Source organism: Ctenopharyngodon idella, chromosome 4, assembly GCF_019924925.1.
Source record: "Ctenopharyngodon idella isolate HZGC_01 chromosome 4, HZGC01, whole genome shotgun sequence".
Lineage (NCBI taxonomy): Eukaryota > Metazoa > Chordata > Actinopteri > Cypriniformes > Xenocyprididae > Ctenopharyngodon > Ctenopharyngodon idella.
Genome location: NC_067223.1, coordinates 28578206 through 28692254, shown reverse-complemented (window position 1 = coordinate 28692254; position 114049 = coordinate 28578206). Strand labels below are relative to the sequence as shown.

At 36.6% G+C, this 114049-nt stretch overlaps 2 protein-coding genes across 5 annotated transcripts; one reads left to right on the top strand and one right to left on the bottom strand.

The window, feature by feature from the left end:
- Window positions 1–4770: 4770 nt before the first annotated feature.
- Window positions 4771–16656, bottom strand: nup50 (nucleoporin 50). Of its 3 annotated transcripts, none has more exons than XM_051891040.1 (8): window positions 16477–16656; window positions 15665–15743; window positions 15307–15387; window positions 15029–15221; window positions 9538–10134; window positions 7308–7389; window positions 7104–7222; window positions 4771–5827 (listed from the first exon to the last, which is right to left on the bottom strand). In XM_051891040.1, the coding sequence occupies exons 2-8, from the start codon at window positions 15731–15733 to the stop codon at window positions 5628–5630; spliced, it is 1341 nt and encodes a 446-aa protein (XP_051747000.1). In that variant the 5' UTR covers window positions 15734–15743; window positions 16477–16656; the 3' UTR covers window positions 4771–5627. The 3 variants fall into 3 exon arrangements, with proteins under 3 accessions (XP_051747000.1, XP_051747001.1, XP_051747002.1); XM_051891041.1 differs by lacking the exon at window positions 16477–16656 and adding an exon at window positions 15949–16156; XM_051891042.1 differs by lacking the exon at window positions 16477–16656 and adding an exon at window positions 15898–15918.
- Window positions 16657–34937: 18281 nt separating this feature from the next.
- Window positions 34938–87976, top strand: phf21b (PHD finger protein 21B). Of its 2 annotated transcripts, none has more exons than XM_051891031.1 (13): window positions 34938–35246; window positions 63008–63229; window positions 72776–72868; window positions 74928–75272; window positions 75420–75545; window positions 78049–78100; window positions 78567–78643; window positions 78732–78786; window positions 79084–79106; window positions 81849–82007; window positions 82985–83051; window positions 83141–83244; window positions 85968–87926. In XM_051891031.1, the coding sequence occupies exons 1-13, from the start codon at window positions 35193–35195 to the stop codon at window positions 86229–86231; spliced, it is 1641 nt and encodes a 546-aa protein (XP_051746991.1). In that variant the 5' UTR covers window positions 34938–35192; the 3' UTR covers window positions 86232–87926. The 2 variants fall into 2 exon arrangements, with proteins under 2 accessions (XP_051746991.1, XP_051746992.1); XM_051891032.1 differs by lacking the exon at window positions 34938–35246 and adding an exon at window positions 35334–35669 and having other exon boundaries at window positions 85968–87976.
- Window positions 87977–114049: the final 26073 nt, after the last annotated feature.

Sequence of the window (114049 nt, the reverse complement as noted above, 5' to 3'; positions counted from 1 at the left end):
AGTAATAAATGACATAATTTTAATTTTTGGGTGAACTAACCCTTTAAGTCCACTTACTCATTTAGTGTTGGACACTTTCGAAACACTGACTCCTTCATTCATTAAGCTTCGAAACATTTACAAATCTTTTGTTTTGAATCATTGGTTTGAAACTTGTGTTGAACTAGCCAAGGCATGTGATTTCAGCAAATGGCTTCATTATTTCATACAAGAGTGCTGCAGCAGTGATGACGTATTTTTTGTAGGCCAACCGGGAAGTTAGCATCACCGTGGTTTCCATTGCTTTTGGATTATTGCAGAAAATAAGCTCTGTGACCAACAAAAGTTTACGCTTCTTACACGTTTAGTTTATCATGATGATCTCCACAAATGAACACAACTTTTATGAATTTTCAAGTGTGTATACAATCGGCAGAAGTAGCTAAATGCAGGCTATAAACAAACTACACCACAGTCACATGACTTAATTACCATCACTAAGCTTGCAACAACTCTTTCAGCCTTAAAAAAACATTTACCCTGAAAGTTTGAGTTTATAATAGTTTGCAATAACATGATTATAAACACAACGAGGCTGTAAAAGCGAACTAGTGAGTAGATGAGGTTACCTGTTCAGCTGATGACGTTTAATGTCCAGCTCTTGATGGAAATAACATCACAACATCGAGAGTTGCATCATTTTTTGATCAAGATCTTGTATTGACAATGCAAGAGGTGAGCACTCTGTAAAGTCTACTCCAGCACATCCCAAAGACTTACACTGAGGTTAAGGTCAGTGCCAATTCATGTGAAATGATTCTTCATGCTCCCTCCCAACAATTCTTTCACAATTTGAGCCTGATGAATCTTGACATTGTCATCCTGGAATATGGCCATGATACATCTTAATACATGGTTGTTTAAGAAATGAAAACTACCCACTCCATCTTTTAGGGTTAAAAGAACCGTTGCCAAACATAAAACATGCTAGAAAAGTAATAATCACTGTAATAATGATCCATCCATAGACTAAGTATTTGCCTATTAAAATCCAAACAGCAACTTTTTTTTTGGCTGGGCAGTGTATTTTTATGTAATGGAATAAAACATGGAAATATCTTGAGCTCTTGAGCTTTAAAAAAACCCTTTGTCTTTCCATTGAAAACCCAACTAAACAAGCCAAAGGTGACTATGGCAAGGAACCAAAACTCCATCAATAAGTGAATCGAAGTCCATCGAAGTGATAGTTCTACCATGTTTGTAAGGGTTGATTTTGCAGCTTTCGCTAAATGGAATATACAAGATTACTGAGTATGTGGTTTGTCATCACTTTGCTGCAGAATTTCAACGTTATCAACATTGATGACATGTGACAATTAAATATAATTCTTTAATTAATTCTTTTTTTTAATTCTTATGACGTGAAGGCCAAGTATGGTATATAATTGGTATACTCAGAATTTGTCCTCTGCATTTAACCCATCCAACACACATTAGAAGCAGCAAGTAGTGAACATACACACTCGGAACAGTGGGCAGCCATTTTTTGCTGCGGCACCCAGGGAGGGAGGGGGTTCGGTGCCTTGCTCAAGGGCACCTCAGTCATTTCCTGCCAGTATTGAGACTCAAACCCGCAACCTTCGGATTACCAGTCTGACTCTCTAACTATGATGAGTCCATTGTTTTAATCAAAAGTATGATTACAACAATGAAATGTGGTCTAACGCCAATAGAGTTTAGAATGTCTGTAAATGGCAATCCCAATTCACCTTTTTCATTATCTACAAGGATGTTAAAATCACCAAGAATTAAGACTTTATGTACAGCTAGTACTAACTCAGATAAAAAATCAGCAAATTCTTTGATAAATTTTGCGATAAATATGCCCTGTATACAGAAGCAAGTACAAATGTCAAAAGGGATTTATCACTTACACTAGATAAAGTTACATTAAAGGATTAGTTCACTTTGAAGTGAAAATTAGCCCAAGTTTTACTCACCCTCAAGCCATCCTAGGTGTGTATGACTTTCTTCTTTCTGATGAACATAATCGCAGAAATATTAATAAACATCCTGATGCATCCGAGCTTTATAATGGCAGTGAACGGGACCCATGAGTATGAGCTGAAGAAAGTGCTTCCATATACATCCATCATCATAAATATGTGCTCCACACGGCCCTGGGGGGTTAATAAAGGCCTTCTGAAGCGAAGCGTTTGTGTAAGAAAATATCCATATTTAACAAGTTATGAAGTAAAATATCTATCTTCCGCACGAGCCGCCTTCCGTATTCAACGTACGCAGAAAGTGTAATACTCTTGCAGTTCACAAAGCTTATGCTACGTCCTACGGCTTCCCTATTCAACTTACGGAAAAAGTGTAACTGACGTAACGCCAGTTTACACTTTCTTCGTAACTTCAATACGAAAGGCAGTCTGGCGGAAGCAACATATTTTACTTCATAACTCGTTTAAATATGGATATTTTTTACAAAAACACATCACTTTCACACGGCCTTTATTAACCCCCCTGGAGCCGTGTGGAGCACATATTTATGATGTACTGGAATTTATGATATATATGGATGTACTGGAAGCACTTTCTTCAGCTCATACTCGTGAGCCCTGTTCACTGCCATTATAAAGCTCGGATGCGTCAGGATATTTATTAATATTTCTGCGATTATGTTCATCAGAAAGAAGAACGTCATACACCTAGGATGGCTTGATGGTGAGTAAAGCTTGGGCTAATTTTCATTTCAAAGTTAACTAATCCTTTAAGCACCATCACTTCAAAAGAATTATACCTGAAACTAGACCTAATAAAAGAACACAATTTTACTTCAATTTAATTGTATTTAATTATTTGTAGAATACATTTAATAAATACTCTTGTGACAAATTTGCAGTTAGTTTATAAAAGGCGTTTGGGCTGAGTTTTGAATTTACATTTTATTTTGAACAGCCTATTGTTTTGAATGCTTCGAAACAGTGAATCGTTTTAATGATTCAGAGATTCAAAAAGCTTTGTTTCTCCCATCACTAGTGTACATTATGTGTACATACATATCCACCACAGCTGAAGTTTCACTAATTATACAAATTTGCCTTTAAAGATTAGTCAGTGAGTCAGGCTGATCCTTTCAAACAAGCAGGCCTATGGCTCACTGACTACTAAAACGGAGCGGATCCTTTAATGTGATTTTGTAAGATGTAATGTAATGTCATGTCAATTCATTGTAGTGAAATATAATTTTAATTACCAAAAAATAATATTGCTGTTATGCAATGAGGACATTTTGAAAGTTACTGCAGGACTGACTCATTTACAAATTATGTAATATTCCTGAATATTGTGACGGACCGTTGGCTAAACTGCCGTCGGTCTGAAGGCTACACTTGAGTGATGCTCACAAAAACACAAGGGGGCAGCACTTCAATTGAATCCTTTTGGTGCTTGATCATACAACATAAATCAACAGCTGTCGTAGTAAATGGCTAGTTATTTACCAAACGTCAGTGAAAGTATGTGCTTAACTTTCTAACTAAATGCATAAAACCAAGGGTCCATAAAAGCAAACACAACATACTGTTATTAAACTTCTTATTTAATATGAGGTTTACAACCCTGTTTCTGATATTTGGGGTCTAAATGGCTGATTTATAATTTCATTATTTTCTAGAACTATGCCAGAATGAATAACATTGTTGCAGGCACAACTTGGAGAGATAGTTCACCCAAAAATAAATTGCCATTGTTTAATCGCCCTCATGTTGTTCCAAATCTTTGACTCTTTCTTTGCTTAAAGGGTTAGTTCACCCAAAAATGAAAACAATGTCATTTATTACTCACCCTCATGCCGTTCCACACCAGTAAGACCTTCGGAACGCAAATCAAGATATTTTTGTTGAAATCCGATGGCTCAGTGAGGCCTGCATAGCCAGCAATGACAATTCCTCTCTCAAGATCCATTAATGTACTAAAAACATATTTAAATCAGTTCATGTGAGTACAGTGGTTCAATATTAATATTATAAAGCGACGAGAATATTTTTGGTGCGCCAAAAAAACAAAATAACGACTTATATTGTGATAGCCGATTTCAAAACACTGCTTCAGCAAGCTTCGGAGCGTTATGAATCAGCGTGTCGAATCATGATTCGGATCGCGCGTCAAACCTCCAAACTGCTGAAATCACGTGACTTTGGCGCTCCGAACCGCTGATTCGACACGCTGATTCATAACGCTCCGAAGCTTCATGAAGCAGTGTTTTTAAATCACGCACCAAAAATATTCTCGTCGCTTTATAATATTAATATTGAACCACTGTACTCACGAACTGATTTAAATATGTTTTTAGTACATTAATGGATTTTGAGAGAGGAAATGTCATTGCTGGATATGCAGGCCTCACTGAACCAACCCTTTAACAAAAGATTTATTTTTTTTTGTCCATAAAATGGTCAGTGATCACAAAAACCACTTATTAAAATATCCTCTTTGGTTTCTCAGCTTTAGAATAACATGAAGGAGAGTAAATGATGACAATTAGTACTAATAATTAGTTTGCAACCAAATGTTGGTTTGTAGTTCCATTCTTTTAACTAGGTGGGAATATGAAGGTTGAAGGTAGAATGTTTTTTATGTGTAATTAAAATAAAAAAGAATAAGTCTGACTGTCAATTATGGCACTTGTATAATTTTAATTGTTCGATGTAAGGTCAGTAAGTTGGACATCCATTTGTGCCAAAGTGCTATTGTCATGAGTGTGCTGGAAATGAAACAAGTCACTTGTCAGGTTCAGTTGATTTATTCACCAGTAAATGAATTTAAGGTAGATCAAGTGCTGCTCAACACTTTAAACACATACCTCACTGTGTAAGGCAGTAAAAAGGCCACTTACAGGAAAAAAAACAAAAACAAAACTTCCAGAGGTCATCTTCAGGACAGATTGCCAAAAAGCCAGCATTCATTCTCAACCTCAGCAGTTCTGTGGTTTACATACATCAGGTCATTCAATGTACACAACATCCACACATGCCCTCAACCAAAATAAATACCATCACAGCAAGTACTGTGAGAAAATGAGCCATATAAAAAATAACTAGGTATATCTGATCACTTCCTCCTATGAAGAACTGTGGGGATTATTTTTGATTAGAGCAGTGGAAACAGTCTGATGCATATTTTGTTCTTAAAAAAAAAAAAAAAAAGTCAAGATCTTCAATGTAATACTGACCTCTAAATAACTCCTCCAGCAACCATGGGATCTTACACATGCTTGCCTCTGAAAAATGAGTCCGAATTAAAAACAAATCAAAATCCACTTAAAACAGTCGGCTCTGTCTAAATTCCTTAAATAGCAGCTAAATTAAAACTCAAAGGAATGTCGATGAATCCAGTCTCGTGTCTTTGCTATAACAAGTGGCCGCTGTCATTATTGATCGACTTCTCAACCGTCTGATACAATGAGCAGCATTTACAGTAGGACCACGAGTGACTTCACAGTAGGTGAACCGATTGGTTTCCATCACTCGTCTAAACGATTAACGGGACGCAAAAGAACAGTTCTAGATCAGACAGAGTAAATGTGTGAGTCGTGCGAGGCACGTTCAGTCAAACACGTAAGAACGAGGGTGGACAATGCTTTAGGCTTTCTTCTCTTGCAGGATTTGATGCAGTTCGTCTGCGTCCTCTGCCGTTTTCACGCGGATGAGCACCGGGACGGGTGTGCTGGGGTTCTTGTCGTCCACGGGAGGGTTTGGCACACACACCACCATCACGTTGTTTTTGCCAGTTCGTGAGCAGGGCATGGAAGAGGGCACCATGATGTTCAGCAAGATGTTCCCTATGAAGAACCAGAATAGCCAGTAAGCACACACACATCATATCGGTTTTGTGTATAAACTAAAGCTGAATCAGAACTAAATCTTTCTGACTATTTGATATACCTTTTAAAATGGATGTATTAGCTGAAATTGACAACAAAAAAATTAATTTTAATTAAATATACACACACACTGCTAGTCAAAAGCTTGGATTAAAGGAATAGTTCTCCCAAAAATGAAAATTATCCCATTATTTACTCACCCTCAAGCCCCCCTAGGTATATATGACTATCTTCTTTCAGACGAACACAAATATGAGATATATTTAAAAATATCCTGGCTCTTCCAAGCTTTATAATGGTAGTGAATGGGGGGGGCGCAATTTTGAAGCCCAAAAAATGCATCCATCCATCATAAACATAATCCATACATCTCCAGGGGGTTAATAAAGGAAGCAAAGCTGCGTTTTTGTAAGAAAAATATCAATTTTTTAAACTTTATTAACTATAATAACTAGTTTCCAGCAGATGGCCGTACGCATTGATTTGCGGTGGAAGAGTAACCTCTGACCTGACGCATGACGAACCCGTAAGCTCAGAGGATAGAGCAAAACAAAAACGGTCATGAATCAGTCTAAAATGAGAAATTTTAAAAAGAAATGTCGGAGGATTTCGATATAAAAGAAGAGCAACTTGAGTTTGTTGCCCAGTTTGTTTATTTTTTATAAATAAATAAAATTGAGGTTAAACCACTGGAGTCACATGGAATGCTTTAATGATGTCTTTACTACCTTTCTGGGGCATGAAAGTGGTAGTTGCGTAGCTGTCTGTGGAGGGACAGAAAGCTCTCAAATTTCATTAAAAATTAGCTCTTTTGTGTTCCGAAGATGAATGAATGTCTTACAGGTTTGAAACGACATGAGGGTGAGTAATGACAGATTTTTCATTTATGGGTGAACTAACCCTTTAAAATACAAGCTAGATGACTGCATTTAATGAAATGTCCTGCAGGGGGATCCAGAGCTTCATTTGTCCAACATAAATACACCATGTACCTCTTATCTAACAACTGCATCTTTATTTCACAGTTAATATGATAAAAAAAGCACCACTTAGGAAGTGCTAACTGTGATTATCTCCTGCATTTGAGACTTTATATCACACAATTGACATCGCATAATTAACAGCGCCCGACCACTGTCATTAATATTATCAGCCTGAAAAAGGTCCTTAGACAAATCTGTATCTTGATGTAGTTGACTCCTGTATTTATAACACAACTGAAGCAAACACTTACCCAGGTTGGTGTCGGCTCGCACTAACAGCTGAAGTTTGCTCTCAGCCACCATCTTCAGATGCAGCGTTCCGACCCCTTTCTCCTTAAACTCTCCGTCCTTCTTATAAAACAACTTACACCTGCGGAAAGATCATTTTTAAACCTAACGTATACAAGAGACACAGGTGTTGTTTAAAGATTGAATGACAGGCACGTGATGCGTACTTTTTGGAGTAGAAAGCATCTTTCTCCTTGATCTCTTTCACCACAGGAACAGGCGGCTCCTCTGATTCTTCCCCATTTTCATCTAAAACAGAAGGGAGCACAGTAAATTCACATGAAAAACCATCAGTGTGTTACTGCTGCCTGATACTCTAAATGCAAATCTGACTTCTGCCGATTAAACTATTATATTCATTATCAGCATTTGCACAATTATCCCAAATTTTCTTGTTATAAAAGTGTTCAGTGAGAGCACCATCATGTCATCTGCAAGTTCTAATTGATGAAGACAATTTCATTAACAATTAAAACCTTCAGTGACGTGAAGTGTATCTTGAACGTGTATTCTTCCCTCAAGGATGAACACTGTACCAAAATACACAAGATTTAGCTAGTGGATATTGAAAACATACACCTCCCAGCCACATGATGTTTAGATTTCAAACCCAGTAAAAGTCCCATAAATGAGTGACTATTTTAGTCTTTCATCTTATTAACATCTCGAAAAAGATATTTGTGTTTCATGACCTTTTCATGACTATTATTTATGCACATCCATATTTTCTGCAGAATATTGAATAAATGGTGTTGACTTCATTACTAAAATGTAAAAAAAAAATAAATAAATAAATAAATAAAACCAATATATATTTTTGCACACATTAAATGCCGTACATTCATGCTTTTACTTTTTTTTTTACCCAGCCCTAATATGCAAATTGAAAGCTGTAAAAAAAAAAAAAAAAAAAAAAAATTGATTTTTCGATTTTAATCAATTCTCATTTTTACGAACCGATATCGATTCTTAAATCACAAGAATCGATTAGTCTAGTCTGTTTTCAGTTGGTGAATAAATAGAACATTGTAGCACTCTTCCCATCCAATAAATGGCAATAAGCTTTGTTACTTTTGATATGAAACAAAGTCTCAGATTTCAAATTCTGTCCATTTTATTACGAAATTCAAAAAAATAACCGTTTTGACGCTGTTTAATGTGGCATGACAGATGGCTGTAGCCTCAGATCAAGAGAAGCGGCAATGCGAAGCACGCGTGAACTGATCATCTCCTCCGCTTTAATACCAGTTACAGCGCAAAATAAACATGAATGAACACCCAAAGGTATGTTGAAAGATACAGTACAACTTACTGAAATCCGTATCCTGTCTCATGGAATAGTTCAATCAGTAATTCAAATGCAAAAGACGTCAATAAAACAGCTTGTAAGCAGTGTCACTTAACATCACATTTACCTCAGAAAAACTATATTCAGTGACCATAACTCGTTAGTCAGCTAGAAAACTGAACTCTAGAGAATAGCATTTTGCTAAATATATGCACCATATTACACATTCGTTAGAATTTATAATGTTCTTCAATAATTAATGCATGTTTGAATAAATCTGTCAAGTTTTTATAACAGCCACCATTTAAATAATGTATTTCAAAAAACGAATTGGAGTAGAAATATAATTACATAATTGTAAAGTTAGTATTTTAACTTCATTATAAAAACTTCCCTAACTTCCACTAATTTAAGTGTTTGTATACAAATCAGTTAATTTTAACCTTCAATATTATAGTAATGTAGAACTGATTCCCATGTATAGTTTACAGCATTAGTTGAGAGATTTTGTTTGCTTGAGAAAATTTGGCATGTACTGTGCCTTATATATATATATATCTCCAAAATAATCAATATTGAATCGGATTGAATTTAATCGAAATCGAATTGCAAGCTTTGTGAATTGAAATCGAATCGAATTTTGGAATTTGTGTCAATACCCAGCCCTATTGCATATACTTCAAAAGAAATTTTTTTTAAAACTGTATTATTCTAATATTTATTTAAAACTACATAGTCAAACCTGAAAAATCTGGATTTTAAAAATCTGATGAACTACTTGAAATCAGATTATCAAATTATTGTATAAACATTTATGTTAGCGGATGAATGATGTTCTGCAAGTTAGTGGTCGGGTCTGTTAAACAGTGTCCATTTTGCAGAATCTCTACAGAAAGATTAATCCCTTTTCCTCCCATATTTCAACTGAAACGCACCATTACACAATTTCCTTATAACTCAAACAGCTAATATATCAAGAAAAAATGCCCTAATAAACACTATATTCCACTAGACTGAAATGAAACAGAAAGCTGCCCTGAAATAAACTAAACACTACCACGTTTGCCGTATCAGTGAATAGGTGAACACACTCTGCACTGCTCACATACCTGCAGTCTGGCTGTTGCTGGCCGCATTCAGAGAGGATGACACTGCAGGACTGACACTACTGACCGCTGATCCAAACAAAGACACGCCTGAGGATGAGGAGGAAGAGGAGGAGGAGGAGAAGGAGAAAGACGGCGCTCCACTGGACACCAGCCCTCCAAGCACAGAGCTGTCCACCTTCTGGCCGAAATTAAAGGAGATGCCTGGAGGAGCCGCAGCTGCTGGTTTGTCTGCAGCGGCATCATCCTTGTCTTTAAACGAGAAGGGCTGCGATGCTGCACCGCTGACAGATGCGCTCACAGCAGAACTGGAGACAGAAGTTGCCGCTACGCTTAAAGGAAGCCGCTTCTCCACCCCACCGTCTGATGTGCCGCTGCCGTATTTCCTCTCAATGCTGGCAAGGTGTCGTTCGTAATCACGGAAGATAGGGTTGAGGTCACATAGGGGGTTGTCGTTGACGTGTTTGGTGATCCAGTCGCGCACGGAGCAGTTCAGAGCAGTGAGTTGCCGGTTGTATTCTTTACTGCTGGGGGCGGAGCCATTAGAGGTGACATCATCTGTGGGCTTGGAGGGGGTGGAGCTGTTGAAGGTTAAGGGACCTGAGAATAAAGAGAGAGACGGTGGGTGAGTAAGAGCTCTGAAGAGCTGCAGTACTCCAAATGCTGCCCCTGCTAACAGTATGACGATTGCCGCCCATCCTCCTCCTCAGACTTTAGAGTCAAGTCAAGTGACCTGATTCAATGCTACGTAATGGCCTATATAAGTACACTCAAAGGTACTGGCAATGGATAAAATTCTGGTTTTCTTACAAATGTGAAATCTACACACTTCACCTTGAAACATTTGAATGATGTTATGTTGTTGTTTTTTTTGGTGCAAGTACAATTGAACATAAAAGCACATTAAATATTATTACTACTTTGATCTGAGTTATCATCAATTATATATTGCCAACCTATCTATTATGTATTACATATTCTAACAGAACCAGAATGTTCAATTCTGTTTCAATGCCTGACTTATTATTCTTTATAATGTACCCCTTTCAAAATGGTACAAAACTTCAACATAAAATCCAAAAATTAAAATTCTGATGACAAAATTAATTTATAAAGTTACCTGAAAACATTTTGGAAAGCCATTTAAATATTTTTGGGAGGACTGTTAATCATTAAGACAATCGTTAAGACAAGTTAAGAAATACATGTCCTATCAGTCAGAAACAATTTAATATACATTAGGTAATTAATAATGTAATTATGTCTTGTCAAAACTTGTAGCACACTAATGAATCTCCTTGGTTATGTGACAATTGAACTCATGAATTGAAAGGAAGCCAATTCTCAATGTGTTCACTGCTGGGCATCATGTCAGACTGGTTTAAAAATACCAGTTTGTGGTTTATGGGGTAAACAGTCTCTGCGAATGCCAACTGAATAACACACAAATACAAAAGCTTTGGAGATCTGAGAATACTGCTGCCCAAAATAGACTATGAATTGAGACCATATCCATAGTGAGCCACAAACAACTGGATTATTTATGAAGGTGGAAAGAGCAGAACTGTCTGCGCACAACTCCATCGCTTCATCTTTGGCTTTGAGACAAATGCATATGTGCTCTGTCCATATAACATTCAAAAATCAGTCAATCAACCCACATTTGCATTTGACCACAACATAGTTTTGTCTGATCTTTGCTGTCAAGTTCTCAAAAAATAAATAAAAGTAATAAAAAATATATAAAATAAGGGGAAAAAACTAACATCATACAGTGAGAGACTAAAATAACAAAAACATTCAGGATTCCCTCATTCAAGTACATATGACTTGGTCTTGGATGCACCAATTTGATATATTCAGTATTGGTATCGGGTCCGATACTGCAATTTTTGTCAGATGGGTCCGATCCAAATCCGATACTGTGCGGCTTCATGGCTGTTACTTTTAAACTCCACAGAAGGCAAAAACACATTATAAAGCACCATAAATGTTTTTGTGCACTATATTCCAAGTCTTCTGAAGCCATTCAATAGCTTAATGTGAAGGACTTAGAGCTGAGCAATTTTTTGATTAATCGTTTTTTTTTTTTTTAATGTGGTGAATCCGATATCGATTCTCTAATGCAACAAATCAATCTTTTCCATATTTATTTTCGCAACAATGAACATAATATCTGATTAACATGAATCGTATTACTAGTCTTCTCCACTAAATGTCAACCTCTAATTTACCTTGTGCAATGTTACAACGGGGTCCTTAAACATTCAGTGCTTCATCGTGAAAGACGTTCCGGACAGTTGAAGAAACTGTCACTGTCCCGTTCAGGCCAGTGCTGCATGGTCACTAAAGTTTATCATTTGCACGTGCTCCTAAGCCTTGTCAGTAAATATTCAAGTGCAAGAAGACGTGAAAGAGAGCTCAATTCAGAACTTGCACGCTGTGTGAGAGGTTTTGTTCGCACATAGAAAGCCACGAGTCTCAGACAGCGTGCAAATACTAAATTGAGTTCTTTCACGTCGTCTTGAACTTGAATGGACAATTTCACACAAAATTGTCAAAATGCCATCTTGGCAAATGTCCTAGTTAACATACTTGGTTATGTCTTAAGTGAACGTAAACAGAGACAGAATAGTAGAGATCCGTTCATTATGCTGCCTTCATGTGCTATTGGAATTATCGTAAATAAAAGTTTCCTAAGTAAAAATTGCACATGAACGCCCTCTGATGTCACGTTTACCACTGGGAAGGTTGGAAATAAGTTTGATAAACAAATTCCAGAGATGGGCATGCCATAAACTTTACACATGGTGGAGGGGAGAACTACTGCTGTGACAGGTATGATTTTTTTAGTTTTTTCCCCCACAACAGCTAGATCATCTTGTCATTAAATGGAACACTCCACTTTTTTTGAAAATAGGCTCATTTTCCAACAGTGAAAGTTAAACAGTTGAGTTTTACCATTTTCGAATCCATTCAGCCGATCTCCGGGTCTGGCAGTACCACTTTTAGCATAGCTTAGCATAGTTCATTGAATCTGATTAGACCGTTAGCATCTCGTTAAAAAAAATGACAAAAGAGTTTCAATATTTTTCCTATTTAAAACTTGACTCTTCTGTAGTTACATTGTGTACTAAGACCGACGGAAAATGAAAAGTTGCGATTTTCTAGGCCGATATGGCTAGGAACTATACTCTTATTCCGGCGTAATAATCAAGGAACTTTGCTGCCGTACCACGGGTGCAGCAGGCACAATGATATTACGCAGTATCTCTCACAAATGTCTCCATGGTTGCAAGGCACGCTCCCTGTGCAAGCAGGGGGTCAGAGGCACTGCGTAATATCATTGCGCCTGCTGCACCCATGGTACGGCAGCAAAGTTCCTTGATTATTATGCCGGAATGAGAGTATAGTTCCTAGACATTTAGCGGATTGTATTTAACACATAAAAGATTGATCATCAGTTCCACACACACAGAGGTATAAATATTCTACAATGATCAAAAAAAACAAACAAACAAACAAAAAAAAAAAAACAGCACTGGTATAGGATCAGTATCGGCTGATACTCAGAATTTGGAATAACGCCGGTTTTACACCACAAACGTGAGCAACACCTATTTTTTGCAGCGAGCATGTTAACCAATGCGTGCATTCACACCGGCAGCAGGAGCAGCGCGTGAGCATCAAGCAGGAGCGTCACGTGAGCAGCAGTGGGTTTCGGAGTCAAGTCTATTTTTGCTGCGCTGTTGACGCTCAATTTAAGTGAAAGCACACTTTTGATAGACAAAATAAATATAATTTCACACAAAAAGTGTTCAAAATGCACAGAATAAGCATGTCTAGTGTGTTTTAACAAGAATGAGTATGTCAGAAAAGAAAATTAAGAATCAAAAATATTTATAAACAATTTACCCATTTAAACTTGTTTTTAATTATTCAGTTTGGGTTAAAGTATGGTGTATTATGAAAAACTAAAGTAAACTAGCCAAAAAATATGATATATAAACATTCTTTTAGTTATTAAACAGACAGCTATATAGCATACCCAAATCACACCCGAGTTAGCGCTCTTTTTTTTTTAGCTGAGTTTGCGGTCTTGTAAACATGCATGCGGCAGATGATGTAAAACACAAAGCTTATCTTCATTTGTGTGCAGCAATGGATGGACACGAGGCTTTTATTTATTTATTTATATTTTTTTATGTTTATATGTGAATGTTGTACACCACCCCATGTTAAAGGGTTAGTTCACCCAAAAATGAAAATTGTCATTAATTACTCACCCTCATGTCGTTCCACACTGTAAGACCTTCATTCATCTTCAGAACACAAATTAAGATATTTTTTGATAAAATCTGACGGCTCAGTGAGGCCTCCATTGCCAGCAATAACACTCCCTTTTTCAATGCCCATAAAGCTACTAAAGACATATTTGAAACAGTTCATGTGAGTACAGTGGTTCAACCTTAATGTTATAAAGTGAACAGAATACTTTTTCTGCGCCAAAAATAACAAAATAGCGACTTTATTTCACAATATCTAGTGATGGGCGATTTCAAAACATGAAGCTTCAAAGCTTTACGAATCTTGTGTTTCCAATCAGTGGTTCAGAGCGCCAAAATCCCATGATTTCAGTGAACGAGGCATTGTTACATCATAAGTGTTTTGAAACTTCACGTTCATGTGACTTTGGTAGTTTAATTCACGCTCCGAACCACCGATTCGAAACAAAAGATTCGTAAATCTTCGAAGCTTCATGAAGCAGTGTTTTGAAATCGCCCATGACTAGATATTGTTGAAAAGTTGTTATTTTGTTTTTTTTGGTGCACAAAAAGTATTCTCGATGCTTTAAAATATTAAGGTTGAACCACTGCAGTCACATGAACTGTTTTAAATATGTCTTTAGTAGCTTTATGGGCATTGAAATTAAGTGTTATGAAAAAAGTGTTATTGCAATCAATGGAGGCCTCACTGAGCCATCGGATTTTAACAAAAATCTTAATTTGTGTTCCGAAGATAAACGAAGGTCTTACAGGTGTGGAACATCATGAGGGTGAGTAATTAATGACAATTTTCTTTTTTGGGTGAACTAACCTTTTAACAAACTTTCAAAACTATCAAGTTTATAAATGACCAACTTATAAAAACAAATTTATAGTTGTCTTTGTCAAGAAATGCCCACTTTATATGTAGCTTCGAGCTGCTGCTGTGACGCTGTACAAACACTTCCAGTGTGAATACTCGCGCATGTCTGCAGCGACGATGTAGTTATGCTCACGCGCTGCTCAAGCTTGCAGTGTGAAACGGGCATTATGGAATCGGATCAGTTATAAAAAAATGTTATCGGTGCATCCCTACAAAATACCTGCCCGGAGGCATTGTAAATATAGCAGCCAAGTGAACAGACTTTCCTTAAAAGGGACTTTTACTTGGTATTAAACACCCAGTGCATGTATATTTAAATAAATAAATAAATAAATAAAACACTTACCACTGTTAGTTTTAGCAGATGTGGGAACGTTAAAACCTCCAAAAGATGGAGCCACTGATGCCACACTGCCATTGGTCAGGCTGGACATAGGTTTGAAACCAGCGCCATTACCAAAGCCAGAGAATGACGACGTCCCTGAGGCCGATGTCAGAGAAAACCCCTTAAAAGCTTTGAAAGCCCCTCCACTCTCTCCCTGTGACAAAACAACGAAACTCATCTATAAATTACCCTCAAAACACATGACCGAATGCCTGCTTGGGACACAAGAGGTGTGTTACCTCTCCTACATTACGACGCTTGGCTTTCTTGATGGCACGATTCTTCATCACATCTTCACTTGCAACTGAAAACATTCCTGCCTAAAGACACATGATAATATTTTCCAAAATTTTAATATTCTTGGCTAAAATAATTCAAACACAGCATTACTGCTATGCTTGAATAAATCTCAAATAAAAATACCTCAATAGGATGTACAAGTAAAATTAAAACTGAGTAGTTCTGGGATTGGCAGAAATGGATACAGATCGGACAGAGGCTAGTGGTTACTTTAAGATACTTTAGATTAGAGCGTTTCCACTGGAAATGTTAATATGTTTCACAGTGAAAGTGTGTAGATGCTGAAAGATGGCACACCTCCTCTCCTTCATCTTCCTGATCCCAGTTCCTGTCCGTCAACTCTTTTTCTGCAATCCTCTTGGCCATCACAGCTCAGCTGTCAAATGAGAAACATGATGTTTAGTCAGGAAATAAGACAGAGAAAACCAAAAGAAACAGATTTGGGATTTCTGGGATTTCATTTAGAACTGGAACTAATGGAGAAATGCCAGATTAGATTAAAAACACAGTAAAGGAAGTATGTGAGGTACACAAGCAGAAGTTCTCTGATCAACATTCAAATACCAACTGATCCTAGACACCTGATTTAGTCCTCTGATCTTAAGTTTAGGTCTACGGTGTGAATTAGTTGAGGTCGATGGTCAAGGTTCAGTTTAGGTCTCGGGTTCCTGAACCAGGAAGTTGTCCTGCTTAGTTAAATTGTATCTATCAAACAAAACATCACATTTGACTCATTAAAGAGGAGACAACATTCAAAATCGCACTACAGTATCTAGAAAAATGAAATAGTGCTTAAGTCCCCTCAGATGTTAACAACATGAGTCATTAATTATGCCTTTTAAGCGCATTTCATTTGAATGACGTGACAGATTGCGCAAACTACCGGCAGATGAAAATTAGATAGCTCAAACATGATTTTAATCGATTAATTTCTGACTCGAATCGCATTGTACTACATTGGCAGCGTGCGTATCTGTTTATACAGTGCGTTTATGTGAATACGATGGTTTAAATGTGCTAATGACGGGCCGGCTCTTGAATAAATATCAATTTGATGTATGACGGATCGGTGTGAAACAAACCATTATTTAATCAAGTTATATACATACCGCACACAATTTCCCGCCAACCGTTCACGCCACACACACAGTATCGACTGTTTGAATGATGACCGCGGGAATCTCGCGCATACAGAAGCAGGCCGCGCGCTCACACCGCCATCTTACAAACGTATCTCACACTCCGCATGTGCACACAGAGCAGCATTCTACGCATGTGCAAAGAGTAGCGGCGCCCGCGTCTCACACTGCGCATGTGCAAAGGGCAGTAACGGCCGTAAGTCTCTGTGGGAAATGCAGTCTCTCGATGCTGCATGTCTGGATCTGTGAAGAGAACGTAACAAATGTTTAAATTCGTTTAATATATTATATATTTAAATAACGTAATTTTGTTTCAACATGTTATATTTAAGTAATAAATTATGTGAGTCACGGTTAAAAGATGCTGTGATAATTTCACAGTAGCACAACCTTATTGCTGTTATTTTATTTCCCCTAAAAATTGTTTTATAATAAAAATTCACGAAATATTTAATTCCCACACTATTTAGTCCTTACAGGTAAACTAATTTTAATAGTCACTGTAGCTATGGAAAGGTTTCCAATGCTGGATATGAGCATTTAGGTACTTTATACTGATGATGTTTATCTTGAGCAACAGTTGATCTATGTGTGAGATGGCTTTGTAGCAGCACCGGTCAACTTATGTGTGTGTGTGTGTGTGTGTGTGTGTGTGAGAGAGAGAGAGAGAGAGTGAGTGGATATTTTATTCAGCCTTGTTTCCTTTTGTAGGCAGAATTACAGGCACTTTTGGTTGCAAAGGCATGGAGGAACAGATGGCTGTGTTCCAACCTCTCAGGATCCCACACTTCTGTGCCAACTCAGAAGCAGGTGTTTCAGAAAGCAGGACGTATGCCAGAGGTCCTGGTGGCCACAGGAGAGCCCTGACCAGCTGGATGGGAGAAAGCCGAGGTGACAGAGGTCTGTAGCCATCATATGAGACTGTGCCATGCACAATCATTTCAAATGACTAAAAGTGAAAAATACATTAAACAATGTACAAGGCCTTCAGATCACATTTTTCCACAGAAGATTTCAGGCTTTGTCAAATTTACATTGATGCATTTGGCAGACGCTTTTGTCAAAGTAAATTACCTTCAAGGTAAACATTTTATCTGTTTATGCATTTCCTTGAGCCCATGACCTTGGCATTGCTAGCGTCATGCTCTACTGTTTGAGCTACAGGAATGTTTATGGCTCAATGTTCACAATTGTGAAGCACTGAGAAGACTGTAGATGTCTTGACAGGTTCTCTCATTACAGCCAAAGACATTTAGGTTTATTCATTTGTCAGATGCTTTCATCCAAAGCAACAAACAAGCAAAACAATACAATACAAGTAATGTTAACGTAGGCTACTATTTCAGAACCTTCTTATCAAAAACATTTTTTTTTTCACTGTATAGGGTTCTTGAATTGCTATATGGTTCTTTGGAAATGGACAACAGTCTTGATTTTACAATCCCAGATAGCATGTAATCATTAAAACAACGTTGAGTTAGTGTTGATGCGTTAATGCTAATTGCATTGAATTAGCATTACAAAGTGATGTTGGTTTAATATCACTTTTGCACCTGCAATTAATGTTGAAACAATGGTGAGATTTCAATAAAACAATCAATGGTAATGACTTTGAATCATCGTTGATCACTGCAGTTGAATCAACACTGAAATTATCAAAAAAAAATCAATGGTAATGTTGTTGAATCAACATTACTCTATGACTGATCCTACAGTCATGGCCAACAGTTTTGAGAATGACACAAATATTAATTTTCATAAAGTCTACTGCTTCAGTGTTTTTAGATCTTTTTGTCAGATGTTAGCCCATTCTTGCATAATCAATGCTTGGAGTTTGTCAGAATTTGTGGGTTTTTGTTTGTCCACCCACCTCTTGAGGATTGACCACAAGTTCTCAATGGGATTAAGTCCTGGCCATTGACCCAAAATTTCCATGTTTTGTTCCCCGAGCCACTTAGTTATCACTTTTGCCTTATGGCAAGGTGCTCCATCATGCTGGAAAAGGCATTGTTCGTCACCAAACTGTTCTTGGATGGCAAAATTGTGAGTGAGCCCACTCCCTTGGCTGAGAAGCAACCCCACACATGAATGGTCTCAGATGGGAGTGCATCTCCACGCACAGTGAGGCGAAGACTTTTGGAGGATGGCCTGGTGTCAAGAAGGGCAGCAAAGAAGCCACTTCTCTCCAGGAAAAAACTTGTCTGGAGAAGAAAAGGTGAGCGCTACCATCAGTCCTGTGTCATGCCAACAGTAAAGCATCCTGAGACCATTCATTTGTGGGGTTGCTTCTCAGCCAAGGGAGTGGGCTCACTCACAATTTTGCCTAAGAACACAGCCATGAATAAAGAATGGTACAAAAACATCCTCCGAGAGCAACTTCCCCCAACCATCCAAGAACAACGGAACTGGTGATGAACAATGCCTTTTCCAGCATGATGGAGCACCTTGCCATAAGGCAAAAGTGATAACTAATTGGCTTGGGGAACAAAACATTGAAATTTTGGGTCCATGGCCAGGAAACTCTCTAGACCTTAATCCCATTGAGAACTTGTGGTCAATCCTCAAGAAGCGGGTGGACAAACAAAAACCCACAAATTCTGACAAACTCCAAGCATTAATTATGCAAGAATGGGCTGCCATCAGTCAGAAAGTGGCCCAGAAGCTACAATATGTACAATTTTCTGTCCGCTAGAGGCCTATTCAAAACAAAGGCGTAGCTTCGCCAAGTTTGAGCGTGGAATCTTGGGACATGTGGTCTTCACATCACAGCCGGTGGAAACAATCGGGATAGGACTCGGGAAGAAATCATGTTCATGGATGCGATTATAAACGTTACTGTAGTATGAAGCAGAGCAGGACCGAGTGTTGTGGGAGCTGAACGAGGCCGCTAGAGCGATTGCGCAACACACGCCTCGCGAGCAGCGGAACTTTTATTATTCCACAGTCGCCGGCGCCGCTTCCGCTTTTCCGGTCATGAGTATGAGGTAACACAGCTCTAGTAAGTAAGCTAGTTCGATTTTAGAATATCAAATTAAATGCTGGATGGCTTGTGTTGATAAATGGCATGCAATTAATTTTAAAACATATTGTATGATGAAGAAAATGCTGCATTACCGTTACTAAAAATAAAGCTGCATCTGATTATGCTATGTTAGCTACTTGACAAAATAGTGTTTTTCTCTGAGGCATGGTAAAGCATGGTACTCGCAAAAAAACAAGAAAATTAGATTTAAACAAGACTAAACGTGTTGAGCTATATAACAATAATTAGTTTTCTGTCTATAAATATATCAAAACTGTTGTTCCCTTGTCTATTAAAATGTGTAATATATTAAGGCGTCTTTGGCGTTTCCATGGTTTCTACAAAATAAAACCGGAAACCGAGGGTAACGCGGGTATGACGCAATTGACAGGTGAGCCTTGGTTAAAATTGTAATTTTCTCACGATATACAAATAGTTGGAAACATTTGGGATATTGTAAGTACTCAAGTGAACAAAATATATAACACTGGCCTAGTGGTTTTTGGATATTTTACTGCAAAATTCTTACATATTACACCTTTAATGTAATTGTCAATAAAAGCCTTTGACACTTATGAAATGCTTGGAATTATTCTTCAGTCTAAAAACAATGAAGCAGCAGACTTTTTAAAAATTAATGTTTGTGTCATTCTCAAAACTTTTGGTCACGACTGTTTAATGACCATTAAAATGAACAAAAATAATCAATGGTAAATATCGTTAGATCATTGTTAATGTTATGTTAATTCTAAATCACTTTTGTTGAAACATTGAAAATACAACTGAAATTCAACATAAAATAATGTTGAGATCTGATCTTTGAAACAACATTAACACTTCTATGGTACGTCAACAAATTTCTGACCATTTCAAAGTTTTGGGAAAACCTTCTAAAACATAAATGACACCTTTCCAGCAGTTGAGTCAGTTTATTTTATTTGACAGTTTAACACAGTTAAGCAAATTATGTATATTTAATCTATTTATCTACACTTCAATAACACTATGGGAAGGTGTCCAATCTTTCCACCCAAATTTATCTCCAGCCCTAATTAAACACACCTGAAGCAGCTAATCAAGGTCATTAGAATCAATGAAACTTCCAGGCAGGAGTTAAACTCCTCATGAAGAGGAATAAACACCTCTGAACTATAGCCATTACGTAAATCTCCATTCATTTTCTGTAAAACTACATAGCATTCAAGTAAGTTTATCTTGTAGAATAAAAGACCTTAGTTTTTTTTTTTTAAATGAAAATTTCTTTAAAGCTGCACTTCACCTTATGTAGACCTTACTCTGTTTAAATATCACAAAATAGCCATGTCAGTCACTTTCTCAAACACTAGGTGTATTTTTTTTTTGTGATTGTGTTTCAGTCGGAACAGGCTAAACTGAATGGAGATCAGTTTCATTCCAGATTCAGGAATATGAATGATTACCTGATTAAGCAGTAATAAGGGAGCAGGAGATAAGGCACAGAATTGCATCAAGTTCCAGGTCAGGTGACCTGTTCCAGGTCCTATCGACTACAACTCAATGCATTATCAATGTTACATTTATCAAGAGGGTGCTTTTCATTTTTTTTAGTTGTCCATCCTCATCTGCCTTCATCCCTATTAAAGGAAAGAAGCCAATGTGCTCTGGAAAGCATTGAGTAATAGATGCAATATGTGTAAAGTATGATATTCTTGCTCACGTTTACCATGTCACATGTCACAAGAAATGTTGTTTGACCTTTAATCATAAAATTCCTAATAAATATTACTAAAGCAAGATGCATGCAAGAATTTAGAAAAATGGATGGTTTATTCAAACACTTTTTAAATAAATACAGTATATCTTATTAGATTCAGTAACAATAAATCAAATGCAAATAACAAGGAAACAAAAAAGAACATAGAAATAATAAGAAAGATGCACCATTTTTTGAAACCCAGAGAAGTCAGGTGGTTCAACAAGCAAGACTGTATAGGATGCACCTGTGTTTTCTCTCGAATGAGAAAGCATCAGTTAGGGTACGTTTACACGACAACGATGTACTAAAAATGAAAAAGTTTTTTCTTCGTACTTCATTATCAAAACTATCCCCGTTCACACAGATCCACGAAAATTACGAAAAACGCTGTATTATGCATGCCAGACAAGTAGTTGGCGATGTCACTTTGTTAAGAAAGACTACGCACCTGCACATACGCATTCTTTTACAGAGCACTGCCTATCCACCTTATTTTTACAATTTACTGCACAAATTCTTCTCGTTATTTCCCTATATGGGCTAATAAATCATAAGCCTCGCACATTCACAGAAAACACACTGAAAAGTAAGGTGGATAGACTAAACATGTAATATGCATGACGTCACTGTTTTCACAGATTCGCATTTTTGCAGTTTACACGTAGATGACAACGGTGTCATTTTCAAAAACATGCCCTTTGAAACCCGTTTTCAAAAGTTTGCGTTTTCAGGCCACCAAAATGTCATTATCATGTGAACGGCCAAAACACATAAAAAGTTTTCTGTTTTTAGTTGAAAATTAGGGTAAACAGCCCCTTAGACTACTAAGAAGTGCACATGCAAAACCAAAATTGGCATTTACCAATCAGTGCTCATTTTCAAACTACAATTTACTATATGGACGGTTACTTACTGGTTGTCGTTAAGTCAGCTCAGGCATTTCAGCTCAGAACTGTTAGCTGTTCATTCTGTAGTCGCTGTACATCAACACAAAACCATCAGAGGTTGACTTTTTAATGTTTTATTCATATTTTAATGCAGTTATCACATCTACCTAATTTGCCAATAAACTAGTTTTATTGATTGCAAGAAAGACGAAGCTATTGGGACCGTTTAAAAATGCTGAGTAATTAGACACACTCACACGCATTTTTTCCCCCCAGCACTTCAAATGTTATTTTTAATGTGATGACCACAAACATTATTTGTTCATCCTTCTGAGATTGTCCCCATTGTAAAACCAAACATTTCAAAATGTAGGAAATTCAACATTTGATACTAGAAAGCACTTATTTAAAAATAAAAAAGACAATAATTACCACTTTAACCAGCAGGTGGCGGCAAAGTCACATTTATTTGCGCATATATCAGCCATTTCCTCTAATCGTTTTTCACTTTGTTTTTGACTAAATATTAAACATTATAAAATAACTAGGTTTAAAAATACATTTTGTCAATGTGAAGTAGGAAATACTCACAAAATCTTATGAAAAACAATAACTTTTCTTGTGAATGAATGACACAGAAAGCGAGCACCGCGCTTTCCCTTTGTAATCACAGCAGCTGTCAGTCAGTGCAGCGCAAGATCATTGATTTCAGCACACTTGTAAAAACACACATTTTATTCAATTAATCTAACTAAAGTGCACAATAAATATTTTATTTTTGACGCTTTTTTTTCACACGAAAGTGTGAAAACTGATAGTCGAATTGAATTTAGCCGAGGAGGAACACTGAGGTACGTCTTTATTTATTTATTTTTTATGTCGTCTTACGTTTGAATAACTAAATTAATACTATGCCTGACTATTTAAGTGATTATATTCTGATTATAAACTAAGTATTACACTACTGATGCTCAACACACCAGCAAATTACATCTCACCGGAAGTTTTCGAGCTGGCTTATATTAATGCGGAAGTTCTAAAGAACGCTCCGTGCATATAGTCCATTGGTGTTTTTCTACCATTTCTCAATAGACTTGCTAAAATCATGAGGGCCCATCCCTAAACCAAGCCCCTAGTGGAATAGAGCAAATCCGGTGAAATGCCCATCATGAACTGACACACCCCACTGATTGAGAAACACCCACTAGTGTTCTGCACAGACACATGCCTGCAGGATCTTGTGGTCATCAACTACAAATCACTGTTAGTTCAGTGTCACTGTCATGTGTGCTGTCGACTTTCATCAAAATTTCATTGCTGATCCAACATACATTAAACATTGAAATGTCAGTCTCAACCAGAATGATGGTTTGGATCAAAACTCAACATTGTACCAATGTCACCATGCTTTCTGGGATAGGTTCTCCGTTGGTTTCGGAGTTCTTCTAAGAAAGGGTTTCAAACAGGTGGACACCAGGGGGTGCTTGAGTTTCTGCAAAACATTGTTTTACAAAATGCAATTTTTAACATGTTAACTAAAGATAATCAGTAAATGTTTAACACATTGCTTTAACTATATGTACCAAGTTTGATATAGGCTATTTCATTGCTATTATTTTATTTTATTGACAGCCCTATTTATAACAGTAAGACATAACCACATTTGTTTAATTTTGTCAATAAAATATTTATTAGTCTTTAAATATTTAAGTTTCAGTGGAGTTTCTCCTTGCCATAGTCACCCTTTGGTTTGTTTACTTGTAGCTTGAATGGCACTATGCTCTGTAAATCTGCTTTTGAATAATATTTCTTGCAAAAAATGTGAAGAAAATTATTTTAATTTAATTGAAAATGTGTTGGGAATACTGTCAACATAATACGAAATAATTACTTTCCAGATACTTTCCAGTTTTAATAATTTGCTTTGCCATTAGAACAATAACAATATACAAGCCCATTATTTAATTTTTGAGAAAAAAAACATGTCTTTATAATATCACAGTATTTTTCTCACACAGTGGGTCCTTTATACATGAAAATAAATAGCTGCGTTTTATATTCCTCACAACAGAATCCATATATTTGGGGGACCTTGGCATCAAAAACTTTGAAAAGCCCTGTTTTCTAGGGCTTCAGCACTTATATTTTCAAATAAAATTGACTAAAAAGAATCTTTTAAGACATTAAATTGTCAAACAAAAAAATCTAAATAGAATGTTTATATTTAAGAATGAAAAGTTAAATATAAGTAGTAGAACAGTGAAACACTCTTGGCAGGCCTTTTGGTCACTTTTTCAGGTTCCATCAACAAAAAGACTAAAATGTTTGTAAATCTGATGGGAATAAATGTCCTCTAGTCTCATGTAGCCAGACCTTTGACTGTTAGCATATGGTTGAGTCCATATTGCAGCTTATTCCAGCCAATATCCGCCCACTTAGACCCTTATTATTTTTTTAGTAGCAGAAAATGTGTACAGAGACATTCTGACTAAAACAAATCTTTTTTTTTTTTTTTTCTTTTTTTTTTGACAGTCTAAAAGTAATAATACATATTATTTTTGCATCATGTTATCTCAGCATGGCTCAGACCATAGAGATTCGTTCTGTCACCTATGACTGACTCAAAGCGATCATGGGTTCTCCTCACTAGTGTCTTAATGAAGTCATGAGGGCTGATTATCTTTTTTTTTCTTCTTTTTTTTTGCGGTATGCGTCTCTAATTGCTAATTTGTTCAGATGACATATTTAAATGTCAGTCAGGCAGCACAGATCAGTGAAAGTCTAATTATGCAGATTTAGTTAACATGCTTTAATTATAGGAGTGAATGGACAAATTAAGAGGAAATTTAATTGGTTTCTCTTAATGGAACCATCTCTCTGGCATTATCTGCATGTCTTTGACCATTATTTCAGCACCATAAAGCCATTGCGGTACAATCAGTTTAATCATTTAAATGAAAGTTGTCATCCAAAACAACGATTACATTAAAATATCAAGACAACTTGCCTGAAGGTGTGAAATCTGTAAGTGATTGTGACTAAACTAGACAGGACTCAAACTACACAATTTTATATTTACACCTATTAAATATGAGTGTTTACGGACTAAAAGTGCAAGGTCAAATACTTTCTTTCAAATAATAAACAAGAACATGATGTAAAGTTACTGAATAAGTGCATTACTGATAAATTGCAATGCAGGTATGAAGACTTCAGATGCAAAAGCCTCTAATGGTTTTCTTTAAAATTATTTATATATATATATATATATATATATTCAACAGTTAGCCCATTGAGTCAAAAAATTATTCATTGTCTAGGCAATGTTTTTTCACTTATTGTTCTCTTAAAGATGTGTTATGCCACGGGAGATGTTTTCTGATGTTTCGACTTTTCTGCCTCTGCAAGGAGAGATGAACCATAAATGTCAAAAACTGTAATGATATGCATTCAAATTCTTCTGCCTGCCAAGTCGAATTCAGTAGATTTATAGCTGATGAAGCGTGTCTTAATTTGTTCATATAAAGTGTGTTGGCAACTCAAACCACCTCAGAGAAGCACCTTATATTTCAGCAGTTCAGTATAACTTAATATAAACTCCTGATATTTAGCGTATGTGGACTGTGAGGTTTGAAAAGTAAAATATTGAAATAAAAAACTTTATATTGACAGGAATGTTATATAGAGAACAGAATATTATGTAGAAAAGAGCAAGACAGCTTCAGACTTAAATCTGTAGAGCCCACATGTGCACTACTGCTGTGGCTCTGACTAAAACCACTGCATCATCTCATCTGAATATGGGTTAATGACGTCATTTTTTTGTCCAAAGGCCTTAATGATAATAAAAAACAAAGATATGACATCCAAAGTATATAAGGTAGATCTCTTTTATTGAATCCAAAAGGTTTTAATTAAATTTTGCTACATATAAAGGTATTTTAAAGATTTTGAAGTGTCGAAAGGTCATTCGGTTTAACCGTCCAAAGGCCAATACAGCCATTTCATTTGTGATTAAAATATTTTAAAATGTATTAAATGTATATATTTTTTATCCTGGTATGATTTTATAACATCATATATCAACATAGTGCAAAATGGTATTAAAATTATGTGTAGAAGTCGTTGCTTTGTTATGAGAAAGAATGTCCGGAAAAATTTATTTCATTGATGTCATTCAGAGTAACCGATATAAAGGGATCATTTTGGATCAAGTCATGCGGTCAATATCATGTGACAGGATGTGTCATCATTTAGACACCTGCAAAGGACCACATGGTCATGAAGCAAAGTAACTAACTCTCTCTTAACTATTTGAAAAATTCATGTTTTCACTTGCTCATACGCAAGTCCCGAAACATCAAGTCATTCGGTAAAACCATAAAACCATATACAACCATATAAAACATGGAAAATGTAATATTTTAAAAACTTGTACTAAATATAAAATGTTTGATTGTCCTTTTGCTAGCTTGATATCAGCCTGTTAGCATTGTTTGAAAATATCGTCATTCGGTATAACCAAAAGTGTCATTCGGTAAAACCGAAATTTTGGTTAAACCGAATGACTTTTTTGAATGATCTTGTAAAAAATGACAAAAGCAGTGTTAATTGATTATAAAAACAACATAATCTCATTGTTAACACTTAATAAAACTTCAAAATTAATTATATCTCCATTATGTTTTTCTTTTTACACTTTTAAAAACCTTTTTCGTCAATGACCCATATTCATAAAAATCTGAAAAATCCTTTTCAGCTTGGCTCATGAATATTGACTAGATGACATAACATTTGTTAGTCCTAATTGATTTGTTGATAAGTTCGATTAGTGCTTATGATTGCATTTGCTACAAAACTTTACTCATTATTGCCTAAAATATGAGTGGTGGAAAAACAGTACTTAGAAATGCATAATGGTCCTGATATTGATGTATTTAAGGCATTTTATGTTTGTCATGTTTCCCTGACTGGCACATGAGTTCATTCTAAAACTACTCCTAGTGCTGATGAAGGTTACGTGCGATCAGATCTCCGCTCTCCGCCGTGATGCTTACAGTAAGAGCCGAGCTCAAGTGACACACTCATCTATTCCAGGAAACTCTGTTATTAAAGTCAGAGTGTGTCTCAGGACATGACTGCGCAAACATCTGATGCCTCCCATGTCATGACCGTTCATATGTGTCATAGAAATGTAAAGAAAAACGTATGGAATTAATCACATATGTGTTTTATACAGTAGCTAATGTAACGTTTGTTGTTCTACCATTACGTGACCTTAAAGTCAGTATGAAACAAAATGTACTCCATTTATGTTTGACCTAATGCTTCATTTCTAAATATATAACCATTGTTAGTTCTTATGGTTAGTGGTCAGGGCCCCGTTTCTTTGAGGGTTAGGGTTTGACCCAATCCTGGATTGTTCTGTTCTCATCTTGGAGTTGTTGTCATAGTAACAAATCCGTGAGCTCCAGAGGAGGTTTGTTTAACATAAACAGGATTAGATTGTGGCTTTATTAGCAGATGTGATACTAGGAGTCTGTCCCAGATGCTGCATACATTTTATGAGAACAATCTGTTGAACCAGGGCAGTAATCATTTTAAAATTATAATACATAAATGACACCATGTATAAGATGTACAAGTACTTGAAATTTCTACATACAGGGTTTGTGTAATGATTGATGTGAACAAATGAAATTTAACATCTTTTTTGATGGTGTTTCCCAATGTACTGTAAGAATGCAAGCTTTGAAAAAAAAAAAAACCAAACACTTAATTTATGCTAGTGAGCAACCCAGATTATTACAACCCGAATTCCAGAAAAGTTGGGACTTTTTTTTTTAAATTTGAATAAAATGAAAACTAAAAGATTTTCAAATCACATGAGCCAATATTTTATTCACAATAGAACATAGATTACATAACAAATGTTTAAACTGAGAAATTTTACACTTTTATCCACTAAATGAGCTCATTTCAAATGTGATGCCTGCTACAGGTCTCAAAAAAGTTGGCACGGGGGCAACAAATTGCTGAAAAAGCAAGAAATTTTGAAAAGATTCAGCTGGGAGAACTTTAGAAACGAATTAAGTTAATTGATATCAGGTCTGTAACATGATTAGCTATAAAAGGGATGTCATAGAGAGGCAGAGTCTCTCAGAAGTAAACATGGGCAGAGGCACTCCAATCTGTGAAAGAGTGCATAAAAAGATTGTGGAAAACAATGTTCCTCAACGTCACATTGCAAAGGCTTTGGAGATCTCATCATTTACAGTGCATAACATCATCAAAAGATTCAGAGAAACTGGAGAAATCTCTGTGCGTAAGGGACGAGGCTGAAGACCTTTATTGGATGGCCCATGGTCTTCAGGCCCTTAGACGACACTGCATCACTCATCGGCATGATTGTGTCAATGACATTACTAAATGGGGCCCAGGAATACTTCCAGAAACCACTGTCGGTAAACACAATCCGCCGTGCCATCTGCAGATGCCAACTCAAGCTCTATCATGCAAAAAGGAAGCCATATGTGAACATGGTCCAGAAGCGCCATCATGTCCTGTGGGCCAAGGCTCATTTAAAATGGAAAAGAGTTCTATGGTCAGACGAGTCCAAATTTGACATTCTTGTTGGAAATCATGGATGGCGTGTCCTCCGGGCTAAAGAGGAGGGAGACCTACCAGCGTGTTATCAGCGTTCAGTTCAAAAGTCAGCATCTCCGATGGTATGGGGGTGCATAAGTGCATACGGTATGGGCAGCTTGCATGTTTTGAAAGGCACTACGAATGCTGAAAGGTATATAAAGGTTTTAGAGCAACATATGCTCCCCTCCAGATGACGTCTATTTCAGGGAAGGCCTTGTGTATTTCAGCAGGACAATGCAAAACCACATACAGCTATTACAACAGCATGGCTTTGTCGTAGATAAGTCCAGGTGCTGAATTGGCCTGCCTGCAGTCCAGATCTTTCACCTATAGAAAACATTTGGTGCATCATTAAACGAAAGACGACCATGAACTCTTCAGCAGCTGGAAACCTATATCAGGGAAGAATGGGACTAAATTCCAACACCAAAACTCCAGAAACTCATAACCTCGATGCCCAGATGTCTTCAAACTGTTTTGAAAAGAAGAGGAGATGCTACACCATGGTAAACATGCCACTGTCCCAACTATTTTGAGACCTGTAGCAGGCATCAAATTTGAAATGAGCTCATTTTGTGCATAAAATTGTAAAATTTCTCAGTTTAAACATTTGTTATGTTATCTATGTTCTATTGTGAATAAAATACTGGCTCATGTGATTTGAAAGTCTTTTAGTTTTCATTTTATTCAAATTTAAAAAATACTTTTCCGGAATTCGGGTTGTATAATTAACTAAAACTATATATATAAAAAGAAAAATTCTAAAACTTATTTAGCAATATACATTTCTCATTTTCATTTAGTTTAGCTTGATGTAGTAAAATAATTAAAACTGAAATAAAAATGAATAAAAACTACATACATATTTTAAAAAAACTAATAAAATGACAAAAACACGACATACTAAACATTAACTAAAATTAAAATATAAAAATGAAAGATTCAAAATATTGATAAAACTATAATGTTATCGCGATCTAGATACTAAAATAAAACTGTGCACCCAGCTATCATTAAATTACATGTGAACTTCATCTTAGCATATTAGTATGAACTTCATCTTCATCTTGGCAAAAAATACATGAAAACTGATAAAATGCAAGAGATGAACTTACAATAAACTGTTACAAATTTCATTTCCACACAATTTGGCAGCACTTTCACCTTATTTCAGTCACTGGGATTTTTTTTATTATTATCTATATGACATAACTCTTTATATGATGTCATCACATTGCTCATTGCCAAATGATCACCTCACTGCTGATCATGGTTTCACGTAGGCTATTTTGGGTAATTTCAGCAATTATGTTTACTGCCCCCCAAAAAAAGGCCAAAAAATGTGCACATTAGGTAGTTGAATTGAGATTCAGAAAGCTGACATCTCCTATGTAATGGCTTGCTGTTTAAAAACCATTACAACTCTCATCTTGTGAAAATGAATATGTGTAGAGGGTACATCAGGGCTAAAGGTGCACTGGGGTAAAAGGCGCATTTGACTTTATTGTCCTTTAAACCTCTGGATGGCACAAAAAAACACAACCGCGTTTAATGATGCACATGAAAATTTGGCTGATCCTTGATACAATCGCGGACAGCAACACGAAGTTGTTTCTGTGATAATTTGATCTAATATTTAATGTTTTTTAAAATGTATATTTATGTAGTAAATGAGAATCTATTGAATCAAATCAAATTATTGTCTGTTAGAATAGTTATTGACTATATTCTGTCAACCTTATAGATAATCACCATATTTATAAAAGAAACCATCATATTTAAAAATATGATAATAATCACATAAAATATCATATTTATTGTTACTACTGTAAAGCTATATCAAATTATGGGATCTCTGTGAATGCTTTCAGTACTTGTTTTAATAATTTTGTTCCTGTATTTTTAAAATGAACATATTTTAATGACAATATATTTATTGAACAAAAATAAATTATTTTATTTATCAGAATAAACTGAAAATAGTACAACATTTGCTAAAGTGATTGTTTTGAACAAGTATTAACTTAGACATTATTAAAAAACTTATTACTTTAGCTAAAGTATTTGTATCAGTACTGTGTGCCTTTTACCCCATGCTGGTTTTACCCTGTGTGGAGTGTAACGGGGCCATCTTGCCACCTCATACATTTATAAGATTTTTTAAACAAACAAAGAAACAAACAAAACACTTTTATGATTCATTTTCACACAAAATCTGTTGCTCCATAAATGTTCAATAAAAACATATTTTTTACACTATGGGAGTAGTGAAAAGCTCATTTTCCTCTAGCCCCGTTGTACCCTACCGATTTTTGTGAAAATCAGCCACAATGTGGCTCTATAATAAGCAACTTTATGTTTTAGCTAATAACCCCATCAAAATTCTGATTTCTTCTAAATCCCTGCTTTTAAGCCAGAACAATATTAAATAAAGCAATAAGCCCCAACAATTTGTGGTTTACAGTGAATTTTTAACAGCTAAGGGGCATTGTTGGCCTAAAACCCCCTTAGCTGTTATAAATTCACTGTAAACCACAGCTTCACAGGGCTTATTGCTTTTATTAAACGGTTACCACACAATACAAATATTAAAGCCAAAAAATATGCATCAATACAACTTTCATGAAGTAAAATCACTAAAGGCCTTCCTTCTGCTGGAAAAAAATAGTCCCTGACTTGTAAACAGCAACAGAAGTTACATTATTACGCCTCTAGATGGCGGCAAAGATTCTCTTTATGAGAGAGCCACTCAGTCGCAAAGACTTTTATATCGAAACTTGTTGTGAACATGGAAAAAGACGCAAATGATAAATGCTTTGACTAGCGCTCTCAGTGTCAGCAGGGCACGGGAAGAACCCATTAACTGTTAAGAGGACAAGATTGCAGCGGACATTCAAACGGATTTTTTATTGTGAACATAGGACTGACCTGAAGGAAAATGCTAAATCTGAATGCAGGTAATACACTCAGTTACTCGATCTCTCTCACAATACACTTCTACATAATGCAGTAAGCTTTAATGAACAATATCAAATGAGAACGTATGTTTACGTTGCTAAGGGTGTTGTACAGTGATACGCGACCGTTGGGTGAAGCGGTCATAGCCGTGTTGTATTTATAACTTTATTTATAAATGATAAACAACAGTTACTTTTCGTGAAATACGCATGGAACGCAGCAACACACAGACACAGTGGCACAATAATACTGATGTAATGAGGTCACAGGTGTATGTTTGTAGAGTAATTTACAACGGCTTCGAACTCGGCTCAACCAATCAGAATCAAGGGCCGGAACTATCCGTTTTATAATCTAATTTTTAAGATTATCTAAAAACTTTATCTGCCATTCTAATTTGTTAAAAAAAAAAAAAAAAAACTTTTTTGAACTCATCCTAGGGCGTTTGTCAGACTTTGCACACATCAACTCTAGACCAGGCAGACAAAAATTATCGAAAGAATTTTAATCATTTAGCAGATGCAATTTTTACACGTGTCTGGTATAACCCATTATGACTATTATGTCTATGTCTTGTGTGCACAAAGTCCAAACTTCTCAAAACAACAAGTCATTCTGAGCAAACATGCTTAGTTTCATGAATTTATGATGAATTTATGGAGGCTAACAACAAATTCTAAACTATCGGCCATTTCAACTGAAAGATGAAGGCTGTGATTTTAATGTTGTCCACTAGAGGGAGTCACAGGATAAGGAATATTTCAAACCTAATCTTTTCTATCAGTTTCCATCCCTCTAAACGGAAATAAATGCATTGATCTTGTTCATTGGTATAACAATGTTGTATTGACAGTATAGTTTTATCAGTGTACATAGAAATCAGTGAAATGCTTATCATATAACATTTATTTAACTTTAATATACCTCAATAAAACACATTTTTCATTTTGCCAGACATTATTAAATATATTGCTGTTTGTTTAAAATGGAAAAACAATTTTATGCGTCTTTATCAAGATATATATTATAAAATTTCTATGACACTTCTGTACTGTTGTGGTATGAATAATAAAACAAACACTTATGTGTTGAACTGCACGCATAAGGTTAGAAGAAATAAATAATAAAAACGAAAAGGACCTTAGAGTTTGAGCTTCAAATCTTTAAATTCATTTGAAATTGTCTGTGATGTGATTCATCCTATGATGTGATTCATTTAAATTTAAATGTTAAATATGAGTCCACACATACACCATACATATTATGATCACACGGCACGCCTTACGGCAGTAAACATTTTTATACACGGGTATTTTTTTACTTCTCTTTTAATCTGACAGTAAGAGAGAGTGATTTCCTTTGACACGTGTGTTGCTGTAACCCGTTTCATCAAACCCTAACTTTCAGTGAAGATTCAAGATGGACTTTGCTATAAAAACCACATTATAAGATACATTTTAATTGGATCGCTAATCATCCACATGGGCCATTGATGCTTTGACCCCTTGACTGCTGCTTGCAGCTATATTCATCCTATATTTACTATGTATGCATCTTACAGAGACTACGTGGAATATTTGTACTGTGTGGAATATTTCTCACTACCGTTTGAAATTAAATCAAAACAACAATTAAATGATAGAAAACCTCAGCATCTTAAAATATACTCTGTTGATAATACTCTTTGACTTCCTTCATAAGCACACATCAAGCACAAGAGGGTTTCCAGCCAGTTGTAAGTAAATGCACCGGACTGCCCTTTCTGCATCACATTAACTTCCACATCACATTCATCCTGTCCTGAAAGCTGATTGGCTCTCATCCCTTCGGCTTGTGTCTGTCTGGATGCATATGCCACAGCCGCAACTCCTGATAGGACATCAGGGCAGAGCAGTGCATGAACACGGTGTAATGCTCCAATGACGCTCTGACTTGTGTTTAGAGGACTGAAGGGGGCGGAGGGCGCACGGCTGGGAGGGTGGATGGGGGTTGGTACGAGGACAGGGTGGAGTAAAACCCTTCAACTAGGAAAAAAAATGATCAGCTGGAGGAAAGAGTACTGTTAAATGCAAAACATTAGTATGTATGCTCATTCTATAACTTTTGCTGTAAGGGAGTAATTATAATATTAATACATTTTCAGAGTTTTTCTTCATTTATGTTATACGAGCAGCTGAACCAAACTATTCGTAGAAGTAAACACTACATTTATCTTCAGTGACAGATGCCAGATTTCATGTTAGCAACAGAAATATTTTATGATACAGAGATACGTGAGGTAATGCTGACTCTCAGAAGCACTATGTTACTCTCAGAAGACTACTAATAAAGGCAGTACAGAGGCCCATATTTGCATTTTAATAGCTGGAGGGATTTGTGTTAATTTACGCTATGTGGGGGTTATACAGAGGTCTGGGAGGGTCTGGGAGGGGGGCTGTCTATACACCCCCCCAACATCATTCATATACAGCTCACATTTAATCATAATACACACTCTCTTTGGTCTCGCCCTAGTCAAAACAGATCATTTTAATTCAGCCACAGTATTTCATTTACATATCATTTATTGCTAGAATGATACATACTAGTGCAGAATATAATAAAGTTTCCATTGTGGCTGGTTATTTATGAGTTTATGACATATTCATAAGCATTTCATGGCAGTACCTCGCCTAAATGTCTAGAAGTTTTCAAACTCTAAAAAGAAAACTTTTTTGTTTTGCTTTTTCAGAATGAAAATAGTATTTAGCTAACAAAGAGGTTACACCAATCAATTCAATATGTTTATTTTCGTTGTCTTCATTAAATAAAATAACATATTTGATTTACAGATCTTCGGTTTATCAGTTATCATTATTTATGTACCAACACATTTATTTGCCATTAAAACACAACACTCCAATAATGAACTTTTCTCACTTGTTCTGCTGGTACTATTGGTTTTGTAGAGAACTGTGGGAGCGCGCATGACTCCATAACTGAGGGAGCGCGTGCACGTGACAGAGGAAGGGAGAGTTCTTCTTTCACTGCTCCATCCGGGAACTTTCCGAATTAGCATTGACAACCGAAGCGCAACTTTTTCCCCAGGCAAAGTGAAATCGTGCCGCGCACTCGGACAAAATATAGTTCCACGTTTTCAACTCAAAGACTTAGAAATAAAGCCGTACGTTTAGGATAGGTCGGATATGCGTTTGCCGTGTGTATTTCGGAGTGAATTTATGTGACTGCTGGAATCTTTAGCTCGCTTTCTGAGCACTTTTGTTTATACTGGCGTAAAGTGGGTGATGAGTCTTACGGCCAGTAAAGAAGCGAGAACTTGCTGTGCAGCCCGAGTAGTTCTTGCGATTGTTATTGTTGCTTTTAAAATATTTGTATTACGCCACAAATAACGCGGATCGCGTCGAAAGTGGAGGAAAAGTGCTTCTGAAGTCGGAATATGGAGCTACAAGGCCTTCAAGAAGCACTCAAAGTAGAAGTCCAATGTCATCAGGTAAATAAAAATGGCATTTTGTTGAAGCTTTTCTGGGATTCTTACGTGAATACACGCTGGAAGAGAGACATCCGCCGTGTTCGAACGTTTTAATTTGCGTGGAATTCGTAGCCTTTCAGAGTGATACAACGGTAACATTCTTTCGCCTTTATGACGCCATAATCACTTTGAGCGCAGATTGTTAAAACGCTCTTTGATGCACTTTCACGCGTGCGGCGTGTTTTTTTGCGATTTGCACTAATAATGCGGCGGTTTTGTGTAGCGATCGGGACGAGACCTGAATATTTATGAGGTTCAAACGGACTCACTGCTCGCCGCTTTGTTCCTCCCTCACATCCTAACTTGAAACACTTTAAACGAAACGTCTTTTTGTTGTTTTACTTCGTTTAGAAACTAGTTGCACAGATGAAGCAGGACCCACAGGTAATTCATTTTATTTGAAGCGTTGAAGAATGGGGCATTTACATTGGGCGAGAAACTTTGTCGGCATCACTAGTTCTTACGGACGTTCTCAATGCTTTGTCCTTTACGTGACTTTGCCAAATAACACAAGGGGGTTTTGTGAAGTTTTGAAAACATTTTGGTTGTTTTTGGACAGGAATCGTGTTGGGTAAATGTGAGCTTAAGAAACAACTACATTAACGGCAAAGCAGAATAACTGCCCTAAGTGAAAACAAGTAACAATTCATTTATTAGGGATTATATTTGGCGTCATGCTTACATTAAGCGACATTTTAGAAACACATACCCCTTTCAAAACACTGTAAAAATACTATAAATTATCTGGGTTCAGTGAAATTATATTAAACAACAACTGCTTTAGTATACACTCGAAAACCGTCTTGCTTCTTTAGCAAATTGTAGGCTACAACGCGTCCATTTTAGTAGGTCGACATGTTTCTAGAGAGTTTGTGAAGGAAAGTTCCTCTGTCATGTTGCATTAAAACATCGCTGTTTAGTGTGTACTTAACCTCAACGTACTTATTCGATACTTTATCGACAGTCTTTCCGATGGGTTATATTTCTTGGTCACATGACGACGTGGTAGCATTTGATTCGATCTCTGCAGTTCACTTTCACTTTTTTATAATCGCGACTCAAAAGCAAGGTCATCTATACTATAGCGTTCCGATAGCAATTATTTACATGTTTACTGGTAATTCGACTGCTTGGCCTTGGTTTGAGCCGTTTGTTAAAGTCACAAGCTCTCAATCTTTCACTGAATTCGTCTGTCAGAACGACTCTCGCTGAACGACACAATTTCGATTGACGTTGAGTTCAGCACCACGGATAGCGGCGCGCGCCTGCATTTCAACGTGTTTTAAATGTCAAATGTTGCAACTGTGTGAAATGTTTGTTGTGAGGCTTTTTGGTGTACCCCAGTTTGATAGTGGAAGCTTCCATTTTGTGCTGAAGGGGTGTTGGTTTCTTCCTAACATGGAGCAAAAGTCTGCAGAGTTTCTGGCTGGGGGGAGGGCTCATTCATGGCCATTCTAAAGAGGGGGAAGGGAGGAGAAAACACTAGTCAGCATCACACAAGACACTACACACAAGCCTCTGTAGGCCTTATAACACTCCTTATGAGGTTCTCCTAATTAATAGAGGCTATCATAGTTAATAATACTTACTTATTTATGCTTAAGAGTAAAAAATGCATTAAATACGAGAGAAAAACATGAAAATACACCTACACAGGCTGTAAGTATGAGTATGTTTGTTATTGTGTAGTTATATGAAAGGTTATACAGTAATACAAGGCATGGTGATGTCTCTATAATGCAGTAATCATACCCATATAATGCATTTAGAGATGTAAGACCAAGAGGTTTTAAAGGAAGGTGTTATTAATTCACATCTAAATGTTAACCTTTCAAGAAAACGAAACATGTTGCTTTCTCAAGGCATTCTCATTCTTAGGCTTTCATAACCCCAACAAAGGCTGCAGCCTTGCAGTACAATTTATATTTTTCATTTAACAGATTTTTACTATTAAAACCTCTAAGAAGTGAATTATAAATGCATGTGCAGTGGTCTAATAGAAAATACAGAATATTGCAAACCTAACCACCATATTAATATGCAGGTCATTGACGAATAAGGGTTTTAAAAGTGTAAAAAAACAGAATGGAGATATAATTAATTTTGAAGTTTTATTAAGTGTTAACAATGAGATTATGTGGTTTTTATAATTAGGTAATGCTGCTTTTGTCATTTTTTACAAGATGGACAAAATTTGTCACCAAAAAAGTCATTCGGTTTAACCAAAATTTCGGTTTCACCGAATTACACTTTTGGTTATACCGAATGACGATATTTTCAAACAATGCTAACAGGCTCATATCTAGCTAGCTAGTTAGCTTGCTAGTTAGCTAGCAAAAGGACAATCAAACATTTTATATTTGCATTACATTTACATTATATTTTTTTCCATGTTTTATAGCAGTTGTACCGAATGACCTGATGTTTCAGGACATGCGTATGAGCAAATGAAAACATGAATTTTTCAAATAGTTAAGAGAGAGTTAGTTACTTTGCTTCACGACCATGTGGTCCTTTGCAGGTGTCTGAATGATGTCACATCCTGTCACATGATACGCCGCATGACTTGATCCAAAACGGTCCCTTTATATTGGTTACACCGAATGACGTCAATGAAATTCATTTTTCCGGACATTCTTTCATAATAAAGCAACGACTTCTACACATAATTTTAATACCATTTTGCACAATGTTAATAGATGATTTTATAAAATCATGTCAGAATAAAAAATACATACATTTAGTACATTTTAAGATATTTTAATCACAAATGAAATGGCTGTATTGGACGGTTAAACCAAATGACCTTTTGACACTTCAAAATCTTTAAAATACCTTTATATGTAGCAAAATATAATTAAAACCTTTTGGATTCAATAAAAGAGATCTAGTTGTACTACCTTACATACTTTGGATGTCATATCTTTGTTTTGTATTATTATTAAGGCCTTTGGACAAAAAACATGACCCATTACTTCATTGACCCACGCGAATGTTGAGTGAATGCAGGTGTCTTGTCAGAATTAAAGCTCATTTAGGCTAAATATTGTATTTGTGAGCATCTAGTCTAACTAGAAATATGTTCAATTATTATAACTGTATTGGACGTTTTTTGTCATCTGGGTCTGTACTGACCCATCCTCTTTATATTTCACCCGAACTTTCATTTGAAGGAGGCTTGAAATGCAGATGATGGGAGGAAGCAAACCCTCCAGCATTTATTAGCTGAGAACATCATAATTGTGTGAAGCCTTTGTAAGTATCTTGTGTTCCCCGCTGGGCAAACGTCTTCTATCCTTATATAAATATCTATCTTAGCTTGTGAGTTTTTAATACATATTGTGTGAGAGGGTTTTGTATTGTTGTCTTCTTGCTAGTTGTTGCATCACTGATCCAGAAACACTTATAAACTTGGTGTAAGTCTTGAGCTTTGATTTGCTCTCTTCTACTCAATTTTTGGTCTCTCTCAGGGCTTACAAATCCTTCCTAAACTGATCCCTGTGTGTGTGTGTGTGTGTGTGTGTGTGTCCCTCATGCACAGTGAAAAATGAATTGTATTGTTTTTGTCTTTTGCAATAGAATGAGATTTTGCTTCCTGCAAAGATGTCCCTGTTTTCGTCAGTTGCAGTAAAACATTGGCAATGTCTGTTTATTAAGATTCTTGTTGACCCATATTTTCATGTGATAAATGACAGAGACAGAAGAAAGTACATGTTTACAGGTTGAATAAGCACAAATGCAAGTGACTTGTATAATCTCTCTGCTTGAAAGCAGTTCAGCGTTCTGTCCAGAGTGATTTGTGTTGCTCTGTCCCACAGATTGAGAGCAGCTTTAATGTTTATATGTAAAAGCATCTGAGAGTATTTGTAAATATGTATTATCTGCATATTATATACTTTTTAAAGACGTGGAAGCGTAAAAGTGTAAACATTGAAAGGAATAGTTCACCCATAAAAGAAAATTGTGTCACCATTTACTCACCTTCATGTCATTTCAAACCTGTATGATATTCTCTCTTCCATTGAACACAGTCAAATGGAAACAAAAATCATATTTTTCATAACCGTACTGTGCTTTACAGTACCATAGTTTCAAAGCCAAATATGGATTGAAATTGAATTATTGATGTTGTGTGGGTTTGATTTATTCTGGTCTGGAACAGGATGTTAAAACTCTGGCTTAGGGCTGGATTTGCCAAAGCACTTTTATGTGAGGTACTTTACTAGAAGAAAGCAAAAAGCATCAGTTGTGGAGATGTAGTGAGTTCTTCATTTCTCTTCCCATGCAGTCCTGGCCAGGACGTGAGTTCCTTTATTTTTTGTGCTGTGTGGTCGGGAAAGCCCTGCTAAATGATCCTGAATTCTGTCATTTTTTACGCACCATAATTTAGTTTTTCTATATGAAAAAGTTTCATAAAACTATGATTGTCCATATGACAGACTATCCTATCCATAAGTTTTCTGAAGTCGTATATTAGCTTTGAATAAACAACAAAATTTTAAGTTGCTTTTCACTCTGCAGTTCTTAAATCAAAAATAGCGCAGGTTTGAATGTCATGATGCTTGTCAAAATCAGTGCTTGATGTCAAGCTTGGCATGGTCTATGTTAGGGCTGGGTATTGACACAAATTTCAATTTCGATAAGTTTGTGATTCGATTCAATTCCGATTTTGATGCAGTTCGATTCAGTATATCGATTAATCGGGTTATGTATCAGTACAGTACATGGAAAATTTTCTCAAGCATCTTTTAACACATTGCTAAAATGAATTAGCACATTGCTAGCCGGATATAGCATGTTGCTAACATGTTTTAGCACATTGCTAGTATGACTTATCGCTCAAAATCAGTGTTTCCCACAGGATTTTGTGAGACTGTGGTAGGTGGACCTCTGTCCCTCTACTTTTTTCCTAATTTCTACACTTGCAAGAGATAAACCATTGAGCTTTTATTTTGTTGGAAACTGCAGTTGAGCTTTTATTTTGATGGAAAACTGAGCCATTCTGAGACGCGGAAAACACCGGATCACGATCTGATGGCACGAGCAAAGCATGCACTTCATTTTGAAACGTGCAGCGCAAACATACTATATACTTTTTAATTAAATCGCAGTTTTTTGTGATTTAGTAAGTGCACAAAGCCATATCGCACTTTTGATTTTAGTTCGTTTGACAGATACTTTGCCAAAGCAATGGCGCAAAATTGGGTTTCGTGATAACAGAGATGTAATGTAAATGCATAATTTATGTGACTGAAAAAGCAAAAGGTGGGGCTAAGAGAAATCTCCTATGACAACTTTCAGTATTACATATCATCGAGGCAGAGAAAAGTACACAACCCTGAAGACAACAGGTAAATGCCGTTATCTCTGTTCTCCATGTTCGTGAAGTAAATATGTTTACACGGCTTTTTAAAATTGCGGGGTGTCTGACATGCGTTTGACCAATCAACATACACTTACGTCACTGATAGTTCCTATAGTGCTGGTTTAGACCCTACTCTGAAGTAGAAGTTAATTTAGTTAGTAGTAAGTTAATTTAGTGAAGTAGTAAGTTAATTTAGTTCTCCCAAAAGGAGTTCCTAGAACTAAAATCGTTCCTAGTTCCTGCGGTGCGAACACGGTAAAATCCAGTTTAGCCAATAGTTCTAAGAACTATGAAAAGGTTCCTCCAGTGCGAAAGGCCCTTATCTTCCAACATACCTTCTGATGTTCATTCATGTTCATGCTGTAACTTGTAAAGCCAAAAATATGATCCGTTCACACGCGCTTCGTTTGATCTAAGGTGCTACAGTGATCTGTAATGCCACATTAAAGAGCACCAATGTGGCATTAATTGTTTGAGTTTCAAAATAAAATTGACAGAATTTGAAAGCCGAGACGTAGTTTCATATCAGAAGTAACAAAGCAAAAAGCTTATTGGGAGCCATGCTACAAAGTTTTGTTCATTCATCAGCTGAAAACAGCATGGACCAAAAGATCGATTCTTGGTATTTTAGAATTGATATTGTTTCATCAAAATGAAAATTGATTAAAATTGAGAAATCCATATTTTTTTATTTTTTTATCCAGCCCTAGTCCATATGCTGTATTTAGTTGGTGGGTCATTTCCTAACGATAAGCTTTTCTATGGCTTCAGAACACTTGTTTTACTATTCCATGATGACTATCATTATATGGAAAAGAGGTTCATGAAGAGTCTTCAAAAGTTCTCCTTTTGTGTTTTTGCAGCATGTTTTTTGTACAGAAAATTCAGATATGGTGAGAAAAGGCCTTCGGTTAGAACATGGTTTTGATTGCATCATGAAAGGGCACTTCACAGGATACGGGAAATCTGTGAAACTATTCTTCAAATGATTTCACAATGTTTATCTCAACATTATATAGGAGCAGACTATCACACTCACTAGAGGTCACAACACTTCCTCATTTAAAGAACGCTCAATCCATTTTTATTGGCAAGATTGATATTTTGCAAAGTTCATCCAGATTTGATTAGACAAACTGGTCGTATCCAGTGGCAACACAGTCTGATACTAAGGACAGCAGTAGTGCGAGCCATTCAAGTTCAGACATGATGTTTGAGCTCAGTGAGGTTATAAGACCTGTAGGAAACATCTAAAAGCTGCTTTACCAGGACGACATGATGGACGACCAGTAGAAGCTTCATTTTAATGATTCTAGTTGCAGTGTTTTTGATCTGTCCTTGTGTCTCATAGCAACACCGTCTGCGGTAAATCATTCATGCGGTTATTTCTGTTGATGTGTTTGACTCTATTATTGTGAAACACTTCTAGAGCCATTCATTCACAATCTCATAAGACATTAAATCATGTAAGTGTTCTTTATAATAGTTGTAAAGCATTAAGGCTTTTTAGACCAAAGTGATCAAGTTTGTCATCTCCATTGTCTTAATATTCTTTTCGAGATAGCAGGGCTTTTCAAAGACATGTCTTTGTGTCCAGTTGGAAATATCTCCAGATTCTATAAATCGAATTTAACTGTATGTTGTTTGATTCACAGTTTTTTGTACCTTATTTAATTTGTTTTCTATTTAAAAAAGTATATGTTCTTATATACTGTAACAACAGCTAGTATGTAGTTGTATTGTGTCTTGTAAAATGTAAATATCATTTGTCATTCAGAAGTTGTTCTAATCTTTTCTTTCATCTGAGTAACAAAAATGGAGATATTTAGGAAAACATCCAAGCTGCTCTTAACTTGTGCACTATATTTCAATTCGTCCAAATTCATACCAATAATTTTTTTTTTTTTTTTTTTGGAGGAACAGACCCAAGATGCAATGTTCTCTTCTGTTGTAGCTGTCGAATTTCATTAAGGAAAAAGCCTATTTTTTGGGCTATACACAAAGGCTAGACACAAGCTACAGCAGAGGGGCACATTAACAGTGAATAAGGACTTTTATTTCTGTGTATTCCTCACACAAAGTTATCATATAACATCAGAAGACTTGGAATATAGTGCACAAGTCATATGGACCATTTTTATTATGTTTTTTAATGCTTTTTAGAGCTTGACAGACGTGCTCACTAAGAACTGTAGTAAATTTCTCTAGAGTGCACGAGGTTCATTCCGTCACTGAGCTTGACATCTGATTCAACACTCAGGCTTTCTGTGCTTTGAGACTGCAGTGAGCTAATAAGGTAACAAGATTAGATCACGTTAGATGACCAATAGGATTACTTTATTTGAACAAGTCGATGTGATGACTGTATGGCCGTGTTCCAAAACCTACTTACAATGCATTATAATATTTTGGCCAGATTTAAGGCAGCATTGTAATGAGCTTGTGAAAAAAGTCCATCCAATATTCTTGACCTAACAAAAGAAATGATGATTATAAACATTCTTAAAATTTAGTACCAAATAATATATCAAAATGCCATATATATATAAGCAGGGCCTAAAATTAAAAAATTAAAATTAAAATTAAAACATTAGCCTAGGGCCAAATTTGAGTAAAAATCGGTGTTGGCGAGTATATGAAACGGTGTCAATCGGCAGTTTGCCGGTAACATTGTTATAAATTATAAAAATGCATATATTGTGAGAACATGAATGTGAACGTTGCTCGCGACAGGTGACGGGCCAATGCTTCATTGTCACAACAGGGAGCTCAATTTGTTTCTCACGCACTGTGTGGGAAATTTTCTGTGCACAAACCCAGTAATCTGCGTCTTAGACAGCGTGCGAATACCGAATTGAGCTCTCTTTCATGTCTTCTTGAGCTTGAACAAACATATTCAAACAAAATTGTCAAAACGCCCATCTTAGCAAGTATCCACGTAAACATAGTTATGGCTTAAAGGGATAGTTCACCCAAAAAGGAAAATTCTGTCATCATTTATTCACCCTCAGATTATTCCAAACCTGTATGAATTTCTTTGTTCTGTTGAACACAAAGGAAGATATTTTGAAGAATGTGGGAAACTGAACAGTTCTGGGGCACCATTGACTTCCATAGTATTTTTTTTTTTTTTTCTACTATGGAAGTCAATGGTGCCTCAAAGCAGATTGGTTACAAACATTCTTCAAAATACCTTCCTTTATGTTCAACAGAACAAAAAAAAATTATACAGGTTTGGAACAACTTGAGAGTGAGTAAATGATGACAGAAATTTTATTTTTGGGTGAACTATCCCTTTAAGTGAACGTAAACCGTTAAAAATGAAATAAAATGAAATGTGTATCAGTATATTAGATCCGTGCATTAGCTCTTAAAGTGACAGCAGCCTAATATTCCTGCTCCTGTCTGTGTTCTTAATTTGATTCAAACAACAAAAGACAAAGAGAAATAACTCACTGCTCTTGACTGAATAACTTTTGTAACTTTAAGAAGGATTAATCTGTTTCATGGCTGGAAAAAAATATTTATGGCCAGTAAATTTTCTTAAGTTACCAGCCATTGGCAGGAGTGGCAAAAAGTTCGTTTTAGGCCATGCATATATGCGTTTGTCATTTCAATGATAATGCTGTCTCAGAAGGCAGCTGCCTGTAGTATACAGCAAGGCAGTTTAGTATTTAGGAACAGAACCCATCTGTCTGTCAGATTTACCCCAAAATGTTTCTTGACTGAACTCAAAAGATGATGTCTCAACTTGCTGATACTGGTTCTGATGTTCCTGTACATTTTCTATGCAATTTGATATGATGCCTGAATAGTTCGATCTTATATGTGTGTTTGAGTATGATAACAGCATTACTCTGGCCAGTGATTGGTCAAAGCTTTTCATTTGATCAATTATTTAATGTTACACAGATTCTGGCCATCGGAATCAGAAATATAGTAAGACATGGATGTAATTAGCTTGAACCCTGTCATCTTATACTCTTTATTATATACTACATACTACATTTGAATTGCATATTAAATTTCCATCCATTTGAATAGCACAGTTTTAACATTGAATACTCAGTTCAAATGTATGAAATTAAAACAAATTGGATTTATTGACGCTAAATATATAAGCCTGGTTGTTGTGTATTTAAAACGCAACAAATTCAGTTTTTAGTACTATTACAGAAATCTTACCTGTTTCATTTATGTATGACTGACAAATATGCATCACTTTAAGTTTATTAGTTTGTTTATGATAAAACTGTGTCATCCAAATGGATGGAAATTTTATATGCAATTCAAATACAGAAATCTTACATTTAGGCCTAAATATTTTTGGAGTGTACCCATTTCGGAAGGCTAGAAGTGATTAGCATGGATAATGTCAGCACCGTTGCTCGTATGCTGTGATGATGTGTTTTTTTAGTGCACAGTAGTTAGTACAGTCCAGGGGGGGCGTGTCATTTTAGATGCCCCGCCCCTCTTCTGGCTTCTAATCTGCATGCTTTTCTAGGCCGTCAGTAGTGGATGCATTATTGAGGTGCCCTTAAAATACATAAAGGCTGTTTAATGATTAATGGGATGAGGTTGTGTCTTTACACTTATGTATATATTTACACTCTAGTGTTATTGGGGTTGCAGGGCTTTAATAGGTCACCAACAGTTGGTACTGTATTCCACGTGTGTGTGGGTGTTTATTACTGCCCACAGCCTTTTAAACATAAAACAACTGCTTTTGCTGCAGTCTATGAGCTCATTTTCTTCTTTCAGCCTTGGAATCATATCATGAAAAATGACATTTATTGTTTGATTTTTGTTCTAAAATTGACAGAAGTTAAAACTAAGACTTTGTTTTATAACAAATAACAAAGCTCAAAACTTCTTGCGATTGCGAAACTTAATGTATGGTGTCACTTTTTTTTCTTCCTTTCTTACCTCGTCAAGGGTTTAGTAGAATTATTGGATTGAAACAACCTTTATAATGGCACAGTCATACTTACCTTGGTTTGAAGGTAACCTTCAAATGCTCAGCTTGTGTTTCTACAGGAGACTGTTCTTATAGAAAAACACAGCTGAGTGTGAATGAACAATAATGAAGGTTAATTTCTGGAGGAAACATGCAGCTTTGAGTTTTTACTGCGTGGAACAAAGAGTTCAGAAAATTGATTTTATTCTAGTAAAGTAAAGGCTTGACTGCTGATTCATATTTCACATTCTGTCACTAAGTTCCTGGTAGTCAGACTAATTATAATTCTAAGTAATGCTTCTTTACTGAACTCTCATGACTCAAGAACTCATTTATAGTTATTCATATGCAGAATCTGTTTGTCATTTATTTTTTAGAAAAACAGAGGGATCATATAAATGCCTGTTTTTATTTAGTAGTTTTCTGAATATATGTAAAATCAAGATTTTATCTCTCTTAGTTAATTATAATGCTAAACAGCTTACAGATGTATATGGACTGCATGTCTAAATATATAACTAGAAGCAATTAGGCAAGTCATTTATAAGAAACACTGACCTATTTGTTATTGGTTGTTACATCACTCATGTAAATACAGTTTGCTCATGACTTTTTATAAAGGATTTAAACTGATGATGTCAGAGTGATGTATGAGTCATGTCTTGTATGAAAGACACTCACTAAAGGATCATAACAGGTGGAACTACGGTTGATCAGGTTCAGTATGACGTACAGACCACTTTATCTATCAGAAGTCCAAGTTGATTGTCATATTTGGTGACTTTTGTTGTGTTAAAAGCTCTGAGCTGGTCTGAATCAGTCCGCACTCACATATGTTGTTAGAGAGAAATGGGTCTGTCCTGTATGTTTCGGTGGCTCGTGTGGTGGTGTAGTGGTTTAAGCACTTTTGGACTCTTAAAAGTTTTAAGTTTTTTCTTTTTCAAACAGCTGTTTCTATTAATTTTTCATGGCCCTGTTACTAACCCTGTTACTAAAATTTTGGACGTGTCTTAACAGATTTGTGTGATGTAGTAATTTGACATTAAAATTCAATTGACAAAATTTATTTACAAAACCCTACTACCGCAGAACTGGTAACAGGGTTGAAGGAAACAAAGATGCAGATTTAGACTAAATGCTGTCACTAAGTAAGGGTTTTGTTTGTAGTATTAATAAAGCAATGATATCTGTTTGATCATTTTGTCTTGCAATAACTGTGGTAACAGGGTTGAATGTTACAGGGTAATGTAAAAAATTAGAAAATGAAATGTCTTCTTTCCATGTTGTAGAAAGGGTTCAGATAAAATACTAAAATTTTGGACATGTCTAAACAGGTTTGTGTGACGTAGTAATTTAACATTAAAATTCAACAGACAAAATTTATAAACAAAACCCTACTACCGCAGAACTGGCAACAGGGTTCAAGGAAACAAAAGTGCAGATTTAGACTAAAAGCTGTCACCAAGTAAGATTCTAGTTTGGGACCAAATGTTAGTTTGTAGGTATTGATAAACTTAAATTTATCATAAATTAAAGATAAGTATCTGTTTGATCATTTTGTCTTAAAATAACCGTGGTAACAGGGTTGAATGTTACACAATAATGTAAAAATTGAGAAAATGGAATGAGATTATTTACTCGTCTTCTTTCCATGTTGTAGAAAGGGTTCAGATAAAATACTAAAATTTTGGACATGTCTAAACATGTTTGTGTGATGTAGTTAACATTAAAATTAAATAGACAAAATTTATAAACAATACCCTACTACTGCAGAACTTTTAACAGGGTTGAAAGAAACAAAGGTGCAGATTTAGACTTAAAGCTGTCACCAAGTAAGATTCTAGTTTGGGACCAAATGTTGGTTTGTAGGTATTGATAAACTTAAATTTATCATAAATTAAAGATAAATATCTGTTTGATCATTTTGTCTTGAAATAACCGTGGTAACAGGGTTGAATGTTACACAATAATGTAAAAATTGAGAAAATGGAATGAGATTATTTATTTGTCTTCTTTCCAATGGGTTCAGATAAAATACAAAAATTTTGGACATGTCTAAACAGGTCTGTATAATGTAGTAATAATCTTGTACTAAACATAAAAATTAGCTAGATAGGGACCAAATTTTGGTTTTTATCCTTTTTCTTGAAATAACTGTGGTAACAGGGTTGAATGTTACATAATATTGTAAAAATTGAGAAAATGGAATGAGATTATTTACTCGTCTTCTTTCCATGTTGTAGAAAGGGTTCAGATAAAATACTAAAATTTTGGACATGTCTAAACAGGTTTGTGTGATGTAGTTTAACATTAAAATTAAATAGACAAAATTTATAAACAATACCCTACTACCGCAGAACTGGTAACAGGGTTGAAAGAAACAAAGGTGCAGATTTAGACTAAAAGCTGTCACCAAGTAAGATTCTAGTTTGGGACCAAATGTTGGTTTGTAGGTATTGATAAACTTAAATTTATCATAAATTAAAGATAAATATCTGTTTGATCATTTTGTCTTGAAATAACCGTGGTAACAGGGTTGAATGTTACACAATAATGTAAAAATTGAGAAAATGGAATGAGATTATTTATTTGTCTTCTTTCCAATCGGTTCTGATAAAATACAAAAATTTTGGACATGTCTAAACAGGTTTGTATAATGTAGTAATAATCTTGTACTAAACATAAAAATTAGCTAGATAGCGACCAAATTTTGGTTTTTATCCTTTTTCTTTCAATAACTGTGGTAACAGGGTGGAATGTTACACAGTAATTTGTGTAAAAATTGAGAAAATGGAATGAGACTATTTACTTGTCATTTTTCCATGCTGTTGGAAGGGTACAAATGATGTCACATCCAGCAATTTTTAAGGACAGTGACAATTTTTGCAGTGTTGGGAAAATCATGTGGTATCAGGGTTGCGCACAAAATGTGGGAGAGCTAAATATTACATTTTTAGTAATTAAAATGACTCAATATTTAAAAATAACTTTTTACTTAAACAGATGATGTTAAAATGATAACATTGTTGTACGATTGTTAGATATAGTTCAGACCTTCTGAGATGAGACAGGTCAAAATTTTATGGGGGTGGAAACAGACATTTGAAAGCTAGGTACTTTTCCTGCTAGGTTAATTTCAATAGTCTATCAAACCTATCTAATGATTCTCAGAACAAGAAAAGATGGGATTTTGGGCCTTAAATACTTTATATAAAGTCATGGGACACCAAAGAGTGCCGGCTCATGGACTGTCTCCTGTTATAAATGTCACTATAGATAGAAGCGTCTTTTTGTTTATTTATATGCTTTATATAGTGTAATCTTGGCATTTCTAGCACATGGTGCTTTGGGATTCATGACTTTCTTTGTAAGATGTTCTCCTGGCGTCGTTGGCATTCAGCAGCCGGAAGGTGGCATGCTTCATATTCAGCATGCACAGATGAAGCAGCGGAGCTATTAATAGCTTGAGGACAGTTTAAACACACACCGCCCGCCAGGAAAGAGTCGCGAGAGCGCTTGAGTGACTCACTGTAAATAAAGAGAGCCTCACAAGCTCTCGAAGACACTTCACATCTCCTGCCCGCAGATCTAATTTCATTTTTTCATTTAGACCACCACATGCCCCTGCTCATGTGGGTTTATGTGTGACTGAAGACCTTTAACTGAGCGAAACATCTTAATTACAGACACAGACAAGTATTCAGATCACAATATGATGGCTGACATGGAACTGAAGTTCAAAACCATGCCATGTGATGCAAGGCTAAAAATAAACCACTTTAAAACAGTACAGCTGAAGGGTGACATGATCGTTTTCATTGATCAGCGTTTGGTTGAAGTCAGTGTCTCATGTGGATGGTTATTGGACTTCCTCTCAGATCCATGGAGAATTCCCAGGAAGCTTTGGAATCTGTAGGGAATCTTTAAACCATGGTAATCTGACCATGTTAACTGTGGTAATCAATAGTGACATCAGCTCGACCCATCAAATGCATTTTTCCTCTGAACGGTCAGATGATGACAAACTCCTCAGAGGAAAGTAGCATTAGTTTAACTACTTTAAATGAGGTGTAGCTTGTCTTGTAAAGCTCCTGTTTCACAGTCTGTCTTTGTAGGGGGGAATAAAACAGAAGAGGACAGAAATAATTGAGGAAAGAGAGGCTGTCCTTGTGCTGTCACTCAAAGACACAGGGAGAACAAAGAGTCACCCATCGTAATGAATGAGACTTTGATTTGTTTTTTCCTGACAAGGCCACTGCAAGTGAAAAAAGCACTTTGTCTGAACACATATCCAAGAAAACATAGATGCTGAAAAAGATGCTGCATTTGTACTCCTAAATGCACATGTTCCTGTCTTTACTGTGCAAAATCTGCATTTGTGTGATGAACATTGTGCTCTTGTGTTGGCTACAGTGATGTTTAAAGGGATAGTTTACCCCAAAATTGTTTTGTCATCATTAAGGCCCCAAAATACTTCAAACAAAGTTCTTTTTCTCGTTCTTTGATTAGGGGTAAAACGAAGTTCGAAATACGTGAGCAGCGATATACTGTAATCGAACATCTGACACCACCCAGCTTTACAGTATCAAACATGAAAAACAGTGTCGGTGCCTCATTTCATCAGAAGCACAACTTCATTTTCTACTATAAAGTGGCTATCCAGTGTGTTCATGTTTTCACCCGCGGAGATCTTACCTCAACGAACTCTATCAGACGAAATGAGTCAGAAGAGTTCCATGTGAAAGAAGCGCACACCTCCTATTAGGTTATCCTCACGGACCAATGGTAGTACGAAGGTGTTTTGCAGCTGGAGCGAACTTTTCCTGAGAGTTCGCTTTGGCAAGCCATTTCGAACTCTCAAAACGAACAAAAAACAAACTTAGTTTTGGCCTGATTTTGTTCGAAATGACGTCACATCAGTTCGTGCTTTGATTTCATTCAGGGCCTTTAAAGGAATATTCCAGAATCACTACAACTTAAAGGGGTAGTTCACCCAAAAATGGAAAAAAAATGATCATCATTTACTCACTCCCATGTCATTCCAAACCCATTACACTTTCGTTCATCTTCAGAACACAAATTAAGATATTTTAATGAAATTTGAGAGATTTCTGTCCCTCCATTGACAGACTATGCAACTACCACTTTGGTCTTTCAAAAAGTTCATAAAAAGATCGAATCCATAATAACTAATCCAAATGAATTGAGTGGTTTAGTCCAGTGTTTCTGAAGAGACACAATTGCTTTATATGATGAACAGATTGCATGTAGGCTTTTATTCACATATAAACATTGATCAGCGAACATAAACAAAAACTCAGTTGTGTTTGCTTGATGCGGGAGAACAATGGTGAACCTCACTGGTTCTTGTGGAAGCTCAAACGTGCTGTGTAACACATGAAAATGAACCTCGTTGGTTCTTGTGGAAGCTCAAACAGGCTGCGTAACACAAGAATGAACCTCGCTGGTTCTTGCGGAAGCTCAAAGGTTGTGTAACAAATGAAAATGAACCTCGTTGGTTCTTGTGGAAGCTCAAACATGCTGCATAACACATGAAAATGAACCTCGTTGGTTCTTGTGGAAGCTCAAACAGGCTGCGTAACACAAGAATGAACCTCGCTGGTTCTTGCGGAAGCTCAAAGGTTGTGTAACACATGAAAATGAACCTCGTTGGTTCTTGTGGAAGCTCAAACATGCTGCGTACCACACAAGAATGAACCTCGCTGGTTCTTGTGGAAGCTCAAAGGTTGTGTAACAAATGAAAATTAACCTCTTTGGTTCTTGTGAAAGCTCAAACGTGATGCATTACACACAGGAAAGAACCTCATTGATTCTTGAGGAAGCTCAAACGTTGCGTAACACGAAAATGAACCTCGTTGTTTCTTGTGGAAGCTCAAACATGCTGCGTTACACACAAGAATGAACCTCATTGATTCTTGCGGAAGCTCAAACGTTGCGTAACACACGAAAATGAACCTCGTTGGTTCTTGTGGAAGCTCAAACATGCTGCGTAACACACAAGAATGAACCTCGCTGGTTCTTGAGGAAGCTCAAACGTGCTGCATAACACGAATGAAGCTCATTGGTTCTTGTGGAAGCTCAAAGGTTGCGTAACAGACGAAAATGAACCTCGTTGGTTCTTGTGGAAGCTCAAACATGCTGCGTAACATACAAGAATGAACCTCGTTGATTTTTTCGGAAGCTCAAACGTTGTGTAACACATGAAAACGAACTTCGTTGGTTCTTGTGGAAGCTCAAACATGCTGCGTAACACGCAAGAATGAACCTCGCTGGTTCTTGAGGAAGCTCAAACGTGCTGCATAACACAAATGAAGCTCATTGGTTCTTGTGGAAGCTCAAACGTGCTGCGTAACACACAAGAATGAACCTCATTGGTTCTTGAGGAAGCTCAAACGTGCTGCATAACACAAATGAAGCTCATTGGTTCTTGTGGAAGCTCAAACATGCTGCGTAACACACAAGAATTAACCTCATTGGTTCTTGAGGAAGCTCAAACGTGCTGCATAACACAAATGAAGCTCATTGGTTCTTGTGGAAGCTCAAACGTGCTGCGTAACACACAAGAATGAACCTCATTGGTTCTTGAGGAAGCTCAAACGTGCTGCGTAACACATGAGAATGAACCTCATTGGTTCTTGTGAAATGGACAGAAATGTCTGTTGGTGTTTAATGTGTAAAACTATATTTAAAACAATGTCTTGTGGCTATATACTATTGAAACATTGATTATCTTAACATTTACAGTTTGCCTTTTAAGTGAATCTAAAAAAAGCACCATAATAGCCATCCATTAAACTTGTGCACTATATTCACTAAGTACACTGAAGTCATAGAATAGCTTTATGTGAGAAACAGGCCTAAATTTAAGTTGTTATTCACTGAAAATCTTCTGTAACCCTTTATTTTAATGTGCGTTACATGTATTTACTAACAGTTAATTGTGCATAATTTTAAGCAAATAACACTGAACCAAACCTTAACCCTATGTTGCTAATTAATATTACTTAGTAATTGTGTAATTACACTGAAACAATGGCACATTAAAATAAAATTAACTATATCTTCCCCATCCACTAACGCTCTTATCTTGCTATCTTGATTGTTTTTCAAACTTGTTGCATTCACATATTTCATGTACATATCATAGCCGTAAAGGACATAAATCCCCCATAACTTGCTTTGTGACTGTTTGTGTTGGTACGTTTACGTTGGTATGTTCTCAACACTTGAAGGACAGAGACGTGCTTCCTAAAAGAAAAGTAGAGCAAAGGCACACGAAGATCAGAGAGAACAATCTATCCTGCGGCACTGAAAGCTTCGTCAGGCTTATGTGTGTACTGTGGATGTGCTGTTCCTGCCACATCCTGATCTGGGGACCCATTAACAGTATTTAACAGCAGAACTAAAGAACATGACAGTGTTTTTAACATGTCATGAAGCAGTTATGAGTTTGATTGTGTCATAACAGATCTGTAGCCTCATTGTGTGGAATATTCACAATCTAAAGGTAGAAGAAAATGCGAGACGATCAATAAATCTCTTCAGCATGATGGAGATGCTTGAGTTTTGTTATTAACACTAATGTAAGAAAAGAAAATGCATTTACTTGCTACACAAATTGGTCTGGCCTTTTCTTCCCCATTGGTCAATTTTTTTTTAACTTTTTAGAATAAATGTAACAAAATTTACTATATTTCTTTCTTTTTTTTTTTTCCTGGAAAACAAGAGAAAAATACGATTTTCCATTCGATTCAGGGAGTCAAACTCTAATTCCAGAATATTCTCGATACAGCTCAAATTTTCGGCAACAGTATCAGGGGCACATAATTGACTTTTTTGCTCTTTACTGGGTAAAGATTCAGTTGTATTTAAATGTCTGTTCAGACCCATCAATAATGAATTGCACTTCTACAGCGTTTATTAGGGGTTCAAACACGTAGCGCTGAAACCCTTTTGTAATTGTTAAAATTTCCAAGGATCAATATTCTCCCCTAAAAGTGATCAGGCAGACTAAATCATAAGTCGTAGAGACTTGAAACTTTGAGAGCTGGTAGTATTCACACTGTCTACAACATCACCAAGGCTCGCTCCAATCTTCCTGACGGGGGCGCTACAGCTTTGAAAAGTATGAAATGTCTCACAACTCCTGAACCGTTAGACTCCAGTGTCTTATATCATTGGAATCCTTGGCTCAAGGCAGACAAGATTTTGCTTGTCATTCTAGCAAAATTTTCTGGTATTTTGGATTTTTTTGAAAAACCTACTTTTGCGAACTAGTCCTAGGTTTTTGAAGAGATCGGAACCAAACCAGTGCAGCGAGATTGGAGTCTGACTGTCAATAGTTATCAAAAAAAAGTTTAAATTCTGATTCGCGCTCCCTAAAAGCCACCAAAATGTTTGAAGTGGGTGGAGCCACCTTTACTAAAATGGCTATAACTCATGAATGGAATAAGATATTTTCACTAAACTCAGCACACCTATGTAAGAGCTCATTCTGTGGTAGCTGAAAAAGGATGCAGCGACTGGCCACTTAATGGCACTATAACAAGAAAAAAAACATGAAAATGGCTATAACTACATCACCATTATTCCGATCAACTTGAAAATTGGTATGCAGTGTCTTCGTCCAAGGTGCCATTACTGTCTATGAGAACATTGACACATCTCAAAAAACATGTCCACCATCAGCCACTGAATTTTGAGCAGCTATCAGACAAGGTTAATGGAGGCCAACTCACTGGGCCTGTTTGACTCACGGCCTTAGAGACCTGTGAAAAATTCGAAAGAAATCGGCCAATCGGGGGGCGCCTTTACGTTTTTCACGTGCGTAAAGGATTGTGTCTCTCCTGATTTTTTTTTTTTTTTTTGTGACGCCCCAACATTCTTACCACATGGTAGAACTCCTCATTCTGAGCAACTTTGCCTCTAGGACTGCCGTGCTAAAATGAACAAACAGTGAACAACTGTATTTTTATTAAAGGGTTGGTTCACCCAAAAATGAAAATAATGTCATTAATTACTCACCCTCATGCTGTTCCACACCCGTAAGACCTTCGTTAATCTTCGGAACACAAATTAAGATATTTTTGTTGAAATCCGATGGCTCAGTGAGGCCTGCATAGCCAGCAATAACATTTCCTCTGTCAAGATCCATTAATGTACTAAAAACATATTTAAATCAGTTCACGTGAGTACAGTGGTTCAATATTAATATTATAAAGCGATGAGAATATTTTTTTGGTGCGCCAAAAAGCAAAATAACGACTTACATAGTGATGGCCGATTTCAAAACACTGCTTCAGGAAGTTTCGGAGCGTTATGAATCAGCTTGTCGAATCATGATTCGGATCGTGTGTCAAACCGCCAGACTGCTGAAATCACGTGACTTTGGCGCTCCAAACCGCTGATTCGACACGCTGATTCATAACACTCAGAAGCTTCCTGAAGCCATGTTTTGAAATCGGCCATCACTATATAAGTCGTTTTTTTTTTTTTTTTTTTTTTGGCGCACCAAAAATATTCTCGTCGCTTTATAATATTAATATTGAACCACTGTACTCACATGAACTGATTTAAATATGTTTTTAGTACATTAATGGATCTTGAGAGAGGAAATGTCATTGCTGGCTATGCAGGCCTCACTGAGCCATCGGATTTCAGCAAAAATATCTTAATTTGTGTTCCGAAGATTAACGAAGGTCTTACGGGTGTGGAACGGCATGAGGGTGAGTAATTAATGACAGAATTTTAATTTTTGGGTGAACTAACCCTTTAACTAACATTAACAAAGATTAACAAATACAGTAACAAATGTATTGCTCATGGTAGGTTCATGTTAGTTAATACATTAATTAATGTTAACAAATGAACCTTATTGTAAAGTTTTACCAATAGCATACATTTTTTATTTCACAAAAACGTGAATATGTTCATGGTGCAGAATGAAGTTTTTTTTCTCCTGGTGGGTAAAATGATCTGAAAGTTCCTGCAATTTTTTTTACACTTTTCATGATATAAATTCCACTGCATATGCACCTTAGGTGTTGTTACTAGAATGATTAATTACTTAAAATTCCTATCATTATTTATGATGTGGATCGATCCAGAAATGTTTGAGAAACAATCATGATGTTGAATAGTTTTTACCATCACAGTGTAGCAGACAGTTTTCCTGGGAGAGAAATCCAATCAAGATTTCATGTACCCTTCCAGTGGAAATTAATGTTAGCAAACGTAGAGGAAATGTTAAGCGCATGGTACATTTTCACCTAGAAAATGGTTCTGGAAATGATGCAAGCAGTTAGTTATACAGCAAACAGTAGAGTCAAACTGAACTGAACTCAGGCCGTTGTGCTCCACCACACACAATAAAAGAAACAAGATGTAGTTTCACTCGTCACGTTCACACGCGAACGCCTGCGATAGTTCAGTAAAGATTGATTTCTCCAGCAGTCATAGAGGCTGCTGGAGCTCACATATGGCATTTCATTTGTGTGCGTGTAATGAAATAGTGATTCACTCTGAGATGAAGTGTTGTGTTGAATCTCACAGGCAGAATGCAGAAACATGGGCAGCTGTCTGAATATTGATTTGCAGCTTTATTAAAGCTAGAAAATGATCAGTTTCTGAATACAATACAATACTCAAACTCAGTTTCATTGTGCTGAAGAACTGAGCCTTCATCGATCAGACACATGATGAAAGAAATGAGTTTTTGGAGTTTGAGATCATTGAGATAGAGGCAATTAACAGACTTTGACTCTGACTTTGATTTGTTTATTGAATATGTTCTAATGCTGTACTTGCAAATCATGCTAAGATGTCGGTTTTTGCTTGTGAATATTTTTTTTTTTGTTACGTGGCGTTATGTGACTGGCAGGCATTGCAGACACTGTGGACTGAACAGCTGGGGATTTAACCTTTTTTTTTCTTCCTCTTCACTTTACCGTCACACGGTTTATGTTTGGATCTCAACCAAAGTAACTAATTCATTTTAAATAATAATAAGAATTGTTTTTGAATATTAGCTTTTATTTTACAGTACAGTAATATAGTAATATACATTTCTTTTAATTTCTTCATTTTTGTGCAGTTTTAATCACTTTTGTTTTGGCAGAAAACTGAAGGGAGACCTTTAAGTTTGCTAATTTGACTGATTAAATCTGTTCTGTGGTATTTTGAGCTCTTTAGTTATAATTAGGGCTGTGTATTGGCAAGGAAAAAAAAATAAAAGAATAATAAAAGAATAAAAGTGCTTGCAGGATTCTAATATATATATAATATGTAAAGTATGTAAGGTTGTACAACTAGATCACTTTTATTGAATCCAAAAGGATTTAATTGTATTTTGCTACATATAAAGGTATTTTAAAGATTTTGAAGTGTCAAAAGGTCATTCGGTTTAACCGTCCAAAGGCCAATACAGCCATTTCATTTGTGATTAAAACATTCTAAAATGTAATAAATGTATATATTTTTTATTCTGGCATGATTTTATAACATCATATATCAACATAATGCAAAATGGTATTAAAATTATGTGTAGAAGTCATTGCTTTCTTATGAGAAAGAATGTCCGGAAAAATGAATTTCATTGATTCGGAGTAACCGATATAAAGGGATCATTTTGGATCAAGTCATGCGGTCAATATCATGTGACAGGATGTGACATCATTCAGACACCTGCAAAGGACCACATGGTTGTGAAGCAAAGTAACTAACTCTCTCTTAACTATTTGAAAAATTAATGTTTTCACTTGCTCATACGCATGTCCCGAAACATCAGGTCATTCGGTACAACCGCTATAAAACATGGAACATGTTGTAATATTTTAAAAAGTTGTATTAAATATAAAGTGTTTGATTGTCCTTTTGCTAGCTAGCTAGCTAGATATCAGTCTGTTAGCATTGTTTGAAAATATCTTCATTCGGTATAACCAAAAGTGTCATTCAGTAAAACTGAAATTTTGGTTAAACCAAATGACTTTTTTGGTGACAATTTTTTTGTAATAAATGACAAAAGCAGTGTTAATTTATTATAAAAACCACATAATCTCATTGTTAACACTTAATAAATCTGAATTATATCTCCATTATGTTTTTTTTACACTTTTAAAAACCTAATTCATCAATACATTATACATATGAAAACAGTTATGACTATATATATTTTTAGATCCTGCTTTAAAGGTTCACAATATACCAGTTTTTAATTGATATTCAAGTGTAGCAATATTTTCTTACACCCATAGTTATTATAATACCACACAATCACCGGAATCAATATGGAAATGACATTCAGCAATTAACATTAAATTTACCTTTTAGAAAATGTATCTTACTGATGTTCTTCATGTTAATTTGAGAATGAGGATGCCACATAGTTTGATATGTAGCATGAAGTTCTCAAGATGTAATTAAAAAAAAAACTGAAAAAGAAGAAGAAAAAAAACAGCTTGTATCCTCTCTGGGTACATTGTGTTACTATTATAAATGACCTGGCAATAATGCTTTAGTGTATTCTTGGATAATTTCTGAGTTTAAAACTGTACAAAGAAACACACATCTCCATAGACTTGTGAAAGTGACATGTGAAGGCCAAATATGGGGATTCCCAAACACATTCCTGGAGCCTCCCCAGCACTGCACATTTTGCAGTCTCCTTTGTCTGACACACCCATTTCAGGTCTTGGAGTCTCGACTAATGAGCTAATGATCTGAATCAGGTGTGTTTGATTAAGGAGACATGGAAAACATGCAGTGTTGGGGAGGCTCCAGGAATGTGTTTGGGAACCCCTGTGGTAACCCATACTTGGCCTTCACATGACCTCTGCATTTAACCCATCCAAGTTAGTGTGCATCATTTCCTGTTAGTGCGCAATCATTTCTTGCCAGTGTTGAGAATCGAACCCGCAACCTTCGGGTTACCAGTCTGACTCTCTAACCATTAGGGCATGACTGCCCCCTTAGACTTATGTTAGAAAAGAATTTCCTGACGGCACCATTTCTTGTCTGAGAAAACGGTGGACAGCAACAGTTGCTAAGATTGGATTGGTCAGTCATGTTTTTACACAGAGGTCGTGAATTTGAAAAGTGAAAAGCAAGTGTGCGTTCAAATGCGATTTCAATACCCCACATATAGATAGCAGCTCACTGATGCTGACAAATTATAGGCCTATACACAGAGTATGCGAGATCGCGAATTCAAAAGCGAAAGTGAAAAGTGAGCATGCATTCAAAATACCCCCTCCACCCGATGTTATTGTAATACCGGTCTGAAAATTTCCTCACCCTGACATCCTTAATTGGGAGTCAGGATTCAGTTTCATTCCTGTTGTGGAGAGTCACATCACATGGTTTATTTATTTATTAGATGAGACCAGTATCTTCCTCTTCATTAAAATTTTCCTTTATCTCAGATATCTTTGTATTTCCTGAACCATGCTTGATTATTGTTGTACAGACAATCAAATGCCTTGAGATATCCTGTCATACTTTTCGAAGGGGTTCTAGTTTTAGATTATCAGATTATTATAGAAGGATTTTAACAGGAGTTGTTTTTTATGTTTTGTCCCTGTAGCAATTTTGTAAGATGGCAGTTTTGAAACATTTCAGTTTCTCTCATATGGCAGATGTTTGTAAAGTTTTAAATAATTGCCTGTAAGTTATGACTTTTGGACATTGAATTCTTTGTATTATTATGGTGCCTTTTTCCATTTTAAATATTTTCTAGTTTGGAAGATTTACCTTCACCAAAATATAAAACGGCAAACTGTGGTTGTATGTCCTGTCCAAATTGGCGGTTAGCGGTTAGAACAACCTGCAATTTGGACCAGATTTTATAGCAATAGTCATTGCTCAAACAGTTTTGAAGACTCTGATCAAAATTAAGAAGACATCTTTGAGCTCTTACTGAGGGGTTTGTGTCTTCTGATGTGTTGATTGATGTCCACACAGTCTTATCACAGAGAGTGGAGGATTGGCTCATGGCCTGTTGTTTGGCAGGGGAGCATTGGTGCTGACGCCAAAACACACAGCACGAGACAGTCCTCAAATTATCCTGTTCTCCAGTGGGATCACCTCATGTGGTAGGATGAGGTCAGGGCATTTGGATGGAGGCTACTCCACATCTTCTGCAACTCTCTATCTCTATAAGGATAAGGCACTATGATTTCCGCGGCACAGAAAGCATAATTGCAGAATCCACATGTGCATGGAATGTCACAGAATTTAGCACAATTTGGATGAATAAATCAAAAGTAGGGCTGTACACTTTCTGTACACTTCAAACCTCAAAAGACTGCTGTTTAAAGCATGTGTGTCTCAGACAAACACAGAATTTCTGAAATATTACTGTTACAATTGCAATAAATTATTAAATTGTTAAAGTTTTATGATTTCCATTGATTAAATACCCTTTTGGAATATTAAAATGGAATTAAACCATTAAAATTGAATCTAGAAAAAACACAGAATTTGGGACAGATTTCATAGGGCCCTAGGTGGTCCGTGATCTTCTGAAAAGTGGATTTGATGCCCAATTAAGGCCCTTTTCCACTTAAAGGCTGCTGTTGCCCAATCTGGTGCCATTTTGACCAAAAAACTGGGGCCTTAAAATTGTAGGTCTTTTTACAGGAACCATTGACATCAGAGGGGCATTAGAAGATCAGATTTTGCAGATTTTTGAGCACAGTTGGTAGATGATGTTAATTTATACATTTTCTGACAGAAATCATGATCCTGTCAAAGAGAAGTGCGTTAAAGTGACTTCCGAAAAGGCTTCTGATATCCTAGAGCATTTATTTTCCGTTCCATTCATCGAACACAATGAAACCAGAATCTCAGTGTTGACATGGCTGATTTGTTTAGCCTGAGGCGAGAGAGGTCCGAGTGGTTCATTATAGCGCTGTAAAAGTCTTTAATGTGTGTTTGTGTCAGACCGTCAACCATCTCCTGTCAACTTACTGCTGGGAAATAACCCTTGCATATGAAATGTCACATATGCATGTCTATCACCGCACTGTGTGGATGAATATTAACATCAGTTTTAAATATTAGGTCAAACATGGTAAATATATTTAACGGATGGCTTGAGACACTAACTAACCTACTGAGGATTTGCCTTCAGGAGATGATGTTGCTCATATGACTGATAAAGTCAACCAGTAGCGTGACAGCAGCTCAGCTGTTCTCAAAAATAGTGTAATGAACTCATTTTTTAACATGTTGCAGTGTACCGTGGCTACATTGGTTGTCAAACTCTCTATCATATGGAGGACTGGGAAGTGATTCAGTGTGTTTAAATGGTTCATTTTCATTTACAACCGTTTCCAAAAATGATTCACAGATTTACAAGTATTTATTGGAATCATTTTACAACATAATATAGTTTCATTAAAAAGCAACAATTGCTAAAAACAAATAAACAAACAAAAAACAGATAATCTTATGAAGAAGCTTACATAAAACTATGGTTTTCTACCTAGTTTACCCATGTGCTTTGCGCTGGTTGGGGGTTGGAGCGGGGTCGGTTCATATGGTGACCTTCTAAACAATCAGCAATGTCTTAAGGTGAATGGGGCAGCAGTGGAAGGTTGTGTCCAGATGCCGGTTGTGAGGTTTCCTGTGGATTACATTGATCCTTAGAAACAATAGGGCTCACTGCATGCATTGTGAGGGAATTAATGAATGACATACAAATAATCTCCCAATTCACACCACAGTGGTGAGCATTTGCAGTGATTTTAAATGACTTTGCTGCACCTGTGTCTCTAGGTTGGGGTTAATTTACCGCTCATTCTCAGCAGATTTTACTGTCATAAATAAGGAGAGAGTTTACAGTCTGTCCTTAATGGTGAACGCTTAACTTTTAGATCATTTTTTCCCGAAGTAATGAGAAACGCAAAACTGGTGTATCACACGTAATTGTGAGCAAGTTTGAGTGTAAATAATCTTTCCTTTAGTTTTGACTGCGACCTGAATGAAATGTCAATGCTGTATCTTATGCAATCAGAGCAATGCAAACACATAATACTGCAGAGGCAATGTGATTCTTCTGAGTCATAAACTGAAGCAGCATTATGAATATATGCATCTGTCTGTCAGGGTTTATTGGTTGTAGATGCTCACGTGTAAAGAACATATTGAAAATGCTTCTTTACAGATAGACAGCCTCTGAATATGAAAAGCTGAATATGAAAGACCGGTCTCTCTCTTTCTCTTACTCCCTTCCCCCCTCGCAGTCTTCAGAAAACCATAAAAGCCGTTCAGAAATGAAAACAGGCCGCTGGAATGGAATATGAAATATTCAAAGCGCTTATAGTGTGAACTGTGCTGATCGGAGCAGGGAAAGAGGTTTTCTGTGTGTGGAACGATAGCGACTCTTTCACATGCATCCCAGTGCCAAAATGGATTTTGTTTTTCAAATTTCCAGTAAAAATATTTAAGTATGCTTAAAATAAGATAATAAAATACTGAGAAGTGAAATTATGTAAGATACTATAAGACTTTTGCTGACAGTTATCAGAATTGAATTGAATTTTGTTGATGCTTAAAACTAATTTTTGTGTGCTTGTTTTCCAAGAAATCCTGAAAAATCCTTAAAACAAGACACATTTTATTGAGAAGCAAAGCTGCATGAGATAATTAAGACTTGTCAGAGAATATATCTTGAATTAACTTGCAACTCGGATATATAAAGCAATTAAATCTAACCATTTTTTGACGTCTATGCATAAAAAATGCCAAAGATGTAAGAAATTACAGGACATATTCTTTAAAACGAGTCTTAATATCTCACACAGTTCTAATTTGAATATCATTTTTTTCTCGTTTTTTGTATATTTTAATGTTTTTACTGTAAAACGACAAAAAAAACTACTGATTAAGAATATTTTTTTGCAGTGTACACAAGTCTACACCCCACACACATGAAAGTGAACGCTGCTCTACTTTCTGCTTTTAAAGACTGTTTGATCATCTGCTGTATTATTTCCCACGGTAAATGAGAGGAAATGGAAGAAGTCTTTGAACAACAAATAAACACACAGACATTAAAGTGCACGCTTAAATTTGAGTCCCTGAACTTGAGCTGATGCAAGAGCATGAACTAGTATCAAAGCAGCCTCGCGTTTTATATTTCATCTCTTTATTATTTACGAGCTGCGCATGCTGTGTGCTGGAAATTGGGGAAATACTTTGATTATTCGTGATAATTAGCATGCATGTACACAACTGACATGAATTGTGCTGGTTCAAAGGAAAACTCTGGAGACAAATGCCCTGTAAGATCTACTATTAAGGTTTTAATCCAGTGTAGAGGTCTTAAGGTTATCAGCAGTTTCAGGGTTAATGACCTGCTGTTTGTGTTTTGTACAACAGAAGCTTGCTGTCAGAAGTTGTCCTGTGGGGACAACCGCCAAACCCCTCGCCCTAATCAAGCCACCCAGCCAGAGCATCGCCATCTCTGTGGTGCCAGCAAAGACTCCCGTTTCCATGGTGACAGCACACATTAACGGACAAAAAGCGTTGAGTTCTGAGACGCTCCAGACATCTCCCATCAACCTCCAAACACCCGCCGGACAGCACATCAACCGCTCACAGGTACAGCAACACAACTACACTACACAAACATCAGCTGCTCACAGGCACAGCTACATAAACACACAACATAACATAAACATCTGCCACTGACAGGTATAACTAAACCACAACACTACACAAACATCAGCCACTCACAGGTACAACTAGATAAACACACAACAGAATTATCAGCCACTTATAGCAACTACAGAACAAAACTACACAAACATCAGCCACTCACAGGTACAACTAGATAAACACACAACAGAATTATCAGCCACTTATAGCAACTACAGAACAAAACTACACAAACATTAGTTGCACGCAGCTACACAAACACACAACACAAACATTGGCCACTTACAGGTAAAACTACAGAACAGCACTACACAAAAATCAGCCAGTCACATGTACAGCTGCATAAGCACAACACAAACATCAGCCACTCACAGGTACAACTACAGAACAAAACTACACAAACATTAGTTGCACGCAGCTACACAAACACACAACACAAACATTGGCCACTTATAGCAACTACAGAACAACACTACACAAACACCAGCCGCTCACAGGTAAAACTACAGAACACTACACAAACATAAGTCAGTCACATGTACATCTACACAAACACAACATTACACAAAACATCAGCCGCTCATAGGTAAAACTACAGAACAACACCACAAAAATCAGTCAGTCATATATACAGCTACACAAACATCAGCCACTCACAGGTAAAACTACAGGACGACACTACACAAAAATCAGCCGCTCACAGGTAAAACTACAGAACACTACACAAACATCAGTCAGTCACATGTACATCTACACAAACACAACATTACACAAAACATCAGCCGCTCATAGGTACAACTACAGAACAACACTACACAAAAATCAGTCAGTCACATATACAAGTACAAAAAAATCAGCCACTCACAGGTAAAACAACAGAATGAATCTACACAAATATCAGCTGGTCACAGGTAGAACTACAGAACAACACTACACAAAAATCAGCCAGTCACATGTACAGCTACACAAACACATCATTACACAAAACATCAGCCGCTCACAGGTAAAACTACAGAACATCACCACAAAAATCGGTCAGTCACATATACAGCTACACAGTTATCAGCCACTCACAGGTAAAACAACAGAACGACACTACACAAAAATCAGCTGGTCACAGGTACAACTACAGAACAACACTACACAAAAATCAGCCAGTCACATGTACAGCTACACAAACACATCATTACACAAAAATCAGCCGCTCACGGTAAAACTACAGAACACTACACAAACATCAGTCAGTTACATGTACAGATACACAAACACAACATTACACAAACACCAGCCACTCACAGGTAAAACTACGGAACAACACTACACAAACACCAACCGGTCAAAGGTAAATCTACAGAACAACACTACACAAACATCAGTCAGTCACATGTACAGCTACACAAACACAACATTACACAAAATATCAGCCACTCATAGGTACAACTACAGAACAACACTACACAAAAATCAGTCAGTCACATATACAGCTACACAAAAATCAGCCACTCACAGGTAAAACTACAGAACAACACTACACAAAAATCAGTCAGTCACATATACAAGTACACAAAAATCAGCCACTTACAGGTAAAACTACAGAACAACACTACACAGACATCAGCCGGTCACATGTACAGCTACACAAATCAGCCACTCACAGGTACAGGTACAACTACAGAACAATACTACACAAACATTTGCTGCACACATGTACAACTAAATAAACCCACCTAAAAAAAAAAAAAAACAACAAAAGCACCTCCATCATAACCTGTACAGATATAGTCCAGCATTCTGAAATATATTGACATGAGACTGGACCATGCCTCAACCTCACAGCATTATTATAGTAAAGCACACCATCACACAGTGACAGATGACACATTCAGCACAGTGGCCTTCTCGGTGTTGGTCAGTTCTGCCTGGAAGTACCGTCTCCTTGTGAAAAGTGGGCACTTAAGTCAGGGTAGACTACATATCTAATTTGACAACTGAAAGCGAGACTGCAAAGGAGCTATGGCTTTAAAAATATTGCACTGTTGTGCGTGTGTGTTGATCATTCAGTCGCCAAAACTGAATACTCGCCAGCCAACAACATTAAAAATTAATTACATGTACTGAATATACAGTTACAGTTAGGGTTTGGTTTAGGGTTAGTTACATGTAATTATGCTTAATATGCTGTTATTACTAAAGTAAGTACATGTTGTAAAATAAAGTGTTACCCTCAACACAAAGGTACTACAGGATCGTGACACTATATACTTTTGCTGCCCACTCTACTATTGTACCTGTGTGTTGATTCGGTGTACCATCGCTCATCCAACAAAAAAATAAGAAAATAAACTGTCCACAAACTTCTGTTATCAAAACATTATTTTCATTGTTCAGCTGATCTGGTATGATATTCCAACATTATGTCCCTAGTTTGTTGTTTACATCAAATTAAAAATATTGTCTACTCTGGTTGGAGTGAGTCCCAGTGCAGGACTTCATAAATAATAGCAAAGACCTTCCCAACAGAAAAGACTCTTCATTCGCATGAGTAGTCACCCCCTCCACTGCTTCTTTCACTTGTCCTCCCCCTTCTCTCTCCCTTCCCCCTCCTTCAGGCTGGAACGCTGGGATTGTTTTACTGCCTTTTATGGCTGTATTGTTTGGGAGAGTGAAGCTGTTTTCAGCTCTCCCAGCTGCCCACTGATTCAAACCCTAAAACACCCATCGCACTGGAGGAGGAGAACCAATCACTGCCTTTTTGTTTTGTTGATGAATGCGGGAGGGGGGAGACATCTCAGACCACCTGGCCAGTCATTTGGAGCTGGATAATAAGTGGATTGTGGTCCGGTGTGGATGCACATATTAACAGCATCATTTCAGCACACATGGACACATATGCAGCAGTTTCACAAGCTACACTGAACTGACAAGGATAAAACTGTAAATAATTGTAGTTTGTAGTTTTTTTTTAATAAGTTTTATTATAAGAATTTAGCAAAAACTATACCAAAGTTTGTATGATTGGACTTGTGCATCGCCAGTGGACAGCAAAGGTCAGGACTGTTGCATGTTTTCATGTCCACTCCTGATATAAATTAAAAATCGCTTTTTGATCATAATTCATGTAAAACATTTTTTAAGTGATTGAATATCAACGCTTGTTTGTTAGAACATTCAGATGATATATAGTTTGTATAACTGGATGGTAAAAACATGCAGGGAATGTAAAAACGTAGGTGTAACGCTTTGAGTGCTTTAAACAAATATAGATTGTAAATGTTAGAATATTCAGATAATATAGCTTGTCAAATGAAGTATTTAATGGTGAAAGCATATAGTAAACTGCGAAATTAATTACAAATAATCAAATATCTACGCTTGAATGTTAGATCTTTCAAATGATGTGCAAAATAAAAACAGTAAATAAAATCACTATTTTGATATCAAACTAATTTTCATTTATCAAAGCTTGAGTGATATATCATATCATATATATATCTATAGTTTGAGATAAAATATGATTTTGACAGTGAAAAAAATTAAAGATTTATCTTATTATTAAGGATTTAGTGTGTCTGTCTTTTCGTTTGTACAATAACGTAAGAATAATATGCTTGTGTAATAATAAATGATATTATCATGTATTAATAGTGTCCAAATGAGATGAATAATGTAAAGGTTCCTCTAGAAGACGACATATATTTCAATACAGGAAACACAAAAGAGGAAGATTAGGCAACAGATTGAGCTCAGAGATTGGGTTCATTATTCAGAGTCCATAAAAATAGTGTCCAGCAGCATATCTTTCAGAACGGTCGTTCTTCTGTCTGTTTATTTAAGGCCTCCCTCTGAACATTCTTTTACAAATGTCTTTACTTTTGTTAAGCAACATTCAGAAGCATCTCTGCTGTCTCCCAACAAAAGCGTGTTATTTTAAGTTCTTTATGTTGGTTTCCAGAAATCAGTTGAATAGATTTATTTCCATTGTTGTAAATACAATTTTGTGACTAAAATGGCATAAAATTGCTTTGTGTGCATGTGCTTTTGAAGTCTGTCAGAGTAAATGCTTAGATTGTTCAAATAGCAGAGAGCCTCTGTGCATATGACCCTACCACAGACTGACAGAGTAAATAAATTCTAGGCGTGATTTAAAAAAAAAAAAAAAAAAAAAAAAAAAAAAAATTTATCCCAAACCAGTTTAGCAGAAATCCCGCCCTGCAACCAATTTCATTGGCTGAGGTTATAGTGACGGGTAGGTTTAGGGATTAGTGTTTGGTGTAGGCAATCATTACTGTGATTGACATGGCCAATGAAATCTTTAGAATCGGCTCCAGGGCAGGATTTCTGCTGAACTGGTTTGGGGAAAAAAAATCATGCAAATTCTAGCCCTAAGTGTCTATGGTGAAAGTGAGTGGCATGTTACAACGCGTCACAACTGCATCACACCTGTTATAATCAGCCACACTTTCTACACTAAAAAAATGTAGAGTGCACGTAGACGAATAAGGTATGCGATTGAAAGAGCAAAAAGGAGGGCTAAGAGATGAAATCTCCTACGACAGCATGCAGTTTGCGTCCCAAAACCTTTCCTCCTCCTCCTCCATTCATCACTGTTAGTAAATATTTTGACATGATCTGCAGCTTTGACACTTCCAGTATAGACTGCCTCAAATCGTTCTCATCAGTTTGCTACCAGTGTAGACATGCCAAAATCACATACTGTATATTAGATACTACATTTAGTTAGAAAAGTATGTTTTTTTTTATTGTATGTATGTGTGTAGTATGAATGAAATTCGGACATATTGCAATCTGCCATGTCATGTGACCTACAGCATCGGTTGTGCTGCTTCACCACCATTCGCGAATCATTTCCTGTGGCCTCATGGGATAGGAAAGTGTCACAAAAGTATTCACACTTCAGAATCTCTGTGGAATTAGTAGGTCATCCAGGGACTTTTCGCCTACTGTTTTTTGAATAATATGTATTTGGAAATGCTACTCTGTTTTTCGCATGCAATATATAGCAAGGAAGTATTTGATTTTTAATTTTGTAAGACGGTGGTTCCCAATCCTGGTCCTGAAGGACCACAGCACTGCACATTTCAGATGTTTCCCTAATCAAACACAGCTGATTCAACTCATCAGCTCTTTAGTAAAGACTCCAAGACTTGGATAAGAAAAGACATTAAAAATGTGCATTGTTAGGGTACTCCAGGACCAGGGTTGGGAACAACTGTCTTACACCATTGCTGCATCCGAAACTGAATACTTTCCTAAGACCGGGGTTGGGAACCACTGGTGTAAGGCCTTACAGAGGCACTTCAAACCACCTAAATAAAGAAGACAGACTTTGTTCTGATGTTTATTCCCCACTGATAAGTCAGCATTGGGGTGCTGTGCTACAAACACAGCCACAGTCGCACACAACAGTCCAAAAGGCATTACTAATGACTCCCACACACCAGTGACACGGCAAGTGTCAAGTGTTAATTGAATTGCACAGCGTCTACATGTGCGGAGAGAGAAGAGCAGAGGGGTGTTCTGATTATGCAATTTGACTGCTTCATTTCATTTCCAAAAGATTATTACCATGCTGGTTCAGCTAACGGGTCACATATTTTTTTTTTTTCTGCTGCGGCATGAGTTTTCAATTCTGTAAAATAATAGATGCTAGTTTATTGCTAGCTTTGTAAGTTTGTCAGTCTCTGTGGTTGAAGTCAGTTGTCCTTTTCAGTAAAGAGCTGAATTTATTCTGTGTGGAAAAACAAATATAATGTATATGCTTACATTTCAGCAGTGTACATATTGAGATAAATTTCATTGTTTATCTCTCTATCTATAAAACACTCATCTGTGTATGTTGTTTCCTCTCAGGCCCACCTGCTGAAGATAGAGACTTTATGAACCGTAGTATTTTAACTGTTAACAGCGCCTCCATGTGGGGTTTGCTGGTACTGGACTACTTGTGAGGGGGAAAAGAAGAGAGTTTAGCTTAATTATGCAAATGTATGCATCTTTTATTTTGCTACAGTGTAGTTTCAGACTTAATAAACTATCATCATGGTTTAAACACTCAAATTAAAAATTTGCCGGATGCATAAAAAAGGAGAACTACCGTTAATGGTCAGCAAACTTCATGTCATTGTTCAATAAAGTACTTTAATATATGGTATTTTTAATGTGACATTGCTGTTATATAAGAACTTCTGTGGCAAGAGATAATTTGGTTTTTGTACAGTTTCTTGAACTTTTCTTTTTATTACGTGCTCACAATGTGTACGATCTGGTCCCCCAATTTAATGAACAACATCACATGAATTATTCTCCTCAAATTTACGCTCACTGCTCTCTCAGCATTTAAGATTTTTGTTCATAATATTCAGTATATATCTTTATTTCTGTATTTGTTTTTAAATGAATGGATGTTTTTTAGACCAACCATCATATCAAAATACAGTAAAATGTTGAACACAGGAAAGAATATTTATACAATATAACAAACAATGTTTAGCTACATCAAATTTTGCAAAGAAATTTTAGATTGACTGATGTAAATTAATTGTAGAATCAGAAATAATTGAATCAGTGATACTGTTTGAACTGATTCACTTGTTTTAAGTAGTTAAAATCTTATGCAGTGTTGCCTCACAAGTAAATGTCATCTTGTTTTAAAGATTTTTAGATATTTTACTGGAAAACAAGTAAAAAAAAGTCAAATTTATTTGTTTTAATTACCAGCCAGTGTCACATACTATAGAAATTTAGTCAGATTTGTGTGTCAGTAAGTACAGTTTAAACGGTTATAAAATCTGTGACAGTGCTGTGAAATGAAACGCTGTCATAATTTCCTCACCCTTGTGTCATTACAAACCCAAATGACTTTATTTTGGATCCCAAAAATATTTTTGAAATGTTCTGATAAACAGCTAAAAATAGGTGCTTCAGTTTACAGTTACAAAGGATAATGGGGCTCCAGGCCAAAATCAGCTTTATAGCTTCTGATCCGTGACCATCCGGGAAAAAGTAGAATTGTTAGCGTTCACCTGACATTTCTATCTAACAGCGGCTGCAGGGGCTGATGGGTAATTCACTGCAGGCCTGCTGTTTAATTCAGTACTTTCACAAAATACAAGCTGAATGCCGCAACTCAAGGTTACAGCCTCTCTCTCTCTCTCTCTCTGCTGGGATTCAGCAATTACTAAAATCACAGCCCTGACGGAGCAAGACATTTCATCCGGACCGTTGTCATGGGAACAGGCCGCAGGCCGCCCCACCTCCTCATGTTGGTTCGCTAGCACACAATAGACAGAGATGAGTGACTGAGAGGGATTTTAAAGCAGTAGAGCTCAAACTCTTGTCTTGTATTCTTCTGGTTATATAACCCCCCTGTGACAGCAGGACATAAAGTGTAAAATCGGTGCACACTGCGGCCGTGGACAACGTTACAGCAGCTACAGCAAACTAAAGCTTTAGAAGCAAATGCAGTTTCATACTCAGTGTATTTATGATACTATTATTTATTGCTGAGAAGTCAAGTGAGTCAAATACTCAGTTAAATATCCACATGATTCCTTATTTAAGTGATTCAAGATCTTTAGGCTACAGCACAGCTTCAACGTCTTTTATACAAAAATAAAAAGTAAGAAGACAAATTTTGAATGTCTCACCTTCTCACCGCAGGGCAGTGTTTGGTTCTGGTTGACCGCTGACATTACAGAGGGGATAAAAATGATGGCAGCATACTTCCCTACTATATAGTAGACGAAAAACAGCATGTGAAAAGAGTACTATGTCCGAATTCACAGTTTTCATAAAGCAGTAAACAAAAAGTACCTGGATGACTTACTACTACTTCCGAAGATTCTGATGTGCACATCAAATGGACACTTTACTATCCCATGACGCCACAGGAGAGGATTTATGAATGGCAGTGAAGCAAACTGACTTGTAGGTCACAACAGAGACAACATGACAAATGTGTAGTACACCTGCTCTTCAAGTAGTTTCATTCGAGGGCCGGATTATCAAATCAAAAAGTTGAGGTGGGCCGGGAGGGGGTTCTTATTGGTAAAAATTATTTTATTAATTATTAGGCTTAAAATGAAAATATCCTCACAGTGAGACTTGGTAACCACAGGTAAAACCATACATGGCTACTCACTACCACTGTTAAATGATAGGCTATTATGATATGTTATATAGGCCTATAAAAAAAACACCTAAACACAGGTACAAACTATCCCTTAACAAAGACATGAATTATATATTCCCCTACCTACCTAATAAATATTGCAATACAAATGGCTATAACATAGTTTTCAATATAAATATTCCACATTTCCACAAACCATGGTAATTTACTACATCTCATTCATGGTAAATGTTTGTAAGGGTGGTGATTTTGGGATTTAAAAGTCTTCTATCTTCATTCATGACACGTTTCTCCTGTTTCCTCATCAGTCTTGTTGGGAATGTTGAGGCTGTTTCATCCGATTTAAAACTAGTTTAATCATCGAGTGATTTGTAGTTTGTAACCGAGAGGTGTGTGCCGATTTGAAACGCTAATCTCACTAGATGTCGCAACTTTGTTTAATAATGATATCCGGGACCGGGAATAAATGCAGCTCCTTTAAGCTTTCATTCTGTTATCACTGGGCCGTGCTGCGTAGTTCAAAGTAAACTAGTGAAACACATGAAAACAGTGCTATTTGTTCTGTATTTGTTGTTACTGACCGAGAAACAACTACAGATGATTCAAAGACAGAGCAGTCCGAACGAATCCAAATCGTTTCAGATCGTTATGCAAGCGCGTTTGGCCAATTCACGGAAAAGAAAGTCGAAAGAAACATGGGACACGCATAATAACTGCTGAAATATTGGCCTGTGGGCCGCCAGTTGATGAGCCCTGATATAGACCATACTTTTTAATGGTCACAAAGTAAGAACTTAATCAAAAGAAGTACCTATTCAAAAAGTATGTAATTTCAGATGTAGCCAGTGACTGTCGAACTGGGAAGACTTATCTAATACAGTCTTTATGTAAAACTTAAAATTATTTTCTACGGGTGATTTACTCCATTTTCACCACTCCTGTAGACATCAGTGTTTATATCCGAACTATACACTTTTATACTAGTATGTTTGTTACATATGCAGATGTGAATTTTCAAAGGACACCAGCATGATCATGAATTAGCCAGAAATAACTGTCTGGATCAATCACTGATTCACTGATTTGTTCTGACCAATAATTGAGTAAACAAACTACCTCACTAAAACGAAAGTCATCACCTGAATCACCACCTCATGACTGACTCAAAATGAGCCAAGAAATGAGTCCAACCCAAGAGCATGTGCATGTACCAGTTTTTGATTAAATTTACTGAAAAGAACAGGATGAAAGTGAATCTGGCTCTTCTGTACTAATTTGGCTGGTTAGCATGAACAATAGATAATGTAACTACACCATTATGTTTGCTTTCTCTCTGACAGATGTTGGGAGCCCTCACCGCGATCCCTATAAAGGTGCCTCACATCAGCTCTCTGCAGCGACTGGCAGGACACTCACCCAGCGTTCTACCTCAGGTAGTGCACAACACTAAATGAACAATTCATCAAACCTTTTTACATTTGCATGCCACAAAGTGCCTTATTAATTATTAATATTTCTAGTGAACACTTTTAAAACAAACCAAAGAAATATACGGATAATCTAACAGCTGAAAGTGAGAGATTCATAGCAGTGCAAAAGACAAACAATTCACTTAATAATTCACATAAATGTTATTCATTCTTTGAAGGGAGATGCATCATTAGTAATATTGAAATAAATGAATTAATATTTAATAAACTTAATTAATACTTCAGGGGATTGTTGTTGGACCCCTGTACTCAGTCCCATCTTTTCCCCTGCTAGTGACGCCTACTAGAGGTCAACTGGTCGTTTAGATTTGACACTAGTCAATAATTCGAGTTGGAGTTGACTCGAGCATCACATGATTTCCATTGCACTTGCTCTATATACACATGATGGCAAGAGGAAAATTCCTCTGTCATCAGCTTTGTATAGAGATGGATTACTCAAACACTGAAGAATTGGACATTTGTACACGTACACATTCACGTATACATATGTATTTGTGAAAATAAGATGCAGTATATACATGTATGAATGTAAACATTATATGATGTATTTGGATTGTATTGATGTGATTGTGATTATTACAGTTTTAAGTGTAATAATCAGGGGCTAGAATGTAGATGCAGGAAAATTTTGTCTGTTCCAGTTAGTCCACATCACGTGAGCACAAGTGTGTATGGGTCAGTGACGTGAAGGGTCATTTTTTTTGTCCAAAGACCTTAATAATAATAAAAAACAAAGATCCAAAGTATGTAAGGTTTGTACAACTAGATCTGTTTTATTGAATTTAAAAGGTCTTAATTATATTTTGCTACATATAAAGGTATTTTAAAGATTTTGATGTGTCATTCGGTTTAACCATCCAATGACAAATACAGCCATTTCATTTGTGATTAAAATATCTTAAAATGTAATAAATGTATATATTTTTTATTCTGGCATGATTTTATAACATCATATATCAACATAGTGCAAAATGGTATTAAAATTATGTGTAGAAGTTATTGCTTTGTTATGAGAAAGAATGTCCCGAAAAGTGAATTTCATTGATGTCATTCGGAGTAACCAATATAAAGGGACCATTTTGGATCAAGTCATGCAGTCAATATCATGTGACAGGATGTGTCATCATTTAGACACCTGCAAAGGACCACATGGTCATGAAGCAAAGTAACTAACTCTCTTTTAACTATTTGAAAAATTCATATTTTCATTTGCTCATACGCATGTCCTGAAACATCAGGTCATTCAGTACAGCCGCTATAAAACATGGAAAATATTGCAATATTTTAAAAACTTGTACTAAATATAAAATGTTTGATTGTCCTTTTGCTAGCTAGATATCAGCCTGTTAGCATTGTTTGAAAATATCGTCATTCGGTATAACCAAAAGTGTCATTCGGTAAAACCGAAATTTTGGTTAAACCAAATTTACTTTTTTTGGTGACAAATTTTGTCCATCTTGTAAAAAATTACAAAAACAGTGTTAATTGATTATTAAAAACCACATAATCTCATTGTTAACACTTAATAAAACTCCATTATGTTTTTTTACACTTTTAAAAACCTACTTGTCAATGACCCGTATAGAGACTCCTTGTTACAGTGCAATTATACATGTAAGTACTGAGTAATATTAAGTAACTACATGTACTTAATATAGGGTTATGGTTAGGAATAAGGTTTGTTTAGGGTTAGTTACATGTAATTATACATAAATTACAGTAAGTACATGTAACATATGTAACAAGGACACCGTAAAATAAAATGTTACTCTAAACTCTGCAAGACTGTGGCCCTCCAGGAACTTAGTTTGGCACCCCTGAATAAACCTCATCCGAACTACCTTGAAACTAAGCAAATTTCACCTGAAGGCTGACAGAAACTAGAACTGAAAGATTGAACTATTTCATTTAAGAGATGAAAATATTTCAAGCCAAAGCCAAGAACCATCTGCTGTTGATGTCTGCTTAGGGTACTAAACTTTGTGGTCTGTTTCTTTAGGTTAGGCCAAAGACCCTCATTCCAGACAGCCTTCCCCACAGCCCATGCCGAGAGCAGCAGTCCGGTCAAACGCTGGTCGTGCCGCAGAGCATGGCTGTGGTCAGCCCAAAAAGCCAAGGCGCATCTTTGCCAACTGCCAACAGCACCTTCAGTCACGAGCGACTGTCCAGCGGGCAGGACGAGAGTTCCTCGTCGCCCTTGTCTGTGCCGAGTGTGTCCACAGCCTCCGCCAGTCCAGGGGTGGCATATGCCATCATCTCTGCAGCCTCGCCAGCAGCCCATGTGGTGTCAGGTGTAACCGAGGCCATCAAGGTGCAACCGCTGATTTTCAGCCCAGACAGCAAGGTACTGTAGATACTTACCTAATAAACATGCTGCTCAGCTTTGAACTTTCCATGATGCTGTTAGTGTCACGCTGTGGCAAATTACACATTTAGATGCCCAGAATACTGTTCAGTTGATTTGTTTAAGAGGTTTAATGTGTGTATCCAGGTTATAATCATTCAGCCACAGATTCCCAGCAACTGCAAGAGTTCTCCAGCCTCACAAACTGACAGTCCTGTGAAGGAGCCAAGCCCTGACCCCTCGACCCCAGCCAAAAAGCAGGAGGATCCAGAGGTATATACACAGCTAGTCTTGACTGTTAGCACGGAGTCTGGTCTGGTTCACATTACAGTTAATTCTTGACAAGCCCATCCTACTTAGACAACAAGAGACCATCTGATTGGCATTGAAAACAACTAAATACAGTAGTGTTGTGGTACTCGAGTTCGGACAAGACCAGATTTGGACTAAAGTCTGTGTCAAGTCTGAGTCTAAAACCATATTTTTTAATGACTAGTCGAGGCCAGATCATTCGAGTCTGAGTCCAAGCAGAGTCCTAATGCTCCTGAAAATAGGGCGTTTGTCTGGCACTTTTGAGTCAGAGTTTGGTCTTGAGTGCAACAACACTCTATTTATAAATAGAGGCCATCCATTTACCAAACTGCTTGTCCTATACATGACCAGTCCATCACAGAATCACAGTTCATAAATGTGGAATAGACATTTAAAGGCTTAGTTCACCCAAAAATGAAAATTCTGTCATTAATTACTCACCCTCAAGTCATTCCACACCTGTAAGACCTTCGTTCATCTTCAGAACACAAATTAAGGTATTCTGTATGAAATCCGCTGGCTCAGTGAGACCTGCATTGACAGCAAGATAATTTACGCTTTCAGATGCCCAGAAAGCTACTAAAGACATATTTAAAACAGTTCATGTGACTACAGTGGTTCAACCTTAATGTTATGAAGCGACGAGAATACTTTGTGCGCCAAAAAAACAAAATAATGATTTTATTCAACAATATCTAGTGAGGGGTGATTTCAAAATACTGCTTCATGACGAAGCTTCGAAGCTTTATGAATCTTTTGTTTCGAATCAGTGATTCGGATTGTGTATCAAACTGCCAAAGTCACGCCCCCCAGTGGTGAACCATTGAAATTTCGAAACCCTTATGATGTAAAAAAGCCTCATTTACTGAAATCACATGACTTTAGCAGTTTGATTTCCCGCTCCGAACCACTGATTCGAAACAAAAGATCCGTAAAGCTTTGAAGCTTCATGAAGCAGTGTTTTGAAATTGCCCATCACTAGATATTGTTGAATGAAGACGTTATTTTGTTTTCTTGGCGCACAAATGTATTCTCGTCGCTTTATAACATTAAGATTGAACCACTGTAGTCACATGAACTGTTTTAAATATGTCTTTAGTAGCTTTCTGGGCATCTGATACACTGCACAATTTTTGGCTGTCCCAGACGAAAGATTGCCATTGTGAAACAATCGTGGCGATTTCTGTGATGGCTCTTAATCGGTGGTCCTATGTCGGACAGTGAGAGAGGTTCAAAGATGGCCGTTTTCCCGGTCTTGTGACCAAAGATAGCCTACGATAGTTTTCTGACAGTGTCAGAAATTCAGCATGATCAACGCACAGTGTGTTTGTGGCTACGACCTACGTATACTGACCAGCCAATAAAAATGCGACATGAAATCAAAGGGACATGGCGCTAAAACTTAAAACTGCTTACCTCAAGCTCTTTTCCCTTCTTCTTTCGCCGCTTCCTTTTTATTTTCAGCACATATAAAAACTACAACTGCCAAAGTGTGATTCAACATATTGTTTTGTTTACCAGTAGCGCATGCTGATGACGTTTTATTCTTCTATAGAAACTTGCATCGTAGCCTACAATTCAACAGGTGTCATCATCGTACAGTCTACATGCATGTCGTACCCAAGTTTAGTAGATCCAAGTGTGATAAAGTAATGATCTTATAGGATTTCTAAAATCGTGCAGTGTATCCAGGGCTTTAGAGGTTTGAAACGACATGAGGGTGAGTAATTAACAGAATTTTCATTTTTGGGTGAACTAAACCTTTATCTTGTTACTAATGCCTCAAACAAAACTCTCTTGAATTGAAGATCATCAAAAAACATTTGTAAAATTTAGTGAAAGTTTCTTTAAAACTGATCATTGTAGAATTTTGGCATCTTGTAACTGAGCAGTTGCATGTGGCCAATCAGATTAGAGTTTGCCAGATCGAGTAAATTTCACTTTTGGGTGTAATATGAATCAGAATCATGTTCGCCCATGTTGTCAAGTGAAATTAGTCCAGAAGTGCAAGGCTTAAGGGTACGTTCACACTCGTAGTTCGGTTCGTTTGGTCCGGACCAAAAAAAAAAAAAAAACATGTAGTCCTGGTCCGATTAACGTTCAGATAAGCAATTTTATCACTGAACTAAAAGATACCAAACAAGATACATTCACAACCTGATTGGTCGGATTTTATGACGTATTGAGACAGAACTTACCGAACATCCAAAACAATGCTGTGTGCTTGGATAAATGTGCTTGTTGTGTGTGCGTAGCCTGCATATGATGCTATTTTGGCGGTATTGGTGCGCACCAGGGTTCGGTTGGCAGCGTTCACACGTTCAAATGAACCGCACTAACAGAGCAATCGCACCAGGGTTCGTTTTAATCGAACTAAACATGACAAGTGTGAACACATCCTAAGTTAACATCGAACATTGAATACTTTTTAATGTATTGACTTTATTAACCTTCTGTCCTACAGAAAATTGCCTTCATGGTTGGGCTAGGCCTGGTCACTACAGAACACTTGGAGGGTGAGTTGTGTTCGAAATGGAGCAAAATATCAATAAATCATCAATAGACTGACAATTTGATGTCAAAATGTATCTTATTTTTAATGTTATGGCCATTTTGTGGTGCTGTTTGGTAAAATATAAATCTTTTTAATGATTGTTAATTGTTTTGATAGTATTTATCTTGGTGAAATATGTCTAGTCTGTTGAAAAAATGCATTCATAGTGGGGACAAAAAAAAACCACACACACACAATCAGTCAATATTAGTGATGTTTCTTTTGCTGCATGACTTGTTGTATCCATTCCAGTTCAAATTCCAATCCCATCATGTATGTTGTGGCCAATTAACTTCAAATTCATATTTGAAAGAAGCCGATTTTTCTGAAATCTGCTCAACTCTGAATGAAACAACGAAAACATAAACAAACAAAAACTATGATAAGGATTAAAGATACATCACAGATGGTGTTTTGATTTTTATCAGAGATCCAGAGTAAACGGCAGGAGAGGAAAAGGCGAAGCACAGCTAACCCTGCGTACAGCGGACTGTTTGAACCAGAGGTCTGTCTGCCAGTCAAAATTTCCTTTAAATAATCGGTTCATTTTAGAACGCTGTTCATTTGTAAACATCTTGTATCTTGCTTTTCAGCGTAAACGACTTGCCTCCAATTACCTGAACAGTGGGATGTTTTTGTCGGCGAGAGGTAAAATAGATTTCTGCTTCTGTCAACATAATGCTGCTGGGGTAGAGCTGAAAAATAATGCATGAAAAACAGAAACATGTTTGAACAGAATGAATTAAATCCACACATTCTCCATAAGTGCTCATGTTTTAATAGTTGTTGAACCGGGGATGTATTTGACAGAGGTTGACTAATAAAACCAAACACTTACTGCTTTAACTTAACACACGCCAGCACTGCTGTTAAACTCGATTAACTCTAATAACACAGTCTTGTCAGTGTGACGCTACTAACCTGCTGTCTGCTTTCACATGCTAGACTCTGAGGAGCTTTGCTGGAAGGTACGTCTATACTCTAACATCACTCTGTGTGTGTGTGTGTGTGTGTGTGAGTGAGTGAGAGAGAGAGAGAGAGAGAGAGAGAGAGAGAGAATCTCATGTGGCAAGAAAAGATATAGTTTTTTATATGTTTTTTGAAATAGTTTAAATATATACAAAATATATCAAGAAAACATGAATTCTGTCATTATTTAGGCTGCTTTTACACTGTAAATCTTAATGCACATATCTGACCTTTTACCATATCCAATTTTTTTCCCCTGCTTGTTTACATTCATTTTAGTCAATGTTTACATTAATCCCAGCTCAAAATAATTCTGTTGGTGATCTCTTTACTATGCAACATTGTTGACCCTCTAGTTTTGAATAGCCATGCTGTTAAAAATTATTTAATAATTCACGTTGGGTGGTACTATGATTACTTAGTAGAATTCTGTAGTAAAATATGAAGTAGTGCAGTAAGATTACATTTATTTGAATGAATTCGATGGAATTAACGAGAGAGAGAGAGATTGTGAGTGTGAATTACCTGTGTTTGTACAGCGTTTCTAAGTAATAGTGAAGCTAATTACAAAAACAGCTAAGTTATCAACTCGTTGCTGAAAAATATAATTTAGCTTTCAGTAGCGAAGCTGTTTTATTTATAAAATTCATGAGGCTGAGGTTGAAACAGTTTTTATGCTCCTGAATATTTCTATATGTGGGTCAATGACGTGACGGGTCATATTTTTTGTCCAAAGGCCTTAATAATAATAAAAAAAAAACAAAGATATGACATCCAAAGTATGTAAGGTAATACAACTAGATCTCTTTTATTGAATCCAAAAGGTTTTAATTATATTTTGCTACATATAAAGGTATTTTAAAGATTCTGAAGTGTCAAAAGGTCATTCGGTTTAACCGTCCAAAGGCCAATACAGCCACTTCATTTGTGATTAAAATATCTAAAAATTTAATAAATGTATATATTTTTTATTCTGGCGTGATTTTCTAACATCATATATCAACATAGTGTAAAATGGTATTAAAATTATGTGTAGAAGTCGTTTCATTGATGTCATTCGGAGTAACCAATATAAAGATTTTGGAACAAGTCATGCGGTCAGTATCATGTGACAGGATGTGACATCATTCAGACACCTGCAAAGGACCACATGGTCATGAAGCAAAGTAACTAACTCTCTCTCTTGTAACTATCTGAAAAATTTATGTTTTTACTTGCTCGTAAAATATCGTCATTCGGTTTAACCAAAAGTGTCATTCTGTAAAACTGAAATTTTGATTAAACTGAATGACTTTTTTGGTGACAAATTTTGTCCATCTTGTAAAAAATGACAAAAGCAGTGTTAACTGATTATAAAAACCACATAATCTCATTGTTAACACTTAATAAAACTTAAATTAATTATATCGCCATTATGTTTTTTTTACACTTTTAAAAACCTTATTCGTAAATGACCCATGTGCAATTTCTAAATATAAAGTTTCCACCTCAGTAAAAAAAAAAAGTTGTGAGATTTGGTGCAAGCGCACACAGGCACTTCTGCTTCATAATACAACATTAAAGGGATAGTTCACCCAAAAATGAAAATTCTGTCATCATTTTTTAGTGAACTATCCCTTTAAAAAGCTATCTTTGTGGACAAAAGTACCAGATATGAATCAGATATGCATGTTTATACGTAGGTCAGATGTCCAAATATTGGATATGTATCTGATTTAAAACCACATTTGGAAGTGGCTCAGAATGTATGCGCAAAAAATCGGATCGCATACGGATTTTTTTGTTTACACGTATGCAACAAATTCTGATCTGTGTCAGATGTGAGTAAAAAATCTGATTTGTTGTGCCAGTGTAAATGTAGCCTTCCTCACCTCATGCTATTCCAAACCTGTATGACTTTCTTTTGTGGAAAACACACACAAAAAATGTACTGTTACCTTTCTTTCCGCTTTAAATGCAATTGATAAAAATTACACCCCCTTCAAAACACTTTAGTAATTGTAATTGGTCATTTTAAAAGTAAAATGACCATTGCATACCATTTAAAGGCATAGTTCACCCAAAAATGAAAATTCTGTCATCATTTACTCCCCCTCAAGTTGTTCCAAACCTGTATAAATTTCTTTGTTCTGCTGAACACAGATCTCGCCTCCCATTTACTACCATAGTAGGAAAGATAAATACTATGGTATTCAATGGGGGGCGAGATCTGTTTGGTTACAAACATTCTTCTAAATATCTTCCTTTGTGAAGAGCAGAAGAAAGAAATTCATACAGGTTTGAGGGGGAGTAAATGATGACAGAATTTTCATTTTTGGATGAACTATCCCTTTAATACCATTAAGTTAATAAAGTCAATACAATATAGTCTTATTTACAAGTACTTTAAGTCTAGTCAAATTTTTTTTTTTTCAACCAAATTATATTTATTTTATGTTTCAAATACACCTAAGTAGTAACAATAAAAACAATTTTGTTTGTAAAAAAAACATTTATTAAAGCTGCAAAAAGAATAAAAAAACCCTTTCAAACATTTTATTTACGTCAGACACACTGTGTTGACGCGTTAATGCATTACCATGGAAATAGTAACATGATACATTCTAAAATAATGGACATTTTTTTACAGTTTAATTTTTTGTGTGAAAGGTTTAATAGTTAAATGTTAAAATAAAATGGACATTTTAAGAATTTCTGACAACCTGTTGTGTGGTGTGTTTCTGTAAATGTGTGTGACACAGGAGGAGCTGCAGCATGATGATCACTGTGCAGTGTGTAAACAGGAAGGAGATCTTCAGCCGTGCCACACTTGTACCCGCGCATACCACCCCGACTGCCTGAATCCCCCTCTCAAAACTGCCACCCGGGGCATCTGGATGTGCCCCAAGTGCCAGAAGAAAGTATGTTTCTTTGAACACACATTTTAAATATCCCAACAGCACAGGGATCTATTTTATGTGTTGGTTACTTGAGTACAACCTAAATATCTATTTTAGTATTATGCAGTTATCAAAGTAAATTGATCTTGTTTTAAAGGGTTAGTTCACCCAAAAATGAAAATTCTGTCATTAATTACTCACCCTCATGTCGTTCCACACCCATAAGACCTTCGTTTATCTTCGGAACACAAATTAAGATATTTTTGATGAAATTTGAGAGCAAAGCCATTCAAACTCTCAAGATCCATAAAGGTACTAAAAACATATTTGAAACAGTTCATGTGAGTTCAGTGGTTCTATCTTAATATTATAAAGTGATTTTTGTGCACTAAAAAAAACAAAATAAAGACTTTTCAGCAATATCTATATGTGCCGATTTCAAAACACTGCTTCAGAGCTTTACGAATCGAATCAGTGAATCGGAGCGCCAAAGTCACGTGATTTCAGCAGTTTAGCCATTTGGTAGGAGATCTGAATCACTAATTCGAAACAAAAGATTCATAAAGCTCAGAAGCTTCATGAAGCAGTGTTTTGAAATAGACCATATAGATATTGTTGAATAAAGTTGTTATTTTGTTTTTTTTGGTGCACAAAAAGTATTCTTGTCGCTTTATAATATTAAGATAGAACCACTGAACTCACATGAACTGTTTCAAATATGTTTTTAGTACCTTTATGGACCTTGAGAGTTTGAATGGCTTTGCTCTCAATAGAGGCCTCACTGAGCCATCGGATTTCATAAACAATATCTTAATTTGTGTTCTGAAGATGAACAAAGGTCTTGCAGGTGTAGAACGACATGAGGGTGAGTAATTCAGGACATTATTTTCATTTTTGGGTGAACTAACCCTTCAAGGATATTTAGATATTTTTACTAGAAGGTTGTTTTCACGTAAAAATAATCTGCTCATATCCTCTGTCCTGTTTCTCTTTTGAAGGTTTTGAACAAAGAGAACTTGTCTTGGCCACAGAACTTCATCCAGTCGTATGTTACACATAAAACAGGTGAGCTGTCGAACACATTTAAATCACTAGCTCTCTTCAGGACTCAGTTCTCAGTGATGATGATGATGAGGATTTGTGTGTTTGTACAGTGAGAGAGGAGGAACGCAGGAAGCTAATGAGGAGAAACACTGAGCTGAAACTCGAGTGTGAACATCTGAGCGAAGAGGATCAGAGACTCTGCGGTTCTCTCTCTGTAAGTAACCTGCGCTAAATAGGGCTTGGTTGCCATATAGAGAACACAATTTTAATCGATCTTCATTTTAACAAACCGAATTGTTTCAACTTCGAAAGACATCAATAAAACACCACTCGATATTGAATCGAATTAAGAGCTTGTGCGAATCAGAACTCATGAAATCTGTGTCAGTACCCAGCCCTGACACTAAACTTCTCAAATCAGTATTTATTGTTGTACTAGTTATTTAGTTATTTAAATTAGCCTGCGCTATTAGTTTTGTTTAGTGTAAATGTATTGTTGTCACCCTAATTGTGCTACATGACTTGGTCTTTTTTTTAAAAACGACATTTCTTTTTGTAAAAAAAGTACAAGATTTGCAAGATTATAAACATTCTATCAGGTAAGAAATAAAACCTTTTACTATGTGTTGAGATTTGAATATGCCCTCAGGGTTGACATCTTTTACATATAAAGGGTAAGTTCACCCAAAAGTGAAAATTCTGTCATTAAATACTCACGTCGTTCCATCTTCAGAACACAAATAAAGATTTTTTTAAATGAAATCTGAGAGCTTTCTGTCCTCTATTTTCATGTCCCAGAAAGGTATAAAAGACATCATAAAAGTAATCCATAGGGGCACCAGAGGAACCTTTTCATAGTTCCTATAACTATTGGTCGAAGTACCCGGATTTTGCCTTGTTCGCACCGCAATAACTAGGAACGATTTTAGTTCTAGGAACTAACTAAATTAGCTCCTACTTCAGAGTAGGGTCTAAACCAGCACTATAGGAACTATCAGTGACGTGAGTGTACGTTGATTGGCCAAGCGAATGTCAAACACAGATACCCTGCATTTTTAAAAACCCGTGTAAACATATTTACTTCACGAACATGGAAAACAGTGATAACAGTATTTACCTGTTGTCTGCAGGGTTGTGTTCTTTTCTCCGCCTCGATGATATGTAATACTGAAAGTTGTCATAGGAGATTTCGTCTCTTAGCCCTACTTTTTGCTCTTTCAGTCGCATAAAATATGCATTTACATTACATCTCCGTTATCACGAAACCTGCGACACACAACAAACACAGCTCCGATCACGGCATCCTCCATCCACCGCTTAAAGAAGCTGCTGTCGGCTGCTTCTGAGTTCCTATTCCCGGTGCGAATGCAACCAAGAACATGGCCCGGGGGAGAAATTAGTTCTCTGGGAACTATCCTAGTTGCTAGTTCCTATAACTGAGTACCTAGAACTATTCGGAGCGAAAGCTTTGTTTGCTCAAAAAAAAAAAAAAAAACACAATTTACCATTTTATAAATATTAATCTCCAACACGAGAGCACCACGACGCATGCGTGTTGTGTTGACGCAAGAGCAGACGTTGCGTGAATGTGTGTTGGAGATTAATATTTTGTAAATAAAGTGGCAAATTATGTTGTTGTTTTTTTTTGCACTCGCGTCGCCTTTTAAAATTGAGGTTAAACCACTGGAGTCACATGGATTACTTTAATGATGTGTTTACTACCTTTCTGGGGCTTGAAAATGGTAGTTGCGTAGGCTGTCAATGGAGGGAAAGAAATCTCTCAGATTTCATTAAAAATATCTTCATTTGTGTTCCGAAGATGAACAAAGGTATTATGGGTTTGGAATGACATGAGGGTGAGTAATTAATGACATAATTTTGCATTTTTGGATGAACCATCCCTTTAATAGTCTTGAGAAAAAAAAAAACTACAGTGTGGTTCCCAAACCTGTTCTGGAGCACATTTTGTATGTCTCCCTATTTCTGAAAACCCATTTCAGGTCTTGCTGTCTCTACTAATGAGCACATGAGTTGAATCAGGTGTGATAGATGAGGGAGACCTACAAAATGTGCAGAGCTGGGGGTCCTGAGACAGGTTTGGGAAGTTACATCATTATGGTAACAGGGTTGAAATTTTTTAATTGATTTTTAAAAAGAAGAGATAGACTGTATCCGAAATCTCATTCTGTATAGTAGGTACTGCATTTGGTTTGAAACTTACTTTGCGACCATTAAAAAAAGTATGTTCTATATAGTATGAATGTGTGCAGTATGAATAAAATCCGCCATGTTGTTATTATCATGTGACCTACAGCGTCAGTAGTGTCGCTTCACCGCCATTCACAAATCCTCTCCCGTGACCTCATGGGATAGTAAAGAATCCATTGCATACACACTTCATAATCTCACCGGAAGTAGCAGGTCATCCGGGTACTTTTGGCCTATTGCTTTATGAATACTATGAATTCTGACATGCTATTTTTGCCACATAATGTTTTTCACCTACTATATAGAAATCCTATGGAAGCAGGTATATTTGGACACAGCGTAACTTTTTTTTCTTTTCACAAAAGGATGATGTCATCATTATGAGAGTATTTTTATACTATATATTTTTTACTTTTATAAGGGCAATATATGATAACAGGGTTGATACATAACCTGAGGACACAACAAAGTCTTTTTAATAATTCATTTTTAAATCAAGCCACTCAAAAAAGATGAACATAGAAGAACATTATCTTAACTTACTTACTTATTCATCTCAGGTTAAAAGTTTGCAATTTCTGTACCACAAGCATCACTAAAGAGAACGACAAAAAAATGGATCAAACAGATAGTCCTGCCCCAAACTCGCACCATTGGTTGAACTACTGTTACTGTGTCAGACGTTTACGGCAAAATCTAAGTGAATGATTTTAAATTTGTTCTCAACAGAAATGCATTGAGCAGAAGGAGCGACTTTTGGGTCAGCAGCGAGACACTCAAGCATCCCTGGAGCGTCTCAAGACTCTGATTCGACTCATCCAGCGCGACCAGATGATTCAAGTTACTATGACGGCCACCACCACCACCGGAGCATCGCTGCTCTCACTGCCGTGGATCAAAGCCGCAGGCAGCAGCACCAGCACCACAGCGCCCACAGCTGGCCCCTCCGCAGTACTGCACAAAAGCGTGCTTCAGCCGCAAGGAAACAACTGACCCCGAACCCACACAAACACACAGAACAGCTCCGTACAAGATCGCCAGACGGTGATATCCAACCAATGTGCATTTTCTTCTGGTAATGTCTTACCATAAAATAATGGGAGAATTTGAAGGAAAAAAATAATAATAATTGAAAAAAAGAAATAAGCGTCACTCGATTCATAAGTATTTTTTAAAGCCAACACACACAGTGCTCACAAGATTTTTTTTATTCACTGTTTTTTATTGTATAATTTTTCTTGGCCTTAATGTATTTATGACTAGATTACAATGCTGTTGCAGATATATGAAATAAGTATTCTACATAGAAACATTTCTTTTTATGCTTTGCGTTTTTTATTGGGGTTTGGCGTGTGCGTTTCGGGGGGAATAATCGTTCGCATTTCGTTATTGAGATGGTTAGCATAGTTATAGTTGAAGACAAGCGACATATGAAATGGAGAGCACTGTACGTTGATGTATCCGAATAGATGCTCCTTTGCATTTTCCGATGAACAATGTTTGCCATATTAATTCAGGTTAAAGCGAGACAGGGAAATGTTTTCATTTTGTGTGTAATTGCGAGCGTGCAAACATAAAAAACAAACAAACAGCAACAACAAAAAATAATTTTTCAGTATTAATAGAGATAAAAGAACAAAGTATTTAAGATAACAACAGAATTTAGCCTTTTTAGTGACGAATTTAGTATTTTCATGCTGATGCCTGTTAATAATTTCAAACAAGTATTGGAGAGAGGGATCGTTGTACATATATGATTTTTTTATTTTATTTTATTTTTGGCTGTCCCTACAACAGAAACGAAAAGGCCATTTGATTTCTTTGAGTGCCTGATCCCGGAATCCAAAAGCGTTTATTTTGTCTCCCCACCATATAAAATATGCCAAAAACCCTGAGTGTTTTTGTACCGTTAACTGTATAATGTTTTCATCTCATCTTGCTCTCTTGTCTGTTTTTACTTTTCACTGAAGTGTTGTATGTTTTCATTTAGTTGTCTCACTCGAAGGATACCACAAGTTGCATTATTTTAATTTTTATTATTGTTATTATTTTAAATTATTAGAAGTGAACACTGCCTGATGAATAAAAGTAAAGAATTCATATCTAAAACACTCAATGGAAAAAAAAATTTGGATGGTACTATTTTGGAGGGAAAGTTTAGCATGTTCATTCGAATGGTTTGTCTTCCGAAAACAGAAGCCACATCATTAACACGTCGCAAAATAACCAGTCGCACACAGTTAACGACAGCACTATCATTCTCAACAAAGGAGATTTCAGTAAAAAAAAAACTCATTTATTGTTAAATAATGAATAACATCATCTATGTGTACCTTCAAGGGCTAACAAACGTATTTAATCACCGTTTTCTTCAGTTTAAAAGGAATATCTACTGAATTCATATGCAGCTAAATTATGGTGTTACATTTGGTAGTGTCTGTACATTGTCTTTTGTGTAACATTTTCTATGAAGTCTGTATATTTAGTGTAATATTGTGTGGTAACACTACAGTTCAGCTCTATAAGTTAACATATGCTATTGCATTAATATTTATAAATTTACAATTAATTGTATTTTTACAGCATTTATTAATCAATTGTTAGTTCATATTAGTTCCTACTATCTGGAATTAAACAAATTTGTTGACTTTAAGGGTTAATTCACCCAAAAATGAAAATTCTGTCATTAATTACTCACCCTCATGTTGTTCCACACCCGTAAGACCTTTGTTCATCTTCGGAACACAAATTAAGATATTTTTGATAAAATCCGATGGCTCAGTGAGGCCTCCATTGACAGCAAGATAATGAACACTTCCAGATGTCCAGAAAGCTGCTAAAGACATATTTAAAACAGTTCATGTGACTACAGTGGTTCAGCCTTAATGTTATGAAGTGAAGAGAATACATTTTGTGCACCAAAAAAAAAACAAAATAACGGCTTTATTCAACAATATCTAGTGATGGGCGATTTCAAAACATGAAGCTTCGAAGCTTTACGAATCTTTTGTTTCGAATCAGTGGTTCGGAGCGTGTATCAAACTGCCAAAGTCACGCCCCCCAGTGGTGAACCATTGAAATTTCGAAACACTTATGACGTAACGAAGCCTTGTTTACTGAAATCACATGACTTTGGCAGTTTGTTTCACGCTCCGAACCACTGATTCGAAACAAAAGATTCGTAAAGCTTCGAAGCTTCATGTTTTGAAATCACCCATGACTAGATATTGTTGAATAAAGTTGTTATTTTGTTTTTTTGGCGCACAAAAAGTATTCTTGTCACTTCATAACATTAAGGTTGAACCACTGTAGTCACATGAACTGTTTTAAATATGTCTTTAGTAGCTTTCTGGGCATCTGAAAGTGTTAATTATCTTACTGTCAATGGAGGCCTCACTGAGCCATCAGATTTTATCAAAAATATCTTAATTTGTGTTCTGAAGATGAACGAAGATCTTACGGGTGTGGAACAACATGAGGGTGAGTAATTAATGACAGAATTTTCATTTTTGGGTGAACTTACTCTTTACCTATAGCTTTTTTGTGTTGCAATAATAGATTAAATTAAGTTATATGTATGTAGAAATTAAATTCAACCAAGATTTATTAATGTTGTAAAAATGTTCATTCATGTTAACTAATGTTAATATGTACAGCTTTACTGTAACGTGTTACTTATACATTATAAAAGTATTATTGACAAATTATTGTTTCCACAGTTATAACAAATTCTAATACTTATTAATGGTCACATGTACAATGCATTAAAATGAGATCATCACAAAAATTATGTTAAACTATAACCATAAATAGGTATGTATTGTATATATGTATACAGACGTCATAAAAAGTGCTGTTTATTTTTGTTTTCTTGACCAACTTTAAATCTCATCCCACAGAATGTCTCATTCAGGTCCTGTATTATCATATTTAGAATGTAATTGAATGCATATCATCTGTTGGATTGTTTCGTAACAGTCACTCCTGTTGAGTACAGACTGTATCATCCGTAACTAGACTAAATTATTTTCTTGTTTTCCAGTAAAAAAGGTAAATGTCTCTAATTTACTTTATACCTGTTTTCAGAGAATCATTTCTAAAGGAAAAAAGTAAAGTAAATTAGTCTGTTGAGATGTTTTTATTGGAAAACAAGATGATGCTGATTGAGAAAATGACAGCATATGGCAGGGCAGTGGGATGTGATATTAATATCAGCCCTTTCCATGAATACTAGAATTGTTTAAATGAAACTATATCAGTGCTCTGTTCTTCATATCACTTCCGTCTACATTGCGACACGTCCCTGATTTCTGTTGACCCGTAGTGGCCCATGATCCTCAGATATCTTCAGATATCCTCTCCGGGAGAAACTGTGCAGTGCTTATACAGATCTATTTTACTACACTCAACACTACGTTGAACAAAAAAACAAATTATATTCTTTTATCAATGAACAAATGAGGGATGACAAAAAATGACATTTTTTTTATTGTTTGCTAATTATGCATTTTGACTTGGCTTGCGATATGTGATGTGTCCATTTGCAATGGAGAAGGAAGCAAAGCGAAGGAGATAAGACAACACAGAGGTGTTTTGCTAGATGTCTTTGGACTGTGTTTTTCTTTGTCATTTTGAAGGGGACTGTCCAGTGGATAGTACATATAGAAGAGTGTTTGTCTTACATATGCCAATGTAGTTTTTACATCATCTTATGATCTATTAAAGTTGATTGATGGAAGTTCATCAATTGTAAAGAGTTGTCTCACTTTTTGTGCTTTGAGGAGTTTTGGAAAAATAAGGTACGATATTAAATATGTGTTAATGGTTAAGTCGGTAACAACCATATTTCAATGGTCCGCTTCAGAGATTCTACTAACTATAAGTAACTTTGCAACTACATGTCAACTAACTCTCATTAGAGTATTAGTAGACTGTCTGCTTAAATTGATAGTTCACCCAAAAATGAAAATGTGCTTTTAATTTACTCACCCTCAGGCCATCCAAGATGTAGGTGTCTTTTTTCTTCTTCAGTAGAACAGTAAAGAACATTTTTAGCTGAAACCGTGGACCTCTGTGATTCATATAATGGAAGTCAATGGGTACCGTCACTTCGAGATTCAAAAAAAACATATGCAGACAAAACAAAATTAATACCTGCGGCCCCTGAAAATACATTGAGGTCTTAAGAAGCGAAACGATCTATGAAAGAAACTGAACATTATTTACAGCATTAAGGATTAGTTCACTTCAGAATTAAAATTTCCTGATAATTTACTCACCCCCATGTCATCCAAGATGTTTATGTTCTCCTTTCTTCAGTCGAAAATAAATTAAGGTTTTTGAGGAAAACATTTCAGGATTTTTCTTTATATAGTGGACTTCAATGGGGACCAACGGGTTGAAGGTCCAAATTGCAGTTTCAGTGCAGTTTTATAGGGCTCTACATGATCCCAGACGAGGAATAAGGGTCTTGTCTAGTGAAACGATTGGCCATTTTCTAAAAAAATAAATAAAAATGATACACTTTTTAACTACAAATGCTCGTCTTGCACTGCTCTGCGATCCGCCACGCGTTACGTAATCACATTGGAAAGATCACGCGTGAAGTAGGAGTAAGTACGAGCAAGTGTCTACAAAGCGAATGTGCAAAGTCAAACGGCCTTTACAAAAAAAGGTAAAACGATGTCGGACGATTTTGAAGTTGGAGATGGAGTTTTTCGCCATACCGCGGTACTTCCACCTACGTCACGTGCAGTGTTGGGTAAGTTACTTCAAAAAAGTAATTAATTACTAATTACATCATCAATGTTGTATTTAAAAACTTTTCTAATTACTCTGTCTGAAAAGTAATTTAATTACTCAATAAGTAACTTACTAATTACTTATTAAAATCCCTATAAACCTTGACAGGATAGACAATAGAAAGGAAACTCTTTTAATAATTTAGTCAAACATGGAATAGTTTAGCCTTTTATAGCTTTTTAAAACATTTTAACTTTATTAAAACATACACTACTTTTATTTACTTTATAATACTTAAATTTTTTTAACAAATAGGGATGTCACTATACCAAAAATCTAGTAGTCGGTACCGATACCACCAAAGGTGCACAATACTCGATACCAAGATAAAAATACAAATAAAACAATGCTATATATTTTTTTGCAGGTAGGTCTAATAGTACTAAGTAAAAATACCACAGAAATCGAATAATCAAATATAAAATAACTCTGCATAGTCATAACTGTATAAATTAAATATAGATTAATCCTTATTAAAGCTTTTCTTTTGTTGTTTGATTATCATTTATAATACAGACAGCCAATAGTAGACAGTAGCATGTTTTAAAGGCTGCTGTCACTAAGACCTAATGGACGGAGACAATATGCTGTTACACATGCTGTTCACATTCACATAACCAACGCCAATATACACCAAGACGGGCATTTTGACATAACTGTGTATGTATTTGAACGTTTATGTGTAATAAACCGCGAAAATTTGACACTCGCGAGAGGCGGCTATGTGTGTGCGCTTTGGTTAAGGGCGCACTGACTAAACACCGTCTCAGAGAGAGCGCGCAGTTTTTTTCCCTAGGACATATATATAGCTTACATTTTACCGTAATGTTCTTGCCTACCTGTGTCAAAAAAGTGAAGTAATTGGAATATTTCCATTTTGCAAAACATCTTCAGACAGCGACTACGCAGCCAACTGGTGCGAAGTTGCGAACTCACGCGCAACTGCACTACAGCTAACGATTTTAAAGAGGCAGCGTTCACTTTTACCTTTAGACGACAAATTTAGATTTTAAATTCAACATTGATTTAAACAGAACTGTTGAACTAATTTACAGTATGTAACGCAAGTACATTATAAGTAACTGTAATTAAATTACCTAAAAATGAACAGTAATCCCTTACTTTACTTTTTCAGTGGATAAGTAATTTAATTACATTAACGCGTTACTTAGTAACCCGTTACACCCAACACTGGTCACGTGTGACCTTTCCAACGTGATTACATAATGCATGGCGCATTGCAGAGCTAGTGCAATAAGCATTTGTGGTTTAAGTATATTTGTTTTTGTTTTTTTAGAAAATGGCTGATTGTTTCACTAGACAAGACCCTTATTCCTCGTCTGGGATGGTGTAGAGCCCTTTGAAGCTGCACTGAAACTGCAATTTGGACTTTGTTAAAGTCCACTATATGGAGAAAAATCCTGGAATATTTTCCTCTAAAACCTTAATTTTTTAATTTCGACATTAGAAAGAAGACATAAACATCTTAGATGACATGGGGGTGAGTAAATTATCAGGAAATTTTAATTCTGAAGTGAACTAATCCTTCATTACCTGTAATCCACACACTTGGCAAACGGTTTACGACAGAATGGAGCGTGAGCTTCATGTCGCATAATGACGTATGCGCGGGAGTGACCTCACATGTGAGCTGACTCTTTGTTTGTTTACTACAGAGAGGGAAGTGTTGTATTGTTCATCAAAGTGGTACTTGTGCTTATCCTGGATGCCGCAACCTATATAAAAAATTAAGATTACGTTCGCTTGCACGATCTCAGTCGAGAAGATTGAGTGACGGCACCCATTATATGAATCACCATGGACCACGGTTTCAGCTAAAAATCTTCTTTACAGTTCTGCTGAAGAAAAAAAGTCACCTACATCTTGAATGGTCTGAGGGTGAGTAAATTAACAGCAAATTTTAATTTTTGAGTGAACTGTCTCTTTAACATCTTTATTTTGGTGTTCCCCCATCAGACATTCTACTGACTATAAAGTTACTTTACAAGTACGTCAACTTATTCTACTAATCTGAACACCTAACTCTAACATAACATAACATAACGTAACATAACATAACATAACATAACATAACATAACATAACATAACAGTCTACTACTGGTAGTTGACATGTATTTGCAAAGTTACTTGTAGCTAGTAAAGTGTCTGAAGTGGACCACTGAAATAAAGTGTAACCGTTAAGTACTATTACTGTTGATCATCATGGGTTTAGTGATTTGAACAAATCATGTAGTGTTGCCAAGTCTGTGGTTTTCCTGCAGAGTTGGGCTACTTTTACACTATTGCCGTGGGTAGTTTTTGTAGTCCGTGGGTTGAAGCAAAACCCAACCCCCATACCTCCGGAACGCAATTTTTATCCCGCGGAACGCAATTGGTTTAATTTTGATTAACAATTGGGCGGGTTTTGTTGTGCAGACCAGACCATCGTAGAAACCACACTGCAATGTGCTATAAACCAAACAGAAAACACAAAAATGTGTGATTTTACCAAATGCAAAACAAAAACCAACATTATTTCTTGGCTCTTTGAAACTATTTAATTTTTTTTCGCGAATTGGTAGCAAATTTGTATAATCTCATTTGTACGTTTTCATACGATCTGCTTACGCCCCAGTGAGTTATGTTTAGGGATGGGGTTTCTGCATATAAACATGCTAACGTAGCAACTGCTATTAAATCCTTGGCAGCCACATGACAACACCCTGACAGGAACTCACATTACACTAGCAACCACAGAGCAATGCCCTGTCAACCACCCACAACAACACAGTAACAACTGCAAAACAACATATAAAAACACTATGAAGACCTTGAGAAGAGATTTGCTTTGAAGTGGAATGTAAAATAAGGTAAAAAGTTTGAAACAATCTGTACTGTATAAGTGCGTGACTTGACAACTATATAGTTAGTAGGTGAAAAACAATAGGTGAAAAGAGTAGTATGTCTGAAATCATGATTCATAAACAAAAGGTACTACTTCCGGCGAGATTCTGAAGTGCGCATCCAATGGACACTTTGCTATGCCGTGAGGCCACGGCAGAGGAGTTGTGAAGCAACGCAGCTGATGCTAGTAGGTCACATGACCATGACAACATGACATTACATTCACACTATATAGAACTTACTTTTTTTAACAATTACAAAATAATTGCTAATTCAAAAGAAGTACCTACTCAGAGGGTATGCAATTTCAGACACAGCCAGTGTCCATCACATCTGACTTTTGACCCTCAGTCACTGTAAAAGGCAGTGCTTGCTTGATTTACACCAAATAATGAACCAAACCATAGAGTTATTAAAGTGACCATTAAATCAAAATTGACAATAATTTTTAAAGAATATTGCAGTATTTATTATAAATCTTTAATTCATGAACATCTTTTTTTTTTTTTTTTCATGTGTTCTCAAAACTTTCCCTCCCTCCTGCAGTGACATCTTTTCTCTTCTCTGATGATGTGTTTACTGGCGTGAGGGCGGGACAACCTGTCACTCACATGACATCACAGCAATAGCAAACCACAACCATCAAATCAAGTCCCGCCCTACATTTATTCTTGTTCGAGAAGCTGTTTCACTCTCAGGTATACATTACAACACTACTCAATACTATTGCGATTCGCGTGAATGTGAAAGCAACTCGGGCTCGAGTGCGCATTTGTTCAGGAAGTAAAATAACATGCGGGTGTGTTTTAGCCGATGGCAACTTCATTTGTTAAATAAAACATACGTAGGGATGACAATGGTGATGATTTATCTGGAATACAAGCGAGAGTGAGGTGTAATCGCGCATAGTGAATACAGTCTGAGCGGCAAATGAATGGCTCGCAATCCGCTGTATCCTCAAAAGAGTTAACTTGCAAGAAGCAGAAAGCTGCCTTCTTGCAACGCACATACACTGGCAAAAAAAATTAAAGGAATACTTTTTAATTAGAGAATAGCATCAAGTCAGTTAAACTCCTGGGAAATTGATCTGGTCAGTTGAGTAGCAGAGGGGGTTGTTAATCAGTTTCAGCTGCTTTGGTGTTAATGAAATTAACAACAGGTGCACTAGATGGTCAACAATGAGGCGACGCCCAAAACAGGAATTGTTTTACAGGTGGAGGCCACTGACATTTTTTTCCCTACTCTTCTTTTCTGACTGTTTTTCACTAGTTTTGCATTTGGCTAGGGTCAGTGTTACTACTGGTAGCATGAGGCGATACCTGGATCCTACAGAGGTTGCAGAGGCAGTCCAACTCCTCCAGGATGGCACATCAATATGTGCCATTGCCAGAAGGTTTGCCGTGTCTCCCAGCACAGTCTCAAGAGCATGGAGGAGATTCCAGGAGACAGGCAGTTACTCTAGGAGAGCTGGACAGGTCCGTAGAAGGTCCTTAACCCATCAGCAGGACCGGTATCTGCTCCTTTGTGCAAGGAGGAACAGGATGAGCACTGCCAGAGCTCTACAAAATGACCTCTAGTAGGCCACTGGTGTGAATGTCTCTGACCAAACAATCAAAAACAGACTTCATGAGGGTGGCCTGAGGGCCCGACGTCCTCTAGCGGGCCCTGTGCTCAGTGCCCAGCACCGTGGAGCTCGATTGGCATTTGCCATTGAACACCAGAATAGGCAGGTCCGCCACTGGTGCCCTGTGCTTTTCAGATGAGAGCAGGTTCACCCTGAGCACGTGACAAGACGTGAAAGGGTCTGGAGAAGCCGTGGAGAACGTTATGCTGCCTGTAACATCGTTCAGCATGACCGGTTTGGTGGTGGGTCAGTGATGGTCTGGGGAGGCATATCCATGGAGGGACGCACAGACCTCTACAGGCTAGACGATGGCACCCTGGCTGCCATTAGGTATCGGGATGAAATCCTTGGACCCATTGTCAGACCTTACGCTGGTGCAGTGGGTCCTGGGTTCCTCCTGGTGCACGACAATGCCTGGCCTTATGTGGCGAGAGTATGCAGGCAGTTCCTGGAGGATGAAGGAATTGATACCATTGAATGGCCCCCACGCTCGCCTGACCTAAATCCAATAGAACACCTCTGAGACATTATGTTTCGGTCCACTCGATGCCGCCAGGATGCACCTCAGACTGTCCAGGAGCTCAGTGATGCCCTGGTCCCTGTCTGGGAGGAAATACTTCAGGACACCATCCATCGTCTCATTAGGAGCATGCTCCGACATTGTCAGGCATGTATGCAAGCATGTGGGGGCCATACAAACTACTGAGTACCATTTTAAGTTGCTGCAATGAAATTTCAGCAAAATGGACTAGCCTGCTGCATCATTTTTTCACTTTGATTTTCAGGGTGTCTTTGAATTCAGTCCACTGTAGGTTGATAATTTTCGTTTCCATCAAACGATGTGGCATCCTTTCATTCCTAACACATTACCCAGTCCATATCAGTATAGATATCCAGCATGATATTTTTCCCCATTTTCAAAGTGTTCTTTTAATTTTTTTGAGCAGTGTACATTAGACGCAAGTGTTGTTCACTTAAAAAATAACAATATCTTGACCCGGGTGCGCCTGGAACCAGCGTAGGCTACTCAACATTCAGGACCCCTCAGTGAAAGCCCCCTATGAGCTGCTGCTTTGTTTGGATTCTAGATCTCCACATTCACATTCTCTCAGCCAACTTCATGCGGTCAGATGTTTTTAAAACTTTATTAAAGGAAGAATCTGTATGATGAGCATTTTATGACTCTGATCCAACATTTAAAAAACATTTTAAAATATTTAAAATTCACACATTTGAAAATAAACAAAAATCTGCTGCTGATACTGGCACTTCATCTCTTTGGAGAGTACGACATCTGCTGGCTGAGAAACAAACTGAGCCTAACACGCTCCATTGACGTAGCTAAGGAATTATTCATCAGGAACTACTTTCGTTGGAGAGAAAAAAATATATAAACTATATATAACTATAGAAACTAACTAGTGGCCAATTTTCTGAAATGTAATTTACTCAATATTAATTAGGCCTACTTGTTTATTGTTTTAAAATAAGTCATTTGAAACATTTGTTAATTTAGTTGTCATAGCAAAAAATGTATAATTATCCACTACTGGGGTAAGAATGTCAATCAATCAATCAATCAATCAATCAATCAATCACCAATCAATCAATCAATCAATCAATCAATCAATCAATCAATCAATCAGCCAGCAGATGTCAATCAATCAATCAATCAATCAGCCAGCGATGCCAATCAATCAATCAATCAATCAATCAATCAATCAATCAATCGCTTTTAGTTTAGTCTCCCAGCAACACCCGAGCACTCCCCCTCCATGGCCGGATGGTGACTGATGCCACATCCCCCTCTCACAGCCAATCACATCACACAAGAGCGTGTGACCCTCAAATTTGGCTGTTGTGATGTTGATCAGCTTCATTTGGCTTCCGAATGTTTCCAAATGCTGCTCCAAACGCTTTAATCCAGAGCTGAAAAACTGCTCCAGGTTTTCTGGTACAACAGCTGCAGTTAATGGCACTGAAGCTCACATAAGCCCTTGGTTTTGTTCCATTGGTGATGTTCAAAATGGCTTTAAATCAGGAACTATAACAAATGTGTGACAAGCAAAAAACATTTTTGATTGCAAATTACTCTTTAATAAAGGCAAGAGGCAAAAAAGCACAACTTTAAAGCATAATTTTAAAACTATTTACAAACATTGCCATAGCCAAGACTTATTAATTTTAATCATATAATTGCACTATTATTGCAAACAGTCATGTGCCCTTAGTTTGTTACTGTTACTGTTTGTTATCTCTGAATTGTAACATTATTTTAATGCCAGTTAAGCACATTTCTCCCCAAAGGTCTCATTACCATCCTGACAAATGTATAGCAATTCTCATTACTGTAATACTGTTAAGTATATTCATATACAATATATCTCAGTATTCCTTCCAAGACTGATGTTTCACCAGTATCAGTACAGCACTCTTTGTATTACTCTGCTTGTCTTAGGGGATGTTTACACGACACCGTTTTCAACTAAAAATGGAAAAACTTGGTCCCACTTTATGGTCTTAACTACTGTGTACTTACAATATGAAAACAATAAGTACATTGTACTTATTTTTTTTTTTTTTGATGTATTGCAAAACACTTGTGCTGCTCTTGAGGTGGGAAACGGGTAAAGTTAGGGACAGGTTTGTTCGGAAGCCTTCACTGCGTCACCTGCGTAAGGATAATGACAGGGAAAAGAAGAGATTGTTGAATAAAGTCGTTATTTTCGTTTTGTTTTTGCACACAAAAAGTATTGTCGTCGCTTCATAAAATTAAGGTTGAACCACTGCAGTCACGTGGACTATTTTAACAATGTCTTTAGTACCTTTCTGGACCTTGAAAGTGTTGGTTAAGTTGCTGTCTATTGAGAAGTCAGACAGCTGTCGGATTTCATCAAAAATATCTTAATTTGTGTTCCAAAGATGAACGAAGGTCTTACAGGTGTGGAACGACATGAGGGATTTCACAAACTTTCAAGCAGTACTGTATGCTGTATATGCATATATGTTTATTTAATGATAAAACACCTTATTACAAGGTAGATACTGTATTAGCCAACCCTCATGTGAATAATAAAGTGAAATGTCGATACATTCTGTCTATGAAAATAAGATTCTTTTTGCATTACAGTAATGATAATTTAATAAAAATAAAATGTGCTTTCATTTGAAAGCTTTACTCTAAAAAATAAAATAAAACAAAATGGAAGAATTAAACGAAAAAGCTGAAGAATTTTAAGTGAATGGAAAAGCATCAGGTTTCATTTTCGTGCAGTGTTGCTCATGTAAACAGAATCAGTTATTATTAGTGACACAGATCTTGCACGACTCGGATATGAATAATCAAGTTATAATAAGCACAGACACAGGGCTAGGCAATTCCTCATGTATATTTAGTGCATCGTGGGAATTCAGACAGACTGCTTTGAGCACTCACAGAGACCTTGTTCAAATAGATGCTGTTTATAAAAGAGTGAAACAAATGGAAGACGTATATAGAGCCTAGAATAAAGAGAAGTCAAGATACTGATTTTTTTTTCATCACAGTAGTTTGGTTTAGGGGTTTATGCTGACGAGTTTTAGAAATGTCTTTGCACAATGCCTGCATGACGTCTGCCCAAACACATTTAAACTAACACTCATTGATGTTTCGCATTTATGTATTTATCAGATATCCAAAGTGCATGTCTTACAGTCGCTTTATTATGTCAAAGCAAAATGTTAGTGAATTCCTAAATGTAAAGTGTCACATACATTGGGGGTAAATTGCTAGTGGCTCAACAAAAATGCATAGGCCCTAATGAGCTTTGCATCCAAATGCAATATAATTACATTAGCTTTGTTGAAGTGGGGATCAAAATTCTTTTAATAACCAGTGGGAAGAATCCCACCTTTCAAAATAAATCATAGAGGATTTTCACACAAAGTTATGTTAGTGTAATGAAGAAGCGAATAATAATGACTGGGTTTGTTTTCAATCCATTAAATGATCTTTTTTATTGTTATTGTTTTTAACATTTTATGTTTCTAAAAATGAAATAATCAGAATATTGCTTCACTTCATTTAAATACTCTGTAAATGTATTTCTGGTTGAAATAAAGCATATAAAATGGACAGAAGCATATAAGACATTTTTTTTTGGTATGAATATGATTTTGTTCTAATTTAAGTTGATAGCAGACATCCTGAAATACATTTAAAGCATAAAATGTAGTTTAACCTCATGTCTTCTTGTCTAAAAGACAACTTATGTAAAAAGTGACAGATAACCCATCCTCATACTGTAAGAATCAAACACATGTCTTTGGAATTGCTAAAGCCATGCATTAAAGGGTTAGTTCACCCAAAAATGAAAATAATGTCATTTATTACTCACCCTCATGCCGTTCCACACCAGTAAGACCTTCGTTCATCTTTGGAACACAAATTAAGATATTTTTGTTGAAATCCAATGGTCCAGTGAGGCCTGCATAGCCAGCAATGACATTTCCTCTCTGAAGATCCATTAATGTACTAAAAACATATTTAAATCAGTTCATGTGAGTACAGTGGTCCAATATTAATATTATAAAGTGACGAGAATATTTCTGGTGCGCCAAAAAAACAAAACGTTAGACTTACATAGTGATGGCCGATTTCAAAACACTGCTTCATGAAGCTTCAGAGCGTTATGAATCTTTTGTGTTGAATCAGCGGTTCAGAGCGCCAAAGTCACATGATTTCAGCAGTTTGGAGGTTTGACACGCGATCCGAATCATGATTCGACACAAAAGATTCATAACGCTCCGAAGCTTCATGAAGCAGTGTTTTGAAATCGGCCATCACTATATAAGTCGTTATTTTGTTTTTTTGGCGCACCAAAATATTCTCGTCACTTTATAATATTAATATTGAACCACTGTACTCACATGAACTGATTTAAATATGTTTTTAGTACCTTTATGGATCTTGAGAGAGGAAATGTCATTACTGGCTATGCAGGCCTCACTGAGCCATCGGATTTCAACAAAAATACCTTAATTTGTGTTCTGAAGATGAATGAAGGTCTTACGGGTGTGGAACGGCATGATGGTGAGTAATTAATGACATTATTTTCATTTTTGGGTGAACTAACCCTTTAAGCTACTGATGTGCAAATATATAGTTGATCCTCTGAATAAGACCCTCAAATATCTGTTTCTGTCAGAGTAGATGCCTTGTTGCACTCAAAATTTCAGACTAATAAGTCTAAAAACTAAAATCTCAGGGCGTCCAGCAGATGGCAGTATTGCAGTTGTATTAAAATGCTCATAAAGCATCTTTTGGGCTCATATGGAGAGCTAAACAATGTCTGTTTTTAGGGTTTATTATCATTTTGTTGTGTAAGTGTTACATGCATCCATCTATTGGGAGACTCTGAGGGACCCTCTATTTGCCGAATCGTCTGTGTACGGTGTAGGCTGTGCTGGTCTATCACACACGCTATGGCTCACAGATAGTTAACACAGGTGATGGGGTTTGAAGACACGCCAGGGCCGTCACGTCCTCTGTGTGAGCGGATCCTCATCCAGCGTAATCCTGCTTGAGCCACATCTGATCTCATGTGATAGCACACAATTCCCAACAACAATACTGGCCTAGATGCCGTGTGCATTGACAGATCCCAGCGCTGATAGTGTGTCCTTGTGTTTGTGGTCTGAATGGACTAATGAAAGCGCTGACCTCTGTTGGGAGACAACAGTACTGCTGAAAGTCAAGCAACCACCCTGTTTGTCCACCACTGACGTCCTGTGAGGGCATCAGGAGCATTGATTTTCCACAAGGACCTGATGACTTTTTGTCGTTTACAGCATTAGCTCGCCACCCTATTATTAATTATGGTTTATAGCATATTTACTGCCACAATCAATATAGAGGTGATGTATTGGTGGTTAATTTAGCATAAAACGGTCTTATTTTCCCAGTTATAAATGGAGAAAAGCTGTAAATAGGTGCCATCCATCATTTTGGTGCATTGAGATTTTGACCTTGGCTGTTTAAAATGATTAGTCCTGAGGAATATATGAACAGTATTCCATTATCAATGGCAAACACAACATTATTAAGGCACTCAAGAAGGGCAGATGGTTTCACAGTTGGTTCAAAAGAGGTCAGATTTGTGTTCTCCTCACTTATTGTAACACACTACTACCCTATGAGTTCATAACCTGTCTGTTTTCATAAAGTGACACACTAGCTGTGCACTGAATTGAATGATATTAAATTGATGAAGAACTGCATTCTGAATTTGATGATTGCAGTATGAGTAGATTCTATTCAAATCTCAGCTTGTTTGGCCTCATAGTATTAAAACAAGTGTCAAAATGGAGTATTAATGCTACTTGACATCAAAGGGCCACATTTAGGCCCTGTTCACACCTGGTATTAAGATGCATTTTGGTCAATCGGATCACAAGTGGACGACGTTAAATACAGGTGTAAATGGGGTCTAAAACGGTTTGAGCTTGTCCACTTTCGACCACTTCCAGAGGTAGCTGAAAACGCATTCGACCGGGTTGCTTTTGTAGTGTAGATGCTCACGTGGTTGAATGTGTTCGAACAGCTACAAAAGACTGCCTACTGACCTAATGCATAAACATTATGGGAAGCGTGCTTTAAACTTTGTCGGCTGAAGACCCAAGTTTGTTTTGAAGATGAAAAATGTACCAAGCACAATGTTCTCTCACCATTCCTGATTTCTAACACACACTTAACCACATTCGCTGTGGTCTTACAGCTATCAGAGCACAAACAAAAGCTGCTGCTCTCTGTATGTTTTCCTGTCGTCTCCGAGCGCATTCATATGTAAATTGCACGGGCTTATTTCGTCCATTAGATCGAAAGATCTGAAAAAGCCCATACATTTACCCACCCATAGACCCTCCACTGGAAGAAATCAGTGAGTTGAAAGTGGACAAAAGAGACACCAGGTGTAAATGGGAATGTGTCTCCCTCATCTACTTGTGATTCGATCGACAAAAACGCATCCTAATACCAGGAGTAACCAGGGCCATGATGTGAGAGCTGCAACAGATGGGATGATTTTCAGTTAATAAATAGTTCAATTTAGTTTTGTTTCTTACTCAGAGCATATGGACTACTTTTATTATAGTTTTATGATATTTTTATGGTGTTTTGTCATGTTGGAGCTTTAGTTTCTTTTCACTTTCATTATATGAAATATAAACTGCTTGGATATTCTGCTGTTCCTTTACATTTGTGATAAGTGTTTTAAATTATTTTATCAGCAGTAACATTTATCAGCAGAATGTGAGCAAAAAGACTCTCTGATCACAGATACTTGTCTAATGCGAGCTCTTCTTCAAACGGTTAAGGAGAGATTGGACAGAATCAGTGATCTGTGATCAGAACGGAGCAGTAATGATGAGCTGGGCATTACCTCTTTACAAGGTGAGTGCTATGTTGAGCAATGTCACTGCTTTCTTTACTCAGTGTCATACTAAGTTGGGTGTACTGTGTAAATATTTAATGTAGGTACGTAGGAAATATGGAGTGGATAACAGAAACAGTATATTGATTGGAATATTACACCTCAGTGTAGTTGTATAGGATTCTGCTGAGCTCACCTTGATGGAGTACTTCATTCCAAGGCCAGATGGGCTATTCTCTGGAAACAGGGCCATTTGTGACACATTTGTGTCCTTTATGACTTTATTACTGATATGAGTAAAGGATGCTGAACTTTGTCACATTATTTGTAAATTTAGTGCGTAATGAAAAAGGAATTTAAAAGATAAAATGTTTTTTGAGCGATTTTGCCTGAGGAGGGCCATAGTCTTACAATCCCCATGATTTGCACTAATGACCACATTATGTGAACTTTCCCTTTTTGATATTTTAATATCATATAAGGGAGTGACATTATGTAATGTTCTTGACCACATGGTTTTAGCAAGGTGACTTTCTCATCCATATATCAGTGTCTATGGTTCCATTTATATTGGCTCCATTAAGCTAAATATTTGTTTGAACACTGCAAGCAGATTCAGTTAAGGACCTATCAGCCTGTGCTATCTAGAGTTTCATGTCAGAACTTTGTATATCTCTCATCACTAATCTGAATAACTGAGGGGATGTGGTGGTCCCATAATGTGCATGGTGGTCTTATTTGGTTTTTATTACTACTCTATGTCATCTTCCCTTTCAGGATTATTCTGGGGTTCAGTTAATTAAATGAGCTCAAAAGAAATAAAAAAGAGCAATTAAGATTCTATAAGAGGAAAGGAAAAAATATATATTTCTTAATCTTTATTCTTATTCTTATTTTACTTTCTTATTTTGTTTTACAACTAATATTGAGGAACATTTATGTTTACTGTAATTCTTTTACTTACTGTGGTGGTTACAGTCTTTGATATGGATCCTAAAGTGGGAAAATATGGTTAATTTAAATGAATTTAAATAATTATTTTATAAATATGTTAATCATTTAAAGGGTTAGTTCACCCAAAAATGAAAATAATGTCATTAATTACTCACCATCATGCCGTTCCACACCCGTAAGACCTTCGTTCATCTTCGGAACGCAAATTAAAATATTTTTGTTGAAATCCGATGGCTCAGTGAGGCCTTCATAGCCAGCAATGACATTTCCTCTCTCAAGATCCATTAATGTACTAAAAACATATTTAAATCATTTCATGTGAGTACAGCGGTTCAATATTAATATTATAAAACGACGAGAATATTTTTGGTGCGCCAAAAAAACAAAATAACGACTTATATAGTGATGGCCAATTTCAAAACACTGCTTCAGGAAGCTTCGGAGCGTTATGAATCTTTTGTGTCGAATCATGATTCAGATCGCGTGTCAAACCGCCAAACTGCTGAAATCACGTGACTTTGGCGCTCCAAACCGCTGATTCGACACGCTGATTCATAACGCTCTGAAGCTTCATGAAGCAGTGTTTTGAAATCAGGCCATCACTATATAAGTCGTTATTTTGTTTTTTTGGCACACCAAAAAAATTCTCGTCACTTTATAATATTAATATTGAACCACTGTACTCACATGAACTGATTTAAATATGTTTTTAGTACATTAATGGATCTTGAGAGAGGAAATGTCATTGCTGGCTATGCAGGCCTCACTGAGCCATCGGATTTAATCAAAAATATCTTAATTTGCTTTCCGAAGATGAATGAAGGTCTTACGGGTGTGGAATGGCATGAGGGTGAGTAATAAATGACATTATTTTCATTTTTGGGTGAACTAACCCTTTAAGTGTTAATTTGCCTTTACAAATGTCACAATTTTCTGAAAATGTCAGTGAAGTCATGGCATCAAAATCTGCTCTGATTGGTCAAGAAATTTGATTCCATCTGCAAAAGAGTATTTAATAAATAGGGGTGAATTTCACATTTTGTAAGGTTTCTTGCCATAAATTAAAAACATCAGCCCAATACATGATACATTTCTATAATACTAAAGATGTTACCTATCCATTTGAGGAGGAACTGATTGGGACAGCACATCTTATCATTGATTTCGGCTAGTATAAGAACATTGGTAATACTTCAGATTAGGAAACACATATTCACTATTAATGAGGAGTTGTCCTTCAATAAACACCTGATTACTGCTTATTGATAGTAAGTAAGGTTGTTCTTGTAGTGATTATGTTTAGGTATGGGGTAGGGTTAAGGGATGTTTCCTGTCATGCAGAATAAGGTTGTTTGGGTTGTTTGTTTTCCTTTTCCTTTGGACTTGCTTGTCAGATATTCAAAGTGTGTGTCGCTTGTGAGTTGGAAGCTTGGGGGTTTTGACTGGTTACTTGTGGTAGCATGCTCACAGTTGGGTATACTGTATTCACCAGGTCAACAAAGCTTTGACAAGGGTTTTGAAGAGGGCTTGACGAAGTATTACCTGGACGAGGGCTTGGAGGAGGACTTAGGGTATGACTTGAGCTTGGGTGAGGATGGATTCCTTGGATTCCTTGGAGCTGCGTTCCATTCTGATGTCAAATTAGGAAAAAAAGAGCTTGGTCTATGCTGGTGGGATCTAGTGGGTATCCCACTGCCCCTAAAGCCTGCTTGTGCATTCCTTGGCATTGCTGCATTTTTCCAGTCCTTTAAGGGCAGAGGCAGAAAGAGGGGTCTCTGAAGCTTCCTTCCAACATTCTCTTTGGTGTAGATCCGGCCCTCCAGGTTCCAGTGGTGCTTCAAGCTTTTGAAGAATGCCCTGTCAGCTGGCAGGAGAATGTGTGTTGTATTAGGAGTAAGGCACTCTCATAAGAGTAAGGAACTCAATGTTAAACACATGGCTGCTGTGTCCGTCAAGCAGAAGCACATGTGGAATGGGGATCAATTCTTTGTGCAGGTGAGTTATGAGTGCTTTCGCCAGTCCAAAAACAGCTCAGAGTTGATTCATCCACTGTCTGACATTCTGACGAGGGTATTGATTGGTGCCCCAAAACACCATTCAGCCTGAATCCCTTTGCCTTTGAATATGACAAGTAGTGGCCCATACTCTCCTGCTGCATTGAGAAATGCTAGCATTGTTGACGATCCTACTTCAGCCACAACTCTTGCTCTCTGTTTCATCGCAGTTCCACATGTGTCCTGGGAGGTCCTGGATCTCAGACTCAGTAATAATTTCGCTGTAAGAAGCAAGCAATTTTCACATAGAAACAGGGTTAAAGCAGGCTGCTTGGGTAGAAAAGAGTGTCTCTGGCAGGGTTGCCAGGTTTTCACAACAAAACCCACCCAATTGCTAATCAAAACTAGCCCAATTGCGCCCAATTGGGGGTCTCCTGGGAAAAATCGTGTTCCGGGGGGTAAAATCTACGTTTTTGTTGGAGTTCCCCTGGTAAAATTCGCATTCCAGGGGCTAAATGTCATGTTATTTGGGGTTTCTTCAACCCGCGGCAACAGTGTTAAAGTAGCCCAATTCCACGGGAAAACCACGGACTTAGCAACAGTGGTCTCCGGCTTCCTCATACTGAAGCCTGGGTTTCTCCTTAGAAAGCCTTGAAACCAGTGACCTGCCTTTCTATAGGGATGGCCTTTTATTCCACTGGCTTCTGCAAATTAGGTGGCATCTCTGGTTTTCTCATGGGGAACCCTCTCTTGCTCAGCTCTTTGAATAGCTCTGCTAGCTGGACCTCATCTTCCTGGGAAATGTGGGACTTACTTCCAACAATGTGCTTATAGCCCTTTACAACTCCCTTCACTCACTTTCTGCGGAGTTGATTTTGGCTCATTCCAGGCTCTGGCCAAGAACTTTAACTTGGGTATGTCCCCTGCCTCCACTATCTCCTTGTACTCTTCAGTTGCCTCCTTAATCCTTTCCACAATCCAATTGTTGTATTTTTTAAATTGCTGCTTGTTTGTTCTTTCCCTGTGCTCTCCCTTTTTCGGTCTTCCTATATCTCCCTGTCTCACTGGTGCCATTCTGCTCTGCAATAGCTTAAATTAATCAGGATTAGTTAAGTATGTATTAAAAGGTCAAGGCTAAACTTAGTGTTAGGTTTAGCTTAGAGTATTAGGGTACATTTCCATAGCTAATATATTGCACAAACATTTCATGGAAACATGAATATGGTGTTCTACTGCAACAAAATCAGTAAAAATGTGTAACTGTCATGGGTTGCACAAATTAAGAGGTTGAAAAGCACCAGTTTAGAGCACACATTTTCAAAAAGTATTCTCGTTGCTTCATAACATTGGTGGTTGAACCACTGTAGTCACATGGACTATTTTAACAATGTCTTTAATACCTTTCTGGACCTAAAAAGGTGCAATGACATTGCTGCCTATGTGTGGTTCAGAAACCCTCGGATTTCATCAAAAATATCTTAATTTGTATTCCGAAGATGAACGAAGGTCTTACAGGTTTGGAACAACATGAGGGTGAGTAATTAATGACAGAAATTTCATTTTTGGTGAACTATAATAAACAGAAAGCGAGAGAAGAGTCCTTCCTGTATAATCACTAAGGCTGTCAATGTCTAAAAAGAATAAGCTCATTAAATTCTACATTCTCGCAAAAACTCCTGTTACAATATAAAAAAAATCTGTCTTAATTGTACAATGAATCTCGTTTCTGTTAAGCGGATTCTGACTAACTTACTCTAAAAAGGCCATGCCATTGCTTTCACACATGCTCAACAGAAATGATTGTGATTGGCTACAATGCTCAAACCTTGTACAAACATGTTGTAAATAGAAATATTTGATGCTCAGAGAGCGCTCAAACATGAAGGAGAGCATTTGAAAGCAGCGCCTATCAGTGGGTACTGAATATACCGGTACTCTGTACTGCAGAAATGCTGGTACTGTCGACTTTTTTCTTTTTTCATTTGACAAACCTAGTAAACATAAATGCAATTATAAAGAGATGGATGAAAACACTTTTAATTAAACGACAAACAATATGTTGTACCATAATATTGTTACCACAATATGTTCTAACAATAAATACCATTTTGCCAAATTTCACTACTAGGATGAAGGCATTTCAAAAGACCTCCATAAACTCTTTCTTTCCCTCACACAAAGCCATTGGATGTGAGTCCCCGGATTGGAGCTCTATCCCTACAGTCAATTTTGGTGGTGACAGCATCGTCTTTTGGGGATTCTTCTGGAAAATTTAAAAAAAGGGAAGGAGCTCAAACCCTGGAGGAAAGCGTGCTGTAATTCATGAGTGCACTGGAGACAATAATACAAAACATACAGCAAAAAGCCCCTAGGGTAACATCACACCAGAGAGGTTAATGTCCTTGAATGACCCTGACAGAACCAAGAGCCACATCTAACTGACAACCTCATTTACCTCAAAACTGTTCTAAAATATTAAATTTGTCAGTTTATTTGACTGTTGTTTCACACAATATCATAGATTGTCCTTAGGGAAAGCCACATATATATACAGTATATCTATATATATATTGTTTCATTGTTTCTCCTTCCTAAATTATCATTATTTTATTCCAGTGCCTGGTGACGCTTGGCTTGTTTGTGGTGGGACCAGTGTGGCTTTTGAATGTTTTTCCTGAAACACATTTAGAATTTAGTCACCATGATGGTGTGCAGCATGCCTGAATCACACAACATGTTGTTTTTTTTCCTCAGATATTCCACATGGATGCTTTTTTGTTGAATGCCTGAAGGTTTGACATGTGTCGTCAGATATTTTGAGTCATGAAATCTGGGGCACAGAATGGATGCATGGAAACTTGGGGATGAAAACTAAAACAGGAGTTTACCTCTACCATACAACCGAATTCATATTCTCTAAATAAAATAAAAGAATAATAGACTTATTTCTAATATTGACTATTAAACTCTGTTTGGAGGGATGATTTGTGAGGTGAGTTACATTCAAATTGAAGTGTATCACTGAATAAAAGCTTTCTTTAGCCCCGAAGGAGTTCCTAGAGGACATGATTCAAACATTGACGGATGTTTATTTGTCCCAGGGGTTTTTCCCTCCAAAACTATTTGCTCCCAACTATTTGTTCCCAAGCGTCCAGACACAAAATGAGGTTCCCTTATCGCTCTGACATATTCATTCACAGCAGGACAGAAAAAAAAAAAAAAAAAACTAATTTTCTGTTGGGTCATATAGAGACGCTGGTCTGAGGAGTGAACTTGATAGTACACACACTAATATCAACTGCAAAATGATTTGTCAAGCCTAAATGTTATTTCAGAAACTATGCATAAGTTTATGAGCAAATTAAAATGAGTGCGGGCACATTTATGATTTCAATGACCTAGTTGTGCATCAGTGTTGAACCGCAGTAATGATTTATAGTTTAAAATTCAATTTTTTGGTATAAATCTGTGCTGCTATGACTTCAAAAGGTAAAGAATACAGCATTTTCTGTATAAAAAAATGATAATTATGAATATATACACAGTATTTTTTTAGTGACTTCTGACTTTTAATTTTACAGTATTTTTGGAGGCAGCATAAATGCAATATAATAATTGGCCTTAACTATATATTAAACATACTGTATGTTAGTATTTAAATTGGGCCGCAAAAACGGGCAACTATTTGCCTTAAATAAATCTATAAGCGAGTCTTAAAGGGGCTATATGTAAGAATTTTCATGTATTTATTGCTATTTTATTGTGAACAGCTTGTAACAAAACTTCCCAGACGTCCTATGTTGTCTATGAAAGCCTGTAGACTGATTTTTATGTGAAGGAGAACCTCTCAAGAACCTTTCTTCTGTTCTATGACACATGAAACGAATGCTTATACAATGTTCAGGATAATGCCGAAAGAGTCATTCTGTACTGTAATGTCAGTGTCTCATGCAAAGAAAGAGATGAATTCAAACATAGTCAGATTTATATAGTCTATAATCTCAAATATACTTTATAATAAAACTATCATAATTGTGTAATTTTATTTACCTCATCTGTTGACATGATGCCGGTGAATTGCAGCGCTTGTCCAAACATATCCACATCTCTACAATCAGATGCTTTCTTAACTGCTGTTTTCTCATCGCTGGCATTTTTTAAGTGTGTTCATTTTGTTATTAAGAAGAAAGCGTGCAGCACATATTTACATATTCATCTAAACGACATTCTCAGCAGCATGGATGGCATCGGGATGTTCATTAAAAGCATATCACTGCAAAGGTATTCATTTTTTGTGTACATCAACTGTACTTTGCTGTGAGTATATCGGGGCATTGAATCATGTTGAGTCTCTTGTACGTTACATGTGCATGAATGCGAGCACAAGCAAGCTGTCGGCTGCAGTTCATCTAACGGCCACCGGTGTCGCTAATAACAAGGGTTTCCGAAGACCTATGTCTTACAGTGTTTAAATTTCACTGCTATATTCAGAGGCAAGTAGGTACAGAATTGTTTTTTTTATTAAGAATATACTACTTGGTTGCCTTTAATGGAGTGTCTATTTACACTAAGTGCAAATAGTGTCCCTTGTTGGCAAACGCTATTTACACTAGCTCCGCCCACCAATGTCTGGTTGGGCCACTCAAGTTTTAAAAAAGAATTCAACGTCTTCAGTGGCGCAGTAGTAGCTAATAAGGCTCGCAGACCTGGCAGATGCGATCGATGCGGGTTCAAATTCACCTTTTGCCGAGCTCGCATTTATTTTCAATAAAAATGAAAATAATGTTCTAAAAATGGAAATAAACTGCGAATGAGTGTTTAATAATATTAAAAGTGTTTATCGGGTAGGGTTAGGGGAAGGTGTAGGGAGGTGTAGGGAGTCCATTTTATTCTCCCAATAAGGCAGCATCAATTGAATAATTTTAATAAATATAATCATTTACACTCTATAATATTATTGCATCCTGTTAATGTACAAAAATACTAAGGTGCAAATAGTATCTGCCAATATAAAACATAGATAGCTTCTAATTACTATTTACTCTTATTGCAAAGAACTGATACTTTTACATGGTGTAAATAGAATCTATCGCTATTTTCACCTAGTGTAAATAGCAAATCGCTAAGAAAATGCTGCTATTGTCACTTAGCGTAAATAGCATCTAATTGCTATTTACACTTAGTGCAAATAGCATATTTTCTTAGTGATAGATGCTATTTACACTAAGTGACAATAGCAGCCGCTGCCTTCATTTAAACCCAAAATGAGTTGGAAATGAAAATCACTTGAAATACTTGGGTTATTCACCCAGTATTTTTAGAGTGTAATAAAAACATTAAATGAAGAACATTTTTTATTGATGTGCTAACAAGAAACAGAACATTATCTATAAATATACAATTCTAGAAAGCTGGGATGTCAGCTGTGTCACTGTGGGCTCTGTACATGCTCATGACATTAGAGCGGCTGACTCACGGGGACCCATGTTTAAGTCCAGCCTGGGTCATTTCCTGATCACACTCACTCACCCCTATTGGCCTTTCAGCCATGCAGGGAAAAAGTCCCAAAATTGTTCCTGTAATAAATGAATTGCAAGTTGCTTTAGATATACACTTACTGTGACTACAGTATGAGGATACAGTGCCTCACCCAAATCCTCCAAACCCGTCAGGACAGAAATAACAGCTCTGTGTGCAGTTTGTGGGTGGAGAAAAAGATGCATTGGTCAGCTGCCAAAGAAAAGATTTAAACTGCTGATAATTAGAGAAAGCTGTGTTGAAATGAAGATTGCTACATTCCTTTTAATGAACTTTAATGAAGGTGTCTAATATTCTTTGTCATGTATAAAGCACATGTTATGACATACATACCTTCTGTCATGAAGCTCTAGATGGCACAGGCTTAAGATACTAATAGAAGGTAATGAGGTCAATTACATAGTGAGAAACTTGTTAAATGGAGCATATAGCAAACTTAGTGCCTGTGAAAAAATACACTTTTCACCTCAAGATGTTTACAGAAGTCAATGAGCTTGATCATACATGAGAAACAAATATATTAATGTACTAATGGAGCATATTAAGCAATGCTTAGCAGGAGAAAATGCAATCTGTGCCCAAACTTAGTCTCTCAGGAATACTAATGAAAGGATACATTGTTGGTTGTGAAAATGGAGTATCCTAACTAAATGCTATGAATGAGAATATTGTGTTTCCATGAACTTAGTTTGAGAAGACTAGTAATAAGAGAAGTCATAAAGGGTTACTTCACCCAAAAATGAAAATTATGTCATTAATTACTCACCCTCATGTCGTTCTACACCCGTTAAACCTTCGTTCATCTTCGGAACACAAATTGAGGTATTTTTGATGAAATCCGATGGCTCAGTGAGGCCTCTATTGCCAGCAATGTCACTGAACCTCTCAAGATCCAGAAAGCTACTAAAGACATATTTAAATCAGTTCATGTGAGTACAGCGGTTCAACCTAAACATTATAAAGTGACGAGTATTCTCGTCACTTTTTAATGTTTTGTGCGCCAAAAAAACAAAATAACGACTTTTCAACAATATCTAGTGATGGGCGATTTCAAAACACTGCTTCGAATCTTTTGTTTCAAACCAGTGATTCGGATCGCGTATCAAACTGCTGAAATAACGTGACTTTGGCGCTCCGAACAACTGATTTGAATCAAATGATTCGTAAAGATTCGAAGCAGTGTTTTGAAATCGCTAGATATTGTTGAAAAGACGTTATTTTGTTTTTTTTTGGCGCACAAAAAGTTTTCTCGTCACTTCATAACATTATGTAGAACCACTGTAGTCACATGAACTGTTTTAGATATATTTAGTAGCTTTCTGGATCTTAAGAAGTTCGGTGGCATTGCTGGCAATAGAGGCCTCACTGAGCCATCGGATTTCATCAAAAATATCTTAATTTGTGTTCTGAAGATGAACGAAGGTCTTACGGGTGTAGAACGACATGAGGGTGAGTAATAAATGACAGAATTTAAATTTTTGGGTGAACTAACCCTATAAGCAAGATTGTCTCATCATGAATTGCAATGCAGTGAATACTTTTGTAGCATGTGAAGTAAAGACACTAGGATTGTCATGCTTGAGAACAAGCAAAGAGTGAAAATAAGGGCCACATAAGCTATGCTAGTGCAAAAATATGCACTTTGTGTTCAAAAGACAATGAACTGTGCTGTTCCAAACAAAAAATGCTCAGGTGGCTGCTGGGGGTTATTTTCTTTCATCTCTATCACTTTGCAATGCAATTTTTGTTAACGACACACATAGCTTGTTTCTGATAGCAGTTCCTCTGAAATCCTCCTCTTCCCCCAGCTCCACCTGCCTAAATCTGGTACGGGCAATTTCATGTATGCTATTTGCGCATCAGCGGCATAGCTGCATGTTCACAGCAGCATGTCTGTGTATGTATTGGCAGTAACAAGTCCATACCACTAATTTGAAACAAAAGATTTGTAAAGCTTTGAAGCAGTGTTTTGAAATCGCCCATCACTAGATCTTGTTGAAAAGTTGTTATTTTGTTTTTTTGGCGCACAAAAAGTATTCTAGTCGCTTTATAATATGAAGAGTTTGCTTCCAAAACTCTATAACTCCATTTTGATTAATTTGAGTAAAAGGTGTTTTCTCTACTAAGAAAATGGCAAGATGAAAACCACTATTTTCTGTATCAAACTTTCACATAGCATCTTTTGGTTATAAAAACATTAAAAATTCAAATCTACATTTTGATTGTAAAAGGTTTATTATAAAAACAGATTATTTTTCCCCCCAAAATGCAATAAATCCATGACACGCCTTTTTTCAAAATGCAATTAATCCATCAATATAAAAGTTATTTTTCATATTGAAAATACACAACAAAGTAAGTTGATTCACATATATGACAGCCTCTGAACTTTGTCAATACTAATCTTATATACAGGCATTTTACTAAAAATACATTCAGCCATCGCTCCCAAAATGAATTCAACAAGTCATCTTGTTAATGTTATAAATGAATTATGTCTCCGTTTGTCATTACCGATTAAAGAGTATCTGGCGCCACCGCATGGTTAAAATAAACACATTTACAGAGTACATTGGTATTAAAAA

What these genes read in the sequence shown, in the direction of transcription:
- nup50 (XM_051891040.1), bottom strand. Translation starts at nt 15,733, where the DNA reads ATGGCCAAGAGGATTGCAGAAAAAGAGTTGACGGACAGGAACTGGGAT. An exon ending in AGCGTCGTAATGTAGGAGAG is followed by an intron (nt 15,222 to 15,306) that starts GTAACACACCTC and finishes GTTTTGTCACAG; the next exon opens with GGAGAGAGTGGAGGGGCTTT. An exon ending in ATCTGCTAAAACTAACAGTG is followed by an intron (nt 10,135 to 15,028) that starts GTAAGTGTTTTA and finishes CTTTATTCTCAG; the next exon opens with GTCCCTTAACCTTCAACAGC.
- phf21b (XM_051891031.1), top strand. Translation starts at nt 35,193, where the DNA reads ATGGAGCTACAAGGCCTTCAAGAAGCACTCAAAGTAGAAGTCCAATGT. An exon ending in CACCCAGCGTTCTACCTCAG is followed by an intron (nt 72,869 to 74,927) that starts GTAGTGCACAAC and finishes CTGTTTCTTTAG; the next exon opens with GTTAGGCCAAAGACCCTCAT. An exon ending in AAAAGCAGGAGGATCCAGAG is followed by an intron (nt 75,546 to 78,048) that starts GTATATACACAG and finishes TCTGTCCTACAG; the next exon opens with AAAATTGCCTTCATGGTTGG.